The following is a 121,399-nucleotide window of genomic DNA, read 5'->3' as shown; positions in this document are numbered from 1 at the left end:
CTCTCCTCCAGGAAACAGGTCTACTAGACCAGCCATACTCCCTCTTCCCAACCTATTTCTCCTGTTCAGGGCAACTGGAGGGGTTGAGTATGTCAGCACTGGAGTATGTAGGTTTCCTGAAAAGTTATGTTTTCATATTAACCACAAATTGGGAGGCTACTTTGCCTCTAGCAAAAACAATGCTAGGATTGAATTCCCCTCTCTGATTTTGGTGGCTAGTATTTGCTGGAAAGAAAGAACAGTTACCAGGCTACTAGAACCTTTAGACAAGTCTATCTAAAAGCAGGTAAAGACCCAGATTTTTCTCCATTCTGGTCAGGCATCTGGCAGCCCCAGTCTTCTGAAACATACCACAACCCTTGAGTAAAAAGGTCTCTGAGAAAACAGTTGTCACAATGCCCACGTGCTTGACATCATTTTAAAAATAGCTGCCAGTAGGTCACTGACCAGACAAGTAAGGATAAAATAAGACACTAGCTTAGCTCAGGATACAGTGATAATGGAAAGAAGTAGAAGCTAACAGAGGAGTCCAAGCTAATAGCACACAGACCAGATTAGTATAACACACAGAGTAGTATGGCTCTGTTTTCTGATTTCTTGAGAACAGTAGTAGCCTGCAACTCTTCAAAACTGGCTAAAAAGCTAATAATTTCAGTCCAAATTAATGAGTCTACATTTGTAGTGATGGCAATGAGTCAAAAAGAAGCTACATTTGATTCACAATGCCATTTAACAAAGATGTCCTAGAATCAAAGAAAATTCTGCCATTAGCCATTAGAAATGACTTTGGAAGTCTCCTAATTTAACATAAGTCTCTTTCTAATATTGCTAGGAAATGACCACCCCACCTTTCACTTCCAGTGAAAAAGAATTTACAGGCAGTTCATTTAATTGTGCTAAATAGTTATGTCTCTGTACAGCTAAGCTTTTCCTTCTGCAAAACTGTGAACAATACTAGTTTCTTTGCAGGAGTTGGTAGTCTCTGGTTTAAAGTAGATGCTTCCCTGCAACTGTATCAGGAAATGCCTCTCTACAACCTCCACCTACTGGAAATGTTTGTCCTCTGGTGCCAGGAAGAACACTTTCCACATGATAGCTCTGAAGGTTACCCGTGCCCTTTTCTAAATGCTCCACAAATTATATACACATCCCTGTCTTATTAATACAAGTGACATCTCCTACACACAAAGTCCTTGATCCTTCTACATATAGAATGTGCAGTCAACTAAACAACAATATCATCTTCACATGAATTTGTTATCAAAGTTCTCCCCCGACTGTGTAAATTTAAAAGTGAAAGTCAGGATGTATTTTTTAAACTCTATACTTAATTTTGTTGGTTTCATTCTATTAAGGTGATTATGAATCTTGATTCTGTGGCTCATTGTTTAAGTCAGATTGGTTAAGTCTTTTTACATTTATATTTAGAATAAATGGACAAAAGTAAAGCAGAAAACCTTTTGAGGTGGAATGGTAGTATTTTCTGAGGAGTGGTAGAAACATAATTCTAGATTGTGATAACCACTGTCAAAGGTATAGAATGTTTCTTGTTGACTATTTCATAACTACACTGCTGCTGCTGCTGCTAAGAAGCTTCAGTCGTGTCCAACACTGTGTGACCCCATAGATGGGAGCCTACCAGGCTCCCCGTCCCTGGGATTCTCCAGGCAAGAACACTGGAGTGGGTTGCCATTTCCTTCTCCAATGCAGGAAAGTGAAGTCTCTCAGTTGTGTCCGACTCTTAGCAACCCCACGGACTGCAGCCCACCAGGCTCCTCCATCCATTGGATTTTCCAGGCAAGAGTACTGGAGTGGGTTGCCATTATCTTCTCCGCATAACTACACTGTTTAAGTACTGAAATATTAACACAAGGTAAGTATCTATCATCTGTAAAATGCAGCTATTTGGAATATCATTTAGACATTTTACTATATATTAAGGTTCATCCAACACTTCCCCTCCACAAACCTATTTGCTTGAACTAAATAAATATTTCCTTTCTAAATAATTTATAAAAAGTAAATTTCTAAATAAAATTTCTAGAAGCAAATGTTCTTTCACACTGAGAATCCACCATAAAAGACTGTTCTCATATACAGTGAAATCTTTGAGGGACTCATATGCCAACCACTTTACATGGGTTATCTCATTTGATGCTGTGAAGTAAGTACTATTATCACTTCTGTTTTATAGATTACAAAGCCAAGCTCACAGAGGTTCACTAATTTGCCCAAGAACATATAGCTGGTAAGAGAAAGCTGAAGGACTAGTAGCAATGGAGGAAATGAGGACACAAAGCCTTGTGTTCAGAAGATCCTATAAGTGAAACACTGATGCAACTGGGCTTTACCTACACTCCCCCACCTTCCAGGGGCCCTGACACAAGAGACTTTGTCAGACAAATACATGGAGGGCAAGATTTCTCTTTATTGTTACATTAATCTCACAAATAAACCCAACACAGCCAGAAACACTGAGCAGATAAAATGCCAATGCAGAAAGGTCTGCCAACAGGAGGAGGGAGGAATCCAGTTCATCTCCTCCACATGCCCAGCCTGGAAAGATATTTCTACTATACGAGAGTAAGGGAAGCTGACATACTAAGCAATCCATCAATAGACACTTAGAGCTAAGGAACAGAAACTCTTACCAGGTGGGGTCTGTGCAGGGCAAGGAAATAGAAAAGTCAGAAAACATTTGTTCCTCAAATAAGCCAGGCATAGAAATACCAAACGACAAAAGCAATACTGTTTTCAAGCTCCCTGTATTTTATTTGGACATCTAATAAGGAATGAGAGGGTTACAGTTGTACATGGTTTCTTCTTGCTACTGCCTGTCTTCTGCGCTGTGACCCAGGTAGTCACTCTCTTCCCACACCTTCAATCAGAGGTACTAGTGAGAATTTTCTAGAATTCTGGGAAGAACCAACCTTACCTGCTTACCTAGCCAGCCCAAGAAATGTGGATTCAGTGTTTCCTCAGGAAAATCAAGGTAAGACAGGTGCTATCAGATTAATCAACCTGGCAGCATTTAAAGAAGATTAATGAAGCTCAAGACTTTCTACAGTTATCTTTAGACATCTTTAGGTACCACTATCAAACCTAAGGTTTAAAGCACAATTACTTGGTTAATGAATTCAAATGATCTGACTGCATGGAGTGGGATTATGATACCCTAAGCTCAGATCACCCCAACTGTTTCTATTCCAAAATTGGAAAATCACAGACTGATTCTCAGAGGCCAGAAAGATCATTAAGGGCCATCTGATCATCCCCCTGATGCCATATAATCCTGAACTCAAAGGGTCAGATTCAGCAGCATCTTTCTAGTATCTGAGAATTCCTGGCCTTACTTGGTCCACAGGGAATTCAGGATAAACCAAGCCAAGGAACTTCTAACATGCCTCTCTTGTGGCCAAGAGTCGAGGCTCAGACTGGGACTTCCAACTTGGGAAGGAAGAGGTGAAAGTATTTCAACTCAGTCCTGGGGTAAGAAGTAGGCCAAAGTGGTACCATGAAAGGTGAGGGAGGAGAGTGCAGAGGCCTCAGTGGAAAAGTACAGATGCTCCCTGTGTTAAGAAAACAAGGGTGAATTGAGCGGGCACTGAAGACTGGTAATATGGGGTCACCCCTGTGGAGCATCAGATGTGGCCTCCCCTGCTGTGGCTGTGCTTAGTTTTCCATCTTGCTTTCTCTGTAGAGGCTGATAAGAATGGGGCCGGGGGTGACCCAGTGACAACTGGCTGCAGTATGGCTGCCTACCTGTTCAAATGGGGGTCATGTCACCAAGCTCATAGTCTTTAGGGATCTTCTGAAAAGCTAACAACATTCAGAGTTCCAAAGAGCAGTCTGGTAGAAACAGTAGCTGAACACTGGATGAAATAGTTGGTGGGGATGTGGCAAAGTCTGAAGAACGATCAGTGAATACTTGAGGAACTACTGCTATGAACCAAGGGTAGACTTGGGAACCTCCTATAGGGATACCCACAGCTGGCTATTTTTCTGACTTCTCTGAGCACATCTCTGACCAAACTGAAAAGGGAGATTCCATTACAGGTATCTATACATCCAACTGACACCCAACGGAAGGCTGTGACCTCTTTGAAAGGGGTCAGGAAGTACTGAGGAGTCAGAAACAGTTGTCCTTAACACTACCAGCTCCTACCATGCCTCTTTCCTTACACCAGGACAGAAGTGAAGAACTCCCCAACCCTCAATTCGCTACCAGCAGGTTTCATTCCCAGACCGCCATCCCAGAAATGTTTCCTTGGGTAGGCATTCCCACCAACTGACTCTATCCTTCTGTTTTGGACCTGCTCAAGGTCTTCTCCTCTTCTTCCCCTACTCCTGCTCCCAGCTACTAGAGTCCAAGGCAGACAAATAACAGGCTAGACAGAAATACTGACTGGATCTTGGGGGTATCAACATCCGACAACAATGCCCAGGTTATTTATTGAAGCCTTCAATTCCATCTCTGAGAGTGGTTAATGTGCTTCTGTCTGTGATTCCTTTCTCCTTCTCCCCTCCAAGAAGTTCAAGGTGAGGAGCCGCCTCATTCACCTTTATACCTGTGGCTTTTGGGCACAAAGATAAGCACCTCAATGTGACAGCTCGGGTCAGGGAACTTTTAGTGGGCGTAGCACTCAGGAGGGAGGGCTATCCAGGTCCTCTGGCATCCATCCCCAAAGCACATCCTTCCCCTACCCTGCCTTTTCACAAACCCTTACCTCTTCATCCTCCTCTCAAGGCTTGAAGCCACAAATGAAAATGAACATGGCCCTGGCTTTGGCTTGTCTGGTCTGAGTTCTAGGTGCCCTCTGCCACTGACAGTATATGAGCTTAGACAATTCACTTGCCTTTCTGGTCCTTTAAATGAAAGGGTTGGACTAGCCCATCTCTCTGAGTTCTTTCAGTTCAATTTGTACTTGAGAAATCAACAAATGAATTAGAAGAGATTCTAATTCAGAGCCATAGGTATTCTGCATAAGAAGTAAAGGTCAGGTTCCTGTTTATTACATATGTTAACTCTAGGAGAAGCAGCAAGTTATCTGAGGAGAAATAGAACCCGGCAGCCCCTATGTTTGACTAATAAAAGCAAATTCCTTTAAGAAGCAGAGAAATAGGCCATAAGTGAGACCTGGCAGTGTCAAAAAGATCTATAAATTAAGTGGTCAAAGGAGTAAAAAACAATGGCTATAACCAGACAAGATCTCTAAGCACAGACTAAAGTCTAGAGAGGTCTGGGAGGGAATGAGCCCCTGGAGCTTCTACTAGAGGGTAGGACTTGGTCCACAGCAAGTTGCTGCTGCATTTGGTTCAAACCCAGTTTTTTCAATCTGTCAACCTGGTGTGTGTGCACACGTGCAGACATGCTGTAGGCTGCAGTTAGGCTTCTGAAGTGCTGAAATGAGAAAGAAATGGAAGAAATGATACCAAATTCAAAGAAATTAGGCTGAAGGCACGTACAATATTAATTAGTTTAAAAGCTACTCACTTCCTCCACCACACTATGCAGTATCAATCACTACTCATTATGAAACATAGGCTACAGAATTGTGTGGGATTGTGAACTCTGGGGGTGAGGAGGGGTGTTATTGTTATGTGATTGAAAGTCAAAAGCAGGATACAATCCAATATCCTGTGTGAGAACCCCTCCAGTTAATGACAAATGGATTTGACTTGACCTGACCCATTCTGGCACTCACTTATCTTCATTCAAGGAAATTGTCTCCACAAAAGGGATTTCTTCCTTGTCTGTCTTTCCCATGATCAGCCGGTGCTTATCCAAGTTTATGATGCACTGAAAACAAAACAGGATCACTGGTTACTGTCAATGATTTCACTGTGTAAGAGAACACTTACCTCAGGCAAAAGGTACCAATGGGTTAGTAGAAATAATCATACCTTCAAGGATCGGAGAGTCTGCAGACCAAGAGACAAATTCTTCTCATTATCCTCTAATAAGAAAAAAAAAAAAAAAACACCTAGGATTTAACCATTCCCATGTTGTTTAGAAATCAGCCTAATCACCTTTAGGTTCTATACAACTTCCCTCTCTCCCATGCATCTAATAAACATCTACTAAGCATTCCTCTAGGAGAAGGCAATGGCACCCCACTCCAGTACTTTTGCCTGCAAAATCCCACGGACAGAGGAGCCTGGTAGGCTGCAGTCCAAGGGGTCGCGAAGAGTCGGACATGACTGAGCGACTTCACTTTCACTTTTCACTTTCATGCACTGGAGAAGGAAATGGCAACCCACTCCAGTGTTCTTGCCTGGAGAATCCCAGGGACGGGGGAGCCTGGTGGGCTGCCGTCAGTGTGGTCGCACAGTCGGACATGACTGAAGCGACTTAGCAGCAAGCATTTCTCTCTTTTTTTTTTTTCATACAAAGCCACTCACATGACCTTTTTTACTCTCCCAGATAATTAGAAAATAGATCATCAATAACCAATGGCAGTTACAAAGAAAAAACACACTACCAAGAATTGGCTTCACACTCAGTAAGGAACACTGTACCTCTCCCTCGTGGCTTATGGGTACAATAAGAGTATAATACCCACTCAAGAAAAATTCTCTAGCAATGAACTATAAAGATGATTCCTGAAAGCCCAGTCTTAGTCTCCTGCCATAAGCCGCTGCTGCATCCATGAAAGCCACTCACTTTCTACTGATGGCCACATTTTTGTCACTCCCCTTGCCTCCTCACAAGTATTTCCATCTTACATCCCATAATTCACTAAAATGGCAAACTTTAAAACACCATTTTTGCTCATAAATTGTTCAGAAACCCTTCAAAGCAGCAACAAGCCGCATCAAAATACATGGCTTGCTTCTGAATCCTATGAGAAGCTGCTATTACCCCACCCACCGCACTTGGAGCCACCAGGGTCCAAGTACCGTCGAGGTGCCCCTCTGCAGGCCAAGCAACCTGCTTCCTGCCATGGGTCCGCGTGGACTGCCTCTCGCCTGCTGGAGAAGTCCGCAGACTTGAGTTTTTTATATTAAGTAATTTGCCCCAGATCATTATAGTTTGAGCTTCCCTGGTGGATCAAGTGGTAAAGAATCCACCTGCAATGCAGGAGACCCAGGTCCAATCCTTGGGCTGAGAAGATACCCTGGAGAAGGAAATGGCGACCTACTCCAGTATTCTTGCCTGGAAAATCCGACAGAGGAGCCTGGTGGGCTACAGTCCATAGGGTCTCAAAGAGTCGGACACGACTGAATGACAAAAGGTGGTAGAATCAAGATTCAAACCCAGGTCTTTTTACTTTAAAGGACAAAGCAAGGCCTTTGGACAAAAACCAGGAACTTAGAGTAGTGGGAAATAGAGTACATGAGAGAAAGTATAGGAGTTGGTGAGAAGTTATGATGGGATTTATGGCAAAGGAGTAAGAGGATCTTGCCCTCTACCTCTAACTAGCCCATGGAAAGTTCTCAGGAGCCACTTTTACTGGCACACAGAAATTTTTGTTTTCTTACCCCTTGAAATTTTTTATTCTCTGAGTGATTTTCAACATGTCTTGCATGTAGCTCAAGGCCCATCTAGTACTTTGGAAGGCAAAAACTGGGACAAGGTTTATAGTACAAAAAAGTAGAAACCTGGGGTTTTAAAGAAGTCAGTACTTACAGGCCTGAGATCCCATGAGGGTTTGGTGGAAGGAGGGAGAGGGTTTACCTTAGGGGTCCACAGGCCCAGTCCCCAATTCAACTCACCAACCACAGCTGCTGGGCAGTCCAGGCGGAGGGAGCCCAGTGTGATCACCAGGTGCTCAATCTGGCCCACAACTTTCAGATGCCGGGGTAGAGAAAGCCTCTCTCCTTCATGCTTGTGAGATCTGACATGCTCCTTGAGTCTGCACCAGAGAGCAAATACCAGAATCCCCTTGGCAGAGGTTTCTGATGGAATCTGGCAATGCCTACCTTCTGACACACAGCTGGAATATTCCAGGGATTTCCTGGGTTAATTTATCAAAAGAAAATGTTAGCCTACATTTCTTGTTTGAGCACTTTATCCTAAACATGCCAGGGGGTATATAAAAAAATATATAAAGATTTAGCTCCTGTTCTAGAAAGCTATGTCACTATCTGAACTCGTGGGACACACTCAGAGAATCCTTTTCTGCATTCCAACATCCCCACCTATGTGCAAGGCAGTTTAGTTAACATAGCCTTTTACACGGAGAAGGCAATGGTACCCCACTCCAGTACTCTTGCCTGGAAAATCCCATGGACGGAGGAGCCTGGTAGGCTGCAGTCCATGGGGTCGCGAAGAGTCGGACAGGACTGAGCGACTTCCCTTTCACTTTTCACTTTCATGCATTGGAGAAGGAAATGGCAACCCACTCCAGTGTTCTTGCCTGGAGAATCCCAGGGACGGGGGAGCCTGGTGGGCTGCCGTCTATGGGGTCACACAGAGTCGGACACAACTGTAGTGACTTAGCAGAGCCTTTTACACATCTGTGGGTAAAGATCTCAGAGTGGGCAGATTAGTCCTAATTTTAGAAGATCCTTTGTTCAATGTCTAATTTTGTCTTTGTTTTAGTCTATCTTCTTCACTTAGTCTTAGGCTATAAGGTTGGTAGAGGTAGGTACTTACTTGCTGAGTGCATTGATATTGGTTAATTCCTAGTTAATTTAACTTGTCTGTCTAGAAGAGAAAGGAAAGAACAGCACCAAGGTTTCACACAGTTATGTAAGCTGGTTGGAAGAGCCAGCATCCGAGCTATTATGAGTTGGTGGATAAATACTTAATTATGGACTCTCTGTGCCGATACTTCTGCTTTACTCCATTTTCTCTCTTTTGGTGTTACAGCCTATGCAAAAGGAAAATAATTGCAGTTTTATAGATGGTTATTAACTCCTCTGGAATCATGGCAGTCTACTGCCTAATTATGCACCAGGACATTATTAGTCTTTCTGGAAACATCATGTTGCACTATAGGTCATCTCTTCACTGCATAAAAAGGCTCAGGATTCTTCCCACAGGAGCACTTGTGTCTTTGGACTCCCCCACCACCCTAAATAGCAATGCACAAAACCCAAAGAGCCAGCTGCAAAGAGTCAGTGGTGAGGGGTGAGAAGGTAGAAACAAGAAGGAACAGGTCCTGTGGGCAGAAGTCACTGATCTACAAATCAAGATTTGTGCAAGTCCTGCCTAAGAACAAGAATATTTTTTAAAGTAGCTTAAAATGGGCCATTACATCTACTCTAGTCATTATTTCAATACAGAGATCTGGGCTGGGGGATGCTTTGTTGTACTTAGAGCTAGAGAAGTGGAAAAAGATATTGGATTGATCCTCCCAATTCTGGGCTAGACCTCAGGGCCCACCTGGTATTCTGGAGAGAAGAAAAGGAAGAAGAAAGAGAATGAAAGGACGGATTGAGTGAAAAGGAGGAAAGATACAAAATGCTTTTCTCTGACTAAAAAAGAGGGAGAACCCAATTCCAGCTTTTAGAGAACTTAATATATTCAATATATGAGGTGTCTGCCTCACATTCAGTCCACAGCAGGGACATCAGTAAGATCTGATTTTACATGTTATTTGCAGAAAGGAAAGACACTAATCACACCTGTGATGGTTCAGGCCCAATAGCTCTATTCCACGGTCTCACTGATGCTTCTTGGGACAGGCAGGGTGACCTCCAGAACTCCAAGTAAGCCAAGGTCAACCACATCCCTGATTTTACTTCTCTGGGCTATACCTACAGGGCAGCTCTTTTTAATTTGCTGTCTGGGAAGGGCACAAATCAGGATCAGGGCATGGCATGCAATGAGTCAAGGATCTCATATTTTCTCATTCCAGAGCCCAAAGGTCTTTGTTCAAAACTTAATTGATGGGAGATAATGCTTCCCTGGTGGCTCAGATGGTAAAGAATCTGCCTGCAATGTGGAAGACCCGGGTTCGATCGCTGGGTAGGTAGGGAAGGTCCCCTGGAGGGGGGCATGGCAAACCACTCCAATATTCTTGCCTGGAGAATCCCATGAACAGAGGAGCCTGGTTGGCTACAGTTCATGGGGTTGCTAAGAGTCAGACATGACTGAGTGAGTAACAGTTTGTTTTAATGGAAAGCCTGAACTTCAAAATAAATTCAAGCAAAGAGCATATAGCATCTGACTTCTAGTACAAGTGGCTACTTACCCCAGTCTGTCCACACAGGCTGAAGAGATGAGATTATATTGACAGCCTGTGTCAACCAAGGCTTTCACATCCTTTCCAGCACACTGTGGAGAGAAAATATACTGTTCAACGGAAGCCAGAGATGCAAAAAGGAAGAGAAATCCAAACAGCAAGCAGCAGATGTCGCATGAAAGGCAGGGTTGGAGAGCATCTTCACATTTATGGAGGATAGTGTCCCATCTGTATCCATTGTGGTGTCTCCTTTGAGGGGTTCTTTTTCCTGCTGATTGTAGAGCTGACAGAGGATCCCAAAGGACTTTGGGATGTTTCCTTGTATACACAAAGTGGCTTTTAACTGTGTGTGTGTGTATCACATATCCCTTTGCAAATCTGATGAAACATTTAGTCCTTTTCCTCATAAAGGACAAACATGCATACAAAATACTGCATACACTTCCAGTGATGCACAGAGTGCCCCCTTAAAACTCATTTAAGAATTCCATGATAACATCCACATTCTATACAATTTGGAGGAAAGGGCCCCATTATTGGGATCTTATTAGACCTGAATCCTACTCTGCAGAAAACCTGGAAAAGTTATTATCAAAACTTTACCTGGCAAGAAACCAAAATCATGTCATCATCCTCAGACTTCTTCAGCCCCTCAGACTTGGCCTGATTGAATTTGTTGGTCTTGGAGGCCCAAGGGACACGACTGCTTCGGAGCTTAGATAGGTTGGTTTCCATGAGGCGCCTCTGCAGAATGTTATGAGGTTGCTTGGGGAACAGAAAGCAGAGGCTTCTTAGTGACAGGCCATGTTCCCCCTCCCCTATTGTCTCCCAGGTGCCATGGAAATAATGAAGGAGCCTCACATAACTGAGCTCCACCTTTGCCTCTTATTTATTCTTCCCTCAAGTACGGATTTCATGAGTATTATCAGAGCAGGAACTATCAGAACAGTAGTTCCTCAAATGAAAAAGCAATATGGGATTCTGGGAAATGTGAACAAGGCCAGTATTCCATGGCTAAAGAAAAGTAAGAGACTCTTGTGATTTGTACTACCTGGGCTTGCTGCCTTCCCTTCCCTTACAAGGACATTTCAGGAGAAAAGTGGCTTTAGTCTATGTGGGATAAATGTATCTTTCCAGAGAACTTATAAGTAAGGGCAGCTAATTCTCACAGGCCAAAGAAACCTTCTTAGCACTGGTTTTCAGGAGTTCTGTATACTTCTATTTCAAGTCTCACTTCCTCACAGTCTTTATCTTTTGGACTCAAATGCATATGCCTTAGTGACTTGGCTCTCTCCTGTTGGTTGAGTCATCCAATGGGGTGGATGAGGTGGGAAGACAAGTTATACCTGCTGAATAACCCTCTTAGGAGATACACATTAGAACCTGGCAGAAGCCATGAGAATCATCCTTACCATTATCCCCTGGACTTCAAGAAGCATTAGGCTCCTCCTGCTATATGCTTGTTATCCATTCTCTCTCTTAATGGGCCACTCTTAAGTGGAGTATAAAGGGGGCAGAAACTGACCAAGAAGCAGGGGGCTTAATTAGACCTTATATCCATGCCAGGATACATAATGTTAGGAAGCAGAATAAGGAATGTGAATTCAAGTGTGCTCTTTGATAGCATTTAGGAGAGTTACTAGGGTAGATAGAACTACGTTCTACTCTTTCTACTCCAAGTGGCCTCCAGAAAGTGTAAGCCACTTCTTGAAGTCAATTGACCTGCAAAATCTCTACAGGAGCACATTATTCCCAGTTTACAATAATACTTAAAATCCCTCAGAGGATAAAGCCTTATCCCAAGTATCTCCGTGACACATTCTAGACGGCATTTCAATTCTAAAGGGAAGAGAGTCACTCCTAGAAGCCCAGAGCCTAGAACATTCCCCAGCAAGGGGGGAGAATTGGAGAAGTCTTCATTATCCACCATCTCACAAATTTCTGAGGAAGAAAGGAGTCAGAGCCATGACTCACTGTAACCCTGGTGAGGCGAAGAAATAGATTCCCAAAATACACTGATTCTTGGCAAGGCAGATTCTAAATTAGCATCCTTGGGAAAAGGAGGGGGGTGCAATTAAATGAAAATGAGGGATTCTTAACTTGATAAGGAGCTACAGGAAGTGCTAACTTTGTCAGATTTCCCAATTTGACCCTGGGAGAATGCTTTGCTCTGCAAAAGAAACAGAAATTCTTCATTCTTATCTCTTTCACTCATAAGCCTAGATTTATATGAAAGCAGGTGTTTGTTTCTGTCAGATCCATGCTTAGCAGAACCAACTCAGATAAGCTGGATTTGTAGAACTGAAGACTGGAAGGGACTTCAAAGGCTGTCTAACCTAGGCCCTCCTAACCTAAAGTTTGTGGCTTTCCTTCTACAGTGGTCTTGCTGAATACCACTTTACCTGGATACTCTAAATCTTGAGAGGAGTCTAATCATCGGACAGATGAGGCAAATGAGGAAGGTTCTGAAATCATTTCCCTTGAGTCATCTCTCTTCTGATTATTCCTCCTAGACCCCTTCTCCACAGCCTATATATTAATACACACTCCAAGTTCTCATATACTGGGGAGAAAACTCCACAGAACTCCAGACCCTGTCTCTTCAATGCCACATCCTAACCTAATCATGTGCTAAGTCATTCAGTCCTGTCCAACTCTTTGCGACCCTATAGACTGTATCCCGCCAGTCTCCTCTGTCCATGGGATTCTCTAGTCAAGAATACTGGAGTGAGCTGTCATGCCCTCCTCCAGGGGGTCTTCCCAACCCAGGGATTGAACCTGCATTGGCAGTCAGGTTTTTACCACTAGCACCACCTGGGAAGCCCAATCTAATCACACCCTTGTCTTAATTGGCCTTTAATAAAGGTTGAAATCACTATTCTATTTCCTGACATTCTATATTTTTTCACTGAAATCACTTATGATCCCACAATACCAATAATGATCTCCTAATTTCCAAATCTGATAGACATTTTTCAGCCTTCATTCTCTAGGGCATTTGGCCCTGGTGACTATTCCTTTGTTTAGTAACCAAAAAAGGTTTAAGCATAACACATGTTCAATGTAAAATATTCAAATATCACTAAAGCATATACAATTAAAAGGGAAAGCTTCCTCAGCACCTCACCCTTCTTAGTTTCACTCCCTACAAATGACAACCATCAAATTTAGAAGAATACCCTTCCTTTTTTTTGCTTAGTTCCATGTGAGATCTTAGTTCCCAAACCAGAGATTGAACCTGTGCCCCTTGAATTGAGAATGCACAATTTCAACCATCACCAGGGAAGTCCCCCCAAATTTTAATACATTTACAAACATAAATAAAAATAGGATCACATCATAATACTCTTCTAAATTAAAAAAAATTTTTTTAATATATGAAAGGCATTTTTCCATGTCAGTACATATAATTATTTTCATTTATTTTTATAACTAAAAGTATTCACAGTACAGTTCAGGAGTTGAAAATTCACAGCCAATAAACTCATATGAATCTCAGAGATGCTTCTCTGTAGTCAATTAATTATGGCCTCATGTTTTAAATGACAATGTAACGGCACATTTACCTCTGCTCCCAACCAAAATTTCACTAAAATGATAGTCAAGGAGTTAGAAAGGCCTAAACCTTCCACAAAAAGAATAGTAAACAACAACAACAACAACAAAAGAGACATTGACAAAATCTTGGAATCTAAAAAACAGACCAAAAACTGGTAAATGACTAGACTAGAGAAAGCTAAATTCTTCACACCATTCTACTTCATGGAACACTAGAGTAGTAGAGGCCACCAGCTATCCATGATTTCCTCTTCTTTCTGGACAGATATGTAGATTATGTTTCCCAGTCTTTCCTGTTGTTAGATAAGGCCGTATGACTGAGTTTGGCAAGCAGAATGTGAGGAAAAGTGACACACACCTCTTCTAGGCTTGGCTCATAAAACTCTCCTGTGCACAACTCCTCCATACTCTTCTCCTATTCTGACTGGCTGAAATGGAGATGACCCCTAGGGTAACCTTCCTGGAGGTAACATGTTTAAGATAAAAAGCCACCATCAGCCTGAGTTCCCCAAATGACTACATGGAAGAGGGCTATCTTGTTGACCTTTCCACTAGAACTGTTACTTTTAAAACAATAAATTATTATATTTGAACTATTTTATACTTGGGGGTATAAAGCATATATACGCATATTAAAAAGCAGAGACATTACTTTGCCAACAAAGGTCTGCCTAGTCAAAGCTAGGATTTTTCCAGTAGTCATGTATGGATTTGAGAGTTGGACTATAAAGAAAGCCAAGCACCAAAGAATTGATGCTTTTGAACTGTGGTGTTGGGGAACACTTTTGAGAGTCCCTTGGACTGCAAGGAGATAAATCAGTAAATCCTAAAGGAAATCAGTCCTGAATATTCATTGGAAGGACTGATGCTGAAACTCCAATACTTTGGCTACCTGATGCGAAGAACTGACTCATTGGAAAGACCCTGATGCTGGGAAAGATTGAAGGCAGGAGGAGAAAGGGATGACAGAGGATGAGATGGTTGGATGGCATCACCGACTCGATAGACATCAGTGTGAGTAAGCTCCAGGAGTTGGTGATGGACAGGGAAGCCTGGCATGCTGCAGTCCATGGGGTTGCAAAGAGTCAGATATGACTGAGCAACTGAACTGAACTGATACTTGGGGGTCTAGCTGTAAAAGCAGTTTTCCTACTTAAAAACCCTGGGAAAGCTGATGAATCTTAGAGATATTAGAAACTACAGTTGGAGGGTACAATTAGAGCTGGAAAGAGATTAATATAAAGCCTGCATGGGACTCCTACTTGACTCAGACAACTGGGAAGAATGCCAATACTTTATTCTTTTTTGTAAGAGTAAATCAAAAGATTTTGGTTGGTTGATAGTTTGGCTAGGCTTAGAACAGATTCCTACAACAGCTGAGGATGAGGGTGGAGCACCCTACTACACCAGAACTGAAGGATATGAGCTTACAGATTGAAAGAGTTCACATGGAGCCTTGCATAATGAAAGATAAAAGATCCACACCAAGATTTCACACAATTAAGAATTTTTGGAATATCATGGATGACAAAGATTCCAAAAGTTTTTAGAGAGAAAAAGAAGATTCAAACACAAAGGATTAGGAATCAGAATTACATACAACTACTCAATGGTAATAATGGAAGCTTAAAGACAGTGATGGAAGCAAGGTCCAATGCTGTAAAGAGAAATATTGCATAGGAACCTGGAATGTTAGGTCCATGAATCAAGGCAAATTGGAAGTGATCAAACAGGAGATGGCAAGAGTAAACGTTGAACTTTAGGAATCAGCGAACTAAAATGGACTGGAATGGGTGAATTTAACTCAGATGATCATTATATCTAATACTGTGGGCAAGAATCCCTTAGAAGAAATGGAGTAGCCATCATAGTCAACAAAAGAGTCTAAAATGCAGTACTTGGATGCAGTCTCAAAGACAACAGAATGATCTCTGTTCATTTCCAAAGCAAACCATTCAATATCTCGGTAATCCAAGTCTATGCCCCAACCAGTAATGCTGAAGAAGCTGAAGTTGAACAGTTCTATGAAGACCTACAAGACCTTCTAGAATTGACACCCCAAAAAAATGTCCTTTTCATTATAGGGGCCTGGAAGGCAAAAGTAGGAAGTCAACAAACACCTGGAGTAACAGGCAAAATTGGCCTTGGAGTACAGAATGAAGCAGGGCAAAGGCTAATAGAGTTCTGCCAACAGAATGCACTGTTCATAGTAAACACCCTCTTCCAACAACACAAGAGAAGACTCTACACATGGACATCACCAGATGGTCAATACCAAAATCAGATTGATTATATTCTTTGCAGCCAAAGATGGAGAAGCTCTATACAGCCAACAAAAACAGCGCCCCAGGCGCTGACTGGGGCTCAGATCATGAACTCCTTATTGCCAAATTCAGACTGAAATTGAAGAAAGTAGGGAAAACCATTAGAACATTCAGGTATGACCTAAATCAAATCCCTTATGATTATACAGTGGAAGTGACAAATAGATTTAAGGGACTAGATCTGATAGACAGAGTGCCTGATGAACTATGGAGGGAGGTTTGTGACATTGTAAAAGAGACAGGGATCAAGACCATCCCCAAGAAAAAGAAATGCAAAAAAGCAAAATGGCTGTCTGAGGAGGCCTTACAAATAGCTGTGAAAAGAAGAGAAGCAAAAAGCAAAGGAAAAAGGAACAATATACCCATTTGAATGTAGAGTTCCAAAGAATAGCAAGGAGAGATAAGAAAGCCTTCCTCAGCAATCAGTGCAAAGAAATAAAACAATAGAATGGGAAAGACTAGAGATCTCTTCAAGAAAATTAGAGATACCAAGAGAACATTTCATGCAAAGATGGGCTCTATAAAGGACAGAAATGGTATGGACCTAACAGAAGCAGAAGATATTAAGAAGAGGTGGCAAGAATACACAGAAGAACTGTACAAAAAAGACCCAGATAATCACAATGGTGTGATCACTCACCTAGAGCCAGACATCCTGGAATGTGAAGTCAAGTGGGTCTTAGAAAGCATCACTATGAACAAAGCTAGTGGAGGTGATGGAATTCCATTTGGGCTATTTCAAATCCTGAAAGATGATGCTGTGAAAGTGCTGCACTCAATATGCCAGCAAATTTGGAAAACTCAGCAGTGGCCACAGGACTGGAAAAGGTCAGTTTTCATTCCAATCCCTAACAAAGGAAATGCCAAAGAATGCTGAAACTACCGCACAATTGTACTCATCTCACACACCAGTAAAGTAATGCTCAAAATTCTCCAAACCAGGCTTCAGCAACACGTGAACCGTGAACTTCCAGATGTTCAAGCTGGTTTTAGAAAAAGCAGAGGAACCAGAGATCAAATTGCCAACGTCCGCTGGATCATGGAAAAAGCAAGAGAGTTCCAGAAAAACATCTATTTCGGCTGTATTGACTATGCCAAAGCCTTTGACTGTGTGGGCCACAATAAACTGTGGAAAATCCTGAAGGAGATGGGAATACCAGACCACCTGACCTGCCTCTTGAGAAACCTATATGCAGGTCAGGAAGCAACAGTTAGAACTGGACATGGAACAACAGACTGGTTCCAAATAGGAAAAGGAGTACGTCAAGGTTGTATATTGTCACCCTACTTATTTAACTTCTATGCAGAGTACATCATGAGAAACGCTGGGCTGGAAGAAGCACAAGTTGGAATCAAGATTGCCGGGAGAAATATCAATAACCTCAGATATGCAGATGACACCACCCTTATGGCAGAAAGTGAAGAACTAGAGTCTCTTGATGAAAGTGAAAGAGGAGAGTGAAAAAGTTTGCTTAAAGCTCAACATTCAGAAAACTAAGATCATGGCATCTGGTCCCATCACTTCATGGCAAACAGATGGGGAAACAGTGACAGACTGTTTTTTTGGGCTCCAAAATCACTGCAGATGGTGATTGCAGCCATGAAATTAAAAGATGCTTACTCCTTGGAAGGAAAGTTATGACTGACCTAGATAGCGTATTAAAAAGCAGAGACATTACTTTGCCAACAATGGTCCATCTAGTCAAGGCTATGTTTTTCTCCAGTAGTCATGTATGGATGTGAGAGTTGGACTATAAAGAAAGCTGAGTGCTGAAGAATTGATGCTTTTGAACTGTGGTGTTGGAGAAGACTCTTGAGAGTCCCTTGGACTGCAAGGAGATCCAACCAGTCCCTCCTAAAGGAGATGAGTTCTGGGTGTTCATTGGAAGAACTGATGTTGAAGCTGAAACTCCAATATTTTGGCCACCTAATGAGAAGAGCTGAAAAGACCCTGATGTTGAAAAGACCCTGATGTAGGGAAAGATTGAAGGCAGGAGGAGAAGGGGACAACAGAGAATGAGATGGTTGGATGGCATCACCGACTCAATGGACATGAGTTTGGGTAAACTCTGGGAGTTGGTGATGGACAGGGAGGCCTGGTGTGCTGCGGTTCATGCGGTCGCAAAGAGTCAGATACGACTGAGCAACTGAACTGAACTGAACATATTACAATATTAGCATAGTAGGAGAGGGGACATGATGGAGAGTAATAAGAGAATTAAGGAACAGTTCAAAAATTTTTTGAAGTTTTAAATTATATACATGTATATTTTTGATAAAATATAAATTTTAAAAATATACCCTATACATTAAGAAAGCATATAGCCACAAGAAAAACCAACTTTATGGGGCTTGAATGGAGGTATATTTTCTTCTCATATAACAAGAAGATGGAGGTAGGTAGCTGCAGGCATTAATTCAGCTGATTAACAATTTCAGGGCTATTGTTTCTGTAATTTTCATGGATATTCCCTCATGGTCTTATAATGGGTGCCCCAGCTCCAGGCATTTCATCCACATCCAAAAAAGGAGGAAGGAAGAGGGGACTCTCTGTCATCTATCCTTTTTATCAGGAAAGCAAAAGCTTTCCCAGAAGTTCCCTCAGCAGTTTTCTGCCTGTATCTTCTTGGTCAGAATTCACATGGCCACTTCTAATTTAGCCAACTAACTCTGTCTGCCAAATTGTGCAAAAACTGAAGTGCATGTACATGTGTACATATGCACACACATATATGCATGCTGATACCCCCACACACACCCCAATAATGTAACTTCAGTTCACTTCAATCCAGTCGCTCATTTGTGTGCAATTCTTTGTGACCCTGTAGGCCGCAGCATGCCAGGCTGCCCCGTCCATCACCAACTCCCAGAGCTTACTCAAACTCATGTCCATCAAGTCGGTGACACCATCCAACCATCTTATCCTCTGTCGTCCCCTTCTCCTCCTGCCTTCAGTCTTTCACAGCATCAGGGTTTTCTCTAATGAGTCAGTTATTCACATCAGGTGGCCAAAGTATTGGAGCTTCAGCTTCAGCATCAGTCCTTCCAATGAACATTCAGGACTGATTTCCTTTAGGATTGACTAGTTTGATCTCCTTGCAGTCCAATGCAGATGTAATGTCAGATTATCCAAAAACCTTAGCACCTATTTTTTTTTTCACATATGCCCTACTTTCTGCATTTTAAAACAGTACATCATCTGTAAACATATGAGTCTGTGGTACAAACACACCTCAATTTACATAACTACTAATGGACATTTAGATTGTTTCTACATGTCTGCCATTAGAAACAATGCTTTAATAAACAACTTTCCATTTTTCTTGAAACTCTCCTCCACTGGCTTCTAAAACCACTTTTCTATCTATTCTACATCTATATCATTTATTGGTTCTTTTGCCTCTGCTCATTTCCTAAATGTTAGTGTTCCTCATTGCTCTCCTTGGGTCCCCTTCTCACTTGACAAAACCTTTAAGGGCAATCTTACCTACTTTCATTGTGTAAATAACTGCCTTTATGATGATGACTCTGTCTCATGCCCAGCCTTTGTTTCTGAGTTTCAGATCCATAGAACCAATTGTCTCTTTGAACTTCTCCACTTAGACACCTCACAGGCACTTTCAAACTTAACTTGTCCCACTGATCTTTCCCACAAAACTTGTGCTTTCTCCCATAATCTTCATCTTGGTGAGTGAAATTCTGCTGTTTTAACACCTCACAGATTTCTCCCCATTTCTGCTGTTATAGCTAAGTTCAAATAATCTAAGACATTATATCATGGTCTCCTTCTCCTGCAATGGTTCTCTTGCCAGCTGTATTAAACACAAAATATGCAATTTAGCATTTAAGACCTTCCACTAACTCATCCTGCTTCCCAATCTTACCTTTATTTCCTCCATGAAGGTTTTCTATTTCAGCAAAATGACCACTTGTCACATACTACCTTGAGTAAATCACTAATCTCTCTAAGTATTACTTTTTTTTTATCAGTCTCATATTCTTCATCAGTAATAAAAGAGGTATGAGCTTCAAAGTCCTGTTCCATTTTAATGTTCTGGATTACTTCCTTTCCACTAACCTGGTAAAATGGCACCATTACCCACCCACCCATTTTGATTCTTTTGATTCTCAGAAGAGAATCAAACTTCCTAACTTTCCATCCGAAGTATATCCCGAGTTGGTCCCCAACTTACAATGGTTAAACTTCTGATTTTTCAACTTTGTGATGGTGCCAAAGTAATACACATTCAGTAAAAAAACATACTTTGAATCCGGATCTTTTCCGGGCTACTGCTACACAGCACAACACTCTCTCATGACACTGGGCAGAGGCAGTAAGCTGAAGTTCCCAGTTAGCCTCATGATCATAAGGGCAAACAACTGATACACTTACAACTCTTTTGGACCCATACAACCATTCTCTTTTTTCACTTTCTGTGTGATAGTCAATAAATTACATGAGATATCTGATACTTTATTATAAAATAGGATTTGTGTTAGATGATTTTGCCCAATTTCAGGGTAATGTGTTCTGAGCACGTTTAAGGAAGGCTAGGCTAAAATATGATGCCCAATAGGCTAGGTATATTAAATGAATTTTTGACTTAACAATATTTTCATCTTATGATGTGTTTATAAGGATGTAACCTCATCGTAGGTTGAGGACGATCTGTAGTATTGCTGCTTCCTCTGAAATTTATTTGGCATCGATCTACTTCTCCCCATCTTTACTACCTCCAATCTAATCCAAGCCACTGTCATCTCTTATCTGTGCTATAACAGCCCCCCTGGCTTGTCTTCCACCTCTTCCTTCACTCTTCTCCAAATCATTCTCTACACAGCAACCAGAGCAAGCTTTTAAAAATATGTGAGATAATATATTCCCCTACTTCAAAGACCTTCAATGACTTTCCATTGTTCTTCAGACAAAATTCAAACTTCTTACCATGGTCTATAGGGCTCAGCATCATCTGGTCCTTGTCTATTTCTCCAACCTCCACATACATACCATTATTGTTGTTCAGTCACTAAGTCGTGTCCAACTCTTTGTGACCCCATGAACTGCAGCATGCCAGGCTTCCCCGGCCTTCACTATCTCCCACAGTTTGCTCAAACTCATGTCCACTGAGTCAGTGATGCCATCCAACATCTCGTCCTCTGTTGCTCCCTTCTCCTTTTGCCCTCAATCTTTCCCAGCATCAGGGTCTTTTCCAATGAGTCAGCTCTTCACATCAGGTGGCCAAAGTATTGGAGCTTCAGCATCAGTCCTTTCAATGAATATTCAGGGTTGATTTCCTTTAGGATTGACTGGTTTGATTTCCTGGCTGTCCAAGGGACTCTCAAAAGTCTTCTCCAGTACTACAGTTCAAAAGCATCAATTCTTAGGTCCTCAGCCTTCTTATGGTCCAACTTTCACATCCATAAACGACTACTGGAAAAACCATAGCTTTGACTGGACAGACCTTTGTTGGCAAAATGATGTCTCTGCTTTTTAATACACTTTGTTGGCAAAGTGATCTCTCTGCTTTTTAATACACTGTCTAGGTTTGTCATAGCTATTCTTCCAAGGAGCAAGCAACTTTTAATTTCACGGCTGCAGTCACCATAGGCATTGATTTTGGAGCCCATGAAAATGAAATCTGACAGTTTCTGTATTTTCCCTGAAATCTGACAGTTTCCACATTTCCCCCATCTATTTGCCGTGAAGTGATAGGACCGGAAGCCATGATCTTCGTTTTCTGAATGCTGAGTTTTAAGCCAACTTCTTCACTCTGTTCTTTCCCCTTTATCAAGAGGCTCTTTAGTTCCTCTTCACTTTCTGCAATTAGAGTGGTATCATCTGCATATCTGAGGTTGCTGATACTTCTCCTGGCAATCTTGATTTCAGCTTGTGATTCATCTAGCTGGACATTTCGCATGATTTACTCTGCATATAAATTAAACAAGCAGGGTGAAAGTATACAGCCTTGATTTACTCCTTTCCCAATTTGGAACCAGGTTGTAGTTCCATGTCCAGTTCTAACTGTTGTTTCTTGTTCTGCATACAGGTTTCTCAAAAGACAGGTAAGGTGGTCTGGTATTCCCATTTCATTAAGAATATTCCACAGTTTGTTGTGATCCACACAGTCAAAGGCTTTAACATAGTCAATGAAGCAGAAGTAGATTTTTTTTAATTCTCTTGCTTTTCCTATGATCCAGCATATGTTGGCAATTTGATCTCTGGTTCCTCTGCCTTTTCTAAATCCAGCTTGTACTTCTGGACGTCCTCAGTTCACATACTGCTGAAGCCTATCTTGAAGAATTTTGAGCATAATCTTGCTAGCGTGTGAAATGAGTGCAATTGTGTGGTAATTTGAACATTTTTTGGCATTGCCTTTCTTTGGGATTGGAATGAAAACTGACCTTTTCCAGTTCTGTGGCCACTGCTGAGTTTTTCAAATTTGCTGGCATAATGAGTGTACTTTAATAGCATTATCTTTTAGGATTTGAAATAACTCAGCTGGAATTCCATCACCTCCACTAGCTTTGTTCATAGTGCTGCTTCCTAAGGCCCACTTGACCTCACACTCCAGGATGTCTGGCTTCAGGTGAGTGACCACACTAATGTGGTTATCTGGGTCATTAGGAGCTTTTTTGCACAGTTCTTTTCTGTAGTCTTGCCAACTTTTCATACATTTTATATACACACTCAAAATCCCTTTTCCATTCTAATGCCTTTGCACCTGCCATTCCCTCTGTCTGAAATGTCCTCCCCCTAATACTTCAAATAGTTAGCTTGCTCTCATCATTCAAGTCTCAGTTCAAACATTACTTCCTCAAAAATATCTTCCCTGACCATACTATTTAAAAGAGGTACTCCACCTCTTACTAACATATCCCACTATTTCTTTTGTAGTAATTGTAAGTTCAGAATTATTTTGCTTATTTAGTTGTTTCTTATTTCACTCCCCCCACTAGAGTATTAACTTCACAAGGGCAAGGGCCTTGATTGTGTTGATCACAGCTATATCTCCAGGTCTTGATATAATACTGGATGGACAAATCTCTATACTTCACTTTTTCAAAAAACTTTTCTTGATCAACATCATCTAGTTCTTACTTTCAGAATTAATACTGAATGAACAAATCTCTACACTTCACTTTTCAGAAAGTTTTCTTGATCAACATCATCTAGTTCTTTCTTTCAGAATCCCTTCAATACTCATACATTACATAGTTTGTACTACTTGCATTCCCACTCCTTGAGTGTTGCTTTGTAAATTTGCTTAAGTGGTTTATTTTATGTCTATTGAAATATTGGCTTTCCAAGGGCTATCTTCTACTTTCCAGATATCCTTCAAGATGCACCGCACTAGTCAGATAGCTGCTGCAGATACTATGGTGGTCTTTTGGACATAACTATCAAGTCACCTTCCTGATGTGGATCCTGCTTTATGTTTTAGTTCAACAAGGCCACTACTAACCTAAGTAGTCCCAGGTTCTCTACTGTTTCCGCTAATGTGGCTGCTAAACCTTAACCAGCATTTAGGCATCTAAATCCCAAGCAGGCAAGCTCAAATGTGAGGTCTTTGTATTCTAGGTAGCACAGCTGAGGTTAAATATTAAATATTTCTTCTAACCAGTCTGTAGAGTGGGAAGAAAAGTGAGTTGAGAGGAAGCAGGCTATACTGCAGGATACCATGGGATCATGATTTAAACAAGAACTTCTAAGGTCACCTTCTCAATCACTTACCTATGCTGCACTGAATCCACACAGAATCAGTCTAATAGATCTTTGTGGTCCATAGGATGGGGCTTCCCTGGTGACTCAGAAGGTAAAGCGTCTGCCTGCAATGCAGGAGACCTGGGTTCGATCCCTGGGTCGGGAAGATCCCCTGGAGAAAGAAATGGCAACCCACTCTAGTACTCTTGCCTGGAAAATTCCATGGACCAACGAGCCTGGTAGGCTATAGTCCATGGGGCCACAAACAGTTGGACACAACTGAGTGACTTCACTTTATAGGATGGACCAGACTGGAAAATAGAAGAAATTACAGAAGTCTGCCTTCTTTGTAGTATTTACTCTCAAAGGAGAAACCCAAGATTTCTAGCTTAGCAATAGAACACTCAGAAATAGGGGTCAGCAAATATGGCCCACAAGTCAAATCAGCCTGTTGTGTACTTTTGTAAATAGTTTTATTAGAACACAGTCAATCCCATTTGTTTACTGTCTATGGCTGCTTCTGCATTATAACAACACAGTTGAGTAGCTGAGACAGAGACTGGCCTGCAAAGCCAAAAACAATTACTATCTGGTCCTTTACAGAAAAAGTTTGCCGACTCTTGACTTAGAATATTGTTTAAAATATATGCACTTTGGAGTCAGACAAAGCTGGGTTCAAGTTAGTAAGTACCCTACAGAGCTCTTGTGAGGATGAAATGAGATGGTCCATATGAAGCATTTAACGTTGTGTCAGGTATAGAGTAAGCACGCAAATGTTAATAATTATATGTATGTGTATATATGTATTTTAAACCCTCATGTTCAACTTAAAATTGAAGCTGATCACTTTTTTTTTTTTTATTAAAAGGGCATGAAATCAGCTTACTCCGTTTTCATCCTCATGTATAGTTTGTAGACAGACATGGACTCCTGACTGACTCTCACTTCAAGCCCAATATACATGTCTCTATCTGGTCTTGGAAATCTAAAGGGGCACTAATTTCTGTGCTTTCTCTTTATTTACAAGCTGAATATACAACACGTGACCCTTTCTACACCACAGAAACACAGATTATCCTTGGGATTACAGCTGCTCAAAATCACATGGGATCACCTAAGGCAATCTGTGACATTGCCCCAGGCCTTCTGTGTTCTGTCTCTACTTTTGCCTTATGACCCAATAGTCATGCTTTTTCAAAGAGAACAGCCTTATTCCTGAGACGGTGGTTTCTCAGTTACCCTTGGTGGGCTGCATTATTGTAGGAAAGGATTTATACAGGGGCAGGGAATTCAACCAGATAACCTATAAAGTTCTTATTCTGAGGTTCTTTAGGGCATGCTCTGGAAGCAGCCTCCTCTCTATATATCACAGTCAGTTGACTCTCCAGGGGATGATAAAACTCTAATCAGATGTTGTTCTCCATCACGATTGTCATACCAGGCCAGAGTAGTCACTGCTTCCACTGAACATCTCTAGTGTTGATTGACTGTAATATCTTGACATGGCATAAGCTTCTTGGTGGTATTATTCATCTTCTTATGGAACTATCTATTCAACATCTACACTTGAATAACTAATAGACGTCCCAAACTTAACTTGTTCAAGAATCAAATTCCTGATTCTTATTTCCTATCCTTAACTTGCACTTCTTAGCCATTTCAGTGTATGACAAACTTTATTCTTCCAATGACTAGATCAAAAACATTAGCGTCATTCTTGACTACTCCTTATTTCAGATCTTTAATCCAACTCTCAACTAAACTTGTCAGCTCTGTCTTCAAAAGAACCCAGAATCTGGTCTTTTCTTGTCCTCTTCACTGCTAGCACACTACTCTGAGGTACCATCATCTTTACCTAGATTACTATCTAAATGCTAACTAACCAGCTTCCTAACTAGTCTGCCTGCTTACACGCTTGCCGCCTACAGCCTAATCCACACAATAGTCTGGTTTGTGAAATGTCACATCATCTCACCCTTTTGCAAAAAGTTTTCCACCCGTTTCCCTTATCAGATTAAATATCTATAGAGTGACCTATAAGGCTCTAATTACTTTGGACTCCCACTATCTCTCTGATGTTGTCTCCTATCACTTCCTCTTGCTCATTTTGCTCTGGCCACAATGGCCTTCTTATAATTCTTCAATCACATCGAGCACAATGATGTTTGAGCCTCTGCACTGGCTGTTCCTTCTGCCTATAACATTTTTCCCCAAGATATTTTGCTCTCTCATTTCCTTCAATATCTCCTATAGTGACATCTTACCAGAGATGCCTTCCTTGATCACCCTAGATAAAACAGCAAGGCTCTACTTCATCCTACCTGGCCATTATACTCTCTATTCCCTTATCCTGGTTTATTTTCTCTATAGCGCTGATTACAACCCGATATAGTATATATTTACTTGATTTATTTTCTACCTTCTCGCCCACAAGAATGCAAGTTCTGTGAGGGCAGGAAACCCGTTTTGGTTCACTATTATACCTTCAATACCTAGATTATGCCTGACATGTAAAAAGTGCTCAATAAATATTTGGGGAATAAATAAATCAATTGGTCCTATCCTTCCCCCTATCTATAAACTCCTTGTATAGGTAAACTTTGTTGTTTTCTTCTGTGTGCTCCTAGTACTGTGTCCTGAACACAGCTAGTTTTCAAATAATGTTTACTACAATTAGGATTTGATCATGGCTCTGGAAATCTTCAGTTTGCCTTAGATACTGATTTATACTGCTATTTCATGCTCCTCTTCTAAAACTCCAAAGTCCTCTGGATCAAAATCTACAGCATTATGGATGTCTTGTGGCATTATGAAAAATTAATCTATAGAGTAACACCCAAGGCTGCCCTCATTGACAGAGATTCTGATCAGGAGGATCAGATACTCAGTGTATTCCTTGTGGCTGCTGTGTCTGACTCTTTTTTGACCCCATGGACTGCACCCCACCAGGCTCCTCTGTCCATGTGATTTCCCAGGCAAGAATACTGGAGTGGGCTGCAGTATTTCCTTTTTCAGGGGATCTTCCCAACCAATGATCAAACCTGCATCTCCTGCATTAGCAGACAGTTTCTTTACCACTGAGCCACCAGGTAAATCCGTACTCAGAGTACAGGGCTGGTTATTTCACAGTCGGTTGGCTTTGCTTTATTTCCTTCCCCAGCCTTTTAATTCTAGTGAGTTTTCTTAAAGCACTTGGCTATACGCAGAAGCAATCACAGATAAAAAAGCAAAACTCTCTTTTTATTCCTGAATACGTAAGGATATACCCTGATGGTCAGTACTATTATCATATAGGAAAGACAGCATATTATACCATGACATGACTATTTTTAAAAGTTGAAAAGTCTTCACCTCAATGAGAAGAATATTTATTAATCTGGTAGCTAAAAGAAAAGAAATTAGAATACACAAAGTTCCAAGAGTGATTTTTTTCTAGCTTCATCAACTTGAATAATAATAATAAGTGAAATAAAATATTACTCACTTATATCTCTGATTTTAGTTCTTAATCTAATACACGCACACACAAACATAAGAAATAAGATTAATTTCCACAGTAGACTTTGTAGCAGCCAACTACACACAAACAGGAATAGGGCAAAGGCACTTCCCTGGGGCCAAGAGAACAAGACCACGTTTGACTGTCTATGGATGCTCTTTGCCAATAGAAAACAAAAAGTTGGCCGGCTGGATTCAAATAGTGAATATTATAGAAACAGCATGGTAAAAGGTAGATAATTCAGACTACTAAACAATATAATTCTAATATAGGTCACCAGTATGAAGAAAACAACCTATCTTCTCACTAGCACAAACCCCAAAGTCAGTGAGAACTAATTCATCCTTTCCCTCCTATCTTCCTCTGGTGCCGCCCCTTCCTTTTCTTGTCCCACTTCTATTGAGTTTGTACTATAGACTTATATCATCAATTTTGGGCTTCAGTAGTGGCTCAGGTGGTAAAGAATCTGCCTGTTTTGTACTATAGACTTGTCTAATCAATTTTGGTATCCTCCAAATTTCACTTCGGTGACAGAACATTGAGTCAACACTGGTCTATACTACCAGCTATATCCATAAAGACAAGTGACACAGTACTTCTAAGATTATTTCTAAGATTATTCAGAGGCAGCAGCATAAGGTCCAAGAAAGCTTAAGCATGCCACTTCACCCCAGTACTCAGAGCTCTCCTAGCCCTATCTCAGTCTGCCTCAGCATCTGTGACTGGTTCTAACTCTTCTGTGCAATCACTTGCATACTCCAGGTGTGAGAACAGTGAGAGAGTATCAGCTCCCTGGCAGTGGAGGGCAGTGGGGAGAGAAACTGTGAACCATGGGTTAGGGTCTCACAGTAAATTGCAGTGTGTCACATCCATGGCAATAACCTGCTTTGAGGATGTTTCTTCCTTCCGGCCTACTGCCTGTTCCATATTAGCAGCTCCTGTGTGGCTCAACTGAGACAGACTGGAGTCAGAAAAGCAGATGGAATTCTTCCTACACAAGGATGAAGCAGTATAAAGAATGCTTGGCAGAAGAATGGAGAGGCAGTTCCTCAGGGCTAGGAAACTCCTCGACATCCCAGGACAACCAAATGTGAAACATCTTAAATTCAGCATGAAGGGGGGAAAATTCCACACTTGACTTATTTTTCTATTACTGTTTATTGGCTCCTGAGGCTTCCAAGAACTAGGATTATTTTGGCCTGAAAGTAAGAAGATTTATACCAAATTTGCTAAATGAATTTCAACTGCTGTAAAATGGAAGGAAGGAAGAAAAACAGTCATCTCTTTTCTAAGAATACATTTCATTTATCCACCACTCTAAGTTAGCATGAATCAGATTACCTATCCTGTGGCTTGTTCAAGTAAAACATCCTTTAAAAAACATAGCGGGATAACTGAGTAGACACCCCCTGCACATAAATAGCTAAAAATAATTCTCTATCACAATGGGGGAGGGCAAATCTGATCTTGATATCTATGTCTCATTAGAGTTGATAAAATTTTTAAAAAAAAGAAGTGGATTCAGCAGCTCTGCCCTCCATCCCCAACATGTGGCTGGAAATGGCAGTTTCAGTGGTCCAGGCTGATACCCTCTTCCCTGACAAATTAAACATTCCAAAAGCTCAAAAATACTGGCAAAATTATACAAAGCATCCACTTCATTTAAAAGACATTTAAGTAATGCTTCATAAATTATTGCCTAGATGAATAAAGTGATTATGAACTTCAAGAAAACAAGTTAAACTACAAGAAAATTCCAGATGAAAGTACAAAACTCAACATCAATTTGGCGCAGCACCACTACAGTGAATTAAGGAGGGGAGTTTGATACAGTTCTTTAAACTAGTAACCTTTATCCCCCTATAAGATCCCCCCTATAGATAGAGGACAGTATGGTCTTTGAACTCAGACTCCAGTTCTGGAGTTTCTCCTTCTTAATGCCAAGAACAACCTTGCTAGGAAAAGAAAGAAAGAACTGCGGGAGCCCCAGCACAGATCTAGCTCCACACATTAGCCGTTGAAGAGAGGGAGCAGCCTGGCTTTCTCCCTCTATCCACTCTTTGGGGATGGAGCAGCAGGAGAGGAAAATGATGAAGAGAGGTCTGGGGCTCAGGAAACCTTCACGGTCACCCTTTTCTCTCCCCGTCCCCTCCCGTTGGAAGGTCAAGGGTAGATGAGACCAAAATCAAACGGAGAAGTAGATTTTGCACAGAGGGGAAATGGATTCAACAAAAGCGATCTGGATATGGTGACTGCCCAGGAAGCCCCCTTCCCACTTCGTTCTCTCCTCCTCACACCCACTAGGAGTCACAAGACGGGCCAAGCAGCCTAGGAGGCAGCTGGAGCTACCCTGGCCGCGAGGCTCAAGGCCCGGGCAACCAAACTGGGCACTACGAATAAAGGAAAGGGGAGCTGAGGGTAAGAAGGCAGGGTCTCTTCTACTCCAGAGGAGAAAGAAGGGAGGAGGGTGCGCTGAAGGGAGAGCGAGCTGGAAAAGCTACTCTGGAATCCTGAGAGAAACTGAAGCAGGGGGATGCTGGATGGAGCGGAAACCCCAACAGAGCTCCAGAGACAGCGGACAGCGCTGGAGACGGAGGGGGCCGGGCCGGTGACTCAGTGAAAGCGGCGAAGGGCGGGCCCCAGGAGACCTTACAGCGCAAAGGTGACAGGCCACCTCGCGCGGGGTCCCCGAGGCGGGTGCGGCCGCGGGGGCTCACCGTGTCCTTGGACGAACCCAGCTTCTTGAGGCCGTCCAAGGGCAGCAGGTCGGCCGAGTCCTTGTGGATGAACTGCACGGCCTGCTTCATTCGGCGCTGCTGCCTCAGCGACGCCGCCTCCCGCATGTCTGTCTCCTTGCGGCCGCCCTCGGTGAGGAGCCCTGAGTAAAACATCGCTGAGGCGCCCGCGGCCCAGCGGCCCCGTCGCTCCCCGCTCCACGGCCGCCCTCAGCCTCGAGCTCCTCCAGCGCAGCGAGAGCCGCGCGCCTCAGTTTTTATACCCGAGCGTGACGTCACGCGGAGCAGTCTGTGTACGCGCGGGGGGGCGGGGCCGGCACAGCGCCCCCAGCCTGCGCGCGGCTCCCCAGCGTTTCCCGCAGCTGCCCACCACCGCGTCAGCCGGCTGCGGGGACAGTGGGGGCGAGGAGGAGTGGCCCTAGCGGGACTGACCCGGAGAGCCAAGAGTCTACTGCGGCCACTTTACCCAACCGGTCCCTCCCGTTGTAGGTGCCCAGCATCCCCTGGACCGAGATGAGGTGTGGGGTGGGGGGCGGGGGGGCGTTGGGGGGGTGGGCAGTTTCCGAGCAGCCTCGCCCACGCCGGCCGCCGCCACCACCTGGGTACAGCTCACCTGTCCACGACGTGGCCGACCCCGGGATCACAGACAGCTGGGCCATGCCCGGAATCCCGCCGTCTGCGCCGCTGCTCGGCTTCACCAATTCCCACCTCCGCGCTCCTCCTGGAGCCCCAGCGCTCAAATTGAGCCCGGGATCCGGAGGAACGGGCGCCGCACTCTGAAGTTGGGATAGCTCTGGATTTCTCCAACTTCAGATCGGTCCCCACCCACTAGGCCACGTGACTGGGGAGGGGGCAGCCCTTGAGGGCCGGCCAGAGTCAGCCTTCTGGGGACCCTCCTCCTCCCGGTACTCGCGCATCGGAGCTGGGGAAGCAGGGCCTGGCGGATGCCTGCCAGTCAGCCTGGGGCTGAGGAGTGGAGAGGGTCCTCGCCCGACTGCAGAAGAGTACGAGTCCTGCACTCGCTCTTTGGAAAACCCGGCAGAAAAGCACGTTTTTTCTCAGCCAACACTCGGGCTTACGGTCCAGAGGGTCGTTCACTGGTCTCTCCAGCATGCCCGGGAGCAACTGGAACCCGGTTTTACTTGTGAATCTTTCATCTTTTCAAGTCTTCTAATGGAGCCTTCAGGCGTCCTGGGCCCTGGCCTCGACGCTGTGATTTAGTACAAACCGTGTTTCCAGGCTAGAAACCACCACCCTACCCTGTACCACCCCATTTCATGGGAGCAGGCATGAAGCAGAAAGATCTGCTTTCTGGAGAGAACCAACAAAAGTAACAGTAACATTTACTGAGCCTTTACTACGTGCCAGGCACCAGAATAAAGACTTAAAATTCAGTCTCTCATTGAATCCTGGCATCAGTTTATGAGAAGGTATTATTGTGGGTACTCAGTGGCTTCAGTAGTGTCCGACTCTTTGCAACCCCATGGAGTGTAGCCCACCAGGCTCCTCTGTTCATGGGATTCTCCAGGCAAGAATACTGGAGTGGGTTGTCATGCCCTCCTCCAGGGGATTTTCCCCACCCAGGGATGGAACCCACATCTGTCTTCTTCACTGGCAAGCGGGTTCTTAACCACTAGCGCCACCTGCATATTATCCTCATTTTACAGACAAATATCTGAGACCTAACTGGTCTCCTGAATGTGCCTTGGTTCCTTTCCAATCCATAGTGTGCTGCTGCCAGAGCAATCTTTTCAAACTGCAAATGTGGTCATCTCACATCCCTGATTAGAGCACCACGAAAGGTTTCCTATTGCTCTTAAAGACTCACTTCTTGCCTGGTCTGCACCCACCTGGATCTCCACTCTGTACTTCAGCCTCATGATTTGTCTTTCCTGCAGTTCCTTGCGGAGAAGGCAATGGCATCCCACTCCAGTACTATTGCCTGGAAAATCCCATGGATGGAGGAGCCTGGTAGGCTGCAGTCCAGGGGTCGCTGGGAGTTGGATACGACTGAGCAACTTCACTTTCACTTTTCACTGTCATGCATTGGAGAAGGAAATGGCAACCCACTCCAGTGTTCTTACCTGGAGAATCCCAGGGATGGGGGAGCCTGGTGGCTGCCGCCTATGGGGTCACACAGAGTCGGACACGACTGAAGAGACTTAGCAGCAGCAGCAGCAGTTCCTTGGAGGAGCCATCCTCTCTTGCCAAATGGCTTACCTTTGAATATCCTGTTCCTTCTGCATGGAATGATCCCTCCTACCTTGTGCAGTAAACAGACCCAGTTTCACTATCATTATTTTTTTTTTAGGAAAGCCTTTTCTGACCTCCCAGAGAGAATACACTCTTGCTAATTATAAACTATGCATCTCTCCTAGATTTGTGTTTTTTTTTTTTTTGGTGGTTGAGGTGGGGATGTTATTGGTTGGTGAATATTTACCTCCTTCATTAACTATAAGCTCCAAGAAGGCAATTGAGTCCATTTTTGCTTACCTTTGAATCCCTAGCTCACAGAAGGTGCTCAATAAACACTAGTATAAGTACAGCAAAAAGCTGAAGTCTTGTCCAAGTAAAGCTACTGGTAGAGCTGGGATCTTAACCCCAGACTGTCTGTCCCAGAACCTGTGCTGAACTTCCCAGATCCAGAAGGGCTGGGTTTGATCTCCTGCTTCTTTCCTTCAGTTCCTGCCATTAGCACTTGCCCTTGACTCAGAGTTCACATACTTCTGCAGGGAAATAAATCCAGAAGGGCAGAAGGCTGCTTACCTGGCCTCAGGGAGGCCCCAGGGATTCCCTGTCCCTCAACATACACATTGAACACACAGTCTCCTAGAGGGGCCATGGGATTGCAGCTCACCTTCCAGCCCCCTGGCACGCTGCCAGCAGTAAACAATAGTGGCTGCCCTGGTCCCTTCTGTCCTGTCTCCTGGATCCCTGCCTGGTCACTTCACCAAGCCTGAGTCGCCCAGGCAATAGTGAAAGACTGGCCTTGTCTCTCCAGGACAGGTGCCTCCAAGCTCGGTAAACCATCAGGACAGGTCCGACAATGAGGGCCCCTGGGGCTCCAGCCAGGACAGCTACTTTCCTCTGAGAGGAAGCCAGGCAGGCAGATTCCAACTTCCCATCCGCCAGCAGCTCAGCTGAGTCTTGCAGCCTTTTGTTGGGGATGTCCCGACAGAAGAAAGGGCCTCCTTTCATCACTAGATTCCCTCCATACTCCTACCCAAAAAGCCAGGAGCTGAATGTCTCCAGTTGAATTGGAATTTGTCCATATCAAGTGTTATGGGAAAGTAAATAGGGCCTTGGCTGGAGCTGAGAATCTTTTTGTGAATGCAGAGCTCTTTGCTGTAGTGGGATTTGTGTTCTGCAGTTGGGTCTATGGCCACAACCACGATTGGTCACCTCGTGTCTCAGAGATCTTCCTCAGCCAGACTTACACCATCACTGCTGTTAAGCATGGGTCAAGGTAGAAGACCAACCCTACCCCCTGCAAATACCCTACGAGTTTCTGAAGACTGCAGACCTCTTGGTAGTTTATCCCGTTTGACCAAATGACTTTGAGCAAGTCACTTCTTACCTCTAAGCCTCAGTTTCTACATCGATAAAATGGATGCAGTAAGATTGCTTATAAAATTGGAGTTTGTAAACTCTGGCAGGCTATACCAACAGGAAAGATGATTAATTCTCCATTTGATAACCTCCCTTGTCCCACTAACACATTTGGGGAAAGTATAATGTAGTTGTTAAAAGCAAAGTTTCTTGAGTCTGATGCACTAGGTTTAAATCTCTGCTCTGCTACTCAATAGTATGCAACAAGATACTTCACCACTCTGAGTTTCAGCTCCTTGTCTAGAAAATGGTGCTGGCGATATATTTACCTCTGAGGGATGCTGTGAAGATTACATGAAATAATCATACACATAGCACATTGTGGCAAGTAGGAAGGGCTCAGCAGAAGGCAGCTACCATCATTACCTGAGACAGTCTCAGGATTGCCAAGCCGAAGAATGGGCTCTGTCCTATGCTTCCTCCCTACACACCTGAGCATCTTGCCCCCTTCCCAAAACCAAGGCCTGCTGGGGCAGGAGCTGGCCCCCTCTCTTCCTCTCTCAGATGCCTCTGAATTCTGAATTTACCATGTCAAGTAGCTCTGTTCTAAAATCCTCTACATCCTTCCTGGGTTGTTATAGAGAATCTGTCCTTGAAAATTATGCTCAACAAGCTAATGCTGTTTCAGTTCGGATTTTATTCATGTTCTGCTTATTATAAGTGACAGGAAACCTAGTCGAAAACTTCTTAAGTGAAAATGAAAATTTTGCTCCTAAGACTAACACAATATTGTAAATCAACTACACTTCATTTTTTTTTTAAAGGAAAACTTCTTGTCCCTTTAATGTAAAAACGCAGGGACTTCCCTGGTGGTCTAGTGATTAAGCCTCCCTGCTTCCCCTTCCAGTGCAGGGGGCAAGGCTTTGCTACCTGGTTGGGGAACTAAGATCCCACATGTCATGCAAGCAAAAATATAAAAGTAAGATTAAAATAAAATGCAGGGATTTCAGGCATGGCTGAATCCAGAGGCTCAAACATCATTGCTGTGTTTCAGCTCTGAGCTGATGCCACTGTAGGCAGGTTCTTCTAGTGTGATGGCTGGCAGCAGTTCCAGGCTTATCATCTGTCCACCTAGAAACTCTCCTTTGGGTCTGCAGGGAGACCTTGGAGGATGGTCTACAGGATGAGTGCTGGAGGTGGGAGGCCAGAAAAGTAGATGAGAAGAGAAGAAGAGGAATGAGAGACAGTCAAGGACTTTTCATCCCCCTTCCCTTCCCACCTATGGATATTCTGCTCTGACTTTGCCCTGGGACACACCCTAGAAGTAATGGTCACTGCCTGCATGTCCCTTAACTCCCCATCTCCACCGTTGTAACTGCAGAATCCCCTTCCTCCTCTGGTGTCATCAGTGCCACCCCAAATCCCTCTGGCAGGAAGAGTCTTCAAACAGCTGTCCACGGCAGGTGTTGTATGCCTACCCATATCTCTGGCTACGCAGTGCCTGCCAGTTGGCATCCAGCCCTGAAGACTGTGTCGACTTTGGCAGGTTACTGCAAAGACAAGCGTTATTTCTGTCTTCTTCCTTCGGGGTTATTGCCAACATCACCACAGCCTCCCTAAACAGGGCTGATGGCAGCCCCGCCAACATTTTCCAAAGTTGGCTGGGCCTCTTGGATCCATTCCTGTCAGTGACGATTTTGTTTCATTTCCTGGGATGAGGACAGCCTGTGACCTCAAGTAAGACAGAAAAAGAGGGGAAAATCTCAGTACCTCAAGCATCTGGTGGAAAGAGGCTTGCTTGGAGTTTTCTGCTCCTTGCTTGCTGTGGGACCTCAGCCAAGTTACTGCAGCTCTCTGAGCCTCAGTTCATCTATCTGGCCAGGCTCAGTGTCGTTTTAATAAAATAACATGTAAAGCACAGGGCCTGGCACAAAGTGAGCCTTCAATAAATATGAGTCCTGTTCCACTTTCCTTCCTTTGCCCAACACAAGTAGAGAACCTGGAGAAAGGGTGCCCTTCACAGGCCAAGGGAGAATTCTTCCATCTGGAAAGACCTGTGAAGATGGGGCTTCCCAGGTGGCGCTAGTGGTAAAGAACCTGCCTGTCAATACAGGAGATGTAAGAGATGTGGTTTCCATCCCTGGATTGGGAAGATTCCCTGAGGGAGGGCATGGCAACCCACTCCAGTATTCTTGCCTGGAGAAGCCCATGGACAGAGGAGCCTGGCCAGCTACGGTACACAGGGTCGCAAAGAGTTGGACATGACTGAAGTGACTTAGCATGCATGCACACAGTGTGAAGATGGCAAGCTTCTCAGAACGCAGCACAACCTTGGCTTGACATGCTGTATCCAGATCTTTTTCTGTCACCCCTGTCCAGGGTGAGAGGGCCTACCAGGCAGCTCAGCGCACACTGGTTACTTCTGTCTACCTCAGGAGCATGAAGGCCACCACCGCCTTCTGCCTCAGTAAGTAAGCATGCCGCTTGGGTGTGACAGTGACAGGCCAGTGGCCCTTGCTGGACAAGCTCTGGGTTTGGGGGCAATGGCAGCAGAGAGGCCAAGAGCTCCATGCTTGGGCGTGCAGACATCTACACACCACACACACTCACACGGCATTCACTGACCTATTTTCATGCAGCTCTGCACTGCCTGGGGAGATAAGTCCTTGTGATTTTTTTTTTAAGTTTTTATTTGGAAACAATTTCAAACTTACCAAAGCTTGCAAAAATAAAAACAATACAAAGAATGGCTATATATCCTTTAACCAGGTCATTAACATTTTACTCCATTGGTTATATCAGTACACATGTCCGCACACATACAAACACTGCTACTGCTAAGTCGCGTCAGTCGTGTCCGACTCTGTGCGACCCCATAGACAGCAGCCCACCAGGCTCCCCTGTCCCTGGGATTCTCCAGGCAAGAACACCAGAGTTGGTTGCCATTTCCTTCTCCAATGCAGGAAAGTGAAAAGTGAAAGTGAAGTCACTCAGTCGTGTCCGACTCTTAGCGACCCGCTGGACTGCAGCCTGCCAGGATCCTCCGTCCATGGGATTTTCCAGGCATACAAACACACACCCAAGCAAAAAAATTTTTCTGAACCATTTGAGGAAAAATTATATCCATTATGACCCTTTACCACTAAGATTTCATTATGTATTTCCTAGGAATAGAGATTTTTCTCATGTATAATGCAGTACAAATACAAACCTCATACATTTGCATTGGTACAATAATTTTATTTATTATTGTTCCTGTTTCAGTTTTCTCAATTGACCTAATGATGTTCTTTTTGACATATTCCTCTAGTACAGGATCCAGGCTAGGGTCAGGGGTTGAACTTGTCATGTCTCTTTAGCCTCCTTTAATCTGGAACATGTCCACAATTTTCTTTGTCTTTTATGACACTGACATTTTTGAAGAATGCATTCCTCCATCTTCTTATTAACTGTTTTCTAGAGACATTAATCATATACCATACGATGTACCACTTAAAGTGTATGATTCAATAATTTTTAATATATTCACAGAACTGGGGAACCATCATTACATTCAATTTTAGAACATATTCATCATCCCAAAGGAACTATGCCTATTAGCAGTCATTCCTCATTTCTTCCCAACCTCTCCAGCCCTAGGCAGCCTGTCATCTACAGGTTCTGTCTCTATGGATTTACTTATTCTGGACACTTCATATAACTACAACACAATATATGATCCTTTGTGACTGACTGCTTTCCCTTAGCCAGTTTCAAGGTTCATCTATGCTGTAGCATGCATCAGTAGTTCATTTATTTTTATGGCAAATACTACTCCATTGTAAAGATACTATCACAGTTTGTTTATCCATTCATCGGATAATGAACATTTGAGTTGTTTCCTCATTTGGCTATTGTGACTAATGCTGCTGTGAACTTTTGTGTGCAAGTTTTTTATATGGACACACGTTTTCATTTCTTGGAGTGGAATTGCTGGGTCATATGGTAATTCTGGGCTTCCCTGGTAGCTCAGCTGGTAAAGAATCTGCCTGCAATGCAGGAGACCCTGGTTTGATTCCCGGGTCAGGAAGTTCGATCCCTGGTTTGGGAAGATCCCCTGGAGAAGGGCATGGCAACCCACTCCAGTATTCTTGCCTGGAGAATCCCCATGGACAGAGAAGCCTGGCAGGCTACAGTCCATGGGGTAGCAAACAGCTGGACACGACTGAGGGACTAAGCACAGCACAAGGTAATTCTATGTTTAATCTGTCGAGAAACTAACAGACTGTTTTCCAGAATGGCTACACCATTTTACATCCTAACCATCAATGTATGAGCATTCCAGTGTCTCCACACCCTCACCAACACTTGTGTGTCTCTGATTACAGCCAACTTACTGCTGCTACTTCTAAGTCACTTCAGTCGTGTCTGACTCTGTGTGACCCCATAGATGGCAGCCCACAAGGCTCCCCCGTCCCTGGGATTCTCCAGGCAAGAACATTGGAGTGGGTTGCCATTTCCTTCTCCAATGCATGAAAGTGAAAAGTGAAAGTGAAGTCACTCTGTCCTGTCTGACCTAATGGGTATTAAAAAAAATGGTGTCTCATTGTGGCTTTGATTTACATTTCCCTAATGGCTAATGATGTTGAACATCTTTTTCATGTGTTATTGGCCATTTATCTTCTTTAGAAAAATATTTCTTCGGATAATTTTGAGTTACTTGTCTTTTAATTATTGAATTGTAAGAGCTTTTATATATTCTAGCGACAAGTCCTTCACCAGGTAAATGATTTGCAAAATTTTCCCCATGCCATGTGTTGCCTTTTTACTTTCTTGATTATGTCCTTTGAAACATGAACGTTTTAAATTTCCTTGATGTGCAAGTGATTTGTGTCTCAACTCCCCTCTCTCTTAAACAACAGAGTATTTCTCATTTTGTGTTTGCCCAGTTAGGGTTGTATTCCTGGCCTGAGTACTGTGTAGGTGATGTCATGCTCCTCCAAAGCCACACGTTGTCCATCTGCCTTTTAATGAAGATGCTAATTTTGATCACCTCATCAAGGTATTGCTTGATTTCTGCACTGTATAATTACTGCCTTTCCCCCTCTCCCATTTATGCATTTTTGAAAGGTGAAATTCTCTCTTTTCAGGCTGTCTACATTCCATTAGCACACTTGACTTTGAGGTCTGTGCCGTCCAAGACACATGCTGCATGATAGCTCAGACCACCTTGGCCAGGCCTATGTCCTCCAATCTCATCAGGGACTTTGTCCCACTGACCACAAGGGCTCATGCAAATTACTCAGTTCAGGTGGAATTCACACCCTGCCAAAGTAGGTGTCTTCATTGGTCGTATTTGCCTACAGCCCTGAGCACAGCCTCTTGGGGGTGAAGAAAGGCTGGACCTCTTCGCACTGGAAACATTAAACTTGAACGGAGCAGTTCTGGGGAATGTGTGATTCTAAGCTCAGCAAGGAGATGTGTTGCCATCCCCACACATCACAGGGTGAGGGCTGGAGATAAGAAAAGGTGAAGGGCTGACAGGTCTCTGTGTATGGGTGCGGTTTCTGACCTGAGAGAGAGAGTCTTGGGAGACTGAAAGAGCACATTTCTCCTTTCCAGTTCAGGAGTCTAGGGTTTTCAGAAGGTCATGTGGGAGAGAACCCAAGTCTGACATTATGGCCTTGCATTCCTACTTCAAGCTCTAATTCTTTTGTTCCTAGAACACATCCCACCAGAAAGCTTGTAACCAAAGGATTTTCTGTTTCAGTGAAATGGGAGAAACTAGCAGATTATGAACCCATTTTTAAAATGTATCTTGGATTTAAGTTCTCTAGTCTCAAGTAGTGGAAGATAATGATGATGATGATGATGACAGCCAAAATTTATTGAGTCCATACTACCTTCTAGGCAGTTTTCCAAGAGTTTTCCATGTTTGAACTCATTTTATTCTCACAAAACCCTATCCAGTAAGGACTATCTTTATCTTTTTTCTTTTGTTTTTAGATTGAGTGATATAGAATTCTATTATTTTCTGTTGACCAATCATGATACAATGGTATTAAAACAAAGTTATATAATCACAATAGTAAAAGATGTTTATCAGTTTTCACAATCAATAGCCAGACCAAAAAAAAAAGACACTATATAAGGAAACAGAGGCACAGAGAGGTCAAGTAATTTGTGCAAGGTCACACAGCTATGAAGTGGCAGATGTAGAGGACAAATCCAGGTACTGCAGAGGACATAATGGGAGTCTTGGAGAAAAATGAACATTATGAAATATAGATTTTAGAGAACTCTTCCACTTAGATAAAGAAAATGAATATATTTTCAGAAAAGTACATTAGGAATACTGAGAGGGGGACTATCAGGTGACTCATGCTGCTTGAGTCCTCTCAGTTCCTCGTTGGAAACCCTGAGTGACGATTTACCAAGCCTCTTCTAGTTGTACTCACATCTCTCACAACTTCAGCTTTGGTGCCTGATGTGGCTGCTAAAAACTGCCTTCCTCAAACCAAGTCACCTGGATCTAACACTGAGGTTCTGGCCACAGATTCTTGCTTTACCACCATCACCATCCTGCTATGCTGTCCAGTTTCATTCAATGGACAGGCACCATTTACTGCGGCTGAGCTGGCACTGTGTAACGACGGCCAGTGTGCGGTCCCACACAGTGAGGTACACACGAGGCTGCAGAGGACTGAGCCCAGCAAGCCTGGCTAGGGTTCACCGCTGCCTCACACTCTCTCCTGCCACACTCTTCTGCTGGCTGTGACTGTGTCCGTCACACATTGCTGGGTCTGTCTTCCCTGGGATATTGGTTCCATTTCCTGCTCAGAAACTATTAAATTTTTCCAACCACAAAGTGTGTTTAATAAGGCAAAGCAAGCAACAAAGCTCAGATTTGAGATAGGCTTGTATTTCTGCTTTTTGCACTGCACAAGGGAAAGATGGAAAACTCCAAACTGTGCCTCTGAGTTATCCTTTAGCCCTAGGATAGAATATAGGATCAGGGGATTCCCTGAACTGAACCACTGGTGGTTCAGTGGTTAAGACTCAGGCTTTCACTGCCACGGACCTGGTTTCCATCCCTGAATGGGAAACTAAGATCCCAAAGTCATGTGGTAAGGCAAAAAAAAAAAAAATATATATATGTATATATAAATATAAATATATATAAAATAAAAGAAAATAAGCAAACAAAACTTTAAAAAAAGAATATAGGATCAGAGGACAGTCCAAGTCAGTGGAGAGTGGTAGCTCTTGAAACGCCATGCAGTGAAAATTACACAAGATTACAATTTGTGAATAATTGTTCCCCCTCATTCTTTCAAGTCCTTCTTCCTCCTGTCTCAGGAATATGTATCCAACCATAAGAATGAATGAATGAATGCAGTGTGTGTGTCTTTGGACATGGACATGATTCAGAGCATTGTTGATAGTTTGAAAGGACCTGAAGATCAATGTGGGCTTTCCAGATGGCTCAGTGGTAAAGAATCCACTTCCCAATGCAAGAGATGCAGGAGATGTGGGTTTGATCCCTGGGTTGGGAAGTTCCCCTGGAGGAGGAGATGGCAACCCACTCCAGTATTCTTGCCTGGAACATTCCATGGACAGAGGAGCCTGGTGAGCTACTGTCCATAGGATCACAGAGAGTCGGACACGACTAGGCAGCTGAGCACACATGCACACACGCATGCATGCAAAGATCAGTAACTTCTTACCTGGTCATTAGTCATTGGGACAGGCAGAGAGAAGGAAATGATCTAAACAGATACATTCAACATGCAATCAATCTGTTATCAAACCACAGCCCTAGCCCCCAGCATCCCATTGGTAACATTTTGTCTTGAATTTTGAGCATTTAAGCCCCCATGTCATTTAAGCTTCAAGGCAGTGGGATGACTGAAACGCAGGTGGATCCCATTTATAATCACTAGGTGGCGCCTGTTCTAGGAATTGCAAAACACCTCGTTCACTACTTGGAGCTGTGGTCAGCCTGGCCTGAGACCAACTGTCAAGCTCCTGCTGGGTAGGTCGAGGAACTTGCCAGGGCCAGTGCTGCCAGGCTTGGTTTAAGAAGCCAGCGCCCTGGGAGGGAACTGGATTCACGATTCCAATGATGAGCTCATCCTATCTAAAGTAGCAACTCCCTCCCACCACCTCCTCATTCTCTATATGTTCACTCTTTTAAATTTTCTCTGCAAGTTATCACCCTTGACTTTACTATATGCATATTCTCCCCCAACTAGAATCTAAACTTCACAAGAGCATCTTTCCCACTACAGTATCACCAGCTTCTCAATACCTAATGCTTTCTAAGCCCTCAGTAAACATATATAAACAAATGAATGAGCAAATACATAACAAAGAATTATTAGAAACTAAGGTCTGTAGGCACATGCCCCTAATGAGATACTCTGAAAATCAAGTGATGCTGAGTTATGATCATTGTTTATGGCAGATGGGTTTTATTCCACTAGAGCATCCTGCCTGTGAATTAGAGTGGTTTCAGTTTTTAAATCTATTTCAATCCTTCTGTGTTCTCTGGAAAGTGATCCTTGCTAGGTGGTTATGTCTTTGTAGCTGTCAATTATAGAAGCAGCCTTGTTGGGCTATCAGGGCCCTGAGGCTGGTCTCCCGTAGGCCAATCACGACTGCCTGAAGGGAGAAGGAAGCAGGGTACCACAAATACCCAGGACAACCCTGAGCTGGGTTCACAAGACCCTATAATAGAAGATGACACAGAGAGAAAGCCACACCATGGCTTCACATTTCTTTTGGATGGGCCCCTACTGGTCATGCCCAGGACCTGGGTTCAGAGTCAGTTGATGCCTTGCCTAAAAGAAGGCCCCAGGTGACAAAGTTCTCTTGACTTGCTGCTGCTGCTAAGTCGCTTCAGTCATGTCCAACTCTGTGCAACCCCATAGACAGCAGCCCACCAGGCTCTGCTGTCCCTGGGATTCTCCAGGCAAGAACACTGGAGTGGGTTGCCATTGCCTTCTCCATTGTGTGAAAGTGAAAAGTGAAAGTGAAGTCGCTCAGTCGCGTCCGACTCATAGCGACCCCATGGACTGCAGCCTACCAGGCTCCTCCATCCATGGGATTTTCTAGGCAAGAGTACTGGAGTGGCTTGCCATTGCCTTCTCCACTTGACTTGCTAAGGAACTGCTTTACTGGAGCCTCACCCAATCCACGTGCCTCCCAAACACTGACCAAGAGTGATGCAGACGGGTAAGGCTCCTGGCATCCATCCTGCTGTGTGAAAGGAAGCGGAGATACTGACAGCCCCAGCCAGAGGTTTGTCTCCTGAGCTGAGGAGGAGATGGAGGCTGGGCTGGGTGTGGGAGGCCCCTGCTTCCCAGCAGGCTACAGGAGTCTGCAGTGGAGGGCAGCAGGCAGCAGGCAGCAGCCCAGGATGAGCCCAGGCTTATCTTCCTGCAAAGATCCACAAATCTTTGTTCTGTACAGCTGCTGCCTTTCCCAAGTTCCCACATCACAACTATAAAATCACCTGCAAACCTAAATCCAGTGAGTACCTACAGACGATACACTTAACAGCTCCGAGGGTGATTCAGAGGAAGCCATTTTCCAAAGTGAAGATAATCATCTGTTTGTGTGAAGCGGCAAGCACTCTTTTATTAGCACTGGAAACTCAAGGGGAATGTGGCTACAGCAACAAAAGCAGCACTTCAGTACATAGCTTGAGAACAATATCCACAGCTGGAGGGAAGGACGTGTTCAGACTCTTCTCCCACTCAGTTCTGAGAAGGCAAAGCTCAGCTCTGACCTCTTCCTGTTGACTTAATCAATGGCTCCTGTAAGTTCTGTCCACACAGGGAACCCCAGAATTCAGAGTTGCCTGGTCTTATCTACATACTTTTCCCATGTGACCTCAATCTGTCTTATCCTTTATCCTGTGACATTAAAACTCATATTCCAGCCCCGAGCTCTCCTGGGACTTCCTAGAACCAGGTGCCTATTTGAACTCTTTATTTGGTAGACATACTTAGAATGGTCGAAATTGAATTCTTGACCTTATCTTCTTTTCCAGCATCATATTGCATAATAAATCACTATGATCTAATAATAATCATTGATTTTGCTCACAAGTCTGTCATTTGGGTACGACTCAGTGGGAACTGCTCAGCAAAGCATCAGCTGGAAAATCCATTTCTAAGGTGGCTCATTCCCCTAGCTGGCAAGTTTTACTAGCTGTCACCTGAGAGTCAGCTAGGCTATGGGTGGGGGGTCCTCTTCACCAGCTGCTCTGGCTTCCTCAAGGTACAGTGACTGAGGGCCCAGTGAGTTTCCCAAGGAGAAGAAGTGGAGATTGCCAGTATCTTAAGTCCCGGATCCAGGAACTGGTAAAATGTTATTTCTGCCATAGAGTATTGGTTCATCAATCACAGATCCCAGATTCAAGGGGAGGGGTAAAAGACCCCCAACTTTCCATGGAAGAAGCATCAGAGAATTTGTAGACAGGTTTTTGAATTGTCACATGTCCCAAACCTGCTCCTTCTGCAATCTTCATCTACCAGTTATTTGGGCAACTAGTTGCTGTCTTTCCCTTTAACTTCCATCCAATCATCAGGAAGTTCTGGGGACTCTCTCCCAAAACATGTCCACAATCCTTCTGTTCTGTCCTCTCCACTACGACTGTCTTAGCCCAGAGAGCCTTACCTCTCGCTGGATGGCTGCTTGGTTGGTGGCAATAATTTGTTAGCTGCTCTCTGCCTCCGTGCCTACTTTCTAAAACCTATTCTTCATATAGTAACCAGAGCTCTCTTTTAAAAACATAAATCAGATCACCCCGCTTTTCTGTTTAAACCCCTTCCAAAAGTTTCACAGCATATTTAGAATTAAGCCCACACCCCTCATTCTGGATTCCAAAGCCCAGTGTGCTCTGGCCCTATCTGGTTTCTTGGCCTCATCTCATACCACTTGACTTCTCACTAGTCTGTGATCCACACACATGCTTTTTCCTGCCTGGATAGCCTTTGCACCTGACTTTCCTCTCTCTGGAATGTTCCTCCCCCTGATTGGCCCAAGGCTGATTCTTTCTTGCCATTTTTTTTTTCAGTTGAAAAATCATTTACCCAGAAGGATCCTCACGATTCCCAAACCTAAAACAGCCACACCATCATCCGTTATATTAACCTATTTTAATTTTCAACAGCACTTACTCCTAGCTGATACTTTTCTTGTTGATTTGTTCATTCTCTGTCTCCTCCCTCTAAAATAGTAAGCTCTAAAATGACAAGACCTTGTCTGTCTTGTCACTGTGCAACCCTACAGCAAAGAGGTGATATTAGTTAACTATTTATTGATTTAGCAGATAGTATCAGTAGCCCCTGCCCACCAGCCTTCCAACGGGACCACAGAGTCTCTCAGAATGGTTGATGGGTACAGACAGGAAGTTTCATGAGGGCCTCAGTGGCTTGTGCATGGTCCGGCTCCTGGAGGATGTTTCACAGAGACCAGATTTATGCAGCATCCCTCCAACCCCTAGGTACTGCCATCAGCTGCCTTCTTATGAAATCAGCAGTACAGAACCAGACAGTCCTGAGCATATAGTTACTAACATGCTTGGACAGAATGGTGCAGTTCAGCTCACCCCATCGGTCAGGTCACTAACTCATGTTATGTTACATCTGAATTTTCATGTTATAGTCAGACTCAGAAATGTAGGCCAAGTTCCGGCATTATAAATTACAAGGACTTGTATTAATGATACCTTTAAAAATGAAGATGTTCACGTTTTTCATGAGAGACTTAGAAGGGTATTTAGGACCATTCAAGTAAATTAAAAAACTTTGATGAAGGGCTTTAAAAAAGTCAATATTGCTTATATATAAAAAAATCACTGAGGTAAAAAGTGAATTCAACAATGAAATAATCTTCGTTTTCTTCAGAAACATTTGTTGATCATTTTTTTGGTACTTTGGTGTAGAGAGCTGATTGTGTGTGGAGTTAGTTTGTTACTGAAATAAAACAATATGGTTGCCTGTAGGCAACCCTTTTATTAGGGAAACAGCAGCTTGTTTGATAGAATTTTTTTATTCACTGTAATAAGATTTTTGCCTGTGGATTTCAGTTTTTAAAAATTCAATAGTATTGAAAAATCATATTCCTGTAGGAGAAAATGATTGTGAGGTCCCACTGTGTTGACTGAAAGTGAGATGATTCTGCGGTACTCAGAGGCTGGGGTTAGTGTAGCTGCTTCTGGCGGTGGTGTGACCATTAAGGGAGTGAGGCCACCCTGAGCCGTGCAGCTCAGGCCCTCAGTCAGTCTCTGAGCTTGGAGCGGGGGAAGGAAGGCAAGCATGACAGGCTGGGCCATACCACCTCCACCTGGACCTCCACCGCCCCGTGGTGGGAAGCCCAGCTGGAAGGAGGACCCTTGGCGGTACTGACTCAGGGTGTGGGAATCTCCTTTTCATGATGGATGGAGTCACATCCATCAGATCACATCGGATCTGAACTGTCCAGGCCCTACCTCGGTGCCCAGAAGAGCAGTGCCCTGAAGGCACAGCTGCAGGTGTAAGACAAGCACAGAGCATTTGCTACGAGACAGAAACTGGCAACATGGAAGGTCATCAACAGGTCCACATTATGATGTCTGTGGAAGTGCTGAGTTTCTACCTTCTTATTTCTAATTCTTTCTGCCTTAAGTATTTTTTGGTGATCACTGCTTGGAATCCAAGCTGCTGGGATCAAATTTAAGTCACACAGACCGGAGAAGGCTGTGGAGAAAACTGGGTCCTCCCAGGTCTCGGATCGGGGGGAGGTGGACGGTGTCTGGAGGACTCCCCTTCCCTTCCTCCCCGCTTTCCTGCTGTGCCTGGTCAGAGCCAACACCCGAGTATAAAGGGCTCCCTTAGGGAGGGCTATGCTGGAAGAAGCTGAAGTTTCAGACAAGGCAGCCCCCTCGAGGAGAAGTGAGGACCGAGAAGGACAGGTGAGTCTCACCTAAGCTGACTGAAACCCAGCTCAGCCAGCCCTTGATGTATCCAAGTCAGCTGCCCACACCATTGAGAAGCGGGTAAGACTCAAACCCATTCTCTGTCCACACCTATAACACTGGGAAAGAAAAACCAAGTTCAATTTACCAAAATACCTGTATTATCTATAAAAATTGAACTCTAACCAGTCACTGCTACTAGAGGCAGCGTTATCCATCTATGCTGGCTGCAGAAGCAGATGGCCATGTCCTGCCAGCCCACAGGCCGAACACTGTGTCAAGTGGCACGTGGGCAGTCTTATTTGTAAGGCCTCAAAAACCTGGACACTTTGGAACGGAGCAATCGGATGAAGGATCGTGGAAACATTTCGCGGGACTCCTGGGCTGTGTACTTGAAATAGTTCTGGGGGTGGGCCAGGACATCAAACAGGGCCTTGATCAGTTTCTTATCCTAAAAAGAACAGAATTTTTGTTACTGGGCTAAAATATTTAAACATGATGACATTTTGCCAAGGGAACTATAATGTCCCACTGTGAGACAGTAAGTTGATTGGCTGAAAAACACTTTGTGAAAATTGTTTCCTCTGATTTTTACCCTTTTTTCCAGTTTTTTTCCCCCCAAGGATCTTTAAAAAGCACATATTAGTTTCATAACAGAAAACTTAATATGTAAAAAATTGTTTTTCTAAACCACATGATAACTTTGGAATTTGGGGAATATTTTTAGGGTTAGTGATGTGGCAAGTGTTTATTTATACTTGTAAGTATCTGAAAGTTGGTGAACTTCAGGCTTGAAGGATGAACAAGGAGCCAAGACTCTTCAACTATTTGGAGAATAAACATGAAAACATGATTTGCTGCTGGCTTGGATTTATGATAAACAAGTTTCCCACTGCTCTTCCTTACATTTCTAGATTAAAAAATACAATTTTACTTGACAACACTAAAAACAGCTTCCCTGGTGGCTCAGTGGTAAAGAATCCACCTGCCAATGCAGGAGACCTGGGTTGGGAAGCTCCCCTGGAAAAGGAAATGGCAACGCACTCCAGTATTCTTGCCTGGAAAATGCGATGGACAGAGGAGCCTGGTGGGGCTACAGTCCATGGGGTCGCAAAAGATTCCAACATGACTTAGCGACTAAACAACACAACACTTGACAACACTAAAAACAACTCCCTGTTGTTGTTGTTTTTTAAAGAAACTAAGTCTGGTGAAGATATAAAACTGCCCTCAGCCCAGAGCAGGCTCAATGTCCGAAAGGCAGCAACGTGGTGGGATAGGAAACTTTCCTCTGTGGTGCTTGGCATGGGTAACTACCATGCCCACCTAGGTATACTCACCTTAAGTATTTCCTGATGGTTCTCAGATGCATAGAGCCTGCCGTCTCGAACTATGTCTTCAATGAGCTCCTGGTAGTCCTCTGTTTAGAAAAAAGGACACTTTTTTTTTTTTTTTTTGCTATGGTTTAGTTATTTCCAAGCTCACTCTTTTCTTTAATTGTTCAAATAATGTTCTGAGAAATGCCCCTTCTGCAGCTGAGACCGGTTGGGACCTGGGACCCTGTGCAGCCAGGCTGCAATGCTTGTATCTAGACACACCACTCCTGGAACAAAATATAAAGAAACTGTATGGGACTAAAAATAATGGCATGCATATTCAGTTGGGGCAAACTCTTGACCCCAAAGATACAAGGAGACCAAAAAACCCAACTGCCACTTTTGAAGAACCTGGAGCAAAAGCAGGGTACTGCCCATGCCCCCTGCATACAACACCACTAAAGGGGTGGGCAAAACACCTAAGCCACCCCTCCAGCCCAACCCCTGGACACACCCCTACTCTCACCCCACATAAGGAACAAGCTTGCACCTTCTTGGGGAGCAGGGAGCAACGAGCAAGCAATCGAGGGAACCTGTTTGTTCTCCCTCCCCTGGCCACTGCAGGAGGGCCCCAGTAAAGCCTTGCCTGAATTTCTCGTCTGGCCCACCGGCACCTGTACACCCTCTCCTGATCCTTTTCCCTCAGATGAACCCTCAGAGCATCCAGCCAAGGCTCCTCCCTCCACTTTGCTCACCAGCTCCCTCTTCTCTCAGCAAATCAAGGGCGTTATTCCCATCATTCTGCCCTTCCTTTCCTACATTACGATTTTTCTCTCTCTGCTAGTCTTTCACATCAGCACAACAGACATGCTGTTGTGTCTCTAGTTTTTTGTTTTTTTAAAAACCTTCTCTTGACCTTATTTCTCCCTCCAGCTTGCATCCCATGTCTTTGCTCCCCCTTGTAGCAAAACTCCTTGAAAGAATTGTCAGCACTCACTGTCTCCAATTCTATTTTCTTTCTATCTCAAACCCATTCCAGTCAACAGTGGCCCCCACGACTCCCCCAGAACTGCTTGTCGGGGTCCCCAGTGACCTTCACGTCGCTAAATCCCAAAGCTCAATTCTCAGCCATCATCCTCCTTGATGCAGTAGCGTTTCGAAGTCTAGCCTATTTCCTACAGTCATAATTCAAATCAAGCATATGCAAGACACAATCTCTTTAAAATTCCAGGCAGAAAAGAAGTGCCTCTTTGTATGCATATCATGTGCAACGAAAGCAAACAAATCATAAGAGCATCACTGGAACTGTGTGGGAGGAGTTCTCAAAAAGTTTCCCCTCCTCAAGTGATGGGAAATGGAAATTCATAGGATAAGACTCATAATTACTAACTGAATACATGCTTGTACAATGTCTCTGGTCCTCTGTTCATTTGGTCTCTTTCTTCTTATCCTTTAATTTTAGTGAATACAAAAACTATACAATATGAATAAGGGTACATTGTTTAAAATCTTGAATTCCTCTGCTGCGGAGTTAGAGAATTAGCCCCTCAGAGAATTAGCCCCTCAGAGAATCTGCCCCTTCTGATGAGGAGTTTACCATTAGGAATGCCTGTCACTATGCTGGAGAGCTGTCTGGCACCACAAATCCTTCCAGATCACCATCTTTTTTTGAATTCTTATTTATTTATTTGGCTCCACTGGGTCTGAGTTGCAGCATGTGGGATCTAGTTCTCTGATCAGGGATTGAACCTGGGAGCTCTGGATTGGGCGTGTGGAGCCTTAACCACTGGACCATTAGGGAAGTCCTCAAAAGAACCGTTTTTTGGTTTTTTTTTTTAATCTTTCCTCTGCTTTTAAGAATGACTGTCTTTTCACTTGTTCCAGTTGTCATGGGAAAAGCACTCCAGTGTCGTAGGTAAGAACTCAGGAGCTGCAAAGGCCCTGCAACTTTGTCCTCCTGTGTCCTCAGGCGCTTACTAAAATCTCTAAGCCAGAGCGGCCTCATCTATAAATCAGGAAAGAGGTGCAGTCGCATCTCCTGCCTGGGCAGCTGGGAGGAATGCGCCAGGTCAAGCGCACTTGGCACTGGTTCTGAGTTTGGCACACGATAGCACAGCTGTGGCCCTCCTGCTTCTCCCGGCCAGTGGGCGAGTCTGTAGCAGCCTCGGCCGCCCCTTCTCAATGCAATTGCTGTTCTTCTGGGTTTAGAACCACATATCAGATTTGTCTGAAATATATGTTGAGAAAAAATATTAAATAGGCTCTGGTGAGGACCTAAGAGGTTCTGCATGGCCAAAGCAGCATTTTTCAACTATTTTCTGCTGTGACGTGCCAGATCCATTCTCATGAGCCTAACCAGAGTTATATGTAATTTTCTCTGGTTCAAGCAACAACTCTTTATTTGAATTTTTTTTAATTAAAAAAGCAAGATGTTTTCATGTGTCACAGAGTTGAGAACAGCCTGAACTAAAGTGTGTGAGCTCTGGTGACATTTGTTTTGGCTTCTCCGTGGCTTTTGGGTGCCTTCCTCATCCCAGCTGGCTGCCTGCGGGGAGAGGAGGATCTGTCTCCCGGCAGAGCCACATGGGAGCCATGTGTGTCCATCTAGGAATCTGATGCTGAGATCCCTTGTCTTGGTGTCTGACGTGTTTTAGGCACCAAGATGATGATTCTAGATCTTATCACATGTTAGAAATAAACTATGTGAGGTGTTCTTAGGAACTCCGTAGAATACTGTCTTTCCAAAACAGCAACTTTTCATACTTGTCTGCCTGAAAACCTTCAATGGCTCCCTATACAATTAGGTCTACCCTTCCGAGCTTGGCACTTAAGTCTCGTCACAGCCTAAGCCTGCCTCCTACCACTCTCATCTCTCACTGCTGAGTCCCGCGCACCCTGCCAATGGGCCAAATCATCAGGCCCCAACATGCCAAGTGCTCCATCATTTCACCCATGTCATTTCCTTTTCCTGAATGTTCTTCCTGCCGCTTATAAGAAAACTTATAAATTCTTTTGACTCAAACCTCCTGAGACTTTGCTTTATTCTCTCCAAAAACCCATGTAAAGTGAACTGCAGCTCCTTCTCTGTCCTCATACAGAATCTTGTACATGCCCTGTTGTAGCATCTATGATACCATATGCATTTTATGACTCCAGCTCTTCACTCAATACCTGGCATAGGAGATGCTATTAAATATTTGCTTCATGGATGAATGAATAAGTTCATGATGAATAGATGACTCTTCCCCTACTAGGTTATGAGTCCCTCCAGGACAGGATCTAGTTCATTTTGTGTTCCTAGTAAATGTTTGTCCCACAAGTCTCAGAATTAGATAGGGCCCCAGGTCTCACATCGGCCACCCCTTCATTTAACAAGAAGAAAGTAAAACCAGAGGTCATGTAACTTGCCCAAAGTTAAACAGCAAGTTAGTGGCAGAGACAAGACCAGAACTCAGGTCTTTTTCCCCATCCTTAGGATTCCATATAAGAAAAGCCACAATCATAATAAGTTAATATTTGCTGAGCATTTACTATGTGCCAGGCACCAAACCAAGTTCTTTATGGATTATCCCACTGAACTCTCACATTAAGTCTAATGATTATCTATCTTCATTTACATATTAAGAAAAGGAAGCCTAGAGTTGGTAACATCACAAAGTCACAAAAGAGATGATACCCAACCTGCCTAACTCCAATGCCCACATTCCACCCCACCAAGCTATGTTCACTTTTATTTACTTTTGCAAACATCCTTTCATGCCTGTAGTTAGTGTCTCCAAATACCTGCTTAGAAACTGGCACTTGTGAGTCAGCAGTGTCCTTTCTCCATAACCTGCCTGCATTGCTGAGCATGTGTGCTTGTCAGCACTCCGCCAGCTGGCCCAGAGTGGGTTCTGTTCAAACCAGAGCTGCTCCTGACACATGTTGCAGCCTGAGCTTCACAGTGCTCACCATCGTATGTCACGTATGGGACCTGGAACCCTCTGGCGCTGTTCCCCTCGTTGGACTTAAACTGAATCCACAGCCTCTTGGATCTGGAGGTGAAGGCGATGGGGCGTTCGTAGGTCTGGCAGGTTTCATATGTTGTCACAGAATTGGATGAAGCTGCCAAGGGAAGTTGGAGGGGGTGGGGTTCAAGTCACCACTGAGCCTGCAGACAACGGACACTCATCTTTTCAGACACTCAGACCACAGAACAAGTCATGTGCAAGGGTTCTTCAGGACCAGTGGAGTCCTCAGAAGGAAACTGGAAATCTAGTCCTGGACATCTAGTAGATGCAGCTGGTGATGGTGGGCCCTAGGGACAGCTCACTGCAAGGCCCCTGGCTGGCAAAGAGCAGCAGCTCAGGCTGCAGCAGTCATGCAGGAGCTGAGTTAGGGCCCTCCCATTCTAGCGCCAACCTGCTGTAACCCAGTGATAATCACCACCATTGGCTGCATGCTTCCTAGGACCAGGCAGTGCGCGCTGCACTTTATGGACGTTATCTCACTTAACCCTGCCCTCCCCCAAACAAGAGGAAGTTGGTGCAGTGGTTCCCTCACTTATAGAGAGATTAAGTATATGGATCACACAGGGTCACACAGCCAATATGTGGAAAAATTGGGACTCAGACTCACACCTGACTTCAGGCATTGCAACCACTAACAAGAATGGCAAACACTCTGTGGTGGCCTGGTGCGTCATTATTATTCTCAGTGCTTTGCAAATATAAACTGATCTATTCCTCAGGACAACCTTATGAGGTAGCAACTATTATTATCCTCATTTTAACAGATGAGCACACTGAGGCAGAAAGTTCCAGAATGTATTCCAAGATCATAGAACTAATAAGAGGTGGAGTTGAGATTCTGACCCAGGAAGTCTGGCTGCAGAGCCCCCTCACTATGCTGCCTCTAAGCTGTGTTGATGGCAGTATCCTTTAATGCACACCAGGTCATGTGTCAGGATGGGAGGTGGGTCCCTCCTGGCTGGACCAGGCCCTTGGTCTTGGTCAGTGCCCAAGCCATGAGCTGTTTCCCAGGGTGAGGCCTGTGTCTGGAGTCCTGAAATCAGCCCTCCCTGAGGTTCACTGACACTGTGTCCTTGCCGAAGAGGCTTCCCAGTGAGCACAGAGGGGAGACCGACCTGCAGCACTGCTTCGTCTAGGGTTCAACAGGAGGTCTCAACCTGTGGTTTTGTCTAAATTTTGTTTTCTTGGAAAACCCTATAAACTCATGTCTCATCTCTGTTCTAATACAGGCTGGCATTCCAGGCCTGCATCTCCCATTTAAAGTCGGGCATAACCAACAAGAACATATGGTACAGCACAGGGAACTATACTTAATATTATGTAATAACCTATAAGGGAAAAGAATATGAATCACTGATTTGTACACCTGAGACTCACATGATCTTGTAAATCAACTCTATATCAATAAAAAATTTTTAAAATAATAAAGCCAGGTGGTGTGCCATCAGGCTTCCCTTCTGGCCTCAGAAAGGGAGGGGAGCAGAGGCGTGAGACGCACCAGTTTTCCGCATCACGAGGTAGTCGCCACAGTCGTCCTCTATGGGCAGGAAGATCTCAGGGACCACAATCAAGATGCGGCGCTTAGGGGGTGGATTGATGGTCCAGGTACATTCTGTGTTGGCTGGGTAATTGCCTGGGTAGTTTGGGGATTCGATGTACCCGGTGAAATCACCCAGCTCCCCTCCGCATCTTCTGTCTGGAAGAGGAAATGCCATGAGTCATGAAAGTACAACACAGCCACCATCATGTCACGGCCAGCACCCGCTTGGCTAGGGAGAACCACTGCATCTCTGTTCCCACGGAGGAACAGGGCCAGAAAGTGACACCATTGTGGGGATAAGTCTGTACCAGCACCCCCCCCAACCCCCCAACCCCCGCTAAGAGCCCAAGTACATTAGCTTTCCACACAGAGCCCACCCCTCTGAGTTCCCAGGGCATCATTTTCTCATCAACTTGAAGGTCAGGGGCAGGTGTTTGTGAAACAAAAGAATAACTTTATTTTCTACTGTTTTGTTTACGAAGTCCAAGCACTGGGAGAACGGGTGGTACAGAACGGGCAGGTCTGTCAAAATAGGGAGAACAGAGCTGACTGTTAGCAGAGGGTATTCTACCCTTTCCTAGACATCTCTGGTGAAGACTTGACAGCCATACTCTCACTTTTCTCTCTGGTCAAGACCATGTTTTATTTTCAAATGGGGAAGAGAATTCCATTCAGCTATCAGTCAGTAGGGGGCGTGATACACATTCGCCTCTGGCACCAAAGACATGTGGGTACACACTTGTGGGTACACACACACACACACATACACTCCACCTCAGCCACATCTTCACTAACTATCTCTCCACTCATCCAACAAATATTCTTGCCCTTAAGGAGCTTATCGTTTACAACTATCAGGTGAATGTGTTCAAGAAGATGTTGGAGGGACTACCTTTGGCCTCTCTAGTTGTAACTTGGATTTATTATTCCCGGCAGAAAAGAATAAATAAATAGGCTTTTGTTCCTGGAAGAGAAAAAGGGGAGGGGAGAGCCCTGGATGCCTCTGAGCCTGACTGGCCACCCGAGGAACTAAAAAACAACTGAGGGCCAGGGATGGGGGACAAGGAGACAGATTCATCTCGGTAGGGAGGAAAAACCTTATCTCCTCACACTGTGAACTGACCAAGTCTAATCTACCAACAGACTAGGATATTATGAGCAGCACTAAGCTTCCTGTTAAGGCCAATGTTCAAAAAGAGACTAGACAGCTACTTATGAGGATGTTATTAAAAGGACTTCGTTGGGATAGGGAGAAAACTAGATACTCTTCCAGTCATAAATTCCAATGATTCACCCCTCCAATCCCCTGCTCTTCCAGTTTGGAGAAGCCTTCTGCTCCCCTTCATGTCAGTCTTAATGACACTGAATCAGCTTAGTTTGTCTTTTGGCCTTTACTAGAGAATTTCACATGGTGGTTATAAACAACAATCAAACAAACCGTACAACAAGTTGTTGAATGACTTACCTCTCCATTCCTATAGAATACAAACCAAACTCTCTAGCCTGGCAGTCAAGACCACAGTGAAAAAATGCTGCCTGCCATAGCAGGAAACAAAGGATGTTGCGGCCATCAAGCCACGAGACACTGCAGGCACCCCAAAGGATGCACCCTGAGGAGACTCAGGATGAGAAAGCAGAGGGCACTGGCCCCAGATAGCTGAGGTGCATATCGAAGGAATGATATCAGTGAGCCCAGACGCTTGCATCTTCCCATACACAGAAAAGTGTTAAATTCCTTAACTTCAGATGTCTGGTTTTCTTTGATTAACAGTAGTCTTCTGATGCTCCGACTACCTGGTCTCTCTTTACTGCTGTGTATCCTGGCTCCTCCCTTGCCTCTTTGGAGCAGTTCCTTACAGTTTATCAGAGAGGCTGCATTCCAGGCTTAAGTTCTCAGTTTTGTGTACCAAATAAAACACAACTCTCAACTTTTAGGTTATGCTTTTTCTTCCTTTTCTGGTCAATAAGGCCTCCCTTCCTGGTCTGCTCAGCCTCCCTGCAGCACATTCCATGATCAGGTCCAGGGGTTTCCTCCCATAAAGCCTTTTACTCTCCTGAGTCTGTGCTTCCTCCCAGCTGCTCTCCTGGGCCTGAGGCTCATTCTTCTCTCTGCCAACCTTCCCTGTCAAAACCTTCTCCGACCCTCCTGAAGCCTTTCCTCATCTCTCCAGACAGAGGGCTCCCCTGGTGGCTCAGTCAGTAAAGAATCCAAATGCAATGCGGGAGACCTGAATTCAATCCCTGGGTTGGGAAGATCCCCTGCAGGAGAATATGGCAGTCCACTCCAGCGTTCTTACCTAGAGAATCCCCATGGACAGAGGAGCCTGGTGGGCTACATACAGTCTATGGGGTTGCAAAGAGTCGGACACATCTGAGGGACTAAGCATAGCACAGCACCAGACAGAGGGTGTGGCTCCTTCCTCCGCAATCCCACAGCTGGTGCTGCTGCAGAACCAAGGACTCATTCTGTCTGCAGTGCCTGACACAGTACAGATCCTCAAACAGTGCTTGGTGAACAGGGCTGACCTGACATTTTGCCCTTCGCGGGAAATTACAGCCAGTACAGCTTGCCTGTCTGGAGAAGTAGACTGGATGGATACAGGTGAGCACCTGAGGGTCCAGCGCTGATCGGCAGAGCCCTGAGCAGGGCTAAGAGCAGCTCCATGGTCCCGAGTGAACTATGGACCCCTGCCATCCCCCACTCCCAGGGAGGCCCAGGCATTGCCCTCTTAAGCACCACTGTGAAAAGCCTTAGAGGGAAACCTACTTTTACACTGGGTTATGTTTGTGGAGCCATCAAAGTCAGTCGTGGTATTTCCTGGGCAGGAAACACAATGATTTTTTCCAAATTCTGGCTGGTATGTTCCTGCTGGGCAACGAATGCATCGGTGAGTAGTGGTGTTGTAGAAATGTCCAGGTGAACACTGAACTGCAGGAGTGGGGGAGGGTGGAGAGAACAACAACAACAACAAAAGACTATTTTTATCAAATGCAACACAAGAAATTTCACAGTTCATGAAAGAAATGTTTATTCCCAAGTGAAGTACTGCTTCCCTACTAATCTGGGGCTAATCAACACTTAATTCCCTAAATAGCCCGCTTGGGTGGGACCTGTGACTCATGACACTGAGAAAATTACAAAGGGAATGAGGTATGGGTGTATCTTCTGAGTTTAGGGTCTGTGCCATCAGACACGAATGCTCACAGCTGTCTTCACGCACAGCAGCTTGTGAGCATGGAGGGGCACAGAGCCGACCCCAGGGTCCAGGCTGAACTCTGGCAGGAAGGGGTAAGGTTCCAGAGAAGGGGCAGGGTCTGTTCTGGAGCAGGGAGCTCTAGGTAAGGGAGAGGTGCTAGAGGAACCTGGAAGGAAGGAGCAGAGGGAGGCTGGGGACTAAACCTGGGTGCTTCTCCCCGGTCTCCCTGCAGTCAGCCCCATCCAAAGGGGCCAAGGTGGGAGGGCAAGGAGGCCCATGTCTGGGCAGTTCCTGTGCTCCCTGCCCATCCTGCAGGAATGAATTGCCTTGGAGACCTGAGCTCCCTGCCGCTGAGTTCCACACAGGGCGCCTCGGGCTGGGCTTGAGCGGAGCTGTACTAGACTCCTTGGTCCTCAAAAGGAAAATTCCGCTTGGGGAAAAGGCACGCTGCCAAGTCCTCACCTCTGGTTTCACAGTCCTGAAAGGAAGTGGCTCCAGGGTGTTTGGTGGGGAGGCCCCCTCCACAGGGAAAGCAGGAAGTGCGGCCGGCTTCAGGCTGGAATGTGCCCCGGGCACAGGGCTGGCAGGGTGTGAAGCCATCTGCAGAGTATTCACCAGGTTGGCACAGACCTGGGGGAGGAATGACCCTAGGTGAGCAAGGCCCCCGGGGAGAGCCTGCCCCACCTCTCTGCAAGTGAGATCAGAGAGATGTGGTCAGGCCTGTCCGCCTGTGCTGACCTCGGCTCCCACCTCAGCAAGCAGAAGCCTTGTCCTGCCCTTCGGCTGACCCCGATGAAGTGGCTTGTGGGTGCCTGATGTTTACCCACAGGGCAAAGATGGAGACAAGTGTTGACTCTTCTGAAATATGGAGCAGGCCTGAATATGCTGCAGGCTGAGGACTACATGGGCCCAGGGAGCCACTGCACTGCTGGAGCCCCCAGAGAGAGGGTTCTCTGCCTGCAGTCACCCAGCTGATTACATCCTGGGATAAAAAGACTCTTGGTTATGGAAGGGTCCACCGGTTTTTACCAATTTTATTTACTAAGTTACATCTCCTTACATTGAGGAGTCCTGGCCTCCCTCATTTAGTCTACTAAATACAGCCAATCCCATCCACAGTAACAGAGGGACCCAGAGGCATTTATTTAAACACCTGTGTGCGTGTGTGTGTGTATGTGTGTGTGTGTGTGTGTGCATGCTCAGTCGCTCAGTCATGTCTGACTCTTTGCAGCCCCATGGACTGTAGCCTGCCAGGCTCCTCTGTCCATGGAGATTCTCTAGGTAAGGATACTGGAGTGGGTTGCCATTTCCTTCTCCAGGGGACTTCCCAAACAAGGGACTGAACCCAGGTCTTCTGTGTCTCCTGCACTGGCAGGTGGATTCTTCACCACTGTGCCACCGGGGAAGCCTTAAACACCTTATTTATTTATTTTAGTTTATGACAAGAATTACAGCCATAAACAAAAGGATTTCTAAAAGCACATATTTACTTAGGAATTAGCTCATCACTAGCAAGATGCTATAAAAAGAAATCTATTGTCTCATATTCCTAATCCTCTCTCCTCTATTAATTTTCACAGTTTTATTTCTAACCATAAGTTATAGATATAACAGTATTTAACAAATACACCTGAGGGAGGAGTCTGGAGTCTGTCAGACCTGGGTTCTGATTCTAAATCCTCTGCTCTTTGGCTGTGTGACCTTGAATGAGTCACTTTAACCTCATAAAGTTTTTGTAGTGATACAGCAACCACATGAGTAATTCACTGAACTATCCTTGAATGCCTACATGATGCCTGACACAGGTAAGTATTCAATAAATTATTATTACTAGTGTTCTTATTTACTATAAATATGTATATTATTGAGATCACATACAAGTGTGAACAGATGCCCCCAAAGTACCTCCTTATCAATCTTACCATTGGTTCTAGGATTTCATAACAGGCCAAAGTTTATGCTAGAAGTCACACAGTCAGTCTGAGGATCTGATTTTTAAATCAGAAAAGGTCCTGTAGTTGAGTTTGGAGTCATTAAGGTGGGAACTAAAGTTGGCCCCAGAGGTCACTAGAAAGAGAGGCAGGGCTGCCAGGGCCCTGGTGCACTCAGCCCTGGACATCACCTAAAAATTTCCAGATCAAATCACACCATCCATTTGAGCCCACAGAGTGTCAGGACAGCTGGCCCTTCTATTGTTTAATAAAGACATTTACAGTAAAATAGGGAAAAAAGCCCATAGAACCTAAGTAAGCATGGCTCCAGAGTTAATATTTTATAGATGATTAAAAACTCTTCATGCAGTTTTAACAAAATAGCCAGATGGACACTTTTAAAAAAATCAGTGGGGCAAGGAGAAAGTGTAGCATTGAAACATAAACATTACCATATGTAAAACAGCTAGTGGGAAGTTGCTATATAACTCAGGGAGCTCATCTTGGTGCTCTGTGATGACTTAGAGGGGCAGGATGGGGTGGGAGGTAGGAGGGAAGTTCAAGGGGGAGGGGATATATGCATACTTATGGCTGATTCACGTTGTTATATGGCAGAAACCAACACAACACTGTAAAGTAATTATCCTCCAATTTAAAGAAAAAAAGCAATAAGCTATGACTTTGAGATGAAATCTTGAAATAATCAGAGCTACTTTCTCCATTTTTTGACATTTTCAGAGAGTCGCTCCACACTGGTTGATCACTCAGGTCTCAGAGGTTATTTATTTACAGTGATGAAACATGCAGTTGCAACAAATACACATTTTCTCTGCCAGTGTATTATATCAGGTCTTCATTTATTTATTCAGCAAATAAGATGAGCCCAATAAAGTTTCTACCAGTAGGAATTCCATGGTGTAGTACACATTTTCTGCATTAAGATGTTATTTATGCCTTCTGTCTCAACAATGATTTCAGAGACTGGGGGAGTAAGAAGGGACAGACAGAATTCTTACCTCCACATTCAGACACATTCCAAGCTTCTGGGGTCTTCAGGGTCCCAGGACTTCCTGGTCTTGGACATGGTTCGCATGTAATTTGCCCTTCCTCATTTTGGAAGGTTCCATTTGGACATAAAATACAGCGTTCCTGTGCTCCATCATAATATGTCCCAGCCCTGCAACTGACTAGCCAAAGGGGGAAATGATCTGGTCAGTGAGAGGACAGAGCCAAAGGAAGGATGGTATGAGTGCTGGGGATGAAGGTCAACTGCTGGCATTGACCACACACTTCCCTATACAATCCCCCTGAACACAGAACATGTGCCATCTCTGGGTTCCTTGTGCACACTCATCTGCCATTATCCCTGTCACCCTCTGCTGGGGTGTTTACAGGTCCTTTTTCCCTAAACCTTGAGTTCCTTGAGGGCAGGGATCACAGTGGTCCTCAATAGTTTTGAACACAAGCACTTGATGACATCCCCTACTTCATGGGATTGTCAGGAGTATAAAGGTGAAAATCATTCACTGAACATAGGATTGGTATTGGAATAATAGACAGGTAGGCGACTGAGCGACTTCACTTTCACTTTTCACTTTCATGCATTGGAGAAGGAAATGGCAACCCATTCCAGTGTTCTTGCCTGGAGAATCCCAGGGACGGGGGAGCCTGGTGGGCTGTCATCTCTGGGGTTGCATAGAGTCGAACATGACTGAAGCAACTTAGCAGCAGCAGCAGGTGCTATTAATTCAGGCTACTGGCATTCTAGAAGCCTTCCTAGAAGAGGCCACATCTTCAAGAGGGCTTGAAGGATGAGTAGGAGCTCCCCAGATAGGTAAAGGGGTAGGTTGTAAAGATTCATGTCTGACATATGGGAGGAAAGGGGAGGAAGAAAGTTTGGGGAAGAAAAATAGGTTGAAAAAGTCCTTGAGTGTCAGGCCTTTGGATTTTATCCTGAAGGATTGGATTTTATCCTGAAAGAGCCATTGAAAGGCAAGGAATATGACCAGAAGCTGTGTTTTGAAATGCTCACTCTCTGTTGGCTGTGGGTACTTTATTTTCTTGGGCTCCAAAATCACCTCAGATGGTGACTGCAGCCATGAAATTAAAAGATGCCTGCTTCTTGGAAGAAAAGCTATGACCAACCTAGACAGCATATTAAAAAGCAGAGACATTACTTTACCAACAAAGATCCATCTAGTCAAAGCTACAGTTTTTCCAGTAGTCATGTATGGATGTGAGAGTTGGACCATAAAGAAAGCTGAGTGCTGAAGAATCGATGCTTTTGCACTGTGATGTTGGAGAAGACTCTTGAGAGTCCCTTGGACTGCAAGGAGATCCAACCAGGCAATCCTAAAGGTAATCAGTCCTGAACATTCATTGGAAGGACTGATGCTGAAGCTGAAACTCCAATAGTTTGGCCACCTGATGCGAAGAGCTGACTCATTGGAAAAGACCTGATGCTGGGAAAGATTGAGGGCAGGAGGAGAAGGAAATGACAGGATGAGATGGTTGGATGGCATCACCGACTTGATGGACAGGAGTTTGAGCAACTCCAGGAGTTAGTGATGGACAGGGAAGCCTGGAGTGCTGCAGTCCATGGGGTCGCAAAGAGTCAGACATGACTGAGCGACTGAACTGAACTGACTATTGGCTAAGGGGAGGGTGATTTCAAGTGTCTTACAGATGAGCAGTGCAAAATAGGATGCTTCATATTTGTAATAATACATTACAAACAGCAAATCCTAGTAAGCATCTCCTGAAAGAATAAACTACAAGGAAGTTAATGCTTCTGATCATATTTTTTGGTGTTGTTAAACAACAAACATCTTATATCTTATTTTAGGATATGATGCTGCTGCTGCTAAGTTGCTTCAGTCATGTCTGACTCTGTGCGACCCCATAGACGGCAGCCCACCAGGCTCCCCCGTCCCTGGGATTCTCCAGGCAAGAACACTGGAGTGGGTTGCCATTTCCTTCTCCAATGCATGAAAGTGAAAAGTGAAAGGGAAGTTGCTCAGTGGTGTCCAACTCTTAGCAACCCCATGGACTGCAGCCTACCAGGCTCCTCTGCCCATGGGATTTTCCAGGCAAGAGTACTGGAGCCGGTTGCCATTGCCTTCTCCATTTAGGATATGAATATAAAGTAAATACACTGAAGTGGGTTCCCTAGTATAATACTTAAACAACATCATCAGAACCATCAAACAGGCTTTCTGATGGCTAATATTTGTTGACTACTTGTGATCTATTGGGGCTTCTCATGTGGCGCTAGTAGTAAAGAATCCAGCTGCCAACGCACAAGATGTAGGAGATATGGGTTTGATCCCTGGGTCAGGAAGATCCTCTGGAGATGGGCATGGCAACTGTGCAATAAGCTTTACATACATTATCTCACTTAGTCCTGGAAACAACCCAAAGGAGCAAGGTGCTATGATTAGCTTCATTTCACAGAGACTTAGAGACATTAAATAATTTTGCCAAGGTTCCACAACTAATCTGTGAAATACACCTATGAGATCAAAAGCTTTGAGTTTAAAGAGGAAAAAGATCATTGAATGAAAGCGCCAACTGAATCACAATTCCAGACTTTGCAAGGATTCTCTATGGGGCATATGGGGAGTTTGACCAGAATAAACACATTTTCTTTTATATCTAAGCTGCCCAGAACTACAAAACAAAATATCACACAATAAAATTAGTTATTATAGCCCTTGAATGTGTGTCAGGGGTAATATTGGTTTTCATCCTACCCTACAAGTGCAATTTGCATATGTACTTTTTCTCTATTACCAGTAATAAAAATCTTTTCATTATTTACTTCATAATCTAAAGAAAACAAAAATGAGACTAAAAAAATCATAGTAAGCTGAAAAATGCCACTTTAAACATTACTTTTACAATGAAAATATCAATCAAGAAAGTCTACACTAAAATCTAAATCTTAATACTTTTTTATATTATTTGGATTTTCTTTTATAATATTCACATTTTTAAATTTAATTTTATGATATTTTTAGAAAAATTATAAGTGAACTAAACTCTTCCTTTCTTGGCAAAGGACATTATAGTGGATATGATGCACTGAACTGCGGCAGACAGAGCCTGTAATTCCAGACTTAGTCTCTAAATGTAGCCCTACTGGATAATGGTTTCCATAATTACTCTGTTTCAGCTCATCTCCCATGAAAAGCAGGGCTGAATTACGTACTAGGAATCATGGATTTTTATCCTGGGTCCCACCTGACTATTCCAGTGCCTACAACAGACAGTAAATGTGAGCTAACCCCTTCATGACTCTATCAAGCCAACTGTCATGAAGACTGGAAGAAGTAAATAAAACCAAGGCTGTCTGGGGCTCCTCTAGCCCAAGCCATGTCCATTGTGGGAAAGGCTGTTTCTGTAACACCCATTCACCTAAAGGGACAGTGCCCATATGGACAACAATGATTCCAACAGCCCCACCAATCATAACTTGGAGTCAGATCAGCTTGGTCTGTTCCATCACAGTTCCTCTGTCAGAAAAAGACCCCCTCTGTGAGTGGATAAAAATGACCTGGTTCCTACTGTAAAGAGTAACTGAATGGACTCCTGCTGTTCTGGATGTCCACTCCTCCTTAAAACTACTGACTGCCCCCGCTCCAAAACCTTTTTTTTCCCCAAGGTTACATTTTGGGAAGCCTCACAATAACCCACATCTGCTACAATTTTTCAAGTGAGCAAAGAACTGAGAAATGCCCCTCAGGCCACCACCGGCCACCCCCCCCAACCCCCTCCCGAAAAGAAAGCACTGATTCTTTTTTCTCAGTGTGAAAGGCCTGCTCCACATTAACAAACTCGTCACTCACAGTTTCTATTTTCCTTCCAGAGAGAAATACCTACAGACCCACAAAAATAATCCATGCCAACAACCTTCCAGATTAATTTGTTTCTTTCTCAAGGTAAAAATGAGCCAAACACTAAAAAGAAATTCTGAAATGTCATGAAGAGATGCCCGAAAACAGCTCTTTGCAAATATGCTGAAGATCTGGCCTCAAGAGACCTCCATCCCAGTTCCAGTTGCATCTCTTTTCTCCTTGAGCAGCCGGCTTGTTTTGCTGCCCCAGACAAAGGAGCCAATCGCCCCCAGAACACTTCACGATCACAGCAAAGCTTTTGTGTGTCTTCAGTGACCATTAAAATCCCGTTCTCAAATCCCGCACAGCTGTTTTCTCCTCCTCTTCAAAAAAAAGAAAAAAAGAAAGCTTTTCTGATGCAAAAGGGAGAGACCAGTGGGGACCAGGATTAATGGTGACAAAGAGACCTGAAGGCTGGCCCTCTTTTCAACACCATGGCCTTTGAGTATTTCAGGCTATGGACAAACACTATGGTCTCTCTGCGGTTAAGATGGTGAACCTAATAATAGAGGTCACTCCCCAGCATTTGACTGTTTTCTTAAGGATCACGCCCTACCTTCTGGAGAGCCTCCGGCGGCCCACATGAATTCCCAGGGTCTCTTGGAGCTGCTGCTTTGTCCTGGCTTAGAGGCAATGGCACCTGAGGCAGTGCTGTGGCCTAGGGATCCCGACTTGAACACCTTTTAAACAAGTGTTTCAGAGTGACAGGAAATAGCACCCTCTTGGGTCAAGAGGTTGACTTGTCATGTCTGTCCAGGTTTTGGTGTGTTCTCAGGTCTCCTATTTGAAAACTTTCTTATAGTTGAGGCGGAGAGAGGAGCCCAGCTTGATGCCTTCCTTGTTGACTTCCCAGGGTATGCTACGTTTTCTTCATGCCTGGTTAATGGGACTGATTTCACTGCGTTTAAAATGTCTCTTTTGCCCTCAATGTAAATATTTCCCCAAAGATTTTCCCCAGCCCCCTTTTTTCTTAGTGTTGGTGACTATCCTTGGGATGTCATCTGTTGTTCTTGTGAAGATTCATCTACTCATTTATTCAATTAAGTACTTAGCACCAGTACTGTCTAGGAGCTGGAGATACAGCAGAGAAGACAGACATGGCCCTGCCCTAAAGGGGCTCTTGCTCTAGTGGAGAATATGGGCAATAAATGAGCAAACAAATAAATATATAGTAGAATGCTAACGAGAGGTAAGTGCAACGAAGAAAATTCAAACAGGGAAGAGAGTAAGGCAAAGACTAGTGGTCTGCATGAATGCTATTTTAGAAGAATAGCTCAGAAAGGCCTCTGTGAGCAGAGATCAGAGTGAAATGAGGGAAGCAGTTTTGCAATGGTCTTGCCTGATAGCAAAAGAGTCAGTGCAGCAGGAACATAGTGAAACGTGCTAGGTGATAGGAGATGAACTCTAAAAGCAAGCAAGGGGCAGATTACATAGATTCTTGAAGGTCTCGGTAAGGAAATTAGCCCTTACTCAAAGTGTGCTGAAGGTTTTGAATGGGGCAGGGACATGATCTGACTTACGTTTCTAAAAGATCTTCTGGCTGCCGTGCGGATAACAGATGGAAGGCAGGCAAGGGTAATGTGAACAATTCAGAGCCCATTGCAATAGACTGGGCAGGAGATGGTGGTGGTTTGGAACACAGTAGTAAAAACAGAGGAAAAGAAAACTAGTTAGACTCAGGTAAAAAGGCAGATCTGTCAGGATTTGCTAATGGATTCAATAAGGAGCATGACAGAACAAGAGAGGTCAAGAAAACTGAGGCTTTCAACTAGAGCAACTAAGCAACAGGGAAGCTAGTTAAAGAGGTGAGGGTGAAAGGGGTTTTGGTGTGGAGTGAGGGAGGAGAAGAAAAGGTTTTGTTTAGACATGTTGAGTTTAAGAAACTTTGAGGCCATGCAAGTGTTGGTACTGAGAAGGCATTCGTTATGCTGGTGGTTTCCAAGCTAGACTACTACACCTCAGCAGTTTACAAAGTATTTTCACATCTATGCATATTAAATTTTATCTAAAAAATAAGACATAAAGAAAGGTTCATTGGTTTAGTATCTAAACCAGACTTACCATAGTAATCATTTTGAAATATATAGAAATATCAAATCACTATGTCATGTACCAGGAGCTAACATAGTGCTATAGGTCAGCTATAATTCAAAAACAAACAAACTCACAGAAAAAGAGATCAGAGTAGGAGAAGGGGAAATTGGATAAGGGTGGTCAATAAGTACAAACTTCCAGTTATAAGTACTAGGAATATAATGTACAACATGATAAATATAACTGACACTGCTGTATGTAATACACGATAGTTATTAAGAGAGTAAACCCTAAGAGATCTCATCACAAGGAGAAACTTTTTTTTTCATATTTCTTCAGTGCTGTAACTATTTGATCTGATGGATGTTCACTAAACTTACTGTGGTAATCATCTCATTATGCATGGAAGTCAAATCATTATACTGTACACTTTAAACTTATACTTTGCTGCATGTCTATTATATCTCAATAAAACTGAAAAAAATATATATATTTTTTAAGTTCTTCTGTTTAAAAAAGAAGAGAGATTGGCCCCTCAGTCAGCCCACATCTCCACAAGTCAGACACACATGTGGAGACACAAAATCCCCAAGAAAGAGACCTGCGAGTGGGGAGGTACCGACTGACTCACTTCTTTCCCGTGTCTCGAGAAGAACTTCAATTAGGCCTCGTTGAACAGGTTTCCTGATTATATTATCTGGTCTCAAACAAACAAACCATCACGAAGTAGAAAGCAGCTTCCAACAATTCTTGTAGAAATCCTGGACCCATGATGCAGGACCAGGGATGCAGGCGCAGGTGAGCCCCAGGGAAGCGCAGAACGGACACAGCTTGTTCTCCTGGTACCAGCTCTTGTCAAACCATATCCCAAGATAGGAACAGCAATGATTTAATCAGCTCTGACAAGAAGTGAGCCAAAACACTAGCAATGAACAAAAGACTATTTGAAAAAAATGATTTACAGCCACTACCGTTAACAATAAACCTTGCTGAGTTGTCAGCATGGTGCCTTCAGAGGCTAGCCAGCTATTTAAAATTTTGTTTATTTAATCTGTATCTCTTTTTTTAAAATGATGCATACAATATATTAGGCAATAGTATAAGTATATAATTTTAAAATAAGTAAAAATTCATAAATTCAAAAATATTTCACTGTGTGTGTGTGTGTGCGTGTGCGCATGTGTGATAAAACATTCGGCACCTCTAGGACAGGTAAGTTCAGCGGTTAGAGTTGTAGAGGGCAGTTTGGGAGTCACCAGCATATGGTGGTATTTAAAACTATCACAGCGCTGAATGAGGTCGTCGAAGAGAGTTAAAAAAAAAAAATAAGGGATGGGCATGGAGGACTGAGCCCTGGGATCCCTGATGTCTAGAGATAAAAAAATTAGGGGAACCCCAGCATGGGAAATGAAAAGGGAGCAGCCGGTGAAGCAGGAAGAGAACCAGAGGTGTGTGGTGTGTGAACCCATGAGAAGAGTTTCTGGGAGGAGGGAGGGGTCAGCAGAGTCTGGGTGACAGCTGGCAACCTGGATTTGGTAACATGGAAGTTGTTAGAAACCTTGGGAAAAGCAGTTCCCCTGGAGATGTTGGGAATGAAAACCAGGTTGGTTAGGGTGGAGGAGAAAATGGTCGATGAGGAAGCAAAGACAGGGAATTTAGACAAGTCTTTCAGGGAGTTTTGCTTGACAGGGGGTCAAAGAAAGGAGGCAGGATCTGGAGAGAAGCAAAAGAAGTCAAAGGAGGATTTGTGCGGGTTTTAAGAAAGGAGTAGGTTTGTGTGCTGTTGGAAATGATCCAGTAGAGAAGGAGAATTCTGAGATGCAGGGTCGGTGGGGACAAGAGCAGGAACATTGCTCTTGAGATGGTGAGAGGGAATGGGCCCTGGAGCCCCAGGGGAAGAGTGGGCCCTAGGAAGGAGTGTGGGCTGTTCATCCCTTTTAACAGGAGGCAAGTCAGAGCAGTGTGGACAGACGCAAGGTGGGGGGGTCAGTCTACACCTGGAAAGGTGACGTCATTTTCCTAGACTCCCACCTGCCTGTGGACATTTCTGCCTGGGAGTCTTGTTGTAACTCAAATTCTACTTTCCCAAGGGGAATGCTTCTCTTCCCTTTCCCTGTCCAAGTCTTCCTACCCCTCTGACTTTATCCTCTTTATAAACAGCATCTCTACACTCCCAGTCACCAAGGCTCCAAACCACATTATCCCAGACTTCTCTTCTCCCTGCTGCAGCATCCTATACCTGGGTCCCTTTTGTCTGTCCCCGATTTTTTATCCCTATGGCACTAGTGTCCTTTGCTCCTCACCATCTCATATCTAGATTACTGCAATAACCTTCCAGTGCACTCCCTTGCTGGCCGTTCCTCCTGGCCCCAGGTCTGTTATTACCCACAGATTCACCTTCCTAAAGTACTTCTCTGACTGCTTCACTCCCTGCCTCAAAAGCCTCCTCGACTTGCCAACCTGCACTTTTCAGTGTCTTCAACTCAAACTCAGCCTTCAGTCTCCTTTTCTGGTATATGAGTGTTCATTCTTTCTCATGCCCTCTCAAGAGCCCATTTTTTTTTTCTGCTTTTCCTATAAATCTTTTGATTATTTCTTCCCCAGTGATCACATTCATCTTACCATTCAACCAACCCACAGGCTTTTTGTCGGTGCCTCCTGCATACGAAACAGGGCTGGGTAAGATGGGGGACATATGGGAAGAAAATGCAGGATCAGAGGCCAAGTCGGAAACCTCTGAGCTCACCCCAACCATTTCCTCATCTCAGTCCCCAATCCAATTTACCACCAAATGCTGTTCACGTCTCCTCCTAAATATTTCTCTAATCCACTGTTGCTTTTCTATTCCATCTAGTGCCTTCATGTTCTCAGTATCTCTTATGCAAAGCATTTAGAAGCTCTCAAATAGGCTTTTCTGCCTCCAGTCCTGCCCCTCAATTCAGTTGCAGAGCTCTTTCTAGAATATAAATATGACCTTGTGCTCCCTGATTAAAGCCTCTAATGATACCTGTCACCTACAGATAAACATATTCAAGGTCTCTCGTGACTTAGCCATGTTTTTCCCACTAGCCTTGCTGCCCACCACATCCCACCTTCCACTCCAGGGATAGTAATACTGAAATGCCAAAGATTCCCTGTGCACATCTTGCTGGTCCTCACTGCCCAAGGCTGTTCCTCTACCCATTTATGTATCGTCTGTGCTCCCTTTGTGCTTCCTTTAAAGCTCACTGAGGCTTCCCCTCTTTGGGGAAGGCTTCTCTGACTCTTCCCTGGGAGGGTGACAACTTGAGGGATGCTATCTTACTTATTCAGTCCTCCTCAGCACCCACCACAAAGATGGCCCACAGAGGACTCTCCATATGAGTTAGGTATGAGTAGGATAATCACAGGGCATACACAGTACCCAGGAGAGCTGAGAGTATTCAAACTAAGAGTTAGGAACATGGGCTCTTGAGTCAGACCCGAATTTGAATCCTGGCTCTGCCACTTGCTTGCTGCACGACATTGAGAAAACTGCTTACCTTCTCATGCCTTTGTTTCCCTATCTATAAAAATGGGATGATGCAGAATAGACTTGTGACAAGCACTAAATTAGAAGAGTCCTGTAAGGTGCTTAGGGCTTCCCACGTGGCACTACTGGTAAAGAATCCACCTGCCAATGTAGGAGACATAAGAGACTCAGGTTCAATCCCTGGGTCAGGAAGATCCCCTGGAGGAGGGCATGACAACCCATTCTTGGTATTCTACAGTATTCTTGCCTGAAGAATCCCATGGACAGAGAAGTTAGTTAGAGTCCACAGGGTCGCAAAAAGTCAGAAGTGATTGAAGGGACTAAACACACACACAGGTAAGGTGCTTAACAAAGGGCTGAATGCATTAAGTGTTCAATAGATGTCAACAGTTTACTAAATTATGTTTTTTAAACTGTTTTAATTAAATGAATTTCCTATCAAGTCTAGGTGATAAATATTAGTTTAATATTGGTCTATATATACCACTTACATTTTCCTTGATTTAAAACAGAAATTTTCCACCTGCTCAATTCCAAGTAATTTCTGTTTTGAAAAAATTAAGAAGAAAATACCTGGCTTTTCCCTGCCTCAGGCCCTTTGCATGTGCTGCTGTCTCCTCTGTTCACGCACCCCCTGCTTCCATTGGGTTTGCATGCTCAGTTCTTCCTTCTCACTTAGGTCTCAGCTCAAACGCAACCTGCTCTGGCAGCCTTCCTTGAATACCCTGTAAAGAGCAGAAATCTCTCCTCCCCTCTGACACTTTCTGTTCTATTAGTTCAATAGCACTTATAATTTCTGAAACTATCCTTTCCGTTCCTTTTTGATTACCCATCTCTCTGCATTAGAATGTGAGCTTCATAAAAGCACAGTTTTCACCCATTATATTCTTATTGCTTCATCCCAAGTTCTTATTGTGGCACAGAGTGGGATCTCAATAAATTCTGTTTGAATTAATTTTTCCCAACTGCTGCAGAAGAAAGCTACTACTATTAACATTTGAATTAAACTTTTCTAGTTTCTCAAGGACCCAGGCACTAGAATACTTCCCAGTTTGCCAGTTGTCTGGGTTGTCTTTTTAAAATTTCGGCAAGTTTCAAAATAATCAAATACAAAAATTTATACTTTAGCAAGTATATTTCTTAAATAATGTATCCTTTATGAAAGGATAAATAGCTATGAAAGAAAAAGAGAAATCCAAGTCATTATTAATTTTTCTTTAGATACAAAGGACTTTATGAATTACTACAAGCTTGAGGAATTTGTTCCTTGGAGAATATAGTTGCTATTTTTTTTTCTTTGCCATCTTGCTAAAATTGATCACAGATGGTACAAAGATCACTTGCAGAGTGGGCTGTCCTCAAAGTCCTTAAATAATGAGACTTTACTATATAAAATTATTATAAGAAAGAAAATGTTTGATCAGACGTGACTATGTTCTTTGATAAAACTTGGGGCCTTAAATTTTATTTTTTAAAAATTATGTTGGAAAAACAAAAACTTCAATGGAAAGATAGCTAAAGAAAATGGATATTCTTAGAAGAGGAAATCAAAATGGCCACAGACATATGACAGCATACTCAGTTTTACTAATAATCAAAGAAAAACAAGTTCAAATGACCATCATTTTTACTTATCAGATTTGCAAATCTGAGTTGCAAATTAAAAAGATCAATAAAATATAATCCATGTTACCAATGATGTGGGGCAATAAGCACTCAATCACAATGTTGGGGGGAGTATATATTAGTATGTTTTTGGAGGTTGAATTAGCAGTATCTATTCAGTTTTAAACATGTACGTCCTTCGACCTGCAATTAAACATCTACAAGTCTATCTTCCAGAAATATTGGTCTGTGCACAAAAAGAATATTTATTGCAGCATTGTTGGTAATAGAAAAATTAGGAATAGCTTGATTAAATGTCACCCTCAGGAGTATGGCTAATAAATAGTGGTGTCTTAAGACAAACGTAGACCAGGAAGCTTTAAAAGAAGTACGACAGCTCCTCTGTTAGCATGGGAAGGTGGCCATGATCTACTCTGTAGTTAAAAACAATATGCAGTATGTTAAAATTGCATTGATATATTTTTTACTGTTTTATCACACACAAACCTTCAGCCTGTTTTTAATACAGCAGCCAAAGTTATCCTTTTCAAACATAAGTCAGAACCTTGTTATCGCTCTGCTAAAACCCCTTCTCAGGTTTTTCTCTTACTCAGATTCAGAGTCCTCACCACTGTTTCCACTCCCCACGTGCTCTGGCCCTGTGCCTCTGCTCTGACTTTCTTCTTCCACCCTCCTTTACCCAGCTCCCATCACCCCAGCCTTCTCCTCGGTGCCTCGGGGTTTTAGTCTCACTGTTTCCTTTACCCGGGGCTCTTCCCCTAGAAGTCCTCACTGCCGGTGCCTCCCACCCTTCACATCTCTCCCCAAATATCACTTTTCAATGACCACAGCCCCTGAGCATAGTCTGCATTTTGGCAGAGTACCTTCATCCCCACCCCTCCCCTTTCCCTGGCATTTTCTTTTTGTTTGTTTTTATTTTATGGCTGTGCTGTGTGGCATGACCAGGGATCAAACCTGCACCCCTCTGCATTGCAAGCGTGGAGTCTTAACCGCTGGATCACCAGGGAAGTCCTACCTCGGCATTTTCTATTCCACTTCCTTGCTTACCTGTTCTTCACTCCCTCACCACTATTTGCTACAGGATATACTTTCTTCTTTATTGGTTTGTGGCCTGTCTCCCTCTTCTAGAACTCTAAACTCGGCAAGGGCTGAGATTTTTGCTCTTTTTTGTCTCATTGCTGGATTCCAGCACCTAGAATAGTGCCTGGCACACATTTGGTGCCCAATAAATATTCGTTGAATGAATAAATAAAATTTCATTTTTATATCTGCATAAAAACAGATGTAGAAAAATCCACAGCAGACTATTGACAGTGATTATTTCTGGGGAGTGGGGTTAGAAGCTGATTGGAAAATTTCCATCCTGTGTACATTTCTATATCATTTGACACATGTACCACTTATAGGTAATTAAAAACTAAATAAAAAATACTTTAAAGGAAAAACATAACAGTCCCATCTCTCCTTCTAGGTGACTCAAAACACTCTTTGGGCTCTTTTCTAGAAACATAAATGGACAGTAGCTCACCAGGCTCCTCTGTCCATGGCATTCTCTAGGCAAGAATACTGCAGTGGGTAGCCATTCCCTTCTCTAGGGGCTCTTCCTGACCCAGGGATTAAACCCAGGTCTCCTGCACTGCAGGCAGATTCTTTACCATCTGAGCTACCAAAGAAGTCCCAGAAATATAACGTAATTCCCCAGAAGAATTATCCTCCATTTGTCTTCACTGCATGTGCTATCAGAGTTCAGAATATACCAGTCAGCCTGGTCTTTATGAAGTTCTAACACCTTTAGTGCAGGACTTCTCTGGTGGCTCAGATGGTAAAGAATCTGCCTGCAATGCTGGAGGTGTGGGTCTGTGGGTTTGATCCCTGGATCGGGAAGATCCCCTGGAGAAGGGAATGGTTACCCCCTCCAGTATTCTTGCCTGGAGAATTCCATGGACAGAGGAGCCTGGTGGGTTACAGTCCATGGGGTTGCAAACAGTTGGACACAACTGCGTTAATCGACCAGGAATATAAGACAGACACACACACACACACCATGGTTTGCCGTTGCCAGGAGTCTGCTGGGTAAAAAGCCTTTCCAGCTAACTCAACTGACCCTTCTTTATACCCACTTCCTCCCTCCAGCAGGCGGAAAGCTTCACTGGTAGTTCCTTGGGCTGTGTTCCTTGACATCGTAAAATCGTCAACACTGCTGTCAGACGGGGTGAACCTGTAGTCCCTTGCAGGCTACAGAATTCATCCAGTGCTAGAGGGAGCTCTTGAGACAAGACACGTGGCCTCTCGTAGAAGCAAATCCAACCCAACTCGGCATGACAAGCACCTCAGGATATCACACACACAACAGCCACACTGACCTCGTACTGTGTGTCTTCCATGAGTGGCCACAGTCATGAGGCCTCTGTTAAGTAACTCCTGATCCTCACCGTGAGCTCTTTATTCCCCAGAAGCATGCCCATAGTAGTATTAATAATACTCTCACTGGGAGTTGTTCCCCAAGGCCCTTGACATTAGCTTTTTCTGAACTCTTAACTGGCCATAAAAGCTCCCTGGCGAGCTTGCAGGATCCTCTACCTCCAGGACAGCATTTGGGGGATGAGGGGTGCCAGACAGCTCTGAGAGGCCAGAAGCAGGACAGACCTGCCTGTCCCTGACAGTTTCTGCAGCTCACCCTAGAAACCAGGGCAGCAACAGCCAATTCTCATCACCATTTTGGTATGAAAACTGGAACTCTTCGAATTTTAAGTGAGAACAAATCAACCAGCTGGGTTGTTTTTAATCTTTTTTTTTTTCAAGTGAGTCAGCTGGAATGAGAGTTACAACTATTTGAGAACAGCCCCCTGGTAGACAGTTACCACCTGATTTTACACATGATTTCCAGTATGTTTTGGCAAAGCAACAGAATAGGGATGTGGAGCTATTGCTGACAACTTTTCTGAACAAGTGCCTCTGGACTTAGCTTTGCTTCTTTTGAAACACTGATTTATTACTCCTTAGCTCAAGCTTCATTTCTCAGGCCTTGCTCCTCTAATGACACTTTAGAAAGGACATCACTTTACTCTGGAGGGGTCTGCTTATTGAAATTCACCTTTCTTTGGGACCAGAGCACAGGGTTTGGAGTAGGACCATCCATGTGACCTTGAGCAAGAACACTTACCCCTCTGAACTCCAGTTTGCTCTTCTGTAAAATGCAGATAATAACACTGCCTGGTCAGATGACTATAAGGATTGAATGAAGTAATGCAGATAAAGTGCTTAGTGTTATGACTGTCACAGGTGAAGCCTCAAATCATTACATTACTATAAAGTGAGACCCTACTTTTCCCCCCATCTAAGACTCCTTCAGTAGAGTCTCCCATAATTGCCCAGAACAATCTCTCACAACAAACACACCTCAAGACTGACCACCTTGGAACCTCCTGCCCAGATTCCTCTTGCCTAGAACTTCATCAGAAGCTTGGGCCATAGTTCAGGGATCTCATAAAGCAGCTGAGGATCTCTAGCCTCTCCCCTCCACAAAATTATGGACAAGAGTTTGTTAACTGCCATCATGGGTCAAACCATAGGGAGATGATAGGGGAACTATTGAGAGTGGAATGTCGAGAAGGCTCAGTGATGCCTTATATTTGCAGTCTTGCCCCAGCTGGGGGAACCACAGTGCTTTGAAGACCACGGTCCCTCAGACCCTTAAAGGACAACCCTCTCTCTTCTCATCAGCCCTGCCTCTTCCATCCCATCCCTCAACTCAACTGACATTTACTAAGTGCCAGGCACTACTCCTTGTGTTCAGGGGCTCCTGATCCAGTAGGCAAGGGCAATACCAAGTGTAGATCTCAAATGAGGGTGGGGATCCCAGGTGTTCTCTGGAAGGAGCCTGGGGAGAAAGGATGGGCCAGACTTGCTTATGGCTACCTTTAGTGTTTTTGGAGCTCAAGAGAGTTCTATTAGTAAAAATGTCCCGGCTAGCAGGCCACTCACCACACTGGTTTCCTCCATGGTCCTGGCCCATTGCACAGGACTCTATCTGGCGTTCAGATGTTCGGGGAGACTTTTTAGCCACTTCAAGGTTCACGCCTGAGAGCTGGAGGTGCAGCTGCTCCCTGTGGGCAGCCTTCCGGAGAGTGCGGATGGCCTTCCGGAGCCGCTTCTCTGTTCGCTTTACGATGCAACTGAGATCACAAGACACTGCAGAAACCAGAGAGTGCAGTGGAGGGGAGTTCAGGCTGCTGTACGTATCTGCTGGACTATGTCTAGACCGACTGCAGGGCATACCAACACTCACAGCCCCCTGCAGACAGCATGGGGAGAGACATGGAGCTGGGCACCTAGCAGGCTGGGCAGCATTTGATTCAAACAGAAATTTGTTGGCCAAAATGGTAGCTTTGAGTTTTGATGAGGCAGATAAAATCATCAGGTTCCAAACAAATTCAGTGTAGTTTGGGGGTAAACAAACAAACAAAAAAAAAAACAGGAGATACTTAAGTGAATGCACAATTTCCCCCCACAAGAATGATGAAGAGCAAAAGGCAAAGAAACAGGAGAAAGCTGTAAGAAGCCTGGCACCAGAGACTATTTTCAAACCAACCTGTCACCTCCTTTTGGTTAGTTTCAAGCTCAAACTCAACAGTGATAAACATTTCCTTAGGGGCGTTCGGTCGGCCAGGGCCTCCTGGGACTTGCTTGCCAGAGCTGCATGTAAGGTTTGCGTAGCGGAAGCTCTCTTTTACTGAGCTGTGCTTCTCTGTATGGAGAAACAAAATTATCGGAAGCCAAATCCTGGCAAAGCACTCAGCTGAACATTCGCTCAAACTCTGTAAACATTTCATTAGAACAGCTCTCTGGGGACCAGATGATTAACTCCAGATGCCAAGACACTGCAAGCCCTCAGCCTGGAGCACGATGACACTATAATCTTGAAGAGCCAGTATTGCCTCCTATGTAACTTTACCATTAGCTCTCGAAACTGATTTTCATGAACAGATGCTTGATGTTTCTGAATGACCAGCCACACATGTGGAAGACTGGAACCAAAGGTTGTCTTGCCTTCCTGACTGGTGGTTTGCTAAGGTGCATTCATGTTCTCAAGGTTCATTTCTTTAAAGCTGAACTATGATGCCTCAAGCAGGGGCTGAGTCTTCAAGTACGGAACGAGCATGAGAGTAGAAAGGAAATTAACTCCTGCTTTCAGGCAAACTGACCTTGGAGTAATTCCAACTCAAAGAGAAAGCTGGAAAGCACATCAACAGTGATGACTCATTTTGAAATAACCAGGAGCAATAAATGGCACAAAGATCAACAGATCCAAACAGTCATGAAGGCACACAGGACGGGAGTGAAGGTGTTATGTAAGGCTTTGGACATGCTCGTTTCTGACCCTCACTCCTCATTCCATGACTTCCAGTGAATCTTTTGACTAATGATTGTTAACCAGAACCAAAGAGCAGATCCACATACTATCCATACAATGAACTAATCTCAACTGAACTGATGAATTATCTGTATCATATTCTTCTCTTAACATTATAAGGATGTTCAAATCAGCAGGGCATCAGGGTCAAAGGAAGGAGAAGGCAATTAATTTTTCCCTAAAGATCCATCTTACCTCTCAAAAGGCTCACTTCAAATCTCAAACTGGATAGATGTTCATTTTGAACCTCTTTCACTTTCTATTTTCTCATATCTATTTAAAAATTTTTTTATTTTGAAGTAAGCTTAGATGTATAGGAAAGTTTCTGAGAGGGTATTCAGAGTTCTCACACACTCTTCATCCAGTGTTCTCTAATATTAACATCTTATATTTACATGTATCTTTATCAAAACTAAGAAATTAACATTAGTATAATACCATTAAATAAACTAAAGACCAAATCTATCTTTAAATAATGCTTTCACCCTCTGATTAAAAGTATAAATGCTCACTATTGGGGAATTTGGAAAATTCAGCAAAAAAATTAAAATCACTCAACATCCTTCTACCTAGATTTAACCCACTAATAAGGACATGGTGAGTTTTCTTTGTTTTTCTTCTACTTATGCTTTTTTTTTTTTTTTACACAGTTTAGGTTATATTAGATATACAAAATGTGACTCTTTTTTTCATCTTTATTATAACATTTTCTAATGTCATTAAACATTCTTTGAAAACCCATAATTAACAGCTGCATAATATTCCATCAAGAAAACCCATAATTAATAGCTGTGTAATATTCAATAAAATGTTGCTGCTTAGTTGATAAGTTGTGACTTATGGACTTTGTGACCTAATGGGCTGTAGTGCCCAGCCTCCTCTGTCTGTGGGATTTCCCAGGCAAGGATATTGGAATGGGTTGCCATTTCCTTCTCCAATTCCATCAAATGGAGGTGCCCAAATTAATCTTGGTTAGTTACTTAAAATAGGCAGCCAGATGTGACTACAGTGACTATGCTTTTATTTGTTTGTATGATTTATTTGAGGGTAGACTAGGGAAAGAACCCTCCCTAATACATGAATCCTGATTTTTCTTTTATTCTCTAAAATTATTCTATGAACTAATACTGGAAATGTGGGCTGGGGAGAAAGAGGAATGTTGGATGCTGCTCTTTCCATAAAGCCAGGTCTACTTGGAAAGTATTTGTTCTGCTGAAGCCAATGGCATCACTGCCTCCAAAGATGAGATCCAGCAGAAAAGCTGGATATGATATTTTTGTTCACCAAAGATGATCCTTTCTGAGCCAAACCTTTTTTCATTTCTTTGGATTATATTTTAAGCAAACTCTAAGATCTAGAAATTTTAACCCAATATGATCACAAGTTACTAATGCATCTTAAGCCCATATTGATTGCTATTAACTCACAGATTTCCCCAGAGGTTCACCCTCTGTACCCTGCAAAGGAGGTCCTAATGTGTAACCCCAGGGGCATATGGAGCTGCCAGGCAGGGGTCTTCTTCCTCTTGAGAAGAGAGTCCATAGAGAGTCTGAACCGTAGGATCCCATCTGAAGGGCTCCGCTGGCTACAGATCCCTTCCCCGGCATGCAGACACACTTCCTGCACCAGCCATCTGATTCCATACCTGGGAGGACTGGTCGCAGACCCTCAGGAAACAGCTCAGCCTTTTTCAAACTACATTTGCCTTCATTTAGCTTAAAGGTTACACTTGTCCTGACGGTGGCGACATCTTCAGAAAGAAACAAGTGAGAGAGGTTACCTTTGGAGGCAAAGGAATGAAAATCCCAGCGGGTCACGGCAAGTTGTCCATTGCTGGAAGCATACCCTGAGCCCCTCTCTTACACTGAGACCAAGGAAGACTGGGATCCGGGGGCACCCATGACCCTGGGACGAACGGCACCAGGAGCCTCCTAAGAGTTACGCTTGTCCCTTCATCTAAGATGAATCCAGCGCTCAAACATAACAAAGGAAGGGCCAAAAACAGCCTCAGCAGTGAGATGAAAAATGAGGTCATTTCTGTGCCTTTCCAAGAAGGAAGGCCAGAATCCCCCAGTTCACATTTGGACAAGACAGTGGAGAAAAATGGACAGGCAGGTTCTCCTCAACAAGCCCGTCCTGGGAGGGCAGGGCTGAGGGAGCCACCATTCCAGACAAGGACAGCATCACTAAACACGGCCAGGACTCTCAGGGTCTGTGAGGGAGCAAAGGGCCTGCTGTGAGGGCCTCACATAGAACGTTCTGCTCTCCTTCCACAGGCAGTCTTAACCTTGTGTTGGACTCTGGAGCCAATGACCAGGATTCCCATTCCAGCCCTTCGATTTGTGATGAGAACTTGAGCAGGTTACTCAGTCTCCCTAAGCCTCAGTGTCCTCATCCACAAAACAGACAGTCCCTACACTACTGAAGCTGTTACGAGAACTAAATGAGGTAACGCAAAACAACAACAACAAAATGTTTAGCCTACTGTCTGGTAACTGTTAACGATTTGCTTGCCCACCCTTAGGGCGGCCTTAATTTCTAAGTGAAACAGACCATAATGTCCCCTCTGACTGGGTGTAAGCATCGCACAAGAAGAGCAGTGAAGGGCAATGCTCAAGACTGGATCCAGGCTGCCTGGTCAACATCCTGGCTCCGCTAGTGTCCCATCTGACTCACTTTCGATATGCTACTTCACCTCGCTAAACCTCAGTTTCTTCATCTGGTTAATAAAAATAACAATAAAATAGCCCCAGAGGGCTATCGTGTGGATTATAATAAATCAGCTCGCACATGTTTTAACTGCTCCATCAATTCAACACAAGCTGTTATTATCATGCTCTGAGCTTCTATCTTTGCTTAAACGCATAGTATGGACATCTAGAACCATTTCCTTATTTAGATATTCTCATGACGTCATCACAAACCCATCTAAATCTGGAAGAACAAGACCTCTGAAGAGCTTCAAAGGTTACTCTTTGTCTTTTGATAAACCGAAAAGGGTTTGGGCTTCTTTCTCTTGACAGGATCCTTGCTCCCTTGTCATGCTCATGTCTCCACCAATGCCAGGCACCCCAAGTACCTGTTTTTTCCTGCTGGGCCTCTGAGGGGCTCTACGGTACCAGAAGCTGGGGAGACCCGAGTCTCCTGGCCCCAGAGCTACACGGCCCTTTGCCCAATATTATGACCCACCAGGGCTGCACAGAGCCTCCTGACAGAGTGGACACTCAGTAAGTGTCTGCTACGTGGTGAGTCAGATCGCAGGCACCGAGGCTGCAGGCAAGAACATCCTGTAACATGCTCGCGGCATCAGAGAGATTAGGAGAAAAGAAAACAAAGCCAACACCCAAGAACAGCACCCCACAAATGAAGCCCATCGAACACAGTGAGCCCCAGAGACAACACGCAGATTTGGTAATTACCCCCGAAAGCGGAGTCATTTGATTTTTGCTGTTTGTTCCTGAGAGGAGAGGAAGAGCCGCAGGTGACAGAATAGGCCTCTTGCAGTCCTGACAGACAGAAGGTGGGTTGTCAGCATGTGGGCGAGATTACAGGCTCTCCTGCCGGAAGCTCAAGTCCGTCCCTCCCCCCGCTCCACGTGAACCACTAGAAAAAGCCCCAGAACACAGGGTCTCAGAGCACAGGCCTCCAGGGGCCAGGGAGCAGCTGGTCAAATACTTGGAAGGCCTGTGAGGGCTTCTAACACCTAGAGCCAGGAGGGCCTGGCCCCGGGCCTGGGACCCACTCACCTGGAGAGAGGTGAATGCCAGAGTGACATCTGAGGAAGCACCTGTCTCCTCCACCACTTTTACCGCACTGCAGGGACACGTGGGGTGACAGGCTAGTGGGCAGGCCCCCCTTCACTTCTAGACAGGACAAAATGCAGACACTTACAGAGAGAGAAGGACACTTCCTGGTGAGACCAGGCCAGCTGACTCCCACACACCAAAGACCCGAGCGAAGAAGGCAGCGCTGATGCCCAGCCCAAAACACAGACACTCGCTTATTCCCCACCACCCGCCCAGGGTAAAGGAGCGTCTGGTTTACTATTCTTTTCATATGGAAAAGCAAACAGAAGTGAGTTCCAACCTACGCTGAAGCACAGAAGGAAACACCAAAGAGCCTGCAAAGTATCTCCTGTTTTTGAACTATTTAAAGATGGGCTGCTGCAGCTGAGGGCAGGAGAGTTCAGTCGAGGACTGGCCGGCACACGCCGGGTCCAGGGGGGCGTGGCGAGAACTGCTGGGCTGCGCTGAGCCTGAGCCGCAGGGACTCTTACCCACACAGTCCTTTTTATTCCAGTGGAGCTTGTACCCAGAGTGGCAGTGGCATTCGTAGCTGCCCACAGTGTTCACACAGACCTGCTGACAGCCTCCGTTGTTGACGCTGCACTCGTTGGTGTCTGGGAAGTAAAACACTCTCCTGTCACAGCCGTCTGTCGCTGACCCGGCTGACAGTATCCCTCCATCAAGGAAGAAGCAGGAGGGGAGTCACGTGACTGAAACTCACTAAGGGAACGTGCTGATTGCCTTCAGAACGTGCACCTGGCACCAGCTGACCCCCTCCCCATTCAGTGGACTTCCTGGCAGGAACCTCACCAGGATGATCTCAAGTTCCATTCTTGACCAAACAGTTGCCCCAACGAGCACACTGAGAAAGGGTCACACTCTACTCTCAGGGTCCAACTCAGCCACAGCACAGGCCCCTAAGTTAAAACTCCACTGTCTTCCTGAGTTACATCCCGAGGGAGATAGAGAGAATGAGGATTCTCCACTTGATAGTTTATAAAGTTAGGGTATAGATAAAAAAAAATGCCCATGTGCCACAACTAGAGAGTCTGTGTGCTACAATGAAGACCTAATGCAGCTAAATAAATAATAATTAAATTTTTAAAAATAAAGCAGTTATGCTGTCAAAATTTTGACATTAAAAAAGAAAAATGATGTGCACTAATCCCCATCAACCTGAGACTGAGTCCAAGTTGGAAGGTGACTCCAACTAAAACGCAGATACATATTCATATTCAGGAAACATTTCCTTGAACTTTCTTGATGGACTGGAGAGTATGTCTTCAGCCATGACGGGTATGTTTTGAAAAGGGGGAGAGAAACAACACTATTTATGACAAATTACTACTATCCATTCTTCCTAAGGACATAGGACACAAGGATCGGGTAGGAAATACTTAGATCAGTGGTTCCCATATCCTCAAATCTCCAAAATCACCTTGGAAGTCTAGCCATTTAGAATCAGAATCAGAATCTGCATTCTCAAAGATTGCTAAATGCATCTGATGATTAGAGGGCGCAGAGTGACACCAAGTCTGACTTGGGCTATAGTCGACTTAGCCGTAAGATCATGAGACATCAGAAGATGTTGCTTCAAGGGCTCAGCAGAGACATAGGGTTCATGGTCCCACTTCCAGATGAGAGGCCTGCATGAAGACCAGCTCAAAGAGCTCGAACCAAGCCCCACAGCCAGCCCCTATGCACAGTAAGACTGTGGGATCAGCTGGTGCACCGCCAAGCCTCTCTGAGGACTGTGACTTTACTATCTGTTGGGAAGTTCCAGCAGACAGTGCATCAGCTCTTGAGAGACCCTCCATTCTCTGAGTACAACAGCATCAATACGGTCCATAAAGCATTCACCACTGAAAGAACTCAGCTCTTTTCTCTGCTCCATCTCACACTTGATGAATTAAAGGGATCAATGTGAGAAGATTTCCCATAGCAGATGCTTCCCTTGAACTGAGGGACTCCCTACTACTGTTAAGTGACGGGTATGTCCAGTCCAGCTCCCAAGGTAGAAAAATTGGCCCTGATCTCAGGAAACCTTAGGAGTAAGGCCCAGCCTCATGTGACTCTAGAGGGACTCTGCTCACCTCCGCAGTGGGTAAAGCCATAGAGGGTGTACCCTTCGCTGCAAGCACATGTGAAGGTGCCCGGGTGGTTGATGCAGCTGTGGTCACAGGTCCTATCCAGAGAGCATTCATCCACATCTGTAATTGTCAAAGGGAGAGGGGAGCTGAAACTGACTCTGAGGGACAAGCGGAGAGAAAAACAAGCTTATAAGAACACTAGTTGCTGACCAATACAATAAAAAAAACAGAGCAAAGAATTATCTATCAGCTCTCCCTGCTCACTTGTATTAAAGAAAGTGTTAAGCAACCCACAAGAAGTATATTCACAGCCAGGACCCTTATTTCCAAGTGCTATTGCAAACTAAAAAGCTCAGTGGGTCTCTCTCACCCATGCTTATTTGCAGGGCTGAGCAATTCAAGATACTGAAATGAAGTCAAGTGAAATAACATACCTAAAAGTGAAAGAGAAGTGAAAGTCACTCAGTCGTGTCCAGCTGTTTGTGATAGCAAGGACTGTAGCCCACTAGGTTCCACCATCCATGGGATTCTCCAGGCAAGAATACTGGAGTGGGTTGCCACACCCTCCTCCAGGGGATCTTCCCCACCCAGGGATCGAACCCTGGTCCCCCTCACTGCAGGCAGATTGTTTACCATCTGAGCCATCAGGGAAGCCCTAACATACCTAAAAATGGTTGTAAACTATTAAGGTGCTGCCTGTGCGCCAAAGCCTTTGACTTTGTGGATCACAATAAACTGTGGAAAAATCTTCAAGAGATGGGAATACCAGACCACCTGACCCGCCTCTTGAGAAACCTGTATGCAGGTCAGGAAGCAACAGTTAGAACTGGACATGGAACAACAGACTGGTTCCAAATAGGAAAAGAGTACCTCAAGGCTGTATATTGTCACCCTGTTTATTTAGCTTATATGCAGAGTACATCATGAGAAACGCTGAGCTGGAAGAAACACAAGCTGGAATCAAGATTGCCAGGAGAAATATTAATAACCTCAGATATGCAGATGACACCACCCTTATGGCAGGAAGTGAAGAGGAACTAAAAAGCCTCTTAATGAAAGTGAAAGAGGACAGTGATAAAGTTGGCTTAAAGCTCAACATTCAGAAAACAAAGATCATGGCATCTGGTCCCATCACTTCATGAGAAATAGATGGGGAAACAGTGGAAACAGTGGCTGACTTTATTTTCCTGGGATCCAAAATCACTGCAGATGGTGACCGCAGCCATGAAATTAAAAGACGCTTACTCCTTGGAAGGAAAGTCATGACCAACCTAGATAGCATATTCAAAAGCAGAGACATTACTTGGCCAACAAAGGTCCGTCTAGTCAAGGCTATGGTTTTTCCAGTGGTCATGTATGGATGTGAGAGTTGGACTGTGAAGAAGGCTGAGCACCAAAGAATTGATGCTTTTGAACTGTGGTGTTGGAGAAGACTCTTGAGAGTCCCTTGGACTGCAAGGAGATCCAACCAGTCCATTCTAAAGGAGATCAGTCCTGGGTGTTCATTGGAAGGACTGATGCCAAAGCTGAAACTCCAATACTTTGGCCACCACATGCGAAGAGTTGACTCATTGGAAAAGATTCTGATGCTGGGAGTGATTGGGGGCAGGAGGAGAAGGGGATGACAGAGGAGGAGATGGCTGGATGGTATCACCAACTCCATGGACATGAGTTTGAGTAAACTCCGGGAGTTGGTAATGGACAGGGAGGCCTGGCATGCTGCGATTCATGGGGTCGAGAAGAGCTGGACACGACTGAGCGACTGAACTGAACTGAACTGTGCGTTATTACTATTCTATTACTAATTGGTAAAAGATCCATAGTAATGTTATAAGCTATATTCAATTAAAAAGAGAAAACACTTGAGCTGGAGATATCTCTTTTGGGTCTAGCCAGAATTTGTCTTCTGGCCCCAGGAGACCAGTTGATCCTGAGCTTTAATGCCCTCTGCACTACAAAAAAATAAAAAAAAATGCATTAACATTAACATCCTCAGTAATTTTCTATTGCAGACCCTGAAATGTGGTGCTTAAGCACCAAACTAGATCCTTTTGGCCAATCCTTTGGCTTTGTTCCTCCCTCCTGTTTCAGTTCCAGGAGACCCCTCCCTTCCTGGTTCAGCATGGAAACCTCCTTGGCTTCAGTTGAGATCATGGAAACTAGCCTCAGGAGGCTGCCTTTGTCGATCTAATCATCTCTTCTTCCCTGTTCTGTTCTCACATCTTTCCCGTACGCTGGAATTTCAGTGTTTCACTTCCTCAACTCTTGGGAAGATTTTAACAGTTACGACTTGTGTCCCCAGATGGATAGACCAGGACCAGGGCAGGACTCAGTGCAAGCCAACTAGACCATTGCTAGATCCCTTTTTCAACACCAACTGTGCCATGAGAAACTTCGTTAATAAAAAACAAACATTTGGAAGGAATTGGAGGAATGAAAAACAAGAAATAAAAAAGGGCAAAATCTCACAAAATCTCTTCATCCACTTTTTCCCAGAAGTCCTGGAAATTTCTTCAGCAAGTTTGTTCTGTGCAAATATTTGTTCTACCAAGACTGACCAGTGAAAAATGAGAAAAAGTCTATTTGCTCTGTAGCAATTGATGTCATTCTATGAATTCTGTTATTAATATCAGCCAGTTACTGAGAATGTGGGTTTGTTCGGTAGCTAACTTTGGCTGCTCACAAAGGGCTCTTGCTTTGCCAAAAATAATGAGATCACTTTTCTAATTCCTTTTTAATGTGTTTACACAGCTTAAATAGTATTTCTTGCTCTATACATTATGAAACATCATATGGAACAGTAAATTTTCTTTCCAAGTCAAACAGAAGAAAATCATGCAGTAGTTATCTAAAATGAACTCGCTGACTTTAAAGGGGGCTTATGAAGAGTCTGACAAATTATGTATCAAGAAGGAAAAAACCAAGAGAGAAACTTAAGATTTTAAGACCGTAAGATTTTTTAAAAGTAATGTTGCATCTTTATTATCTGAAGTGAAATCAGATTTTTTTTCTGATTTTAATTTAATTGTGGGACTTCTAACCAAATAAGTTAGGCTGTTCTTATTCTCAGAAATGAAACAGGAATAAACGCCAGCACATCTTTCCTGGGGGTTTCTTTCTGCATGTCAATAGGGCATAAAAGGTGCTCATCTGGAAATATAAATGATGCCCCCTCAACCCAAAACAGCTTATCGATGTCCAAAACAATTATTAATATCAATAACAGCTACCCAGAGAAGTTCCCTTAAGATATCCCTTATGTGGGAAGAATGTGTCTGATAAGGGGTTTGACATCCTGCCCAAGGACTGCCCAGCCTCTCCTCCACTCAGTCCCCTCCCTCCCTCATCTCCTACCCTTGCCCCAACACCAAAGGCTGGTCATTCAAACAAGGCCTATAAGAAAGGGACCAATTAGTTGACCCCAACTTTTTGCTGAGAAAAGATATGTTAATTAAATCAACATCACTTTGCACCAAATTTTGTTAGGAAATCCATAACACTCAAGGAAGTTTTAGAAAAGGGAACGTATTCATCATCTCAACCCTAACACAACCCTGCTTGCATTCTGTGATCCATTTCTAGCAGCAAGCTCTGGGCTGTAATCACACCACACAGGTTCTTTGAGGTGTTCTCTAATCATCAGCAACTGAATTTCCAAAATATATCTGTGAGCTAACTCATGTTTGTATTTTATCTAACAGATGAAAAAAGTGAAGCACAGGCTGGAGGTTGGATTAACGACTCCACTTGAGAAGCCCAGTGAGGCGGTCTCGGCCCGAGTAGGGTTTCATCTTCTCCAATCCAACCAGTGGGCACTGCAGGGCACAGCTATGTTTCAGCACATACCTTGGCAAGACTTCTCATCTGTTAATAATTTAAATCCCTTTTTGCAGCTGCAGTCAAAACTGCCCACGGTGTTTCTGCAGAAATGATCACACCCTCCGTTGCGCGTCTGGCACTCATCAATATCTGTAACAGGCAAGCATCGGCAAATCAGACAGCGGTACTTGCTTTGTTAGCCACAAATCCCTGAAGTGCTATTGTGTGTGCTTCGTTATTCTCTGAAACAGAAAGAGACCCATAAAAGCATTTAAGGATGTTTACTGATGTTTTCCATCTTACACACCTTCTCTTGCCTGGCTTAACCCGTTTTGAAAGACAATTGCCTCATACCCTGGAGAATTCGGACTTACGCTGCCCTTCTCTTAACCGGCATTAAGGAAACAAATGGAGGGAAAACGGGGATGCCCTATTACTCTCTCATGCCTGCACTGGTCTCTCAAGATGAGATGGCTTCCTTTCCTATACTTCCCATTCCAGTTTAACGATTTAAACTATAAGGAACTAGAATATTTGTTTTGGCAAATTACATAACGATTAAATAGCCTCAATGCTTTTAAATGATTTCTGATACTTGATTAATCTTATATTTTCTGTTTCATCTGGTAACTGTTTATCTACTTTTTTAAAATTACATTAAAGAACGACGCCTTTGTACTCTTGCCCATGAAATACTAAGTCACTGGGGTCTCTATTCATTACAACATGTTGATGGTACATTCATTAAGTTCTCTGGATAACAATCTTGGCTATTATTTATGATAGGATGATATTATCTCCTGGAAATGAATGTTTCCGTGAACAACTGCTTTTTTCTAATAAGGCCACTGCCTGAAATGGATTGTGCCTGTAGAAGCTGACCTTCTCTACAGTTACTGTAATTAAGTCGGTTCTAATTAAGCTTCCTCAATTATAACCTTCTACTAGCCTAGGGAAGAAACGCTTCCTTTTGATCAATATGAATCATAAGCAAATCTGGAGTTGCTCAGGAGGCGTGGAGGGGGAGAACTGCCTTTACTCCCCCAGGTGAGCTGCATGGAGAGGCCCAGGCTACCTTTACAGGTCTTTCCATCCATCTGGAGCGTGAAGCCGACGGGACAACTGCAATGAACCCCTGTTGAAGTATCCTTGCAGGTGCGGTCACAGCCTCCATTGTTGACAGCACACGTTTCTGCCAAGGAGGTAAGAAAGAGGCAGTTAGCTTCATAGAGAAGTGCTGACACAGCTGGGAGGAAAGGGACATCCGTGCAGTGGTAATACTTGACAAAAATTCATGAACATCAGGGAGTGTGTGGGGTACTCACAGCCATACCCCAAGTCTCTGCCACCCACAGGTGAGTTAGAGGAAGAGCAAGTGCAGCTCTTCCCCATCCCCTCTCTGCGTAAGTGACATCGGGACTTCCCTGGTGGTCCAGTGGCTAAGACTCTGCACTCCCAATGCAGGGGACCCAGGTTCAGTCCCTGGTTGGGGAACTAGATCCCGCATGCTTCAGCCTAAGATCACACGTGCTGCAACTAAAAGACCTCACATGCCACAGCCGAGATCCAGAGCAGCCAAATAAATAAGTGACATCTCCCCAGGAAACCTGACAGGATGCCAGGGGGACAGACGCCCTTGCCAACCTGCTTTCCTCTCTACTGGCAGATGTGAAAACACTAAAAGTTCCTGGCAGGTGTGAAGACACGAAAGATGTGAAGACACTAAAGAACCAAATGTTCTTTAGTGAAGACACTAAAGAGGCTGAGTATGACAACCTCTTCCAGCAGGCTAGATGTGAATGCAGAACAGAGCCAAGGGGGATTTCCCTTCCTTTAACCTGAACCTTCTCTGTTCACTGTGTGTTATGGGCAAAGTGAGAAAGGGGAAATATCACCCATCTCAGCCCTTCTCTTCCTGCAGACCAATGACTTCCTCGGCAACTGCCCAGTAACTCAAATTAGAAGTTTACCTTTCCTTGGAAGGAGGAAGACCCATTATGGCTATGTGAAAACTCAGCTGCAGTTACTAAATCGTATCTAACCGTTTAGCTTTGCATTAATTCCAAGTAATACACAAACGCATTCAACATTCATTCAACTGTTAGCATTTAGCTACCAGAAACTGACTTTACACCCAAAACTACTTCTTTTTGAAGTCTTGGAGGACAAACTTAGTTCTGATTAAATATGACAGATAGAACAAGTATGTTTATCTCTGTTTCCTCTCCAAAACCTCACTAAAAAGAGAGTAAATAAAATTTTAAGTGTAAATCATTAAGGACAAATAAAATAGAAAATAATAGATGAAAGATGTCAAATCTTCTGGAAGTAGCATATCAATGGAGGAAAGGTAACTAGCAGTTAAACCCTGGCAGTCTGCAGAGAGATGCCAACAAGTGGTCAGCTCATTGTGAGCCACAGAATCCCAGAGGGGCTGGGGAATTGGAAGCACTAAAGTTACTCGAGAGGCAGAGGTAAGGATGGAGTTAAAATATGAAGACTGATTTGAGAGTCTGTATAACAAATAAGCCCCCAGATGGCCATCTTAATTCCATAGCCCATAGTTCATCCCTATTCAGGCTAAAGCAGATTAATATAGTCTCTGAAAAAGTCAGACCAGAGAAACCCTGGACTCATGGGCACCAGAAATAGCAGAGGAAGGAAGGGGAGATGCTGTCGGGTGAAAGTCTATACTGTGAAAAGAGCGATCTCTCACTTTCATCCTCTGTCTCCCTATTTCCTGGGACACTGGCAGCCAAGCCTAAATAACCCCAGCAGGAGACTGAAGGATTCCTCTCCAGTTAAACTGACCTGCCCAAGTAAAAGACTTGCAGATACTGGCATTTGAAGATCTCCAGATGAAATGACTAAGCCATTGCCTAGTCCACCAAGCATAAAGCCCACCAGTTGACAGATTATCCAAGTGGCTTTTCAATATTCCACTTTTAAATATGAAAAGTCAGCCGAGGATCACCAGACATTTCAGGAAAGCCTCTAGTATGAAATAATACACCAAGTCAAACAAACACCGGAAAAGGAATCTGGGGAAAACAAAGCTAATACAGGGGAACGATAGAGAAGTTAGAAAATCTTATCATTAATTTCCTCAGGGAGGTAAGAAAACCATCCATGAAATAAGAACAAGTTCCAACAACAAAATACCAAAGTAAAGTTCTTAAAAAATTAAAATATGAAGGCTGAAATATAAAAAGAACTCTATAGAAAGTTTAGGGGGGAAAATGAAGGATCTCCTAGGAAGTAAATATCAAGAAGAGAAAAAAGAAGTAAATTTGAGGAGCAAACCAGGAGTTACAATAGTCAACTAATAGGAGTTTCAGAAAGACTGAGAAAAGTAAAGAAAATTATTGAAAGAAAAATAAAAGAAAATTTCTTGGAACCTAGGTACGCGAATGTCCCTCTTGAAAAGGCCTACTGAGTGCTCAGTATAACAGGTGAGACAAATTCTTCAGTGGGGGACACTGTCATGAAATTTCAGATCACCAGGGACAACGTTAAGACCCTAAAAACACCCAGAGAGAAGCTTTTATAGGTTTCACACGAAGAATCAAGAATTAGACTTCTGGAAAGAACACTGAATGTTCAAAACAACAGGGCATTATTCAAAACTCTGACGGAATATTCTTCCCAACTTTGAACTCTACTAAGCCAAATTCTTAAGAAAGGGGGAAGGTGAACTATAAAGGCATTTTCAGGTGTGCAGAGTTTTAAAAAAAATCTCTATCTACCCTTGCAAACTAACAAAACAGAAGCCATGGGATCCCGCAAAGCTGGAGCATGGGGAAGGGAATTTCCAAGTGGGTGGTCCAGGAAAGGCCAAGATGACAGATATGCAACTGGCCCAGGAATGAGGCCCCACTGGAGCAGGGTGGAAGCCTCAGAAGGGACTTTTCTGTAAAAAATTCAATTGGTAAGTTATCTGCTGTATTTGAACACATTGTAAAGGGTTTTAGAGGTCTGCCAGAAATTTGGAAAAAAAAAAAAAAAATGGTAAGAGGTACTAAGAAAACTAGCTTCCCTTACAGCTCAGTTGGTAAAGAATCTGCCCTAATGCAGGAGACCTGGGTTCAGTTCCTGGGTTGGGAAGATCCCCTGGAGAAGGAAATGGCAACCCACTCCAGTATTCTTGCCTGGAGAATCCCATGGACAGAGGAACCTGGCAGGCTATAGTCCATTGGGTTGCAAAGAGTCGGACACAACTTAGTGACTGAATAACAACATATTAAGGGAATGAGGGAGTCTGTGTGTGTATTGGGGGAGGGGGTCAAAAGGGAGCTTAACAACTTAATCCTCTGTGGTAGGAAGTCAAAAACTACTATTTAAAACTGATGCATCAGGGGAATTCCCTGGCAGCCTAGTGCTTAAGACTTCGTGCTCTCATTGCCTAGGATGCAAGTTCGATCACTGCTCAGGGAACTAAGATCCCATGAACCCTGTGGTGAAGGGGTAAAAAAAAACACCTGACATCAAGAAATAACTATATACACTTCCCTTTTCAGAAATATGGGGGAGGGTAAGTCAGGAGAAGAAGAAACAACCAGGAGAATTAAAAATTGTGGCCACTGGCAAATAGCAAGTTATGAGACAAGGAAATGATCTATTTCATTATAAGTACTATTAAGTACTAATTAACTCTTTAAGGTTTTTATATTATTCATACATACTGTTCTAAGGCAATTAAAAATAATAATTTTAATAGGGCAGAGCAGAAAAGAGCTCAGAAATGTCACGTGCCTGGTAACCAACGGCTGCTTAATATCTTACCTGACCGTTACATCCAGAAGCTATCCAAAGATCAGTTTCATTTAGGTCAAGCCAAGCTTTCTGCAGAATAATAACATCAAAGGAGCTGCTTGATTCCCGCCCCACAGCCAAGGCTGAGTGTCTGCTGTCTGTGGCCTGCAGCTCCAGCGGGCCTGCTGGCAGACCTTCCTGTGTCCCTCAGCCAAGTGCCGCTCTTCTCCATTCATCTCTCCTGCCATTAACACAGCTGAATCTGAACTAGAAGACTCAGTGGACAAATACCCAGCCAAAGTGCCATGCTAAGCAGGGGCTGCCCAAAATGCCTCTCTCTTCATAGTTACTCAGAGTGGAGGGGATCTGACATGTACTGACCACCCACTAAGTCCCAGGCAGTGGACTCTGAGCACTTTGGCATATTATTGTCTTAGCTGAGCTTCCTGATAGCCCGAAGAGATCAACTGTATTACATCCATTTTAGAGGAAGGCCAGGACACAGTGTTTCCAAGTCCCAAGTCTGGCAAGTTTCAGATGCTAACCAGCTACGCTGACAGCTGAATCGATGTTCTTCCCACTGGACCAGGGGTCCTGGATGGTGACTTAGCAACAGCAGTGAGTGGAGAACAGACACACCTCAGCTGGACAGGAGCTGCTGACTCCGGTCCAGCTGGTCTGGGGCACATGGCCCCAGGTTCAGTCCTGAGGCTGTAAGTTGGGGACGGAAAGGGACAATGCAGTGGCTGGGCTGGTGGGTGTGTGTGAGGCGCCTACCCATGAGCAGCCGCCGTTTCACCCGTTTATCCCCATCTGCCACGGACGTGGTGTTGCTCTCCATCACCTCCAGGGCAATGTCCTCTCGCTCTGCAAGAGACGCAAAGAGCACAGTTCTCAGACTGAATGAGTCAGATTGTTCATCCCCAGCACAACCACTTCCTTGGAAATCCCAGACACGAGAACAATGTGAGAAATGTGACTCTTTGCTCAAAAAAAACATGTTGCAATGAGGGTCTGTGTTACATGGCCACAGAGCCTTAATAGACATTAAATACGGGAAAGAGTTTTTTTTTTTATTATATTGTACTGACCACAGACCCTGGGGAATGCAAGCTTCAGATTCACTTCAGAACCCCTAGTTCAGGACAAAAAGAATCTTGGATCGGGGAACCTCTAAAATGGAGCTAGCAAAGGACACATCACGATGGACAGGGCAGGCATCCAGCCATAAGCATGCAACTCTGGCTTCTGCTGACGGCAAAGGCCACCCTGTCATCATGAACAGCTCTCTTGGGAGGTGACCAATCTCCAGAATATCAGCTCCGGGAGCAGCCTAGTCCAGAAGAGGAACAAGGGCTCTCCAAGTTCTCACAGGGAGAAAAGGGTCCCCATTCCAGGTCTGGAATACTGCCCCTGCCCCATGTGAAGCAGCATGGAACCCGCTTGAGGGCAAGTGCACTGGCAACACCCTACCTCTGGTTCTAAACACTATTAATAGTTAGGGTTTGGGTTAGGGTTGGGTTAGCGGCGAGCAGGCTGGGGAAGACCCTAACCCAGCATTGGGGTCACCATTCACCGAGGCAGCTCCTCCCATCCGAGTGCATCTTGTACCGAGGATGGCAGCTACACTCTGGGCCTTCAGCGGTGTCTTCACAGGAGTGCTGGCATCCACCGTTTCCATGGTTACAGGTCACTAAGAGAAAATGAATCGACACATCAAACACTGAGATGTCCACACCTGGGGCTTTGTTTCCTCCAAAAGAGCTCTGATTCTCATTCAGGAGGTCTTTAGGCACCTAGCATGTACTAGGGACTGTACGTAAAAGACCCTTGACTCAGTCCATATCCCTGTCTATGTGAGCAAGCAGTCACAATAAGACTTGTAGAAATGCTGAACGACAGATCTGAGCAACACTACATAGGAAGACAGAGATGTGAAGGTGAAGGGAGATTTTCACCATTTAAAGGAAATGATACCAAAGGATTCTAAACTAGTGCTCTGCTCTATCAGAAGAAGTACTGGGACATTTGGAAATGTTATCACGTTTTATGTCTGGAACAGATGGTATTTAATTTATACGTATATGTTAGGATTTCTCTCATCAGATTACATCTGATTAGTTAGAAGGGAGGGTAATCAGAGGAAATGATGACTCTTCGCGCACAGTTAATGCAACATTAACCAATAATTACAAAGACTGTGTATGAACACGTTGATAACAAGCCAAGGAGGGGAAGAAAGCCAACCACAAAACTATCTATTCATCAAACTGAACAGTGGTTACCTCTGGCAAAGGAAATGGGAGTGGGGGAGGGTTACATGTTTCTTTGGACTGTTTAAATTCTTATACAGTCATTTTTAATTTTTTAATTTAAAAGAACTAAATTTGTGCTGTGAGAAAGAAAATGTTCTGTGATTATAGCTGTGTAGTAATTGCATATGCATATCAACAACTAAATAGGAATATGAGCAAAGCAAAACAGCTGGATTATGTGGTGAAATTCTGGGGGGTTTTTTATTATTTTAAGTTTTATAATATTATCTGAATATAATCTTATGGTATTATTTGAGCAATGATATCTTTAAAACATTTTAAATCTTTACAAATAAACTCTCAGGTAGTCTACTGGCTCCTGAAAGGCTGTAAAATGCTGAATCTCATCCACAGGTGAGTCTCCTGCAGAGACCTGGGTCTTCTTTTTGAGGATAGCTGTAGCCAGTCCCACTTTTAGGGGCTTGTGAGGCTGTCAGAACCTGCTGATGGTGATGGTGGCATAAGCCCTAGATTGTCAGGCTATGAGGCCGTGCTCTGCTTTGTGATGGAGGTATCAGAGAGAAGTCTCACCAGCAAAACTGTCTATCTCTATTTTTTTTTTTTAATATTTATTTATTTGGCTGCACCAGGTCTTAGTAGTGGCATGTGGGATCTAGTTCCCCAACCAGGAATCAAACCTGGGCCCCCTGCATTGGGAGTGTGGAGTTTCAGCCCCTGGACCACCTGTCCAGTGGCTTCCACCACTGGAAGTCCCTGTCTCTCCATCTCTTAACCACGGAGGTCTACTCACTGTAAACAACCAACCCTAGCAAACTGCAGGCATCTTCTAGAAGGTCCGTGACTTTGGGCATGCTGCGTGCATGCTCAGTCACTTCAGTCGTGTCCAACTCTTTTCAACCCTATGGACTGTAGCCCGCCAGGCTCCTCTGTCCAAGGGATTCTCCAGGCAAGAATACCAGAGCGGGTTGCCATGCCCTTCTCCAGGGCATCTTCCTGACCCAGGGATCGAATCCATGACTCCTGCATGTCCTGCATTTGCAAGAAGATTCTTCACCCACTGAGCCACCTGAGAAACCCCAAAATGTAATAGAGGTGCATGTTCACTCAGTCATGTTCAACTCTTTGAGACCCCACGGACTGCAGCCCACCAGGCTCCTCTATGGAATTTTCCAAGCAAGAATATTGGAGTGGGTTGCCATTTCCTCCTCCAGGGAGGGAACCCACATCTCATGTATCTCCTGCATTAGCAGGCGGGTTCTTTACCAGCTGAACCACCACGGAAGCCCAATGACTTTGGGAAGAGTTCCTAAAAGGAAACCCTCACTGTTTCCTCTGGCATAAATAGTGGTTTAGAAACACCTTTAATGGTGGTCGTTTCCTGTTATCCGTCGGAGCTCTTATTGTGTTTCTTCATCCCGAGGCAGCTGCATCTGGACTGTGTACACCATGTACTGACTCATCCATTACATAAATGTGTATTGAACACATCCAGGACAAGACCAAGAGGCAAAAGTAAGACAAAATCCCTGACTTGGAGAGGTTCATAGCTGGGGGAACAAACACATAAACATACAATTCAACCCACAGAGCCACGTGCTATAATTGAGGAATAAACAACACTGCGGGAGGCAAAATACCAACTGGCGGCCTTGTCTGAGGCCATCGGGGACTGCCTCTGAGGTCGTGTAGCATGGTGATTAGGAGCACAAGCCTTACAGTCAGGCTAGATCTATGTGTGAATCCTACATTTGCCACCTGCTCCCTCTGTGACCTTATAGCTTTACCTTCTCCACAATTTTCTCAACTTGGCTCATAAGGTGATGCCTGTAAGAATTAAATGGAATATGGCACCTCTTTAGATAAGCCTTTGCACATATTAAATGCCCTCCCAAAGTACCTATTATCTTTTTCATTATTAGAAGTTAGGCAGGATATTAAAAATTGAGTGAGGACTTTTCTGGTGGTACAGTGGATAAGAATCCACCTGCCAATGTAGGGGACACAAGTTCAATGCCTGGTCTGGGAAGATCCCACATGGTGCTGCAACTATTGAAGGCTGTGCACCCTGGAGCCCGGTGCTCCGTAACAAGAGAAGCCTCTGCAATGAGAAGCCCGAGCACCACAAAGAAGAGTTAGCCTCTGCTCGTCACAACTAGAGAAAGACCCAGCACAGCCAAAAATAAGTAAATAAATATTGAGTGAGAATTCACCAAGCCAGGAAGGGAGGAGGGCTTGGAAAAGCCTTGAAGGCATGAAAGAATGGGAACTATCTTCCAAAAGCAAGGAGTTTGGTGTTTGGAGAAAGGAGGTCGGTGAGGCTTGTACAAGAAGCAGGAAGCGGGTATCAAAGAGTTTCCAAATGAGGAAATTTTATTTTATTCCATGAAAAGAGGGAGACCTGTGCCCCAGCATTCACATTCCTCACTCCTGAGTGTGAGCTCCTTCTGACTGGTCCCTTTAGAAACATCATTGTCCTTCCCTACAGGAGACTATTCTCTGTATCCCACGCCAGCTGCCTTCCCTGATGTTTCTGATGCTGGGCTGCACAAGACAACCTCTGGGGTAGGATGGCTTGGGGTTCCCAGGGTGCAGGGATGGGCGGGGTACCAGTCTGTACTTACAGATGCAGTCTCTCTGGTTCTTGGCCAGCTCAAAGCCTGGCCTGCACTCGCAGGCGACACTGCCCTTCGGGGCCTCCATGCAGATGTGACTACAGCCGTGATTCTTATTCATGCAGCTCAGACCCTCTGCAAAACAGCGGCATGCAGCCGATGACCAGGTTGCACCAGAATCCAGAGTCCCGGAGTGTCTGGAGGGGCTGGCAGGCGGGCCACAAACCTGCCTGCCTGGGTGTCCATCAGCCCCACGTTTTACAAGAATATGTCATTCATATCAAGCCAGTTAACAGAGATATGAAAATTTTCTTATGTCACCCAAAACATAGGATGTTTCAATTCTCCAAAAGAGATAGGAGCCTACTCAATACACTTAGAAAAAAGTACCCACCAGAAGGGAATTCCCTCGCAGTCCAGTGGTTAGGACTCCACGCTTTCACTGCAGAGGGCCTGGGTTCAATCTCTGGTCAGGGAACTAAGATCCCACGTGGTGTGATCAAAAAATTTTAAAAAAAGAAGTACCACTAGGAGCTCTCTGTTGGGTGTGGAATCAGAACCTGTGGACCCCAGTAAATCTTATCTCTGCCATGCTATTACCCATGCTGATCAAGAATGCAAACAGAAAAGGAGAATCTCTCTACAAAAATCTGCAGATAGACAGGTGAAGATTCTCAACCTTTTCACAGATTCTTTTTGGGGGGCAGGGGAGCACTATGCTCTATGGTGTGTGGGATCTTAGGTCCCTGACCGGGGATTCAACCCAAGCCCCCTGCATTTGGAGCACAGTCTTAACCAGGGAAGTCTTCCTTTTCATATATTCTCGCAGATGATTTTCAGAAAATTTCAACCCTCCTCTGTACCCCCACCAAATCCACACTCTGGAGGTGACTGTGATTACTTCTGTATTTTGGCATCACCCCGTGGACATCTGCCAGGGACCTGTCTTATGTGACCTCCTTCAGTTAGTTCCTGGGCCCTCCCTCAGCAGGCTCAGAAGTCAACAGCAGAAAGAACAGAGACAGACCTCATACATGTGGTTTCCTTGAGCTGCTGTTAAATCCCTCCCAGGTAAACTGTAATTTTCATTAGGCCTGATCTTGTGGTAAATATGGTGGGAAGGGAGTTATTTTCCTCGATGGTTTAGCATGCATCTATCTAATTGATGGGGTTGCAGCAAAGCAGACATCTGTGTGGTTTGCCAGCATCATGCCTCTTCTCAATACCAATTCTTTAGGACTCTGCCACATCCTAGCACTCTGCAGGAACTGTTATCACACCCAAGAGTATTCTCAAAACCTCTCCCTGGTTTGCACAACATTAATAGGTATGTCATATCTTTTTTTCTTATTCATACTGTTCATGGGGTTCAGTAAGAGACTTTATTTTCTTGGGCTCCAAAATCACTGAAGATGGTAACTGCAGCCATGAAATTAAAAGATGCTTGCTCCTTGGAAGAAAAGCTACGACCAACCTAGACAGCATATTAAAAAGCCGAGACATTACTTTACCGACAAAGGTCCATATAGTCAAAGCTGTGGTTTTTCCAGTAGTCATGTATGGATGTAAGAATTGGACCATAAAGAAAGCTGAGCACCGAAGAATTGATGCTTTTGCACTGTGGTGTTAGAGAAGACTCTTGAGAGTCCCTTGGACTGCAAGGAGATCCAACCAGTCCATCCTAAAGGAAATCAGTCCTGAATATTCATTGGAAGGACTGATGCTGAAGCTGAAGCGCCAATACTTTGGCCACCTGATGCAAAGAACTGACTCATTAGAAAAGACCCTGATGCTGGGAAAGATTGAAGGCAGGAGAAGAAGGGGACAACAGAGGATGAGATGGTTGAATGGCATCACCAACTCGATGAACATCAGTTTGAGCAAGCTCCGGGAGTTGGTGATGGAGAGGGAAGCCTGGCATGCTGCAGTCCATTGGGTTGCAAAGAGTCAGACACGACTGAGCGACTGAACTGAACTAAATAGGTATGTATTCATGTGATGGTTTTTTGCATTTGTGCAATGTAACTCTAAAACATTTTTAAGAGTAGGGATTTGGTTCTCATTGATTCTCCACTGACAAGACATTTTCTAATACTGGAAGTGGCACTCTTTTAACATGAGTACAAAAAGCTTTCATTCGAGTTCTCCAGGATCCAATACTGCTCTGTATTGTGCCCCTAAAACCTTAGCCAATTGGTTCTAATTAAGTCAAAAGTCATTTCTCTCCAAATCTCACCATGGGACCCATGGGTCTATGCTTAACTGGAATGATTGTTTTAATACAAACAGATGTCATTTCTATTCCAAAAGAGAGGGCAACAGCTAATACATCTCACATTCTCTTAAAACCTTCTTGTTTTTTATCTGACAGTTATGAGCTGTTTGAGCTCCAGCACTCAATCTGCTGGAGGTGGTTGGGATCCATTCATCCGTGCCAAGGCCTGCTGTCAATTAACACAGAAAGAAGCTTGCACTGGGTCAGGGGGGAGCTCTCTCTTGGCTTGGGCCGGTGATTTCTGAAGACATTATTTTCTCCCAGTACTAAGATGGCACAGGAGGTGGGAGATGCCTCCAGGAAGCATCCTGTCCTCCAAAGAAGGCCCACCCAGCATTACAGTTGTTCTTGGATCAGCAGGGCATTTACACTAACAGGCTCCAGGAGCATCTAGTGGTAAATGTAAAGTGCCCAAGAAAAGGCAGCAGTAGAAACATCATTTTCCTTCCCTCCGGGAGACTATCCTCAATATCTCATGCCGGCTGCTTCCCGATGTTTCTGATGCTGGGCCGCACAAGATGGTTCCCAGGGTCGGGAGTGAGGGGAAGTACCCCAAAGCACATTCCCATACAAATCAGCTGCTTCTTCCTCTTTTTCTTTTTCATTTCATTTACAAGTCTGTTAAGATGTTTGCAAAGTGACCTTTACTGCTTCTCAGAGCAATTCATTTGCACAAGAAATATTTTGTAAGAACTGACTGTGCACCAGATACCATGAGGATGCACAAAGAAGTTGCCCCCTGATGTCACATCATACCAAGCAAGACCTAAAGTTACCAGAAGACACTGAAGGTTTAAATGGCTCTGGAAATGCTAAGGGCTTTTTAAGAGGGGCCCCCGAGGCTTTTCAGAGTACCCTGACTCAAAACAAGGCCACTGCTAGGGTAGGCAGATGGACTGGTCCAAACTGGAGGACCCAGCTAGGGTCCTGGCTATCCCAGAAACTGCCTGGACAGTTATGTTTAGGACTGTTAGTTCACCAGGGAGGAAACAGCTCAGAAACCTGAGAAATATCCCATTCTGGGGGACCCCTGGCCCAGGGTCTCACTGAAGTATATTATTGGGAACTGAATAAAAATAAGCCTTGCAAATACGGCAAGAAAAGGAAGAAACAGATCCTGCTAACAGCACGGCCCGTTACTCACTAACCTGCCACCTTGCCCACTACTCTAAAAAGGCAGCAGTGCAAACATCTAGAAATATTCTCAGAGCGGACAAAACAAAAGAGGAATGCTCATTTTGAGAGCCTGAGCACCCATGAATAGGCACAAAGGCAGGCTGGGGCCATGTGTCTCTCTCCAGCCTACCCCCATTACATGGGTGAAAACACACAGTCTCTTTACCAGAACTTTGGGGTCTCTAAGGATGAAAAAAAAAAACACACAAATAGCTTGAGTTTCTCTCAGAGTTAACTAGTATGATCCCTTATATTAAAGAACATTTAGCATATAATTATTAATAACAACATTGGTGACTCTAGAAAATACTAGCTTGCAGTGTTTACCTTCTTTCAACCATTTTTAAAGGATCAGCTGTGGGTTTTAAAGCCTATTTTAATATAGATTTCAGGAGTTTAATGTGCACTTCAAGGAGGGCATCCTAGAGGAATACTGTTTACCGCTGGCTCTATTTGGAGAGTTAAAACCCTACAATGGAAGTGGGCAGCTGCAAACTGCTCTAATCTGTGGGCTCACGCCACCATGAATTCACCCAGCAGCCAGGTTGAAACACAACAGAAAATCACAGAGTGCTTCCAGATCACAACTCCAATACTTGGACTTGGGTTTTAGCCCCAAACAAATATCCTCATTTTAAATACTCTTTAGGGGTTCTAAGAATGTCTGAATCGTAACAAATTTAGAAAACACAGACTGTGGAAAGGAACTGCTCTTATGGTCTTGCAGTCTGAGGAGCCTGTGTCTGTAATCAGTCTGGGGACTTGGGGACAGGAGAAAGGGGCTGAATCACTGCTCTGGAGGAGTGAGGGTAAGAGAAGGTCTTAATCACTGCCAGTGGCTTCACGAGAGGTGGGACCCATACTGGGGGTGTTCAATCACAGCTCTACCTACAGGACCACTAGCTCTACCTCCTGCCACCTGAAGAGGAAGCCAGAGGGACTTTCCAGGAAGCAGCTTTGAGCAACCAAAGGGGAGGGGCCCTGAGATCAGGATCATCCTCGTGCTGCTGGCATCTTAATTCAGCCTTGGACAAGAGGTACAGCTCATGGAAGAGTCCAGAGAACCCCACAGGGAAAACGAAAATCAAACCTGCTATTCAGTCAAGGGCTACACCTAAATGAGATAAGAGATCACCTGATTAGAGCCAGGGGCTATGAGTAACCAGCTCACACTCTGACAGTAAGCAAGCTGGGGGATAAGAGCATCCGACTCCCCATTTCTCTGACTCCTCTTCTTAGTACCCAAACAGGCCTGCTGGTGAGGGCTAAGGAAGGAGCCATCATTCTTGGAAAATGAGGCAAAAATCATCTTCCACAAAGAAACCCTTGAAAAATTACTAAAACCACCACAATTAAAATAATAAATCTATAAATCTTGTGATTAAATAGTAGGAAAACTGAAAATCACCTCATTTTAACTTATGAGGATGAACAAGCAGCACAAAGGAGTTAATAGTCTAGTATTTGGAGCACTTCCCTTAAAAACAGGCACGAGCAACCATGGGAGACATACCGCCATCAAAGTGTGGTTCTGTGGCTTAAGAAAGAGCAGGGAAGGATTAAAACCACATCATTGAGTTAAAAATGGTTGGTTGGCCACAAGAAGTTAATGCCTCTCCCTCCTCACAATCCACTGAACTAACAGAAAAAGAAAATAGGTATAAACACAAAGCAGAGAGAACGAAAGCCATCAGAGGAGAGGAGTTTTCTGCAAATTTATGGAGAAATGGTGAATGGCAATATGGGTGAAGGAAACCCTAAAATAGAGGACCCCCCCCCAGTCTGGGGAAGGGGTCCACCTGCCCCCTGGAATCCCAGAGGTCAGAGTTCAAAAATACAAAATACAGGGAAGGCCCGCTCTTGCTGAAAACAGGGCCATTTACTGAGTCTCCACGGGAAGGCTCCAGCCCCTCCCTCCCTCCCCACGAAGAGCGGCTCGCACTTTGAAAAAGCCGGCTGTGCTTTGCAGCACCTTTTCCAAAAACTTGGCAGATCATCATTTCTTCTGAGACATCGTCATGTTTGAAATGTGTCATGTGTCTATTTAGAGATTAGAATCAGCAACTGTGAGAGTCTGAAGAGACCTCAGAACTCACCCAGACCAACTCCCTCATTTTGCCAGTGAGGAAGGTGAAGCTGAAATACCCTGCCCGTCAGGCCTCCAGACTTTACACATGGCATGCTTTCCCTCTAGAGCCACTGGGGGTAGGGGGACTCTCGGGTGTGGCGCTGCCCCTCCCCCCGCCCCCCCCAGCCGAGCAGAGATACCTTCTGAGCGGTGAATGCACGTGTGCTGATTGTCACTCAGGAAAAAGCCCTCCTGGCAGCGGCACTCGTAGCTCCCCATGACGTTGAGGCAGGTGTGCTGGCAGCCGCCATTGTTCTCCAGGCACTCGTCCACGTCTGCGGGGGGAGAAGGCTGAGCCTCTGCGTGTGGGGCTGCTTCACACACACCCGCCCCAGCACCTCCCATCCCCCACCCTACTCCCCACCCCACTGCCCAGCAGCTCAGGGGCTCCTGCTAAGCAGAGACGAGGTCCCTCTTCAGGTCCTTGTGTCACAGAAGCTCTCAGAATTGAAGCCAGTGGGACCGCAGGTAATTAACTCCAGCCCTCACAGGTCCGTGGCTCCCTTAAACAGGCCGTCCCCCTGGACACAAGGTAATCAGTCCAGTAAGTATTTACCTTCTCTCTCCAAAGCTCAGCGCTAGAGGAGACAGTAAAACACAGATGCTGCTGCTGCTGCTAAGTCGCTTCAGTCGTGTCCGACCCTGTGCAACCCCATAGACGGCAGCCCACCAGGCTCCCCCGTCCCTGGGATTCTCCAGGCAAGAACACTGGAGTGGGTTGCCATTTCCTTCTCCAATGCATGAAAGTGAAAAGTAAAGTGAAGTCGCTCAATCGTGTCCGACTCTTCGTGACCCCATGGACTGCAGCCTACCAGGCTCCTCCATCCATGGGCGGCAAGAGTACTGGAGTGGGGTGCCATCGCCTTCTCCGAAAACACAGATGAGTAAGATGCAGTTCCCTGGCTCTAGGAGCATCCGCTTCAGCAAAGGGGAAGAGACACTGAAGGAGTAATGGTGAGGTAAGGTAAATGGCACAGAGGACAGAGGTCACATCTGGCTGTGGGCTTCAGGATGGGTTCTTTGGAAAAGCTGATGAAGGCGTGAGCCTTGCAGTCTTTCTTCAATGATAAATCAGGAGATGGGACTGGAGGCAGAAGAAAGGGCCTGAGTGTAGCAGGAAGGCTGGGGGACATGGAGTATGTCCAGATAACTGTGGGTAATTCAATTTGACTGAAGCATGGTACAGGTAGGGAAGTTACAGGAGATAGAGCTGGGAAAACAAATTGGGGTCACACTGCAGAGGACCTTAAATACCAGGCAAAGAAGTTCCCACTTCATCAGAGAGGCAATTGGAAATCACCAGAGCTGGGATGACACGATCAGCCCCTCATGTTGGGAAGGATAAGACAGCACTCAGAGAAGGGAAGAATTGAAACCTGGGAGTCCAGCTTCAAACATGTGCCTGAAATAGCCCTGGTTGGTGCCAGTAGGGACCTGACCTGGGGCCTGGCAGTGAGGATACCTGCTGCTGTTCAGTTGCTCAGTCATGTCCGACTCTTTGCAACCCCATGGACTGCAGCATATCAGGCTTCCCTGTCCTTCACTATCTCCTGGAGTTTGCTCAAACTCATGCCCATTGAGTTGGTGACCTAAAGGAAATCAACCCTGAATATTCATTGGAAGGACTGATGCTGAAGCTCCAATACTTAAGCTGCCTGATGTGAAGAGTCAACTCACAGGAAAAGACCCTGATGGTGGGAAAGATTGAGGGCAGGAGGAGAAGGGGACCACAGAGGGGGTGCCTAGGATGGAAGAAATAAAAGAGAACTGTGGACAAGGGTGTCATGTGGACATAGGGTGAGGTGGCTGAGAAACATGGGGAGGAACTGGGGGTGGAGACTGGTTGGTCCCAGCAGGGCAGGGAGGTGATACATGCGAGATGCTGACATCCAGGGCTCGATCCAGTAGGCTGTGGGAACCCTGAGCCCGGTGTGAAGACAGCTCTGAAAACCACTTACTCGTGGTGTCCTGATAATATGCTGGAGGCAGCTGAGCAAGTCAAACACAGGAGTGTAGGAAGGGAGAGGAGAGGAGAGAGAGGAGACAGCCAGAGGAAGAATTTGGAGAACACTGAGGGTAGCAGGATGAGAGAGCAGGAGCCCCAATAAAGAAGCCATCAGCATGGAGGGAGGGAGCCTTGCCCCAGTGCTGTGCCCCTAGGGCAAGGTTAGAGGACCTTTCTTCCACTGAGTCACACACACTCCTGTACACGGCTCCATCAATACACTTACCGCTATGCATTCTCAAAATCTTTTTTTTTTAATTTGTACCTTTTGACTCCTCAGAATTGCTTATTTATCCATAGCCACTAGATTGCAAACTCCTTGAAGACAGATGTTTTAAAAAATATATATTTAGCATAGCCCTGTAACCTGCAGGCACATATTAACTCTTCAATGCATGAACAAACAAGAAGAAGAGCATAGCATTATCAAAGCTAAAGAAGAGGAAACTTCCAGAAAAATCTCAGATCTGATAGAGGCTCGAGGAGAAGGCTAACATAAAAACCAATTTATTTTCTCCAGCCCTGATTTCCCATGTGCCTATCTTAGCTCCTGGGGGCATCTGTAACAAGAACATTCCCATTTAAATACCTGTTATCTGGTTTCAAGCTTCAGATCTTACAGTCATCCGTCCTCCCACACTACCCAGCAGATGCCTTTCTAAACTGATGGGACTCCAGCCATCCCCTGAAGCCTAACAAACTCGCCCTTCTCCGTGCCAAAGGGTGAAGGGAGCACATTCCAGAGGGTGAGAGACGCTGGGACACACCTGGCCTGGCTGTTCCTGCAGAGAGGACTGGGGTGAGCAGGAGCGATCTGCCTCTCTGGGCACCAACACCTGGCCTGGCTCTGAGTTGCCCCACCCTACCCCATGCTTCACCCACTATTCCTTTTCTCCAAAGCAATCAGAAATGTATCAAGTTGGGTGATGCGCTCGGATTAAAGTGAAAGTCACTCAGTCGTGTCCAACTCTATGCAACCCCATGAACTATACAGTCCATGGAATTCTCCAGGCCAGAATACTGGAGTAGGTAGCCTTTCCCTTCTCCAGGGGATCTTCCCAACCCAGGAGTCAAACCTACGTCTCCCGCATTGCAGGTGGATTCTTCATCAGCTGAGCCACAAGGGAAGCCCAAGAACACTGGAGTAGGTAGCCTTTCCCTTCTCCAAGGGATCTTCCCAACCCAGGAATCAAACCCAGGTCTCCCGCATTGCAGATGGATTCTTTACCAATTGAGCTATCAGGGAATGAATTAATACAAAAGTTCACGTGCACACTAAGCTGGTGAGTTTCTTCAGAGCATAAAACAGTGTTTCACAACCTGGCCGCAGGTTAGAATGCTGATATCTGGACCACACTGGTCTAACTAGCCTTGGATGAGACCTGGTGTCATTTTAAACTTTTCAAGCGATGCTAATAGGCTACAAGACCTAGTAGCTATTCCATAAACAGAAATGGAATTCAGGTGGGGTGAGCTGTCTGGAAGAGCTACATTTTGTTTTTCAGGCTTACAGGCACCCAAGATTCTGGAGCAATCTGGGTAGAGAGCCAGAACTCAGTGGTGTTTGTCCTCTGCATATCCTGGCTCATATATCGGCAGCTGGTGTAGGGTTAGGGGCCGAGGAGAGGTAGGGGCCATCCAAGAGAACACAGGAAACTGCCACTCCTAAATTTTGATACTGAGCTCCTTCCCTGTCACAAAATGCTTCTGCTCTTTTGAGTCCAAACGGCAGAGAGGTTTCTCTGTGTGCTGGTCCTGATCTTCACGTATCACTGTATTTTCTCTCGCCTTCCTTTTCATAGAATCCTGAGTCCCTTCAGAGGTACTCAGTGGATGCTCAGGGCCTTTCTGCAAGGCAGACTCTTGCTACCAAACCCAGAAAGAGAGCCCAGAGAGGGGGAAATGGAAACAGTCTGCTGAAATATCTGAGTTAGCAGCCAGGCAAGGAAGAACTTGGGGCCTCGGGATTTCTGAGCAGGCCTTTACTCCAAATGACCCCACCCAAGGTCCTTAGTCCTTAACTCTTGGAAGGTTCTGCATGTTGTTCTTCAGAAGTTCACACTTTCCCCAGGCTGTGAGTTTGAGCACAACTGTGATCAATGGGTCTTCCATCAACTACAGATCCTCAACATGCCATTGGCTAATCAAAGGGAAATAAGTGATTTTCCCCAGAAAATGTTTTTTTTTTTTAAACATACTGTAAATTACACACTAAACATAATTTTTTTCTTTTTTAAATTTTTAATTAATCTCAATTTATTGCTTCTCTCAGGATTGTGTCTCTAATGTGTCTTTTTGTGGTGCTGATGACCTAGAAAGTTGCAGAGGGGTTAGTGACTCCCAGCCCTCAATCTCTTCTCCCTGAGAGCTGCAGGCTTGGAAGGCCAAGTGGTCTAACCAGTGCTGGACCTCTCATAGCACACACAGACAGGAAGGGACAGAGTCGACATCAGGATGGGGCTCCAGGTGACATGACAAAGGTCATACCAGGCCTAAGTCCCAAATACTCTCCTTCCCCCAACACTCAAAACACAAGTTCGGCCTATACTCACTCAGTGACTTTTATGGCTTCCCCAGTGGCTCGGTCGGTAAAGAATCTGCCTGCAATACAGTAGACTGCCTGGAATGCTGGAGACAGACGCAGGTTTGATCCCTGGGTTGGGAAGATGCCCTAGAGAAGGGAATGGAAACCCACTCCAGCATTCTTGCCTGGAAAATTCCATGGACAGAGGAGCCTGGCAGGGTACAGTCCACAGGATCATGGGATCACAAGAGTTGGACGTGGTGACTAAATCACCACCACCACCATGCTCATCTCAAAGCATTTGATCAAGTGGCCATTTCCACTGCACAGCAAGGGAGCATCTGAATTAGCTGTTCCCGCAGAGGTGGGGCCTGGCTCAAACTTCTCTTGGTTAGCCAAATGGACATCAGTGGGTCAACCACATGAAGGATTGATGCCAAAGGCATCTGATGTCCTCTGAGTCCCATGATGTCCTTCTGTACCACTGCTAACATCAGCCTTCAAGTGCAAACAGACCATAAACACTTGCCTTCCAGGTGTGCCACGTCTTCTAAGACCATCCAACATTCAGCCCTATCCAACTGCTTGCTATTTTTAAATTCTGTTTTATTCCTAGCATAAGGAACCAATGTAAACAATGCTCTTTGCAGTTCCTAACTCAGAGACTGAAACTCTAACAGATGTTTTTGGTTTGTGGGATACTAGGAGGATGTTAATGGAAGGTTTCTGTTTGAATTTCTCTCTCTTTTAAGAAAAAAGAGAGGGGTCTATCTGGCTGAGCTCCAAGCACACATGTGGAATATTTATGACAAATAGTTTTACATGATTCTGGAATAGAGGTATTTACAGGATTAAAGAAATAGCTTTAAGTCAAGACCCTTTTAACACAAGACTAAAGATCTTATAAGTAACAAGTCAATGCCAGAAAGTCAGTAAGTACTAATGACAATACCCACCCACCTCCTTGGACAATGGAGGGTTTATATTATGAATGACCACATAAAAACTAAAATACTTTCCCTGGTTTTCTATTAGGAAGTATGATTTCTGGGGAGCCAGAAAACAAAAGTTTATCATCCCAGTTTTCTTTTAATGAACATGTTTTTGTCAAAGAAAAGAAAGGGGTGGGGTGCTAGAGAGGAGGTAAATGATAATTACCATTTCTATTTGTTTTTCTTACCGAGACAATTATGACCATCATGAGCCAGCGTGAAGCCATCGAAACAAGTACAGCGATAATTGCCAGGAATATTCAAACAGTCATGGACACAGCCTCCATTGAGTTCATTTTCACATTCATCAATATCTGAGGAGTAAAACAGAAGTAAGCCACACAGGCACTATTTCTTTCAGTTCAGTTCAGTTGCTCAGTCGTGTCCGACTCTTTGCAACCCCATGAATCGCAGCACGCCAGGCCTCCCTGTCCATCACCAACTCCCAGAGTTCACTCAGACTCACGTCCATCGAGTCGGTGATGCCATCCAGCCATCTCACCCTCTGTCCTCCCCTTCTCCTCCTGCCCCCAATCCCTCCCAGCATCAGAGTCTTTTCCAATGAGTCAACTCTTCTCATGAGGTGGCCAAAGTACTGGAGTTTCAGCTTGAGCATCATTCCTTCCGAAGAATGATTTCTTTAGTGTAGAGAAATATATATTTACCTTTTAACCAGCCATCCCACTTCTAGGAATCTCCAACAACAGTAAAATTAATATACATAAGGTTATTCACTGCAGAATTTGTAATTACAAAATACTGGAAAAAACCTAAATGTCCATAACAAGTAGTTGAAGAATTAAGGTGCGTTTACTTGGTGGAATACTGTGCAGCTGTTAAAAAGAAACAATGGAAAAGATTTCTACAAACTGATTTGGAGTGATTTTTAGAATATACTAATAAGTAAAAAAAAAAAAATGCATAAGATTATTTGTCATATGTTATCTTCATGTAAAAAATAAGGAGATATAAATACACATAAAATTCCAACATGCTTTTTTTTTCTCAGAATTAGACAAGCTTATTTTAAAATTTACATGGAAATGCAAAAGACTCAAGAGTTAAAACAATTTTGAAAAAGGAAAACATATTTGGAGGATTTTCACTTACTATAAAGCTACAGTTATCAAGACAGTGTGTGGTACTGGCATAGAGGCAAGCAAACAGATCACTGTTACAGAATCAAGAGTCCAGAAATAAACCTTGTATTTATGGTCACTTGATTTTAGGCAAAAATGCTAAGGCAATTTATTGGGAGAAATGATAGTCTTTTTAACAAATGGTGCTGAGACAACTGGATATCCATATGCAAAAAAGACTCACTTAGGCCCTTATTTCATATCATACACAAAACTCACAAAATGCATCAGAGACCTAAATGTAAGAGCTAAAACTAGAAAACTTTTAAGAGAAAAAAATATAAAGGTTTTATGAGAAAATCTTTGAGACCTTGGGTTAGGTAAAGATTTTTTTAGATACAACATTAAATATATCCCAAAACACAAAATCCATACATTAAAAAATTAATAAATTGGACTTTGCGGAAATTTAAAACTTTTACATTTCAAAAGACATCATTAAGAAAGTAAAGAGAAGCACAAATTGATAGAAAATATTTGCCAATCACATACCTCATAAAAGACTCTTATAATTCAATAAGACAAACAACTCAATTTTAGAATGGGCAAGAGATCTGAATAGACATTTTTACCAAAGACAATACGCTGGCTCAGATGGTAAAGAATCTGTAATGCAGGAGACCTAGCTTTGATCCCTGGGTTGGGAAGATCCACTGGAGAAGGAAACAGCAACCCACTCCAGTATTCTTGCTTAGAGAATTCCATGGACAGAGGAGTCTGGTGGGCTACAATCCACGGGGTCACAAAGAGCCGGACACGACTAAGTGACTAACACTGCACTCCAACACAATAAGCATATAAAAAAGGTACATCGTTAGTTATTTGAGAAATTCAAATTACAATCACGAGATACCATTCCACACTCCCTAGACAGTTACAATAAAAAAGACAGGGACTTCTCTGCTGGTGTTGTGGATAAGAATCTGCCTGTCAATGCAGAGGACATGGGTTTGACACCTTGAAGACTTGAAGACTGTATTACATGGTAATTGTACACCTCAACTAATTTACTCGAAATCACTGATTTGTACATTACTTAGAATTGGTGAATTTTATGCTGCGTAAATTATAACTCAGTGAAGTAGTTAAAAAGAAAATACATATTCAGCTGCTTATTTGTACAAAAGAAACATAGGAAGGAGAAACCAGAAAGCACAGAGATTGGTGACCCGTGCTTGTGGGAAAAGGCGTGGAAATGAGGAATGTAAGCAGCATAGGAACGAGACAAGGGAGTAACACTTCTCTGCTTTTTGTACAGCTTTGACTCAGAACCATGGTGATGTTTTACATACACACACATCAAGCAGGCAGCAGAAGTGGGGACTGAGGGGAGATAAAAAATGGAATACAGAGAGAAACAAATGAATCCAAATGTACCATAAACGAGTAACACGACCACACTGGAGGGGATGGGGAAGGAAAGTACTAGCCTCAGTAAATTCAAAAAGTAATAAGTTGACTGGATATTGTAAGGCTGAAAACAAAGACAGTTGTATATAAATACCATACCCGAATTATTCTATCTGTTTTACCCACAGGATTATGGAGTAGCAATTCTGTATATACTTTATATGTATACTGGGACTGAACAAACATACATATATTGCAAATAATGAGAGCCAGGCTTCTCACTGTTAGAGAAAGAAGTTACAAATAAGCCAAGAGGGAGGTTAGAATAATCCTGTGATACTGCTTTGGAATCTGAAATATCCGTGTAACTCACTGTTTTTAATATATAGAGAAATGCATAGATAAAAGGAATAAAAATAGCTAAGTGTGTATGTGTGGGTTAGTATACATACATATATTTCCTAGCTCTGTCCACTGAGAGGGCCTAGGAGGAATGACATCCCAGTAACAATGAAAATATCAAGCATCCAGATCTTGGTTTCCATACACCATTTCCCAATAAAAGGAAAGCCAGGGCTCCTTGAAGAAGTGGTTGATTCCAGGGTTGCTGCTGCTGCTGCTGCTAAGTCGCTTCAGCCGTGTCCGACTCTGTGCGACCCCGTAGACGGCAGCCCACTAGGCTCCTCCGTCCCTGGGATTCTCCAGGCAAGAATACTGGAGTGGGTTGCCATTTCCTTCTCCAATGCGTGAAAGTGAAAAATGAAAGAGTCGTGCCCGACTCTTCGCGACCCCATGGACTGCAGCCTACCAGGCTCCTCCGTCCATGGGATTTTCCAGGCAAGAGTACTGGAGTGGGGTGCCATTGCCTTCTCCAGATTCTAGGGTTAGGGAGGCTAAAATATAGGTTGAAGCTGGAGCATTCTGTGGTATCAGAAAATTAGGAGTTTCTCAAAAAAGGATGGGGGCATGTCAACAGGACACAGGAGACATGTGAAGGAGCTCCTGATGGCTACAGTTGGAACAACTTGAGCCAAAAATAAACAACTATATAATTAAATAAATACCTGTGAGTCCATACTGGCATAACATACATAAACACATAAATCAATGCTTAAATAAATGAGAAATGAGGACAGAGCTTCCTTAGAGAAACCCTATTAATAGACGTGCAAGGAACAAGAGAAATACAAAACCACCAAGAGGCACACTTCACAGTGACAACTGATGCCGGCAAGATCCACGGTGAGGCGCTGAAATCAGCGGACAGAAATGTGAGAACAAACAGGATATCAGCATGGGCCAGAAGTATCTGCCTCAAGATATAGCTCTGTTGAAACGGGGGAAAAAAGAAACTCTGAAGTGGAGAAACACAGAATATATCATTTTGACCAGGTGATCAAGATTAACATCACCTGTAATGGGACATGGTGGCATCGTGTGCCCCAGCTGTGATGCACTGAAAAGCACACGAAAATACTTCTGTAGCAGCCTTTGCCAAAAGTTTCACTTTTGTATTATCACAAATGCAGAACAAGAAAACACAGGACATTCTCTTATTGTGTCTGTCCCTACCATCTCACTTTTTATCATGTGGAAACATAACACCAACAAAAGAACTGAACAGTACTCATCTACGTGTCATTGTCAAGAAAGACCAGGAAAGACTGAGGAGCTGTCACACAGGGGGAGGAGGAGACAACAGTTAAGTGTACTGTGGGACTTTGAGCCGGATTCTGGAAGGGAAAAAATAGAACATTAGGAAAAAACTGGTGACATTTGAGTTAGTCTATATGGTTAACAATATTGTGCCAATGTTAATTTCCTGGTTTTAATACGCTCCTGCAGTTATGTAAGTTGCTAACACTAGGGTAAAATAAGTAGTAGACATATGTAAATAATTCTGCACTATTTTTGCAAATTTTCTGAAGTCTAAAATTAGTTCAAAATAAAAAGTTAAAAAAAAAAAATTACAAAGGCCAAGTCTAGATTCATCCCTAGATGATTCAGTTCCTTAAACTGAGAAATAAGGACCATATAATGAGTACTGACCACTGAAACATCCCTCTCTAAAGTCTGGGATATAAGCAAAGATCATGAAGAACATAACATCTTTCACCTAAAGTCACTTCTGAAGCACATTATTTTAAAAATACTCAGGTCCCATTCTTTCATTTTTCTAACGTTTTGGCAGAAGAAATTTGTGGAGGAGAAAATTTTGTTCGCTCTGAGCAAACCCGTTCCCATCCTTGAACTTTTTTTTTTTTTTTTGATTTTTAATTTTATTTTATTTTTAAACCCCATCCTTGAACTTAAATAGGGCCAAGTGACTCTGGTGATAATCACAGCACAAATGTGGTTGTGTTGTGATGATCACAAATGTTGTTGTGTTGTGATTATCACAAATGTTGTTGTGTTGTGATTATCACAAATACACAGATGGGACCCAAGAGGCTTAAAAACTAATAAGCTAGAAAGTACACATGAAGGAGTTACATCTTTGAATATCTGTATCTTTGAGTCTTTGCAATCCTCATTTTCTTTCCTTTCCCTTCTTGGAAGAAAGTTTCCACTTATGGATCCCCATGCCAAGAAATCCAAACTAAACAGGGAGAGCCTTACTTGCTGGGTTTATAAATACTACAAGTATTCAAAAGATCAGATCCTCCTAGGGTTTGGGTTGAAAATGACAGCACAAAGAATACATGCCCCCTGTTAACAACGAGCACTGTAGAGAGAGGAAGAGGAGGACCTTTACTTTTCTATTTCACACATTTTTGTATTGTTTTGTATTGATTTTTATAAAAATAATCACAAATTATTTTGAAAACCAATTTAAAGGTATAAGAGCAGCAATGCCGATCTTTAATTCTTTTAAACTAAATAGCAAACTTTTAACTCTAAACTGTTAGTAATTCAATTTCAATTGTGATAAGCAAAACTCAACAGCTAAGAATCACCAAACTCTTGCCACTTGTCATTCAATATCATTTACTAAATATGTACTTTATTCAAAAGAAACCATGGCATGGTTTCTACCCCCAGAAAGCATACAGTGATTGGAAGTCACAGTGAAAAAGTGAACATTTTTATCCCCAAGCAGGATATGAACATATGTGAATTCCAGTACTATACATAGAATATTTAATACAGTGAGGATGTGGTATGGAGGAATTGACAAAGAAATGTTTCAGACAGAGGTAGTCTTTTGGCCTCCCATGATGTAGGGCAGATAGAGAGAGATGGCCGTCTATCTCCAGGAAAAGATGAGCTTGAAGAAACAGAAGGTTGGATGGTCCACCAACCCCACTTGCTATGAACCTGACCAGGAGCACATCTTCTCTGATGCGAGAACTGAGAGTTTTGTTCCTCATGCACAGAGGAGATTGTAAATAATAGGACTTCACACTCAACCAAAGAGGGACACCAGGAGCTGAGTGAACAGGAGAGATATGAGGCCAGCAACAGAGCTGGAGTTTTATCTAACATTCTTTCACCTGCAGGCTAATTGTGTGAGCATGCCCACAATCCCTTTCCCAATTCCCTTGAGCCCCATGCCCTCATCAGTAACATGAGAGACAGGATTGGCTCAGAGCTCCCAGAAGAGCCCTGCCAGCTCCAACATGCTACAACTTCCATTCCCTGGAGCAGCCTGCTCCTACAAGAGTCCACTCTATGGCCAGTTCCCAACTTCAGAATTCCTGACACGAGCTAATCCCCAGTGGCCCAGAACACAATATAGTGGAGTCCAGCCTTCAGGCTCCCAAATCTGGAGCTCTAAGGGCTTAAAACATCCCTCCACATACACTTTTCCAGGGCTGGGGCAAACCTGCAGCTCCAAATGAGGCAGCCTCCTGGTGCAGCTGGCAGGTCACAACGCCAAACCGCCCGAAGTCATGGACAAGATGGAGTCACTACAGCTGCAGGGGAGGGCGGAACTCTGGCACTCAGACTCCAGAGTGAGAATACACGCTGCCCCAGGGAGGTGAAGGATCAGCCCTGCTCTGGCAGGCATGGCTGTCTGATCAACACAGCTGTTCACTTTCTGCCCCCAAACTGAGTGGGACCGAAAGACACTACTAAAGCACCACTTTTCCTTTGCAGAAGATAGACAAAAGGGCATTTCAGAGCCAGAGGCAGATGAAGCTATGATCAGCTCTGGGGAAAACCTGATGTTCCCAGTTTTTTAAGGATCTGAAATACATTTCAGAGAATGGGTGATGTGACCCAGGGTTGGGGTGGGAGCGTGGGAGTAGAAGCATTTCTACCAACAGGAGTGGCCACTACAAGTGCTGAGGAGGTGGAGGGCTTCCCCTGGTGGCCCACACACTACTGGTTACCAGGTCACTTACCCTCACACTGCCTGCCCTCCCCTTGGTAGCCAGGCCTGCAGGAGCACTTGTAGGAGGTGGGTGTGTTCTCACACAGGGCATTGATATGGCAGTCATCTAGCCCCTGGGCACACTCGTCCACATCTGCAAAAGAGTACAGCAGCTCCTAGGGTGTCTCCCTAGATGACCTGGCCTGGTCCCTCTCTGGCATCATCTCCCACCAGCCCACCCTACCTCACATCTCACCATCTTGGAAGTCCCGGGATTGACATATGATTTCCAGGACCCTGTTTCCAGGCACAGACTGTTCACTGTGACTGGGATGCCCTCTCTACACAGCTCAGACCCACCTCCCCTAGGGAGTGTGCCAGGAGCCCAGAGTGCAGGTGAGATGCCCTCCCCAGGATGTGCTTGCATATCACACTGTCACTGCTTTCCTGCCTGTCTTGCCATCTAGACAGTTGATTACAGATTGGGTCTGCGTCCCTGAGGCCACGCACAGTGCCTGGCACATGAGCAGGCGATGGTAAAGGCCTACTGAAGGAAAGACCAAGTTGGCAAAGATGATCTGAGAAACCGAGCAGGGTCTGTCAGCTTTCTCAGGGTTTGCGATATGGGGGGACAGCTCGCCCTGGGCTCTGATCACAGCACCCTGAGCCCTCCAACCAGGCAAAGCGGGAGTGGTGCCCCCATCCGCAGCCCCTCACCGCTGCCCACCCTCTCAACCTGGAAAGCCGCCTGGGCAGAAGTATTTGCTTGGCTGATATCCCTCTAGCATGTGAACTAAAAACAAACGTTTTGAAAGTATTGCAAGGCCAGTTAGTGCAGAACGGGGTTCCCCGATTCTCCAACAGCAGCTGTTCCACGGATAGAAACATTCCCGAAGCCCATCGGAGAACTTCCCGGCCCCGACCTCACTCTGGACTGCGGCCAGAGCCCTCAGTTTCCCCGTCTCCGCAGAGGAGACTCCCAAGCCCTGCTCCCCGAGCTCCGCCCGCGCGAGTCTGACCAGCAGGCGCTCCACGCAGACCAGAGCGGGAACTGTCATCAGCCCCGGGGACAGGCCCGGCCGCGCACTCAGGCCCCGGCCTCTAACCCGCGCGGTGACGGCGCTTCGGCCTGTCTGGCGGCTGGGGCCCCACGGAAGCAGGGGCCACGCGGAGCCCCGCATCCGAGCCGCGTTCCCGCTCTTCCCAAGCGCCCCTCACCCCCCGCCAGGGGACCCGGACCCTTCCTGGCACCCGTCCCGCCCGGCGTGCCAGGTGCGTCCCCGCGGCCAGACACTCACCCTCCGGCGGCCCCTCTGCGCGGCCCCGATAGGGCGGGACTGCCGCCGTCAGCAGCAGCAGCAGCAGCAGCAGCAGCGCCGGGGCAGCCCTAGGGCAGCCGCGGCCCGCGACCCCCATGGCAGGCGCGGCGGCTGCGGGCAGAGGCAGGGGAGCGCGGGCGGCGAGCGCGGCGGCGGCTCCGGGAGGTGTGTGCGGGCGCTCTGCCCGCCGCGCTCTGACACCCCTGGCCTGGCCCCGCCCGGCCCCCGAGCCCCGGCCTCATTTTCACACGGTCCTCCCCGGGCCGCCCCTCCCGGCCCCCTCCCTTCTTCCTCGCGGTCCGGGCGGAGGGGGCGCGGCCGCAGTGGCCGGAGGGCGGCTGTCAGCGGGGCGGGGGCGGGCCCCGAGTCCCCAGCGCAGGCTCCCCCGCCCCAAACCCGCCGCTCCCGCACCGCCACCGCGCTCCGCCCGTTCGCGGTGTCCTCCAACTTGACCCGGTCCCTCTTGTGAGGACAAGCAGCACTTTGGGGCTGAAATATTCGGACACGGGGCACCCGGAAAGTGTCCTGTGTATCTCAGAGTCCTATAGTCCCCAAACCCCGACGCCACCTATGGGACTTGACCTTCTCTCCGCTTACGAGGGGAGTGTGGATGGAATGAAAGTGATCCCGCGTCCTTCGGAGCCTCAGAAGAGCTCCCTGGAGAGTGGGACCCTAGCTTCTCTGCTCACCTCAGCAGGCACTCCGTCTACACCCTTCTCGGTTCTGCCCAACCCAGGCCTTCTCTGATCCCCTGGCCTAAAGTCCTGGATGACAGTGGCCCACTTGTTCCCCACCCCGCAACACACACACACACTGCTGAGACTGTCGGTCTCTGGCACAATGCTGGGCCCAGAATCATAACAGAAAATGTTCATTTCATTGAAAACTGGTTAAATGTATTTTTGGAGCCTAAAGTGAAGGGAAAGGGGGACCAGAAGGTCAAGGATGAGCCACCAGGAACAAGAGACAGCCCAACAGTGGTATGTAGGACCACCTGAGCTAATAAACATCAGGTCTGGTCAGCTGCATGTACAAGGCAGTACTTGTCAGCTGCATGTACAAGGCAGTACTTGTCACCTGGCCCTCCAAGCAAGACAACACAAGACAACACAAGGTCCTTACAAGAGAACACACCTGCACAGGGCCCTCCCACACCGTCCTAGGCACAGGAGACTGGAGCTCATGATGAGCGGCATCAGCATGGCTCCAGGAGCAAAGGTAACGGCAATTCCCAGATGCAACAAAACACCATACTCAGGGATTTCAATGTTCTTTGAGCTTTTCTGTATTTATTAAATTTTATCCCATGAATATACACGAACATACGTATGTGTATGTCTGTGTGTGTGTGTGTGTGTGTGTGTATACATATTCATTCCTTTGATAATCAGAAAAAACACAAACATCACAAAAATCCCCACTTAGCTCTGGCACAAAAACATGTCTCCCCGGCTCAGCACCTCTCCTCCACTGCCTCTGCCCCGCCCACCCCCACCACTCCCAGGATGAGACTGCCTCTTCACCTCTTCCTTCCTAGTTCCTAGAGCTGCTGTCCAATGGAGAATCGGAGAAAATAACTTTTCTGTGGTTGTTTTTCTTTTGACCTTTTTATCCCCAGCTAAGGCAAGCAGGTTGCATCCCTTCTTCTCTCTTTCCCCCATCCCTCCCACCCGCTTTTGTTTGAGTGAGTGAGACACTCACTCAGCTATTTCTAGTCATAAGGGTGGTTTTTTACACATTTGTAAATCTTCACTTAGTGAAACATTCTCTCCGCCTTTGTCTTTGTGTCCTTAACGATAGCCATAAATTACCGCCTTCTTTTTCTCTCCAGCTGCATCAGGCTTCATTGCTTTTGAAATGATCAAAGTTATCTTCTTTGAAATCCAACTAGAAACTGCCCATTGTGTGGCACAGACGTCGTTAGCTGCAGTCAAAGCATGTAAATACATAAAGCTGCCCATTAAACTCTATGGGAGCCTCCTCCAGTCCTTGTGCCTGGTAAGAAATAAGACGCACTGTTCTTTCCCTTCCCCATTTCCCCAAGTTTATATGTCAGTAAGAATACAAATTAATTATAAGACCCAGTGCTTCTTTGCCTAAGAGAGTCAGTTTTCCCTCATGTTTCCTGGAAAAGTTTACCACTGGCCCAGATCTCCAAAAATGTTGTGAATCCTATTTTGTTTGCCCAAACTTCCATACAAACGTTCTTTCAGCTGGTTGGCTCCCAGATGCCTGGGCAACCTTTCTGACGCTTCAGATTAAAGTCAATATGGTTTACAACTGGGAATTTCCATAGGGGAAAGGCTTCAGGGGAAATTGGTGCTCAAATGTCAATGTTTCCAGTGTTCCAACACCAAGGGGGACTTGGTGGGCCCTGAGGTAGCTGCTGTCTGCCCTCCATTGTCTCACTGAGGTCCCCACACTGTCTGTGGACTGAGGCTGTACCTCCCTCTCACCTCCCTCAGGCTAAGAGTCTGTGAACCAGACCGGAGGGGAGAGAGAACCCAGCCAGCCTTGTCTCACTGGTGTGGGCTTCTGGAAGTAAGAAGACTGTGGAAGCAAAAACTGTGAGTGCCCCTGAACTGCATATGGCTGAGGTAAACTCTGCATTCGCTGGACACCTTTCAATGCTCACTTTTTTTACTCTTCAGCAGCTTTTGGAAACTCCTTTTAGAAATTCTCCTTCCCTTGGGTTTTCGTGGCAGCAGGCAAGCTCCTGATCTTCCAGCCTCTGAGGAATTACCTTCTCAGTCATCTTTTTGAGATCCCCTTTCAACACCCTCTCCCCGGTGGTTCGTTCATTCACTTGTTTCTATAATAAAAATCTCCCTTTAGCTTCAGTTCTGTGCATTGTCTCCAGCTGTCTACTGGATACCTGCACCTTGATCACTTACAGGTCCCTCAGATTCAAGATGTTCAAATCGGAGTTCATCTTCTTCCTCAAACCTGCTCCTTATCAAGTGTTTCCTCTTGATAGCACTTGATAGAAGGCACTGTCATTCTGCCGACACTAGGTCAGAGACCTGTCAGTCACACCAGAGTCCACTTTCTTTCTTCCCACAACATACAAAATACAAACCCTCATGTCAACCCAACCTTCTTATCATCTCTCAAAACCATCCTCTTCCTTCATGCAAGCTTCCGGAGCTCAGGACCTCATCATCCCTCACTTGGTCTGTTGTTCCTAGTCTGCGGTTCTTTATTGATCTCCCTGTTTAGAATTTTACCTTCAGTGCATCTTCACAGTGGCTGTGGGAGTAAAATATAAATTTTGTCACACCAATCCCAGTCTCTCTCAGGCTAAAGTCCAAACTCGCTTGATTCAATCACTCTGAAAAACATTTGTGTGGTATCTACTCAAGCAAAACATGACTACCTGCTTTTAGGTTCATACCCAAGAGAAATGAGTGTTTACTCAAAAAAACACATACAATAATGTTCATAATGACTGTATTCACACTAGCGCAAAACTAGAAATAACTCAAATCTCCATTAAAGAGAGGATGCATAAACAAATTGTGAGATATTCATTCAGTGGAATACTGTAGGGCAATAAAATGAACAAACTCTAACACATTCAAAGACACAGAGGCATCTCATGATTATTTATATTAAGTGAAAGAAGCCAAATACAAAAGGGTGCGTATTGTATGATTCCACTTCTATGAAGGTTAAGAATAGATAGAACTAATGAATTGTGATAGAGGCCAGGATAGTAATTCCCTCTGGGAATGGGTGTTGACTGGGAAGAAGCATGAAGGAACTTTCTGGAACACTAGAAATGCTTTAGATCTTGATCTGGGTGATGGATGTACACATATGTAAAAATTCACTGAGACTCTGGCTTATACTTAAAACACTTTATGCACCTTATTGTATGTGTTTTACCTCAAAAAGTAAGTTAAAACAAGAACTGCCTAGCCAAAGAGCTTTGTGGTCTGCCTGGCACCCTCTGCCCTTCCAACTTCTCTCCTACCCACAAGTTATGCTCCAGCGACACTGAACTACTTGTATCAGGAGTTTGTCATTTCCCACCTCATATATCTTTTCTTTTGCTCACACTCTTCCCTTTGCCTAAAAGACACAAAGTGGGTCTCAATAAATAAAATGCAATGTCTTGATTAACAAATGATACTGTACCCCAGGGGAAAGGTGTTTGCTGAGATGTCCCCCAGACAGCAATGAAATATGGATGAAAGTACTAGAGTCTGCAGGTTAGCAGGTGCTGAGAACTAACCCAGAAAAGAAAACCCATCAGCTCTCATACACACGTTCATTTCTCCTCCATGGATGGCTTTCACATCTCCTGAAAAACCTTTCCAGTATGTTTGATCTGGACTCATCTCCATTTGATCTTTTGTCTCTCGCAACAGATGTTTTCCCCTGCCCCAGACAGCCCCTGTTCCTCGGAGGGAAGCTGCCCCACCTTCAACTTCAGGCTCAGGAGATGGTTTGAGAAGATCAGTACTTTCATTCCATGCCCCGCGGCAATCATTGGTTCAGGGATAAACACATGACGGTGTTCCAATCAGAAGCCATTTCAGTCTCTTTGCTTGAAAGGTTGGAATGGAAGAGTCCTCTTTTCTTGCTATGATATGGGTGTGGTGAGTGAGAGACTGTGGCAGCCATCTTGATACCAACCCAAAGAGGATAAGTCAAGAGGAACACTGACGCCAACCCACAGGTACACCCCACCTCAGGATCTCCAGGTATGTGTGCCAGTACACTTCTTCTTCTTGTTAGTTTTATTTGTTTATTTTTGGCTGTGCCAGGTCTCTGCTGCTGTACGGGCTTTCTCTAGTTGTGGAGAGGAAGGGCTACTCTCTGGCTGCGGTGCACTGGCTTCTCATTGCAGTGTCGTCTCTTCTCGCAGAACATGGGCTCTAGGGCACTCTGGCCTCAGTAGCGGCAGCATGTAGGCTCAGTAGTTGCGGCTCCTGGGCTCCAAAGCACAGGCTCAGTAGCTGTGGCGTGCAGGCTTCGTTGCTCCACAGCAAGTGGGGTCCTCTGGATCCGGGATCAAACCCTTGTCTCCTGCATTGGCAGATGGAGTCACCAGGTAAGCCCCTTCCTTATTGTTTGAATTGGTTTTTAAAGTTATTCTTTATTTTTTAAATTGTAAAAAATATATAACATAACATTTACAATTTGAACCATTTTAAAGTACACAGTTTAATGGCATTGAGTATATTTACACTGTTGTGCAACCATCACTACCATCCAGATCTTTTCTCATCTTGCAAAACTGACACTCTGTACTCATTCAACAGTAATTATTCACTCCTACACCCAGCCCCAGTTCCTGGCAACCATCGTTCTACTTTCTGTTTCTATGGATTTGACTACTCCAATCAAGATTGCAGGGAGAAATATCAATAACCTCAGATATGCAGATGACACCACCCTTATGGCAGAAAGCGAAGAACTAAAGAGCCTCTTGATGAAAGTGAAAGAGGAGAGTGAAAAAGTTGGCTTAAAGCTCAACATTCAGGAAACTAAGATCATGGCTTCTGGTCCCTTCACTTCATGGCAAATAGATGGGGAAACAGTGGAAACAGTGGCAGGCTTTATTTTGGGGGGCTCCAATATCGCTGCAGATGGTGACTGCAGTCATGAAATTAAAAGACGCTTATTCCTTGGAAGGAAAGTTATAACCAACCTAGACAGCATATTAAAAAGCAGAGACATTACTTTGTTAACAAAGGTCCGTCTAGTTAAGGCTATGGTTTTTCGAGTAGTCATGTATGGATGTGAGAGTTGGACTATAAAGAAAGCTGAGCACTGAAGAATTGATGCTTTTGAACTGTGGTGCTGGTGAAGACTCTTAAGAGTCCCTTGGACTGTAAGGAGATCCAACCAGTCCATCCTAAAGGAAATCAGTCCTGAATATTCATTGGAAGGACTGATGTTGAAGTTAAAACTCCAATACTTTGGCCACCTGATGCAAAGAACTGACTCACTGGAAAAGACCCTGATCTGGGAAAATATTGAAGGCAGGAGGAGAAGGGGACGACAGAGGAAGAGATGGTTGGATGGCATCACCAACTCGATGGACATGAGTTTGAATAAACTCCAGGAGTTGGTGATGGACAGGGAGGCCTGGCATGCTGCAGTCCATGGGGTTGCAAAGAATCAGACATAACTTAGTGAATGAAATGAACTGAACTGAAGTACCTCATATTAATAAAATCATACAGTGTTAGTGACTGTCTTATTTCATGTAACATAAATACTAAGGCTGAATAGTATTCTATTGTATGTGTATACCACACTTTGCTTATCTATTCATCTGTCAATTAACACTTGGGTTGCTTCTGTTTTGGGGCTATTTTAATAATATAGCGGTGAATGTGGGTATACAAATATCTATTTGTGTGCTTGCTTTCAATACTTTTGAGTGGATATTCATAAGTGGAATTGCTGGATCATATGATGTTTCTCTTTTTAATTTTTTTAGGAACCACAATACTAATGACCATAGCAGCTAAACCATTTTACATTCCTACCAGCAACGCACAAGGGATTCCAGTTTCTCCACATCCTCACCAAAACTTACTTTCTGTTTTGTGTTGTTTTAAACAATAGCCATCGTAATGAATGTGAAGCAGTAGCTCATTGAAGTTTTTTGAATTGGATTTTCTGTTATTTACAGGCAAAAAAATATTCCTATTCAGTTCCAGATAAGCTTCCATTAGGAAACTTGGCTGGCTAGAAGGTGACCCTGTGAGTAAGATGGGAGAAAGACAGTGGGGTAGGGTTGAATCCTCTTGGGAGCCCAAGTAGCAAATGATTGTTTTATTCACAAAGTTGATGCTATCTTGGTCTAAATACCAGGACTCTGTTTCTTCAATGGCTCTGAAAACTTCATCAACATTCTCTTTCACTTACAGAGGATTAAAAATTCTTCCAATAAATTTTTC

The 121,399-nt window shown here is 44.5% G+C and overlaps 2 protein-coding genes and 1 pseudogene across 21 annotated transcripts; all 3 read right to left on the bottom strand.

Moving 5' to 3' along the window:
- Nucleotides 1–2,408: 2,408 nt before the first annotated feature.
- On the bottom strand, nt 2,409–30,772 carry NRIP3 (nuclear receptor interacting protein 3). Of its 2 annotated transcripts, none has more exons than XR_015142088.1 (8): nt 30,565–30,756; nt 29,934–30,094; nt 10,737–10,898; nt 10,143–10,225; nt 7,717–8,816; nt 5,905–5,957; nt 5,706–5,800; nt 2,409–5,401 (listed from the first exon to the last, which is right to left on the bottom strand). XR_015142088.1 is itself a non-coding variant. In XM_086340145.1 (8 exons), exons 1-8 carry the CDS (start codon nt 30,608–30,610, stop codon nt 5,386–5,388), a joined length of 756 nt encoding a protein of 251 aa, XP_086196271.1. In that variant the 5' UTR covers nt 30,611–30,772; the 3' UTR covers nt 2,409–5,385. The 2 variants fall into 2 exon arrangements, 1 of the variants encoding a protein (XP_086196271.1); XM_086340145.1 differs by having other exon boundaries at nt 7,717–7,856; nt 30,565–30,772.
- On the bottom strand, nt 6,394–6,619 carry LOC147357772 (small nucleolar RNA U3; annotated as a pseudogene).
- Nucleotides 30,773–46,584: 15,812 nt separating the features above from the next.
- Nucleotides 46,585–114,675, bottom strand: SCUBE2 (signal peptide, CUB domain and EGF like domain containing 2). Of its 19 annotated transcripts, none has more exons than XR_015142086.1 (23): nt 114,459–114,675; nt 113,192–113,314; nt 106,542–106,667; nt 100,973–101,107; nt 95,263–95,388; nt 91,942–92,058; nt 91,143–91,232; nt 86,689–86,805; nt 85,641–85,763; nt 81,798–81,914; nt 80,196–80,318; nt 79,666–79,782; nt 79,339–79,425; nt 77,565–77,669; nt 75,098–75,253; nt 74,491–74,697; nt 59,457–59,627; nt 56,972–57,139; nt 56,080–56,241; nt 53,271–53,468; nt 51,546–51,866; nt 47,787–47,866; nt 46,585–46,897 (listed from the first exon to the last, which is right to left on the bottom strand). XR_015142086.1 is itself a non-coding variant. In XM_086340119.1 (23 exons), exons 1-23 carry the CDS (start codon nt 114,574–114,576, stop codon nt 46,745–46,747), a joined length of 3,072 nt encoding a protein of 1,023 aa, XP_086196245.1. In that variant the 5' UTR covers nt 114,577–114,675; the 3' UTR covers nt 46,585–46,744. The 19 variants fall into 19 exon arrangements, 17 of the variants coding, with proteins under 17 accessions (XP_086196245.1, XP_086196250.1, XP_086196247.1 ...); XM_086340119.1 differs by having other exon boundaries at nt 51,714–51,866; XM_086340124.1 differs by lacking the exon at nt 59,457–59,627 and having other exon boundaries at nt 51,714–51,866.
- Nucleotides 114,676–121,399: the final 6,724 nt, after the last annotated feature.

The sequence above is a fragment of the Bos grunniens genome, chromosome 15, assembly GCF_055505025.1.
Source record: "Bos grunniens cultivar Pamir isolate PY7600 chromosome 15, Bosgru_T2T1.0, whole genome shotgun sequence".
Taxonomy (NCBI): Eukaryota; Metazoa; Chordata; class Mammalia; order Artiodactyla; family Bovidae; genus Bos; species Bos grunniens.
The sequence above is the reverse complement of the archived record's forward strand: the minus strand, read 5'-3'. Positions and strand labels throughout refer to the sequence as shown.

What these genes read in the sequence shown, in the direction of transcription:
- SCUBE2 (XM_086340119.1), bottom strand. Translation starts at nt 114,576, where the DNA reads ATGGGGGTCGCGGGCCGCGGCTGCCCTAGGGCTGCCCCGGCGCTGCTG. An exon ending in AGATGAGAAGTCTTGCCAAG is followed by an intron (nt 81,915 to 85,640) that starts GTATGTGCTGAA and finishes TGACAATTACAG; the next exon opens with ATGTGGATGAATGCTCTCTG. An exon ending in GAATAAAAAGGACTGTGTGG is followed by an intron (nt 79,783 to 80,195) that starts GTAAGAGTCCCT and finishes TGTCCTGTCTAG; the next exon opens with AAGTGAAGGGGGGCCTGCCC.
- NRIP3 (XM_086340145.1), bottom strand. Translation starts at nt 30,610, where the DNA reads ATGGCCCAGCTGTCTGTGATCCCGGGGTCGGCCACGTCGTGGACAG. An exon ending in TGGGTTCGTCCAAGGACACG is followed by an intron (nt 10,899 to 29,933) that starts GTGAGCCCCCGC and finishes CTGTTCCCCAAG; the next exon opens with CAACCTCATAACATTCTGCA. An exon ending in AGACTCTCCGATCCTTGAAG is followed by an intron (nt 5,801 to 5,904) that starts GTATGATTATTT and finishes TTTTGTTTTCAG; the next exon opens with TGCATCATAAACTTGGATAA.